The sequence below is a fragment of the Myotis myotis genome, unplaced genomic scaffold (genome assembly GCF_014108235.1).
Source record: "Myotis myotis isolate mMyoMyo1 unplaced genomic scaffold, mMyoMyo1.p scaffold_m19_p_3, whole genome shotgun sequence".
Taxonomy (NCBI): domain Eukaryota; kingdom Metazoa; phylum Chordata; class Mammalia; order Chiroptera; family Vespertilionidae; genus Myotis; species Myotis myotis.
In genome coordinates this window covers 193,427,394-193,549,476 of record NW_023416335.1, presented here as the reverse complement: position 1 = coordinate 193,549,476, position 122,083 = coordinate 193,427,394, and the positions used below count along the sequence as shown (strand labels likewise).

At 43.6% G+C, this 122,083-nt stretch overlaps 1 protein-coding gene across 1 annotated transcript; it reads right to left on the bottom strand.

Moving 5' to 3' along the window:
• Nucleotides 1-43,744: 43,744 nt before the first annotated feature.
• On the bottom strand, nucleotides 43,745-121,858 carry LOC118650744 (anoctamin-2). Its single transcript, XM_036299041.1, has 12 exons — nucleotides 121,829-121,858; nucleotides 120,872-120,949; nucleotides 114,430-114,625; nucleotides 95,064-95,175; nucleotides 92,882-92,939; nucleotides 92,612-92,712; nucleotides 80,336-80,481; nucleotides 62,179-62,331; nucleotides 61,774-61,826; nucleotides 59,641-59,822; nucleotides 47,197-47,302; nucleotides 43,745-45,193 (listed from the first exon to the last, which is right to left on the bottom strand). Exons 1-12 carry the CDS (start codon nucleotides 121,856-121,858, stop codon nucleotides 44,921-44,923), a joined length of 1,488 nt encoding a protein of 495 aa, XP_036154934.1. The 3' UTR covers nucleotides 43,745-44,920.
• Between the last annotated feature and the right edge of the window lie 225 nt (nucleotides 121,859-122,083).

Below are 122,083 nucleotides of genomic sequence, written 5' to 3'. Positions count from 1 at the left end.
CCCTCTCACAATCTGGGAACGCTGCCTCCTATTGCTCGCCTGCCTGCCTATTTACCCCTATCCCCTCTGCCTTCCTGCCTGATTGCCCCTAACCACCTCTGCCTGCCAGACTGATCACCCCTAATTTGGTCCCCTGCCAGCCTGATTGCCCTTAACTTGCTCCCCTGCTGGCCTGATCTCCCCTAACTTGCTCCCCTGCTGGCCTGATCACCCCTAACCACCTCTGCCTCAGCCTCCGCCACCATGGCTTTGTGGGGAAGGATGTCTAGAATGATGTCCGTAAGACGTTCAGTCTATCCAGTCTAATTAGCATATTACCCTTTTATTAGTATAGATGGTTTTGCTTCTATTAAAGCCAGGAAAATAAAATTAGAATACATTCCGTTTAGAGTATACAAAAAACATTTAAAACTAACTGCATGGATTCCTCCAGTATATGGGTAAAAATATGGACGTATAGCTTTGATGCGACCTCAGAATCCCACACTGGTGGCCAAAGGCACACCTGAAATACCTAGCAAGCCAAGAAGGGAGTAGCTGCAGTGCAACAGGGATCCTGTGTCAGCCAAAGGACCCCCCTGAGGGTCTATTCAGTCCTGCTGTGCTTAGCTTTGACCCTGAGCCAGCCACATCACCCCTCGGCCTTCATTCCTCACCTAGGTGAGAAGGTGATTTGGCTGATCCGAGATTCCACAGTCTTGGTGTTTAGGAGAATGACCTGGGAGTTTTAAAAAATCTACTTTCCTGGGCTTTCCCCTGGAGATTCTGAGTCTGGACTTGGAGCACAACCCCGGGAATCTGTGATTTTTGCAGGCTCTTGTAGTGATTTTGAGGGGTGAACACACTTGGGAACCACAAGTCTAGGGGGTCTCTTGGGTCCTACCAGCCCTGGCTCCAGAACCCTCTTCCTCTCTGGGTAGAGGTTCTGGAGATGGTAGGTTTGGACCCCCCACCCCATGCACAGAATTCCACAGAAGGGCAGGAGGTGAGGAAGTTTCTTCACCTCAGCACAGAGATGGTATAGGGACAGCTGTGGTAGGCAATGGCCTGGACCTTTTTTCCCCAGCTTATTCTGAGTCCTACTTGTTTTTATTGTTGTCATCATGTGAGATTATTATACTGTCTTGACTGTTTCCATATCTCATCTAACCCCAGTAAAATTCAACTTTAATTGATCAAAAAAGGTTGTAATAATATTGACACCCAAAATATCGTGTGTATCCTCTCAATCTGCTGACAATTTCTCTGTGGCCTGGGAACAATTTGCAAGGCACCTGCATCTAGCTCTAGATGCCTTCTCAGATCAACTGTTTTGTAGACAAACAGGTGACTCCAGAGGCTGTACCTTTACCCAAGGAGTGGTCAACCGGCCATGGGGAGTGTATAGAGCTGAGGGTGGAAAGAGCCAATAGGAGATGGGGCAAAGTGACAGGCAGGACAGGAAAAGTTGAGGCCTGGGGTGTGGATCTGGATGTTGGGGGTATAGCACAGCCCCACTGGACAGGTCAGGCCACAGACCTGAATCCAGGGTGAGACTGGATGCTGCAGAGGTTGGCCCTACAGAGGCACTTGGATGACTTGGACATGAGACCTGGAGACATGCATTAGCTTGGCTCCATCTTGGAGAGAGGGTGGTGGACAGGGCTCCAGACAGCAGGCAGTGCTGGGGGTCACTAGTCCTATGAGTTCTACTTAGCAATGGTTGGACACCAAGGTCCAGCCTCAGGCACAAGGACTGGTGTGCCTCAGAAGCTAGGTCTGGGGCAGGAAGATTGGGGGAGGTCAGGCAGGGGAGCTTCCCATAACTAGTCCTACCTTATGCCAGATACTGTGCTGTGCTCCTTTTTTCCATACAATACTCTGAAGTCATAAGATCCCATTTCATAGGGGAAGAAGCTGAGGCTTAAAAGAGAGGTTCAAGGATATGGTTGTTAGATGGTATTTAAACCTGAGCCTGTGTGACTACCAAGCTTGTGTTCTTTGCCAGGGGACAAATCAGGAGAAAGAGGCTGGGCAGAAACCAGTCCATGGAATGTGCACCAAGACTGGAGTTGGTGTGGGAGGCGAAGATCACATGGATCTTCCTCCTTCCTAACTCTGGTAGTGTTGCTTACAGAGAAGGCCACGGGGTTGGGTGAGGGGCAGGGGCTGGTGCTGGCTCCCTAGTCTCTCTCCATCAAGCTTGGTGGGTAAGCCTGGGAGGGGCAGTGGTAAAAACAGCAGGACAATAGATTTGTCCTACCCCAATGATCCACAGATTAGAAAATGCCCAAGACCTGCCCAGAGTTCCACCTGACATCAGTCAACATTAACTCAGTGTCTGCAGTTTATAGTAAGGACAAGTATGGTCTGGAATTAGCCTAGATATAAGGAGGCTGCTGGGAAAAGCGATCGTGATGATGTTGGTAAGAGTCAATCAAGGTTTTAGAAGGTGGAAAAGGACATGTCTGGCAGAGGCCAGAGGAGACATTTCAGGCTGGGGCAAGAATGGCACGTGGGATAGCTCAGAGATGGAGGTAAGTGAGAGGCAGGTGCTGGAGTCAGGCCAAACTGGGTTCCCATCCCAGCTGTCACTTGATGAGCTGGGTGATTGTGGGCCAATCCATGACTTACTTGAGTCTCTAATTTTTTACCTTTAAAAAATGGAAGAATAACACTAATCTCTCAGGGTTCTGCTGTGAGGAATATGTTAAATCACACCTCTAACGCACTTGGCACAGTGCTCAGCATGTCTTCAGGAACACAGCTATGATCAGATTATCACGGATGCTGCCGAGGTTCCTGTAGCCAAGGTAGGAGGAGAGAAGAGGAGCAGGGATGCTGAGGCGGAGCTGATGACAGGTCCCCTCACAGTGCAGGTGCCCATAAACGGCATCACAAACGAGGTGCTTGGGGGCTGCCCCCACACGAGCAGAGGGAGCAGAGCACGGGGCTTTCAGCCAGCTTTACAGAGGTGGGCTTTCAAATCCAGAGTACAGGCTGACAGCGCTGCCTGGGTGGTGGCTGCTCCTCTGAGGGGCTTGGGCTGCCCACCTGCTTAGGCTCCTTGGCCAGTCTCCAGGATGCCAGGCAGCCAGACGTGAGGTCATGTATTTATTAGAAGGACCCTGCAGCTGGGGTTGAGGAGAACGGAGGGGCAGGACTCGTCCGTTTCCAATGCTCCCCTTGAGGCTGCTCAGAGGGACTTGATCTGAGGCCCTCAAGCAAAGCAGGTATTAGGTGCAGGGGTGAGAGAAAAGGGTCCTGCATCTCCACCCTCTCCACTCCTACCCTTGCTTCCCTCTCACTGTCCTGGGCCAGGTGGCCTCTCCTAAATGAAGCTCCTGAACTTGGTGGCAGGTGTTGGTATAAATACAGCCCACAGGCACCACGTGAGAGCAGTCTGCTCAAATTGCCTTTCAGTCACTGCCCCAACACCTCAGGCAGTTGAAACTCCCCAGGAAATAGCTCTGGTGGGATGGAGATTGTGCCCTCAACTGCAGACATGGCCTCCAGGGCTGAGAGGAGAGGCAGACCCATGTGTCTGAAATGGGAAGGAGACCAGGGAAAAGTGGCCCAGAGGACTGGTCATGGCGTGAGGTGAATGAAGTCACAGCATTGAAAGGGTTTCAGAGGCTATCAGACCCTGCCCTCACACTTAGAAAGTGGGGAAACTGAGGCCCAGAGAGGTGAAGTAAACTTCTCAAGTAACATGAGGACTGAATGGCTGTAGAAGGCTGAAAAATGGCTCCCAAAAGATATCCATGTCCTGATATCTGGAACTGGGGAATGTTATCTTATATGATGGAGAAGGAGTGAGTCTTTGCAGATGTGATCAAATTAAGGATTTTGAGATGAGAAGATTATTCTGGATTATGTGCATGGGCGCTAAATGCAATCACATGTATCCTTATAAGAGGGAGGCAAAGAGATACTTGGCAACACAGAAGAGAAGGTCATATGAAGATGGGCAGACAGGGATCTCAAGATGCTGAACTGGAAGACTGGAGTGAGGCAGCCACAAATCACCAGGCCCTAGAAGAGGCAAGAGTGGATTCTCCCACCTCTGGAGGGAGTGTGGGTCTGCCAACACCTTGATATTGCTCCAGCGGCACTGATTTCAGACTTCTGGCCCCCAGAGTGTGAGAGAATACATTTCTGTTATTTGAAGCTACCAAAGTTGTGGTGATTTGTTACAGCAGCTGCAGGAAACTAATACGGTGGTTTATGAGGACCAGGCCCCGCCCTGGAGCCATGTTTTTCCTATCATTACCAGCTGGACTGATAGGAAGAAGTGATGATGAGAGCCAGGAAAGCAGGAATCCTGATTTCCATTTTCTTTCTTTCTACCAGCCCTGCTATGTCCCAAGGGTAAGGACAGAGATGCATTATTTGGGGGAAGCGGGGTAGGCTGGGGAGGGAGTAGCCACAGGAAATTAATGGCAAACATGTTCATTCTGTCCTGTGTGTGCAAGGAGCAAGCCAGCAAGGCCAGGCTGGAGGCAGGGCCTTGGACCAGCGTCCTGCTGCTAACCGAGCCTTTAATACTGTCTAAACACAATTTGGGGTATTTACAGTTGGAGTTGCTACTGTGTGGCACGAGCATTTGAGTGGCTCGGCCAGCATCTCCCTGCAGGCCAAGAGGGAGTTCCTGGGGTTGATTAGAAGAAAAGCCATTTGGGGAAAAAAATCTCTGGAGCTTGTTAGCATCTCCTCCCTCCTGACTGAAGTGGCTCTGAAGGAGCAGGACAAGCCAGAAGCCCAGGCCCAAACTCCAAGGCACAGGCAAGGTGTGGCCCTCTTCCGAGCAAGAGGCAGAGATCCGTCAGCTTCGGTTTATCTGAAAGAATCCTGGAGGTGGATACACAGGTTGGAAATGCAGCCTGCCCCAGCCACCGCAGCTGTGTGGCTTTGAGCGCGGTGCCCAGCCTCCTGAAGTGGTAACAGTGGAAGGTGAAAGTGTTTGTGAAAGGGCTTTTGTAAGCTGTAGAGGGCCAAGATCCCAGGGCTGTTATTTCTACCCCATTAGCTTTGTTGGTTTTCCTAATAAGTTCCTATTACACCCTGGCCAAGTAGATTAGATGGGAAAGGGGTGGGCGATGATGCCAAACAAAGCCTGACGCAGGGCCAGTCCATCACACTAGTAAAAAACTGCAAAACAAATGATCCTAGGACACATACACACACATTTCCAAGGAATTGGGGGGTGGAATAGCCTTATCCCTTTTGAGCTATCAGTCTAGCAGGAGACACTGAACGCGTACATGGGAAATGACCTTATTAGAAAGCAACAGATCCAAAAGTGCCAATGACACAGGCCAGGCAGACATAAAAATGCTGAAAGCCCACACAGCTGGAGCACAGGGGTGAGGACCAAGCCAAAGTATACTGCACTGCCCAAGTTTGACACTGAGGACTGTGAGGCCCCAGCCTGAGTGGATATACTTGCCAGGGTATGGGAGGAAGGTAGGGCTCTCTGAGAGAACTGTCACTCATCAGCCTCAGGGCAAGGAGCAGGAAGAGCATCTCTGTGGGGTTACCAGGGTGGCCAAAGTTAGAGGAGGCTCTGGGTCAGAGACCTGTGGTCCCCTGAGCTGTAATACCTGCAGGCATTCTGGTGGGAGGACCCTGCTGAACTTAGCACTGCGGGGGGCAGGAGAGAAGAGTAGGGTGAGCCTTAGTGAGGAGGAGCCTTGTACCACCCCAAGCACTATGCTGTCTGGGACAGAGCTCATGTCAACACCGGCCGCTGAGTGTCAGATGTTCAGGATTAGGCAGGTGGCCTTGGATGTGACCAGAGTTCTATGTTCTAGGAACTACACAGAAGAGAGAGGCCATGGTCTCCCAGAGCAAGTCTGAGTTCTGGCCACAGTAACTAGGAAGAAACCACAGGACCAACTCCTTAGGGGCAGGTGACATCTAAAGAGTGGAACATCTTGCCCTAACCGGTTTGGCTCAGTGGATAGAGCATCAGCTTGAGGACTGAGGGGTCCCAGGTTTGATTCCAGTCAAGGGCATGTACCTTGGTTGCGGGCACATCCCCAGTAGGGAGTTTGCAGCAGGCAGCTGATCGATGTTTCTCTCTCATTGATATTTCTAACTCTCTATCCCTCTCTCTTCCTCTCTGTAAAAAAATCAGTAAAATATATTTTAAAAAAATAAATAGTGGGACATCTCTTCTGAGGTGGTGGGTAGTTATCATCCTCCTCAGACTGTGACAAACTGTGGTCATGCATAAACTCTTATTGCTTTTGTTTCATTAATCTGTTTCCTCTTCATCCTTGATCCACAGTCCTCTCACCCACCCCTAATGTTTTTGATATAAATCTTTAAATATTAATGGACTTTCTAAAGTACATTTTAAATACATTGTGTATGGTATGTGGGTACTGCACATAAATGGCATTGTGCTATGGCCTTTCTGTTTCTTCTTATTATTTTATTATTATTTTTGTTGTTAATCCTCACCCAAGAATATTTTCCATTGATTTTTAGAGAGTAGAAGGGAGGGAGGGAGAAAGAGAAAGAAAGAGAAAGGGAGAAAGAGAGAGAGAGAGAGAGAGAGAGAGAGAGAGAGAGAGAGAGAGAGAGAGAGAGAGAGGAAAGAGAGACATCAATTGCTTACCTCAAGCATGTGCTCTGACCAGGGCCAGGGATGGAACCTGCAACACATGCAGGTGCCCTTGATCAGGAATTGAACCCATGACCCTTCAGTGTGTGGGCCGAAACTCTAACCACTGGCAAGAGCTCTTCTTGTTTTAAATTAAAGTTAGGGTTTTAAGATCTGCAGGTGATGCTGTATGTGCCTAGAAGTCTTGGTTTTGATGGGTACTTCCTGGTGATTCAGGGTGTACCTAACCCCCTTTAACTTACCCAGGTCCCTGGGGATGTGTACCTATCTATATCCAACTCTGTTCATGTCCTCTTCTGACAATGGCTGGAATCCTGGAGTCATCGCATAAAAGCATACTTTGTTGTACTCACTATTCCCAAATTTCTCTGCAGAACCTCAGCACTAGTCCATCTTCCTGCCAGAGGTGCACAAAGCTGTTTTCCCATCCTTAAACAACATCCTTGATAATCTGATCAAAGTAAAGTTTTGGGGTTTGTGGTAGTTAAGAGTGTGGGTTCAAATCCTCACTCCATCCCTTTAGCTATGTGACCTTAGGTAAGCCACTTCTCTGTGTCTGTGTTTTTTGTATCTGTAAAATGGGGATAATTATATAATTATCTCATAGGGTTATTATGAGGATTCAATGAATTAATGAAAAGTGTGGTACATATTTCAGTGTTCAATAATTACAACTACAACTAGTATTACTTGCTGCTGCTGCTGCTAGTACAACCACTGCCACTGAGGCTTAGCATCTCTTCATATACTTGGCCATTTAAGTTTTCCCCTTTTGCAGATTGCTTATTCATATATTTCCTCATTATTCCATTGGCTACCCATGTTTTTGTTGCTGATTTGTGTTAAACATCCAGTGTATTTTTATTGTTGAAAATATCTTCTCTGAACCTGTTACTGTTATCTTGACAGTGATGTCATTTGTTAAACAAAATTTCTGAAAAAGTAAAATCTTTTTTTTTAAATTTCCTAGTGATTTGTGCTTTGGAGTGTTATTGAATAAATTCTTCTCCACCCCAAATTACAAATATATTATCTATTTCTTTCATGATGTTATAATTTTACTCTTCGTATATAAATAATTAATTTTTCAAAAGCTTACATTACTTTTGGTGAGGTAGGTATAAAATTTTATTTTTATCCAATGTAATTCTTTTCTTCATGATTCTGTGGTGATTTATACATATGTATTTAGAAAAGGAATATATAATATGAATGTAATCAGATTTGTTTAGTACTGAATTCTATTGCATTGGACTCTGCCTATCCCTGCACCAAAATCACATTGCTTATTATTATTACACTAGTGTCCCAGTGCATGGATTAATGCACATTGAAAGGAAATTAATTAAAATAAATATGTTAATATCGCTATTTACCTTTTCTCTATAATAGAAGTGTCAACCAAATTCACAATCAACAATGACAGATTGAAACACACATGCGTGATTGGCACCGGCAAGAGCTTTATATGTATTGCACGTGCGCAAGTCAACTTAGCGCATATATATATATATATATATATATATATATATATATAAACTTTCTTAATTAGACCTGCTTTCTAATTTAGCTAAACTTTTTCCAGCCTAGTGAGGCACCTCAACTTCCCTTTCAGGTAATTGTCAGCAGCACAGCAGTAAATATCAACACAAAGCAGATTATTATTGTAGGTCACGTAGGGAGAACAAAGGGTAAAATATTTAACTGCAGCAGTGTTTGACTATATTTTGTGCAATGAGAAAACCTGAAATCATTTTCAGGTTCCACCATTTCTTACTTCTTTTCAGTCAGGTCAAGTTTCTAAACTTTCTAAATCTCCATTTTCCAGCTAATGAAAAAAAAATAGGATTCTACCAAGTCTCCTATTTATCTACTCCAGGACTTCTGTGAGGATCAAATGAGAAGAGGCATGGGAAAATGCTTCACAGACATTTGGTTAAATTGTAAAATGTTTGCACCTGGTTATAAAGCAAGTTGTGTTCCTGGGCTGAAGAAACTCCAAGGAGACTCGTCTCTAGGCAGAGAAAGCCAGGTGTTGCTATGTGACATTATTAGCCAGAACCCACAGCGACCATTTCTGGGCTTGGCTGGTCTGTGGGCCACATTTTGCACCATGAGGTCTTGGCAGTGTTGGCTGCGATTTGGTGGGGTGTCGCTCCAGGGTGGTGGCGGGCCCTGTGTCCCACTTGGGGGAAGCCGAGTGTTGGTTTGTCGGTGCCAGGTTCATGGTGCCTTTTATTTTTAAATGGCCAGTGCACATCATGGCAGCTCCTGTGTTGAGCATCTGCCCCCTGGTGGTCAGTGCGCATCATAGCTACCAGTCGGACAGATGGACACTTAGCCTTTTATACATATAGATTAATATGGGTTTGTAATATTTTCCTACTGAGTGAGATAACTATCCTAATTTACTTTTCTTTAAAAAATTGTAATTAGTTATTTATGGATCTATATTCTTTGATACACATTTGGAATAAGTTTATGTCCCTCAAAAAATCCTTATGAGATCTAAATCGAAATTGCCATAAATTTATAGGTCACTTTGAAGAAAATTGACATATTTACAATTTTAGGTTGACCATTTGTGGATAAGATATACTTCTTCATTTATTGCAATATTTCTTATTTATTTTAATTGAGTCTTTAATTTATTTTTATAAGATCACTAGAGGCCCGTTGCAGGAAGATTCCTGCAAGAATAGGGCTTCCTGCGGCTGGAGTGAAGCAGAGAAGGGAGCGAAACCCGCTGAGGCGGGCTTCGCTCCCGCTCCACTGCTCGCTGGTTTCCCTCCCGCTCTGCTGCCCTTTCCCTCCTGCTCTGCCTGGCTTGTTTCCCTCCTGCCTCCTGCTTCTGCCACCTTGGCTTCGTTCCTGTCTCCACAGCCTCTACTTTGCTCCCTTCTGTAGTGCCTCGCTTCCATGTTGTCTTCAGTCTTCGCTCCCAGCCGGTATATGCAAATTACCCCACCATCTTGGTGGGTTAATTTGCATATAGTCGCTCTGATTGGCTGGTGGGCATAGCAAAGGTACGGTCAATTACCATTTTTGTCTTTTATTAGTATAGATATGCATTGTTTATAAAGCTAATTTTAGTTTTTATTGTTATTTTTATAAGGTCTTAATATATTTTTATATTTCTAATATAAAATGTATATAACAAAAAGTTATGGCAAAAATAAAGTAATGGTACAATTTTTTAAAATTGATCTTACATCTGTCAGTGTAGGTGATTTTGTGTTCTGATAAATTATCTGATGGTTCTGTTGGTTTCTCTATGTGGATAGTTCTACCTTCTGCAAATAATTTAGTTTCTCTATTCCCTTTTTATCATTATTTCTAATGTTTTTCTTGCCTTATGGCATTAGTCCGTTATTTCAGAATATTAAAGAGTAATGGTCATAATGAGTATTCCTTATAATGAGCCCCAGCTTAAACAGAATGTGTCTAAAATTTTCTCTCTTGAGACTAATGTTCACTGTGGGATTTTGATATGTGTCATTAATCAAGTAGAGAGACATATTTCTGGTCTTGTGAGAATTATTACTGTTTTTTGCTATTATTTTGAAAAGACATTGAGATTTATTCAATGCCTTTTCTATATCTATTAAGATAATAATATCATACTAGGGGCCTGGTGCATGAAATTTATGCACGGTACGGACCCTAGGCCTGGCCTGCGATCAGGGCCATCTTCCCCAGCTGCCCACAGCCGGCCCCGCCCTCCACTGCCACCCACCCTTGGTTCCCCGTTCTCCATCAGGCGATCAGAGCCTGATGGCCAAGGGAAGGGACCAAGAGGTAGGCCATTCCCACCCACTCACCAGCCCCGCCCCTGTCATGGGTCACCCTCTGTGTGTGGGGCTACTGGCAGGGCAGGGGTCTTGGCTTGGCACCACCTGCATCCCCTGCCACCCCTACCCCTAGTTCCCCATTTGCCATCAGGCAATTGGAGCCTGCTGTCCAGGAAAGGGACCAAGAGGTGGTCAGTGTGCCTCATAGTGACTGGTCAAGCAGTCGTTCTGGTTGTTCTGCCATTAGGGTCAATTTGCATATTACCCTTTTATTATATAGGATTATTCTTCTGTGGTCCATTATTTTACTGAATTACCTTGAAATAATTTTTATATTGTTACTTCTTTTTGAAAATACTCTTGTTGACTTTAATGCATTATTTTAACACATTGTTTGTGGGTAGTTTTTATCGCTCAGTAACAGGTGGCACAGGCCATTTTTGCTAGTTTTTTGCTCAAATGGCAACGTTCAGTAAAATTACGATAACTTTAGTTTACGTATTTATACATTACCCGCATTCTACCGCTAGTCTATAAAAAACGTTTTAATATGTGTCCCGTGCTCTACTACACTGGTAGAACGTATAAATAACGTAAAATGTATAAATACGTTTCCCACATACAATGTGTTAAACACACAGTTGGATTTATTTAATAAAAATATTTTTTATTGTTTGAATAGTCATATATAAATATATGCTTAAAATGAAATAAATCTTTTGAAATGTCATTTGTTGGCTTTGAAATCAAGGTTATAGGAGCCTCATTTAAAAAATTCTCTCTCTCTCTCTCTCTCTCTCTCTCTCTCTTTCTCTCCTGGAAAAATTTGCATAAGATAGATTATTTAAATTTAGCTTGAAAGCTCAATAGCACTCTCCTATAAAACTTTATGGGTTTGGGGATTTGTTGGCACATGTGTAAATTTGGAGGGAGCATTTAATGTTTAAATTTTTTAAAGAATGATTGATTTACTCAATTTTTCTAATTTTTTCTTTTGCTACTTTTACTTTTTTCAGAATTTATTCATTATACTTAAATTTCCAATATTTTTCTAAAATAGTACATGGTAGTTCTTTTGTTGTTTAAAAGCCTCTGTTATATCTAGTATTATTTTTTATTCACTCTATATTTTTTGATTTGTGTCTTGCCTTCTTTCTTTATAAAAAAAATTTTTAAAGAGGAAGGGAGAGAGATATAGAAACATCAATGAGAGAGAATCACTGATTGGCTGCCTCCCGTACACCTCCCTCCAGGGATTGAGCCCCAACCTGGTCATGTGTCCTGCCTGGGAATTGAACCATGACCTCCTAGTTCATAGGTCAACACTCAACCACTAAGCCACAACAGCTGGGCTTTTTAAATTTTGATGTCTTGCTAGAGATTTATCATAAGTATACTAAACTTTTTCACAAAACCAGACTTTAGTCTTGTTAATTTTTACTTTTTTTGGCTCATAATTTGTTCATTTCTGCCCTCATTTTAATTTTCTATTTCCTTTTTAGTTTTTCAGATTTACTCAATTGCTCTTTTTCTAACTTTTTGAGTTGAAAGCTTAGCTCATTTGTTTTTGTTCTTTTTTGCTTTGTTATGATAAATGTATTTAAAACTGTAAATTTTTCTCAGAGAAATGATTTAGTTGTGTCCTACATATTTTGACATATGGTGTTTTCATTTTGTTTAATTTTAAGTATTTCATACTTTTCCCTGTGATTTCTTTTAACCAAAGGGTTATTCAGTAGTATGCTTTATAGTTCCCAGGCATATGAGATTTTAAAAAAATGATCTTTTTGTTACCAAGACCTAATTTTATAGCATTATGGCCAGAATGTAACTTCTGCAATGTTGGTGTTTTGGAATTTATTAAGGTTTCCTTTGTCACCCAAGTTTAATATTGACTTTTGTGAATGTTCCACATGTTTTTGAAAAGAATATGCATTTTATATTTATTAGGTGTAAAACGTTTATGTATTGGTTAAAGCCTATTAGTGAATAGTTGTGTATTTCAAATTTACCATATCTTTCCTTTTTTATTGGTTTGATTGATTAGATTCATGGAGGAATGTGATAAAATCACCAATTACAACAAAATATTTATTTCAATAGTTATGTTTCAGGGTTTTTGTTTTTTAATTAAATCTTTATTGTTCAGATTATTACATTAGTTACTCTTCTTTCCCACCATAACTCCCCTCCACCCAGTTCCCACTCCACCCTCCACCCTCACTCCCCACCCACTGTCCTCATCCATAGGTGCACGATTATTGTCCAATCTCTTCCCTCACCCCACACCCCTTCCCCCCCCCCCAAGAATAGTCCATTCCCTTTCTATGTCCCTGATTCTATTACAATCGCCAGTTCATACTGTTCATCAGATTATTTATTCCCTTGATTTTTAGATTCACTTGTTAATAGATGTGTATTTGTTGTTCATAATTTGTATCTTTACCTTTTTCTTCTTCTTCCTCTTCTTAAAGGATAACTTTCAGCATTTCATATAATACTGGTTTGGTGGTGATGAACTCCTTTAGCTTTTTCTTATCTGTGAAGCTCTTTATCTGGCCTTCACTTCTGAATGATAGTTTTGCTGGATAAAGTAGTCTTGGTTGTAGGTTCTTGGTATTCATCACTTTGAATATTTCTTGCCACTCCCTTCTGGCCTGCAAAGTTTCTGTTGAGAAATCAGCTGACAGTTGTATGGGTACTCCCTTGTAGGTAACTGATTTTCTTTCTCTTGCTGCTTTTAAGATTCTCTCTTTGTCTTTTGCTCTTGGCATTTTAATTATGATGTGTCTTGGTGTGGTCCTCTTTGGATTCCTTTTGTTTGGGGTTCTCTGCGCTTTCTGGACTTTTAAGTCTATTTCTTTGACCAGGTAGGGGAAGTTTTCTGCCATTATTTCTTCAAATAGGTTTTCAATATCTTGCTCTCTCTCTTCTTCTGGCACCCCTATAATTCGGATGTTGGTACACTTGAAGCTGTCCCAGAGACTCCTTACACTATCTTCGTATTTTTGGATTCTTTTTTCATTTTGCTTTTCCAGTTGGGTGTTTTTTGTTTCTTCGTATTTCAAATCTTTGACTTGATTCTTGCGATCCTCTAGTCTGCTGTTGGGATTCTGTATAATATTCTTTATTTCAGTCAGTGTATGCTTAATTTCTAGTTGATCCTTTATCACAACATCGAGGGTCTCATTAGATTTCTTGAGGATCTCACTACATTTATCAGCGGTCTCACCAGTCTTTTTGAGGGCCTTATTAAGTTTATCAGTGGCTTCTAGACAGTTCTTTAAAGACCTTAAAAGTGTGGTTTTGAACTCTATATCCAGCAGTTTGCTTTCCTCCAATTCTGTCGTTTGTGTCCTGTTTCTTTGTCTCGGCATTTTTTTATGCTTCGCTGTGTCGATAGAGTTCCTTTCTGTGCTAAGTGTCCCAATTACCTGAGGTGGACACTCTTGGTGCACCCCTTGTGGGCTTTGTGCACAGTCTTGTTGTAATTAAGCCTTGATTGTTGTAGTTATCACTGTGAGGAATTGACCTCCAGGCCAATTGGCTGTGAGAATCAGCTGTGTCTGCAGTGGGAGAACTTCTGTGCTGGAGACACCCCTCTGGGGCTAGACTTGCTTCAATGGGGCTTTGGTGCTCACTGAGTCTTCCCCCTGAGTGTGTCTTTTACGGTTCCACAGAGCCACAAACTGGATGGTCCCACTCTGACCTCTGGGCTTCCTGGTTCCTGGATCTCTAGGGAGGTGCTAATCTAGCCTTTGCCTGAGGCTATCCAGCAAAAGTCTCCCTGCAGGGCTTGGGCGGGGCGGGTCCCACGGGATCAACAGGGCGGGGTTAGCAATTATGGCTGCTCTCAGTCTTGCCCTCAGAGGCTCTGCTTCTCAGTGTCCCAGTAATTGCTGCAAGCCCCACGGAGAGAAAGCTTCCCTAGGGTTCTGAGCGATGCCAGACAGTCCCGCTTCTCCCGTATGAGTCTGGGTCCCTAGAGACTCACCCAGAGCTGGAGCTCAGAGTCTGAGACTCCCTCCCGATTGAAAACAACAACCATGCCCTCAGCCGCCAGCCCGCTCCGCATGCACTCCGCACCTTAGTATTTTACTTCAGCACTGCGCCTCCTCTGAGTCTCGGTATGTTTTACTCTTTTCTCCTAGTTGTAGAACTTCCACTCAGCCAGCCTTCCTGTGGTTCTGGATGATGTCCGTTCCGTCTTTTATTTGTATTTTTGAAGTGGTTGTTCGAGGCAGCAAACTTCGGTGTTTACCTATGCCGCCATCTTGGTTTCTCCTTCAGTTTTTTAATTTATATATTTCAAGACTTTAACATTAGGTTCATATTTGTTAGTGATCACTGTATTATCTTCATTTTACTGATGTGCATAGTATCTCCCTTTGTTCCTTTGGATGAAGTTTTTTTTTTCTTTATTGATTAAGGTATTACATATGTGTCCTTACTCCCCTCCCCCTTTTGCCCTCCCATGCCCCCCATTCATGCCCTCACCCCCCTGGTGTCTGTGTCCATTGGTTAGGCTTACCTCAAAATCCATTTCATCTAGTAAAATTGACACCCTGGCTAGGTTTGGGTACACATTTGTTTTGTAACTATTCTCCATACACTTTATTTTTATATACTCTGAGTATATGCAAAGGATATTTCTAACTCAAAAGAGTGTTAGAAATCAATAAAATACACACATGAAGCCACTACTGAACTCATGGTAGAACATCAACCCCTTGGGTGCTCCTTCTAAATCTCATCATGTTCCCTTAGCCCCCAAGATAACCTGAATTTTTGTCTATAATTTTTTACTTTATGTGGTGTTTTTTTTTTACATGTTCATGTATTCCTACGCAGTAAATACCCTTTCAGAAGCTCCATTTGATTCATTTTCACATCCAATTGGCTTATTTTATTTATTGGTCCTTACTAATTTTTTCAAACCTCAATTTTATCTCTTTAAGGATAGCAAGTATAGTTAGTTTATATTCTCTATCTGATGATCCTAATATCTAAAGCATTTGCAGGGGTGACTCTGATTTCTTTTTCCGGGGCTAGAGATGAATAAAGAGAGGTAGCTCTGTGAGGTTACTTCAGAGGAATAGGCGTACTCCTGGAATTGGATTCATGCTATAGATTTGGAGGAGCTAATCCCAGGACCAGGCTTAAACAAAGGCTTCAAGGCCCCAAACCAGGGCTTCCTATCCATCTCTCCTGGTAGCTACTCCCCCTCTATGATCCACATTGCAAAGCACAAAATGAACAGGTCATGACTCTGTGATTCTCTGAAGGATAACTCAGGAAGCAATGAGATTGATACAGTATAAGATTAATATCCTTTTCCAGCTGTAGAGTCACATGTGGAAGAGGTTTATCATCTTCATGCTCGCTGTAATCTGCCAGCATCTTTAGAGCTGTGATAAAGAAATATCATATTCCTCACCTCTGCTAGGCATGCAGCAGAAAGAATCAGGGCTGGGAGACAAGGAAGTTTTCTCAGAGGGAGCCAATCCTAAATGGAATTGTAAACAAATCTTATCTATTTCCTATTCAACAATCACTTCTCCTTTGTTCTTCCTAAAAGAACCCTGACATTTCTCAGGTATCCTGTTCTTCAGAAAAGCCTGTTATTCAGGGGAAACTGAGTTGGTTTCTTCATTTTTAATAAAAGATGCAAGAAAAAGCTGGCTTCTGTTCTTCCACTGGGCATTGTCATGTCTGGATGAGATACTAGGAACTGCTACAGCCAACTTGTGACCATGGGAGGAGTCAGCCACTGGAAGGTGACAGCACCAGGAGAATTACAGGGTAAGGAGCCAGAGCCCTGGCATACAGAGCTATCTCTGCTTGTGACTTTTCATGTGAGACATGAATCTTCTTACCCCTTAAACCCTTGAGTCAAGGCTATCTGTAACTTGTAGCCAAAACATCCCAACTGAATCAGGTATAGGGGAGAGTACTTCAAAATCACAGTCACAGAATGGAAGAGAACTAAAAGAGTGTCCAATGTCCCCCATAACTTCCTACACAAGGAAACTGAGACCTGGGTCCATGCTAATTCCTATCAAAGCAGTGACTGGAATCCAGGTCTCCTGGTCCTGAATCACAGTCATTTTTTCCATGACTGACAAAATAAGCAGCATTTACTACAATTCCCCAGCAGTGAACACCTGTTAGTTTTTTTCTGCCCCAAGTCCCTTCTTTATGTGATTTGTTCCTCATATGATTCCATGTGATTCTGATGGGGCTGACAATCAAGGGACATCACTGGAGGGGTAAACATGTGACCCACGCTGGCCAATAAGACATCATTATTACTCTGATCAGTTCATTTTGGGATGAGCATGTGACCCCAGTCTGGCCAATCAGAATCCTTTTCAGGAATTGTTACGTGTGGTTGGAGGGGTAGGAAAGACCTGAGATTCTTTACATGACTAGGTCTTTTCTTTTACTTAGATACTAGAGGCCCGGTGCATGAAATTTGTGCCAGGGGGTCCCCTCAGCCCAGCCTGCACTCTCTCCAATCTGAGACCCCTTGGGGGATGTCTGACTGCCGGTTTAGGCCTGATCCACAGGTTTAGGGTCTAAACCGGCAGTTGGACATTCTTCTCACAATACTGGACTGCTGGCTCCTAATCACTCACCTGCCTGCCTGCCTGGTCACCCCTAACTGAGCCCCCCCCACCGGCCTGAATGCCCCTCACTGACTCTGTGTGCTGGCCTGATCACCCCTAACTACCTCCCCCATCAGCCTGGTTGCCCCAACTGCCCCCCTCTGCCAGCCTGGTTGCCCCCAACTTCACCCTTCCACCGGCCTGGTTGCCCCTAACTGCCCCCCCCCCACCGGCCTGGTCACCCCGCATGCCCCCCCCCCCCCCACTGGCCTGGTCGCCCCATGCAGCCTGCTGTTCAGTCGTTTGGTTGTCCTTTACTAACCCCCCTGCCAACCTGGTTGTAGGCAGCCATCTTGTGAGGGTGTGAGGGTTAATTTGCATATTAACTCTTTATTATATAGGATGATTTTAACTGTCATCTTCTCAAAAAGAGTCATGGGGATGTAAAGTACAGCATAGGGAATACAGTCAATAATATTGTAATAACTATGTATGGTGGCAGATGAGTACTGGACTTATTAGGGGGATCACATCTTAAATTATATAAATGCCTAACCACTATGCTGTACACCTGAGGCTAATACAAAATAATACTTTAATTGAAATGTCAACTTTAGTTGAAATCAATAAATAAATATCACCTCTGACAACTCAAACTAAAGTAGCCCACCAAGCACTGTCTCATTATACTGCTTAATTTTCTTCATTATATTTACTGTAATCTTATTTTTTTGCTTATTTATTGGTCTCTTTTTATATCCTCTTATAACCCCCACCATTAACAATCTTGTTACTCTAAGAAAACAGGGACTTTATTTGTTCTTCTATATCTTCAGTGCCTGTCACAAAATAGATGCACAATAAAAGTTAATTATATTAGACAGTAGTATTGTCTAAAATATCTGCTGGCCTTCAATACTGTGCCCTCTCCTACAGGTTCCTCTAGGAGGCTCTTTCCTGTAGGAGGAGTATATGTCCCCCACCACTGATTCCAGATGTGATCATTGACTATTTTGACCAATAGAAACCACTGTGAGCATTTGACCAATGTGAGCTGCAGTGATCTATGCTGCTACTGAACAGAAGCTTGAAGAACTACTGAATGCATGGCCTCAGAGCTGGTTTTTACCTCTTTCACAAGACCAAGAGTCTGCTCTCTCAATCTGGTTCAGTAAAAAAGACTGATATAGAGCAGACCTGCAGCCTTCCTACCCTGTGAAGGACATAAAACATAGGTAAGAAACAAACCTTTTAAAATGTAAGACACTGAGACTTGGGGGGTGGTTTTTACTGCAGCAAAATCTAGGGAAAGTTGATTATACATTGGTTAAGTTAATTGATAAGCCAACAAATGATATTTTCCTTGAACTAGTTTGAACTGGGTTTCCACCATTTGCAACTAAAAAGGCTATCACTAATGCATTATCTTATGTTGTTCTCCTTTCATTTGTTTACATTTCATCTACCTCTCCAGCATGTGAGGAGAAATATAATCTTATGCACCACTGTATCCATGGGGCCAAAGATAGTATTTGCTCATGTCTGTATTTTGATTACTTGGCCTCTGCCTCTACAGTCAAGCCATTCAAGACAGAGGCAGAAAAGGGAACTTTCTGGCCTTCAGTTATTCCAAATTAAGAGTGTTCTTGTTCAATTCTAAACATTCCACTCTGCCATCTTTCTCTCTTATCTCCACTGATCTAACCTATATCATTAAAATGAAGAAATAGCAAAGGTGGCTGTTCAGGTGGTTTTAGGCCAAGGAGTCCTGCCAACGAAACCAGACAAGTAGAGATGAAGATAAATGACCTGGAGCAAAGGTCTGGGCTATTCTGGAGCTCTCATCTCTTTATATGGGGATCTGACAATTTACTGATTTTCAGCTGAAGGTACCATATTTTGTTTTCTAAGTAGAGTAAAGTTTTTGGATCTAAAGAGAAGCTCAAACCTTCTGTGAATAACAGATGGGGATAGATGAGAAAACTCATGAGAATAATCAGTGCCAGTGTAGTCCAGAGTGGGTGAATGATGACAGGACTTGGAAAAGAGGCCCAGGAATAAGAAGTCCATTGACCCAGCCAGCTGCCTGTGAAAGGAGATGGCTACAGGTGACTTCCTTGTGGTGTGGAGAAGACTAGTACATGATGAGTAACTTATCCTCCAGACCTATTGACACAAGGCAACCTGGTTTTGTGACAGGAATAAAAGATCAAAGTTTGACCTGAAAGACAGTGTTCATGAAATTGATTTATGGTTTACTTCTGAGTCAGGAACATGAACACATAAGACATAGCACAATGCACATCTGTCTCTTCCAGATGGTTCAGAGAGGGTTTTGAATGAGATGGTTTAAAGAAGGATTTTAAGCCATAGATGACTCTGGAAGTCTGCTGAAGCCCATAAACACTATTACCAGACTAAAGGGGTCTGTTTGCCTGAGTGCATCATAGCTCAATAAGATACCAAGAGGAACTTGAGCAAATAAAGGGTTTCATTTTAGGAAGTGGTCCATGCCCGGAGACACAGGTGAGTCAACACTCAAAGACTTGGCTCCCCATTGGCTTTCAGGGGATGGATTATATAGTGGGGGGTGGGAGGAATTAATTATGGTGACCAAGGGATTTAGGGTCGTGATCTCTACTGATTGGTTAGTGCTAAAGTAAGGAGTAACTGTACATCTGGTCCTGATGTTATCTCTAGTTTAAACTAAAATTCTATCTCTGTGGTCAACAGACCCAAGGATTTGTTCCTGAGATTATTTGATGCTGACTAGAACCTCACTGTCCTGAAGGCTTAATGATTAAGGGAGTGATCATGTAAGAGAAAAAGAGACAGATGAGTCAGGGTGCTAGATGAGGCCAGTTTGAATCAAAAAGGAAAGAAATGAATAAAGGTCATATTAAAGAAATGAAGTTTCTGCACAGATACAACACTTCTAGAATAATGTTTTTAAGATCCACATAGCATAATAAAACACATAGGATTATAAACAAAACAATTAAAACACAGTTATCAACATATGATGACAAAATATGATTAAAAACATCATTAGTAATATATTAAATAACAAGATATTGCACAATTCTAAAAACTGTCCTATTTCATGAGTATAAATATTTTGTGACATCTGCAACAAGAATGTGCTGCAAAACTATCTGTGAATTTTGTTGGTGACAACATCTCCAGTACCACTAATAGTAATGTGATTAGGTGCTTGTCCTCAAAATAGAAGGACATGCCTGCTACACTTGTTAGAGGTTAGTTCAACAGAGTTGCATTTTTTCCCATCCATGTTCTTGTATAAGTTATATCCAAAAATACTTTGAAAATATGGATTCTTGGGTAAGAACCCATTTAGAGATAGTCCACTTGAATTCAAAGAAAATCATGTAGTATTTTCTGGGATCCATCCTTCCCTATCAGTTCAGCCTTAAACAACCCAGTTAATCAGTGTTTGACTCAAGAAGGCAAGCTGTTACCTGCTTGGTTGTTCTGGCCTATTGTGCCAGGGAGCCAGACTGGGCTTTAAATATGCATGAACTGGCTTAGTGCTTGTCACTCCTCCCAGAGCATCACAGAAGGCCTGGTGGCACAGATTGGGCTTACTCTGTGCCCTCCAATTCAGCAGGTCTGGGAACCATCCCAGCAGGAGCCATGTACCAATCCCTGCCTCCACCCCATCTTCATCCCCTGCCTGAACCTATGACCCCATCTACTCTAGCATTCTTGAAGCCATATGTCCATCTGGGACCACCATATTCCTATAGGAATAAGAGAGAGAAGGGGAAGGGAACCAACCCTAACTATGCATCAAATATGTGTGGAGCACTGTGATCAGCACTTTGCATACATTGTCACAGCACCCCTGCGGCACGAGTGACATTATCCTATCTTACAGATGAGGATACAAAGGTCCTGAGTAGTTGAATTGCATCAGTTGAAGCTCAGACTGGCGGAGCCCATATTTCCCAACATAATGCACAGTTTCCCAAAATTGAGTGCATGCCATCTCTTTGAAACAGCTCATTCAACCTGGGGGTAGCTCTGACTCTCAAAGAGTTCTTCCTTATTCTGAGCATTAGCCTACCAAGAGGGAGGGTTGGTACTAATTATTAGTTTTATTCAATAACAAAGTTTTCATTCAGTAACTCATTCAACAATTTCATTGAACACCTACTAGGTACAGAGTAAAGCAAAGCCCCTTCCCTCTTGTGGAGAAGACAGGCAATAAAAAACTAGCAAGCCAACATAGGGCATGTCAGAATATTGGAAGAACCATGGAGAAAAATACTGACAGAGGTGATACAGATGTTGGGGATGCTCTTGTGGTTAGGATGGGCTTCTCTGAAAAGGTGAAAATTGAGCAGAGCTCTGAAGGTGAGAGGGGATGGGTCACGTGGATAAGAGCATCCACACAGAGGAAACAGGGATGCTTGTCACATGGCAGTAAGGAGGCCAATGTGGCAGAAGCAGAGCAAGCAGGAGGAAAATGGGAGAAAGAAGGCTGATGTTCAGCCAGTATGCACCTATTTGGGCATACTGATCATGAAAAGATTGAAAACATTCTAATCTTCCAAGCGCTCAAGTGCCACCCCACCACCAACCTGGCCCAGCAGCCCTCACTCTTGGAACTCCTCATGCCCAGCAACTACAGGGGTAATGGCTGGCACAGCAGGATGCCTTCACAACTTTCCTCCAGCCCTCTAGTGAGCACCCATTCAGATTGGTCTGTGCCCATGCTGTCCTTTTTTGTGCCATTTAACATTTTGAATATCACCTTGTGTAGCAAATGAAGTCGGAGAGGGAGCAGGGATCCTGATCAGGTGATAAGGAATTGGTTTTGTTGTTTGTTTTTTGAATAAACAAAAGAAGCCCCTTGCTGGTTCTGAGTGGAGGAAAGGCATGGACAGCTTCCAGATTGAAATGGCTAATCCGGCTGTGATGTGGAGAAGGCTGAAAATACTATAAGGAAGCAAAACCTGAAGCAGGGAGCCCAGCAGGCTATTTTCACAATCCTGCAGAGGGGGCAGTGGTTTGGAGTAGTAGAGCTGTCAAGAAGTGATCAGATTTTAGAGATATTTTGAAATTAGAGCTGACAGTATTTGCTGATGGTGAAAATATGGGTCATGAAAGAAAGCCAGGAGGCAGGGATGATGCCAAAGTTTTTGATCTGAGCAACTGGAAAGATGGAGTTTCCATCAGCAGAGGTGAGAAAGACTGCGGGTGGCCTTTTAGTCCTGGCATTCGGATGAAAGACTGACTCTTTGGACTGAGTAAGGCACTGGAGGGTTGAGACAATGAAAGATGGTTTTTATTACCTAAGCCAGTGATGGCGAACCCTTTGAGCTCGGCGTGTCAGCATTTTGAAAAACCCTAAGTTAACTCTGGTGCCTTGTCACATATAGAAATTTTTTTGATATTTGCAACCATAGTAAAACAAAGATTTATATTTTTGATATTTATTTTATATATTTAAATGCAATTTAACAAAGAAAAATCAACCAAAAAAATGAGTTCGCGTGTCACCTCTGACACGCGTGTCATAGGTTCGCCATCACTGACCTAAGCGATTGCAGAACATAGTCATTATATACCATATTGGAAACCCTGCAGGAAGAATTTGGTTTGGAAGAAATTAAATTTGATATCAAAGTAGATGCTCATATAATGTCCAATATGTAGTTAGATAAAAGCCTAGAGTTTGCACTTAAAACCCTGCCACTGGTCAAAAAATAATGGAGTAAGGGCAGGGAGAGGAAAGAAAAGATCCAAGGAATAAACCCTGGGACAGATGTAAAAAATAAACACGCAAACAAACAACAACAAAACCCATAAAATATAGAAAAGGAGGCAGAGCAAGAACAAATAGTGAAAAAGGAATAAAGTCAAGGGGAGGGATGCTCTGCAGCCAGATGAAGACAGTATATCAAGGAGGAGGGGACTGCTAGTAGGTATCAACCAAGATAAAGACTGAGACCTATTATGGATGGAGCAGCATGGAGGTCTTTGGTAACCTTGACCAGTAGTCGGGACAAAAGCCAGATGCTGAGGGTTCAAGAGAAAATTATTCCCAGTGGATACAATTAAGACTTAGAACTCTTTTTAAAAAAATATATATTTTTTTATTGATTTTTCACAGAGAGGAAGGAAGACGGGTAGAGAGTTAGAAACATCGATGAGAGAGAAACATTGATCAGCTGCCTCCTGCACACCTCCTACTGGGGATGTGCCCACAACCAAGGTACATGCCCTTGGCCGAAATTGAACCTGGGACCTTTCAGTCCTCAGGCCGACGCTCTATCCATTGAGCCAAACCAGTAGGGCAAGACTTAAAACTCTTATTTATTGTTTGTTTGTTTTTATTGATTTCAGAAAGAAAGGGAAAGGGAGAGAGAGTAGAAACATCAATGATGAGAGAGAATCATTGATTGGCTGCCTCCTGCACACCCCCTACTAGGGATTGAGCTTACAACCTGGGCATGTGCCCATGACCAGAATTGAACCCGGGACCCTTCAGTCCACAGGCTGATGCTCTATCCACTGGGAAAAACTGGCTAGTGCAAGACTTAGAACTCTTTTAAGGAAATTTGCTCTAGAGGAGAACAAGTATTGAAGGGAGACTTTCTTTTCATTTTTATTTTAAGATGGGAGATATTACAGCTTGTTTGTATGCTGATGGGAATGATCCAAGAAAGTGGTGGTGCAGGAAGGGCCAGCTGCCTACCTGAGAAGAAGAGAGAGCGGGATCTGGAAGAAAAGGAAGTGGCCCAGGTAGGAGCACTGGGGGTGCTCAGTGCTGGGGGGGCAGGTGTGCAGACTCAGGGGCCCCAGGTAATGGATGTGAGGACAAGAGTGGGTAGACATTGTTCTCTAATGGCTCCAGCTTTCTCAGTGAAAGAGAGAGTGAGGATGAGGAAGCGGATGTCTTCTCCAATTATTCTATACTAGAGGCCCGATGCATGAAAATTTGTGCAAGAGTAGGCCTTCCTTCCCCCAGCTACTGGCACCAGCTTCCCTTTAGCACCTGGGACCCAGGCATCCCTCCTCCTAGGCTGGCTTCCCTCAGGCCACCTGTAGGCACTCAGTACCGGGGCTGGCTTCCCTCTAGCCCTGGCTTTGTCAGGAAGGAAGTCCGGAAGACGTCTGGTCTAATTAGAATATTACCCTTTTATTATTATACTAGTGGCCCAGTGCACAAAATTAGTGCACAAAGTGGGGATGATCCTCAGCCCAGCCTGCACCCTCTCCAATCTGGGACCCCTGTGGGGATCAGGCCTAACCACTCTGCCTGCTGGTCTGCTCACCCCCAACTGCTCCTCCTTCTGGCCTGCTCACCCCAACTGCCCCCCCCCACCCCGCCAGCCTGCTTGCCACCAACTGCCCCCCTGCCAGCCTGATTGCCCCCAACTGCCCCCCACTGGTGACACTGGGGGTCCTAGAGGCTCCGTGTGACAAGGCCTGGGGGTCCTGCAGCTCCATATGGCATGGAGGTGGGACCCCCAGCTCACGCCTACCTCTTTGGGACAATCCATTGAGGAGCCCCAGATGGGTGGGCTGGGCCTACCTCTTTAGGGCGATTGATTTCAGGGCTCCCACACTGTGAGAGGGCACAGGCCAGGCTGGGGGACCCCCCCCCCCTGAGTGCATGAATTTCATGCACTGGGCCTCTAGTGTCTTATATAATTCTGAACCATCAGCACCTAGCACATGGTGGGAACTCTGTTAATGATAATCAATTGATTAATGATAAGCCTTTCTCAGAGTGTCTTTTCTAGAGTTTTACAAAGGACTAAGACCTAATTCATATTTTATTGTCTACCTACACCTCCCTCTGTACACCTGTAGTTACCATACCATCTAGACTACTTAACTACTGCCTGGACAACTGTAACCTCCTCACCCATTTTTCCATCGGTAGAAAATTCAATCATCCCCCTTACCTCTCTTCAAATGCACCTCAACTCTTTCCTGTCCACCAAAAAAAAAAAAAACAAGTGATCATTAATTTGGCATTTGGAGTTGCTTTCTGAGAATGTTGTCTTTTCAAGTGCATCTGTGAAACTACCCTTCTAAATCTCAGTGCCTCCATGCTTCTGTATCCCTCTTAACACTTTATTCCAAACCAGGCAAAGAAAAAATGCTCAGTGCAGACTTGTCAACTAACAGTTTAGAAAGATTTGGTACTGGCACTCACAGAAAAATAAACACTGAACCAACTATCTTATGCACCTCCCAACACCCCTCCACTCCCTCCCCACCCTTGCACTAGCATATAACTCAAGAAATGTGGAAGTTTACTGACACATTCAGGCAGCACAGACAACGGTATCAGAATGCAGTTTTGTGTCCACCCCACTCCCCTTATCTCTCCCTTGTCATCACATGTGAAATGCACAAAGGAACATCTGAACACAGAGAAAATTTGGAAGATGGGATTAGATGATCTGCATGGCATAAGTTAAAATGTGTGTGGGAAGGGGGCAGGGAAGAGGCCTGAAGGAAAAGCACTCATTCTAAACTCTGAAGAGTGTCAGATGAAATCAGCTGGCTCCAGGAACAGAGGTTGGGAAGAGGGCAAAGAGCACACCAGGCCTTAAACCCCTCTCCAGAAATCTTCTTATCTAGGCAGTCAGAGCCTTTTGCTGGGTGAGCGAGTGTGCTGTAGAGAAACACTGGATGTGTGGTCCAGCAGGCGAGCTCCCTACTTACTGTAATGAGAAAAGTCTCACACCTCTTCTGTAAAACATGATAACTATCTACTATCATCGCATCCAGAGAGGCATGGAGGGATGGCTTCCATGATCAACTGATCAGGCTTGCCAACAAGGGGCTTTAAGTATATTCCAAACCAAAACCCAGAAATGTTGTAATCAACTCTCCCAAGACTTCAGCATCCTGAATCCACAGATGTGAATATCAAAAATACCTGAAAGGTTCATCTAGATCCGTTGTTCTCAACCTGTGGGTCGCGACCCCTTTGGGGGTCAAACAACCCTTTCACAGGGGTCACCTAAGACCATCGGAAAACACATATATAATTAAATATTGTTTTTGTGATTAATCACTATGCTTTAATTATGTTCAATTTGTACAATGAAATTGGGGGCCACCACAACATGAGGAACTGTATTAAAGGGTCGCGACATTAGAAAGGTTGAGAATCACTGATCTAGACCCATCTTCTCATTTTGTAGATGTTTCTTTCCTTCCTTCCTTCCTTCCTTCCTTCCTTCCTTCCTTCCTTCCTTCCTTCCTTCCTTCCTTTTGTTCTTTCGTTCTTTCTTTCTCCTTTTTTATCATCACCTGAGGATATGTTTAGAGAGAGGGAGAGAGAAACATTGATGTAAGAGAAACATCAATGCCTGGACAGGGAATTGAACCCACAACCTAGGTATGTGCCATGACCAGAATCAAACCTTTAATCTTTTGGTGTACAGACAACACTCCAATACCTGGATAACATAGGAAATGACACCCATGACTGTTGTGAGTGGCCCAGGAGTAGGCTTGTCACCTCATCAAAGTTTTTTCCTGATCTTTTAGGTATAGATGCCAGGAGAATGACTCCAACTTCCATCTGCAGTCACAAAATTGCAATGATGTAAATATAGAGCTATCCTCAGCCATACTCCCTGCCCTCACCCCATGGAAATGGGACAAGGCAAGAGAGGGGAGAGAAAGGGAAGGAGAGAGGGAAGGAGGAAGACTTGATTAAGTGGCCATGGTTGCTGAGCTCAACTTTATTCCTGAACTTCCCAGTTATACAAATAAGGTTTCTGCCACTTGCAATTTAGGGTAAAGTATACTTGTGTAAGATTTTATATTTAGTGAAGCCCTGATAAACTTGATTCTTGATTTTTCTGGTCTTAGTTAGAGAGTTAAAGGGTGGGTCTCTGTCTCTGCAGTGATAGCTGCAGCTCAAGGGGAATTTGGCCAATGAAGGTGAGAGGTGACCTTCCAAAGAGTAAGATGTCAGCCAGAGCCAAGCTGCTGGCGAAGGAGTATGTGGCAGTTGAGACACACAAATGGCACAAGCCATGATTCCCTGGGGTTTACCAGAGATTCTTGGGAAAGAGAGCCTGGTACAATGGAGTTGGAGCCTGATCTAGGCATTCAAGTTTCATGTGCCCTGTAGGTTGCAGAAGTCTGGAGTCAGGCTTATTCCTTCTCTCCCTACCTTCTTTCCTTCCTCCCTTTCATCCTCCCTGTCTCCCCTGCAAAAGTAGGCTTCTCTCATGGAGGGAGGTCGGGGGGGCGGGGGGGGGGATGGCTGCCTGAAGACCCAGTGACTACAGAGGGAAAGAGGATACACTCTCCTGACATCTATCCACATTTACTGAGTCAGCACCACTTTGGTACATTTCTTTGTTTGCTGTATCTTAGAAACACCCACCATGGAGCAGGGGTTGGAATGTAGGAATGTTGCTGGAAGTTTGAAATAAAACCTCACCTCCTCAGGTCCTTGGAAGCGCTCAAGTGACCAGTCTGCCTAGACTCACTGGGGTCAGGGAGCTGAGCCCTACTGTCCTCTCCGCATCACCAACACCAGCACTCTTTCTGGCAGGACTATGGCAACTGGTGGGCTGGAGGATGGAGACAGCCTTGGGCTACTGCTGATAGAAGGATCAAGAGGGCTGCTCTAAAAGCTCAGGAAAGGAGGGGGCCTACTGGGGAAAGGAATAAGAAGGGTGGTGGTGGGAGAGGTTAAAAAATTGGGCAAGGACTGAAGGATCTAGGGAATTGGGCTGTGGAGCCCAGAGGCTATTGCAGGTGGATAAGAGCATGAGTTTTAGAATCAAATACAGATAGAAAGACAGGTTTTGTTACTTATGACCTTTGACAAGACATTTACAGCCTTAAGCTCTTCATCTGTAAAATGGAACCATAAAATCCACCTCATGGCATTGTTTTTAGTGTCACATGGAATCATGTCTATGAAGCACTTGACTTTGTGCCCAGGCATAGCAAGCTCACACACAGAAAATCATCACCACCTGGGGCTTCATGAGCCATGCCTCCAGTGTCTGTTACTCTTAGTCTGGCATTTAAGGCCAATTATGAGCTGGCTCCTTCTTGTATGAGTAGCCTCGCCTCCGCTAATGCTTCTGTGTCATTCACTCTGAACTTCAAATAAGACCTTCTTTTTCTTCCTTTTAAGATCCAGGAGGAGCATTTGGAAGGATGGGAGCAGAGAGTACTAATTGCCTATGCAACACCTATTTTCCTCTTTTCCCTCACCAATACAACCCTGACTTTGTTGGGAGATGGAGCAATGTACCCAGCAAAGAAAACTACATTTCCCAGACTCCCTTTCAGATAGGATAGCCATGTGACTGAGAACTGGACAATAATATTTTAAACAGAAATTATAGGGTGTGGCTTCCAGAAAACTCCTAAAAAAAGGAGGCTACCTTAACTGGCAGTCTTTTTTCACCTTCCCCTTTATTCTTTACTTTCCCCTAGAATAAAATGATGGCTGGAGCTGAGGCCATCTTGCAACTGTGAGGTGGCCTTGAGATCAGCAGCACCAACCCTCTTGATCCTGCAGGGGGAGTCTTGCATTTGTTTCAGGTGTCTCCCAGTCATGACCCTCTGCCTTCTCGACCACTTTGCAGATATTCAGGACCCCAGAATTTTTTTACTAAATGGCCCCAAGCCCATTCCTAGGGCTGTCTGCCTTCTTCCCTGTGCCTGTGCTCCCAAGATTGGCCCATGTCTCCAGTGTGTGCTGAGTCCTGGAATGGTCAGGGGAGGCCTCTCTGAGGAAGTCATATTTGAGCTGTGATCTGGATAAAATCAGGGAACAAGCCATGTGAGAATCTCAGGCAAAGGAACCTCAAGCACAGCTGCCTTAGGTGAGAAACGATTGGAGTGTTTCTGGAAGCTGGGGAGCCATTCCCACCCCACTCCTGGGAAGTTGGCACTATAGTGCTGACCTCAGAACCCACTCCATCCGGTTCCTACCAAAGCCACACCATGCCACTGGGCATATTTCCTGCTGGCTATCGAATTCCATTTCCAAAAAACAATTTGAATCAGATAAATTCTGAATTTAAGTTCTGCATCATTAGCTTTCGACTCCCTTCTCAAATGTTCTCTACATCATTTAAGCCCTTACCAAGACTGTAATGGCCCTGGCTTTGTGGCTGGACCTTTAGCCATGGACAGTATGATGTTGGAAGGCTGGTCTGTATTATCTGTTCCAGTTGCCATTCTCTCTTTCCTGAAACATGGTTTCCTTTCATCTTGGACTAATTTATTCCAGGCCCTGGGCTCATTTGCCCATTCAGTCTTTGGCATACCAGTCTGGGATGAGTTTGACATGGTTCCTGGCCTGGAGGCAAGAGGATAGTGAGGTGACTTCCAAAGGAATCCACAAGCCACGGGAATTATCAGTGCGTCTCTGAGTCATGTCACCACTAACCAGGCCAGAGTTTGGCACATTTCAACATCTTGGAGTCTGTCTTCAGCAGGAGGGAAAGAGGGGATGGAAATGAATTAAGTGTAAGCAGGGAAAATAGTGTGAGTGTAAAAGATTTACTGTATGGAGAAGATAGCAGGTGTTCATTAAAATGGGCTTCTTGGCATTTAAATCCCTTATGTAGTGTTGAGAAAAGATAAGTTGCTTTGAGTGTAGATGCATCTTAGTTACATAGTTGCCCTTGGGAAGGACCCCAAATGACTCAGAATATATTCACTACAACCTAATAAAGGCAGAGGAGCTCCAGGGCTTTGGAGATGTGATGAAGGGCCAGCTGTGATTAATACATTTCCTCAGGATCAGATTAGAACTGATAATTACCTCTTCCTTCAGGAAGAGACTGGGATTAGGGGAGATTGTGAAGGGGAAGAAGGGGGGACATGAGAACCTGGGGACACAGAAAACTTTGCCTTTGCTGCAGTCTTGTCAGGAAATCTGGAAGGTCCAACATTTTTTGATAAGATTTCCATAGCTAATTTGACAGATGCCAAAGGTTTTCCCACCTTGGATCTCACTTACGTTTTGGAATCAAGGCAAAGGTAGGCAGCTACTCAGCTTGGCTTGTTTCTTTTGGAATGAACTCAGGCAAATTCCTCGTGGGTTTGTTTATGTTGGCTGCCTGCAGTGACTTAAAAGCCTTGAAACAAGAGGGAGCAACCTCTACTCAGGGGTTCTGAGCAAATTCTGATGATTCAAAGCTACTAAAGGGGAATTTCTGAGTGGGATAGGATGGAGGGCAAGTGGGAATTGATGAGAGTCCCAGGAGTAGGCATCCAGGAATTTGTACTTTTATGCAGAGATAAATGTTTTGTACTTGGTACAGCCTGGACATGTACTGATTACAGGGTCCTGAGATCCCTGCTGTGACAAGCATCACTTTTTTTATTGCTTCCAGGGTCATAAGGAGGACAAGGGTCTACCACAGAGTAGCTGGGGTGGCCTGGGAGTACACCTAGGGAATTTAGGGGGCAGGCAGTGACTTTATAATCTAATGCAAAATGATTTCAATATTTTAGGTATGGCCCTGTTGTTGTCAATGAAATATCAGATCTGATTCTTTAAATATAGCTGTGGAAAGTGAGGTGTAGAAAGGGGAGGGCGGTGGCTGGTCATTGTTGCTTTCTAATAGAAGACTCATTATCGACCCACCTCCTAAATATCCAACCCACATTGCTTCTTACCTGCCTTCCTTCCTTGCAGATATCAATCTTTATTGAGTGCAAACTATGTTTCAGGGACTGTAGTAGGCTTTGGGTCCTAAGCATAACTAACATGAGCCCATTTTCCTTATGGGAAGTCAAGCCCAAGAGTAAGCCATATATACCTTTGCTCAGGGCAAGAGTTCTAACATTAGGCCCTTATGTAGATTCACAGGCATAGTTGTAGTTTAGTGATAGAAGAGTGAGTTGGAGTGGGGGAGAGGACTATGTGGATGAAATACAGTATAGCCCTGGTTAGAGCGTTGGCTGGTAGACTGAAGGATTGTAGGTTCAATTCAAGGACATGTACCTCAGTTGCAGGCTTGATCTCTGGCCCCAGTCATGGTGCATGCGGGAGGCAACCAATCAATGTGTCTCTCTCACATTGATGTTTCTTTTTCTGTCTCTCCTCCTCCCTTCCACTGTCTTTAAAAATCAATGGGAAAATATCCTCAGGTGAGAATTAACAAAAAAAGAGAAAAGGCTGGCTATTTGGGGCGGGCAGCCTTGGTGGGAATCAAGAGTCAGGTGTTAAAGCAATGGGTTATCTGGCAACAAACCAGAAATGAGCATTCCAGATGTAGCAAAAGCCCAGAAAAGGAAGACAGGAATGTATAAGAGATGACAACAGATGGGTCTGGCCAAAGTAGAGAGTTTACATAACTGAATCATGGGCGGGGATGGGGGGAGGGGGTAATGATGGCAGGCAGGCATAAAGAAAATAGCATGGCCTCCAAGACAGACCTAGATTTCACTTCTGGCTCATGAATGTATTAGTTAGGTGATCTTGAGTGAGTGAGTTAGAGAATGTCTTAGAACACCATCGTGTCATCCCTAATGGGGAGGGGGGGGGGTATTGTTATGGGTCCTTGTAGGGATTACAGATAATGACTATGATGTGCCGAGTTCAAATTGGGCCCCAGTGAGTGATTGTTACAGCTGTACATGTCCATCCCCCTCACTCTTCCTGCACCTCTTCCAATCCCAGACCCATGCTTCATAAGTAGCTCCAAAGTAATTGGGGAAGTGTTTATGAAGGGAGTTGGTGGAACTCTAAGTTGAGCCCATTGGCATGACCACAGTGGACCAGGAGTCTCCCCACCTACCCTAAGAAGCATCATGGAAGAGCATGCCAGGGACAAGAGAGAGGCTACATAAGCTTGCAGGAGATGCTTTGGGTATGGGACTGGAAAATGGGCACAGTTCTCAGCCAAGTGGGGATGGCACAGGTGAGAAAAAGGGTCAGACCAGGGCTGGGCACTACATGAAACATAGGCAGTATGAAAGGTTCGGCAACTGGGAGCCACAGCCAACTTGGAACAGTATTCCTGCTCAGTCAGGATCCTGTAACTCAAGGGGTCCAATAAGCTATTGAGTGAAGCTATGCAGCCTCTCTGTTTTAATAACTTGACTTTATAATCTCGTTGTTGTCCATAACCTGACACACTTTGCATATAGTTTCTGATCTCTCTCTCTCTCTCATAAGTTAACTATGTTGTATGTTATAATAACAATTTCAAATCTCTTTAGAAAGAGAGTGATAAAGAAACAGAAATATCTTCTGTTTTTTAAAATCTTTGCCAGTGGCATGGGGTTTTATTTAACTCCTTGCTTTCCAAACCACATCCTACTGTCCACATCCCCGACCACTAAGGGGCAGATAAATGCCTACAGATTCTCATCTGAGTTGGTACTTTTCAATGTGCATCCAATTATTCATTTCTGCCCTTACGGGACATAGATTTCAGCCAGCAAATTTTCACCAATAGATGGAAGACACTGCTCAGAAAGCCTATTTTTGGTTGCTGGCTCTGAAGGGTACTTTCACATTTTTTGAGTCAGTGATCCTGGAATATAATTGCCTCCATGTGGCATCTCGAACAAGCGGTAGTATAACCAGAGTCACCATCTTGGATTCTAGATGTGCTGTGACATTATGAAGTAATCATCCAAAGATCAGTAAGAAAGCCAGTTTTCTTCTGAGGAAATTTCAGTTTTGATGAAGCATTCCAATCTCAAGTCTCCCCTGCTCCCAAACAAACTCTTTCTTTGGTCAACATTTATAAGGAACCACTCAAGGAAACCACAAAAACCATGAAAAATTAGTTTAGATTAATGCGTTTTCTGAAAATCATGGTCTAGAGACTGAAACTTATATTTGGGCATCACTTGATATGTTTTTAATGGAATTGGTGCAATGTTTTTAAAAATATGCGACATATTTACCCGACGTCAAAGCAAGGAAGGCATTTGTTTTCAAAGCCACGGCATGTTAACAGAAGTGGGTGTGTGAGCGTGGGGAGACAAGAATGCTTTAGTGGATCCTGGGCCGTGACATCTCATTTGAGGTCCTCCTCCATAGTTTACCCTTCTGGAAACACAACCCAAAATGGAATTCAGCAAAGGTGCTGTTGTCAAGAACACTAACCAGGCGGTGCCAGGCACTCTGCAAGTCCTCCATTTCCTGGCATCTGTGCCACCCTCTGGGAATTGCCCCACCTGGGATTTAGGTTTACTATTGGCCACAACTCTCTCTACCAATGGATCTCATGCTGGACCTATATTTCTTTTCGTCATTGGTGATAGGTTCATCTTCTTAGAAATGCATGTGTTAATTATAACATCATTCCCTCATATCCATCTTGTGCTCGGAAGCTTACCAAGGACAAACCTGAGAAGGAAGCAGGGCAGGGTGGTATCATTTCCATGCTTCAGATGGAGAAAGCAGCTCAGAGGAGCTATGGAGCTTGCCCCACTGGGAGGGTGGGCCATGAGCTCAAATCTGGCTCCAAAACAGTGCATTTTCCATTAGAGTAAGTTCCCTCGGCACCATGTAAAAGACTCTGTCTCCACAAAGTCTTTATGCAAACACAGACAGCTGAGAAATGCCCCTCAGCAATGTACATGCCCATTCCTCCTCCAATTAGCACCTCTCCAATGAGCAGTGAAGAGCACAGGCTCTGGGAGGAGGCTGACTCCAGTTTTACTCCAGCTCAGCAACCTCCTCACAAGGTTAGCATCCTCTGCCATCACCCCACACACCATCTCTGCCAGATCAGGTGAAAGGCTCTGGATTCGGGGAAGACTGACACAGAGGTTTCCTTTCATGTAAGGAAGGATTGCTCAGAGCAGAGAGAGAATGACGACTCTTCAGGTTGAGAGGCAAACCTTTAGATTCAGCTTGGCTTGCAGCAGTTCTCAACCTGTGGGTCGTGACCCCTTTGGGGGTGGAATGACCCTTTCACAGGGGTTGCCTATGACCATCGGAAAACACATATATAATTACATATTGTTTTTGTGATTAATCACTATGCTTTAATTATGTTCAATTTGTAACAATGAAATTGGGGGTCACCACAACATGAGGAACTGTATTAAAGGGTCGCGGCATTAGGAAGGTTGAGAACCACTGGCTTAGAGGAAAGAAAATGGACTGGTTCTTCTTGACACTGAGACTCTCAACTCATAGTCAAAAGAGGCATTTATCAGAGTGGGTCAGAGTGGAGGAAAGACCACCAGGGCCTCAGAGAGGATATCCCTGTACAGAATGGGAGTTGAGGCTGGTGAACCTGGCTTAATACAAATATCTCAGAGTTCCTAGGTAAGGGCTGGATTTGACACATGTAATGAGGCTGAAAGACATTGGAGACATTTTGGGGACCCAGCCTCTGTGGCACAATGAGGAGATAAAACAGTAGGCAATAAATTTAGGCAAGGGAAACAGAATCAAAAGAGACTGATGGAGCACAGTGAAGTCAGAGGATGGTAGTTAAGAAAACCAAGTTTGAAGTTAATAAGCCAGACAGAGAAAAATTTGTGAGAATGTAGTAAGAAGTTGACACATACTCTCTGAAGAATTATGTGCAGGCCAACCTGAATCCACCATGCTGAGAGAAAACTAGGAGCAGGTTTTGATGTGGGATTCATGTCAAAAGCCTGCCTCTATTGCTTAGGGCTTTGTTTTCCTAATTGAGGAAGACATCCTGGCTTGGAATTCTCAGCCCTCCTCTCCTTGCTCTTTTAGGCCAACAGCAAGTGAGCGAAAGATAGGACAATAAAACACAAATGTTCCCTGAACTCATATAGAGAGCTGTGCTTTTTAATTTCCAGGGGACCTTCGCCTTGCATTTCCTTTCTGCAGATAAAGCTGCATGGGAAGGTCAGAAGGGTAAGTGGGTTCCTCTGTGACTGGGTGAGAGTCCTGTTGAGAAGGTCTTCTGAAGGGATATGGTTCTGGGGGCACTGCTATTCACTGCTGTGCAGGAGAACAGGAAAGAAGAGGAAGGGGAGCTGAAGGCTGACCCAATATGAAAATAGGCATTCTGAGGGAATATCTACTTGGTTTTCCAGAAAGTGTGGCTGAGCCATGAAGGGTGGGTTCTGCTCTCTGGTGGCCTCTGCTGTGGATGAACAGATCAGATACCACTGTGGGTGGGGGCAAGAGTAGAAATTGGGACAACACTTACATGGACAGAATTGAGTTAGGATACCCAAGATATGGATGTGAATGATAAGAGCTATCAACACTTGTCCATGCTCTTCATTTTTGCCATGCTGTGTTGAACCTATAGAATTTGTTCAGCCAGGAATGGAAGTTAGCACCTGCCAAGTTCAACCTCTTCACTTACTAGCAATTAGTGTATCATGGTAATACATACTTAAGGTAAAGGTAAGGCTAGCAGAGGCACAGGAAGTTCAGAAAAGTAGGGTTAGGAGGAGTTAGGGGAAATCACCTCTCTTCCAGATTATCCATGAAGGATTCATATAAGTGAGAGTTGAGATGCTGCTGGAATGATATATTGGAGATTCTACAGTAAGTCTTCACTTTGATAGGTTTTTAGATCATGTGACTTTAAGTGAAATGACATCTAATAAAACCAATTTTACCATAAGCTAATTTACACAAATTAGAGTTAAGTTCCTTTGGAATATTTCTGCTCACAAAAACATCACCAAACTTCTAATTAAAGACCCAAATACTTCTAATAGTAAACATTGAAATGAATATAGGCTATACATACATTTAAAACAGATGAATAAAAACAGGTAAGATTATTCTTTTCCAACCCACTGATCCTAGTTCAGGGTCACAGGTAGCCAGAACCTTTTCCCCCACAACATGAGGCACAATGCAGGCACCCACGCTGGACAAGACATCCTTCAATTGAAAGGCCACTCATACACACACACACACTCACACAATTTAGACACACCAATTAACCTAACAAGCACATCTTTGGAATGTGGGAGGAAAACAGTCCCCAGAAAAAACCCACATAGACATGAGGAGAACATACAAACTTCACATACACAGTGGCCATGGGTAGGAATCAAATTTTCCCCTCTCATCAACATTATAACAAATAGAAGCCCAGTGCACAAAATTCATGCACTGGTGGGGGGGGGTGTGGCCTGCAGGGATCCACTGCTGTGGGAGCACCACTCATCCAGGTCAGCCAAGAGGCTGTGGACCTGCCTTGAGTAGCTGCTCCCTGGTCTGGTATCTTCCGTGGAGCTGGAGCACTCACCTCTCCAGGGGACCCAGTCTGGGCCAAGCCCAGGGACAATAGCACTGAGAGGCGATGGAGTAGCGCTCAGTCCCGTGGTGGCCACGAATCCTTCTCTCAGCCTCTGGGGTCAACTCTGAGAGCCCAGTGGCTGTGCTGCATGGCCCACAGGCATCCAGAGGAGGTGGCAGGGAGCGAGGAGGAGGAGTCTGTGGCGAGGAGGCTACAATAACATCCTGGGTTCCTGCCTGTCTGCCTGGGGTTTGCAACGGGAGCAGCCGCTCATCCCAGTCAACTGAGCAGTGCTCCCACTGTGGTAGCATACTGACCACCAGGGGGCAGCTCCTGTGTTGAGTGTCTGCCCCCTGGTGGTCAGTGTATATCATAGCGACTGGTCAACTGGTTGTTCTGACCATTCCGCCATTCAGTTGCTGGGCTTTTATTATATAAGACTAGGGGCCCAGTGCACGAATTCGTGCACCTTGAAAGAAACTGTGGGCCGCAACGCTGTGGTGGGCACAGAGGCAGGTCTCAGCCCATTCTCCACACCCCCACCTGGCCCCTCCCACCATGGCCCCCAGTCCCCTGTCTGCCAGCAGCCCCACTCCCACTGTGTCCACTCCCATGTACTGACAGCTTTGCCCCACTTGCACTCGCTGATGGTGTGGAGCAATTGGGGCCAGAGCCAGCAGCAGGTGTGAGCAGGGCTGGCACTGTCAGCAGGTGTGAGTGGTGGCTGCTGCCCTGATTGCCCCTCAGGAGCAGGGGGAGGTGGAGAAGCCCTCAGGGGTGATCGGGGCCAGCAGCGCTGCTTGCAGCCTCCACTCGCATCCGCTGACAGTACCAAGCAATTGTGGCCAGCCCTGGGCACTGACAGTGGGTGTGAGAGGCGGCTCTGATGCAGGCAGGAGATGCAAGCAGGGCCAGCACCGCAGCAGGTGCGAGCACCAGGTGGAATCACGGCACATGGGAGCAAAGAATTGTCAGTAACCACCAGAAGCTCACCCTGATGTCAGTGACCAGTGCACCACCTTGGTCTGGCATCCCTGTTCACCTGCTCCATCATCCTGCTGCGGCCAATGCCCACCATGTTCCACACTCTGCTGCCTGGTGCTGATACCCACCATGCTTGCACACACCCCCTGGTGATCAGCACACGCCATAGCAACCGTTTGTTCAGTTGTCGATTGTTCCACAGTTCGGTCTATTGGCATATTGACCTTTTACTATATAAGACTAGTGGCCCAGTGCACGAAATTTGTGCACAGCGGGGAGGGCTTTCCCTCAGCCCAGCCTGCACCCTCTCCAATCAGGGGCCCCTTGAGGGATGTCCAACTGCTGGTTTAGGCCCGGCAATGGGATCGGGCCTAAACCGGCGGTCGGACATCCCTCTCACAATCTGGTACTCCTGACTTCTAACTGCTCACCTACGTGCCTGCTGATCGCCCCTAACTGCCTCTGCCTGCCTGCCTGATCGCCTCTAACCCCTCTGCCTGCCTGCCTGATTGCCCCTAACCTCTCTGACTACCTGGCTGATCACCCCTAACTGCCCTCCTGATCTTGCCCCCAACTGCCCTCCTCTTCTGGCCTGATTGACCCTAACTTCCTCTGCCTCAGCCCCCACTACCATGGCTTTGTCTGGAAGGAAGTCGGACGTCCCGAAGATGGCTAGTCAACCCAGTCTAATTAGCATATTACCCTTTTATTAGTATAGATAGATTATATAGGATAGGATTGCTTAAATGGAAGGGGAAAAGCCTTTTTCAGCAGGAGGAGATGCTCTTGGCAGACAAAAACACATAGTCCCTATATCTGGACTGATAGCTAGCCATATGCACTATACTACCAAACCGGTCATTAAAAAATTGAACCGCTTTCTTACACCTTACACCAAACAGCTGTTGCCCTTAAAACCCCTCCTCAGCCCCCACCTTAGGTTCTGCCTTCATAGTTAACCCAGATTAGGTTCTGATTGGTCGGTTTCTATGCCAGCCAATGTCTCTTGGCCTATCTCTGCACCTGATCAAAGAGGTGTGAGAGTGGCGGTGCCTCAACCCCCTGATGAGCCCTGCTCTGTGCGTGACAGGGGGTGGCGCCGCAACCTCCCCATTGACCCTGCCTTGAGTGTGACAGGGGACGGTGCCCCAACCCCCCAATCGGCCCTGCTCTAAGCCCGGCCAGGGGCTGCACCTAGGGATTGAGCCTGCCCTCTGCCACCCGGGAGCAGGCCTAAGCCAGCAGGTCATTATCTCCCAAGGGGTCCCAGACTGTGAGAGGGCACAGGCCGGGCTGAGGGACACCCCCCCTCACCCCCTGAGTGCACAAATTTTTGTGCACCGGGCCTCTAGTCTACATATATAAAAAGCCAGCGACCGAACGCTGTAACGACCAGAATGACCAGTCGCTATGACGCCCACTGCAGCCAGAAAACCAGCTGATTGGTGTTGGGGTCAGCCAGCCAACCTCCCCTGACCCCTTCCCCTACTGGCCCCGCCCCTGATTCGCCTCTCCCACCTTGATGAGGGCGCAGCAGCCAGCCAAACCCAACCACAGCCCTTCCCCACAGCCAGACCCGTCCCTGATCAGCCCCCCTCACCCTGATCAACCCGCAGCCCCTCCCCCCAGCCAGCCCCGCCCCTGATCGCCCCCACCCAAATAGGGACCTGTGACCCCTCCCCCTGGCTGACCCCACCGCCAATGGGCCTCCTCACTCTGATCAGGGGCAGGGCCGGCCAGCCAACCACCCATGGCCCCTCCCCCAGGCTACTGGCCCCCGATCGGCCCCCCCCCCCCCCTATTTGGGGGGGGGGCGCTGGCCAATCATCCACAGCCCCTCCCCTCAGCCGGCCCGGCCCTGATCGGGCCCAATCAGGGTGGGCCAGCCAGCCAACTTCCCGCCATCTCCTCCTCTCCACAGGCCCAGCCCCGATCCAATGATTGGGGCCGGACCTGCCAGACCCCACCCATGCATGAATTCATGCACTGGGCCTCTAGTGACAATATAAAAAGGCAGGAGACTTTGAATTCATTTTTAACACCAACACTGTTTGGTTATATACAGAATGGTGCAAAAGTAGGTTTACAATTGTGAGTATGCAAAACAAGGAGTTTATTCTTGTATTATTATTTATTAATTATTGTATTCTTTTCCATACCAACAACTATATGGAAATCTCCTTTTGCCCCACCCTGTATTTCAATGCAGCCATAGAAATATAGTCAGATAATATAGTCAGAAAAAAAAAAAGCCTGATTGTAAAGCCTCTCTTAGTGGTGAAAATTTGGGCGAGTTAAACTTTTTCATTTCCTTTTTACTTTTTTGCATTTTCTAAATCTTCTATGAGTATATGTTACTTTTATGATTAAACAAAATAGATGCTATTATATGTGACTGCACATATACCATAAGAACACAAATAAAGTTAAAATAGATCAAAATATTAACTATTATATTTCTGAAGAAAGGAAATAGGATGAGTGATGTTTTTCTTCTTCAGTGTTTCAGATGTTTGCTGACATTTTTTTTTTTTTTTTGGTATTTTATAGTTAAACTAGAGGCCCGGTGCACAAAAATTTGTGCACTCAGGGGAAGTCCCTCAGCCTGTCCTGTGCCCTCTCGCAGTCTGGGACCCCTCAGGGGATGACCATTTGCTGGCTTAGGCCTGCTCCCCGGGGGATTGGGCCTAAGATGGCAATCAGACATCCCTCTGGCAGACCGGCAGCCCTTGGGGGATGTCCACTTGCCAGTGGGGAGCAAGTCTAAACTGCAGTCGGACATCCTTAGCACTGCTGAGGAGGCAGGAGAGGCTCCCACCACCACCACTGTACTAGCAGCCATCGCCTGGCTTGTGGCTGAGCAGAGCTCCTCCCATGTGAGAGCGCCCTGACCACCAGAGGGCAGCTCCTGCATTGAGCGTCTGCCCCCTGGTGGTCAGTGTGTGTCATAGTGACCAGTCATTCCCAGTCTTTCTGCTGTTAGGGTCAGTTTGCATATTACCCTTTTACTATATAGGATAGAGGCCTGGTGCACGGGTGGGGGCTGGCTGATTTGCCCTGAAGGGTGTCCCGGATCAGGGTGGGGGTCCCACTTGAGTGCCTGGCCAGCCCTGGATGAGGGTATGATGGCTGTTTGCAGCTGGTCACACCCCCTTCAGGGTGGGGGTCCCCACTGGGGTGCCTGGCCAGCCTGGATGAGGGGATGATGGCTGTTTGCAGCTGGTCACACCCCCTTCAGGGTGGGGGTCCCCACTGGGGTGCCAGGCCAGCCTGGATGAGGGAATAATGACTGTTTGCAGCTGGTTGCACCCCCTTCAGGGTGGGGGTCCCCACTGGGGTGCCTGGCTAGTCTGGGTGAGGGGTGAGGGCCGTTTTCAGGCTGGTGGGCGACTGAAGCTCCCAATCTCTTCTTTTTTTCTTTTTTCTTTTTTATTCTGGGATTTCTTTACCTTCTATGGCTGTCACTGGAGCTGAGAGCCGGCTTTAGCTCTGAGGCTCAACTCCAGCTCTGAGACCTCGGCTGCTAAAAGCAGGTATCTGTGTTTGTTTGGCTTCTATAATTGAAACACTGTTATAGCTCCAGCTCTGAGGCCTTGCTGGCTGAAAGCAGGGATCTGGAGTTTGTTTAGCTTCTATAATTGCAACATTGTTTCTTAGAGTGCAGCTCAGAGCTGGGCTGTGGCAGGCAGGGAACCTTGGCTTCCTCCATCACTGGAGCAAGCAAGCCTCCTGTTCGCTTCAGCTGCCTGGCTGCCAGCCACCATTTGGTTGGCAGTTAATTTGCATATCGCCCTGATTAGCCAATGGGAAGTATGTCGGAGGTACAGTTAATTACCCTATTTGTCTATTATTAGATAGGATTTTAAAATCTATTAATTCCTTAAAGAGCTTAGAGAAAGAAGGGGGTGTTATTGTTTTGTTTTAAAATTAGAACTATACCTACCATCTCCCTATCCAGCTTAACAAGTCCTTTCAAAGTTGTTTACCTACAGAACCTAAATTCCTACTGGTCCTGTTTGTCTAAGGCAGGCATGTCCAGTGGTCATGCTAGAGACATGGATGCCCCTGAATGATTTGGTCCTGGAGGTGGGGGAAAATCACAAAATTGCTAACTCACTTTAGTGGAGGGAAAGCTGGGTCTTTTGAGGGTAGAAACCAGAATATAGTCAGATAAAATCTCCCCTCATCTAGACCTCCCCTAGTGGCTGACCTGATCCTTAGGTTGTGACCTATGGCTACCACAGGCTTCCACACCCAATTGGCAATCTATTAGCTGGATGGAATGGAGCAGTGTGAAAAGGAAGCAAAAGGTCCATCTATATGATGGAAATAAAATGGAGACCCTCCCCATTACTAATCCCCTTTACATCACTCTACTTTCTTTCCATAGCACTTACCACCTTCTAACATACCACACAGTTTATTTTTATTACTTATTATTGTTAACTTTGTGTTCTTATGGTGTATGTGCAGTCACATATAATAGCATCTATTTTGTCTAATCATTGCTTTCTGACTCACCCACAGGAGCATTAGCTCCCTGGGGGCAGGAATCTTTGTCATAGTGAGTGACGTAACCCAGGTGCCTAACTACAGAGCCTGACACACAGTAGGTGCTCATTATGTACTTTGGAGTGGATAGACTTAAGTTTATGGGATAAAGGGATTGATGAGGAAAAAGATAAGATAGCATATACTGCATAATTGTAATGAAAAATACAGATGTGCTTGAGAGGTCATGAAAGTCTGGAAAAAAAACACCAATTGTCAATGTTGATTATACAGTTAGGGGTTTTGGGTGATTTTACTTTCTTCATTATTTTGTATTATTGATTTCTTTATTTTAATTTTTTGGTTTTAGAGAGAGAGGGAGAAAGAGAAAGAGAGAGAAACGTTTATTTATTGTTCTACTTATTTGTGCATTCACTGGTTGAATCCTGTATACTAGTATGCCCTGACCGGGGATCAAACCTGCAACCTTGATATATCAGGATGACACTCTAACCAACTGAGCTACTTGACTAGGGCATTCTTCATTGTTTTTAAAATTGTCTCTTTCATGGTGTGCAAGTTTCACTTCTAGGGTCATATGAAAATGTTAAATTTTAAAAAGAAGAGGGATAAAAAGTGGGGTCTTGAACCAGCCATGGGCAACCAATGGGCTTGGGTGTGGTTCAGTCACTGCAAACTGGGTGCCCATGTGGTGCACCTCCTGACTGTAGGCCATCGCTGGTTCCTGGAAATATCAACCCCACCCATACTGGTAGGAGTCACAGGGATATGGGCCTGAAACCTCCCCATCATTAATGCCCCTTGAAGTGAAATGTTCCTACTGCTGGCCACTTCACTATCCCCAGATTAGCAGAGGTGATGCAATGTTTTCATACTACTGTAGTTTAAATCTAGCCCCAGTTTGAACATTAAGATGTGATGTAATTAAAATGTATTATGGGATTTCTTATGTATAAGTGGCCTAGGACATCAGTGTTTGTTGCTTTTACTAACTGCAGATATGCCTTGGTATCATTTTATTTTATTTTATTTTATTTTAAAATAGTTTTATTTATTTCAGAGAGGAAGAGGGAAAGAGAATAGACACATCAATGTGAGAGAGAATCATTGATTGTCTGCCTCCTGCACACCCCACACTAGGGATTGAGCCTACCACCCGGGCATGTGCCCTGACCAGGAATCAAACCTTGACCTCCTGGTTCACAGGTCAATGCTCAAATACTGAGCCACGCCAGCCGGCTGCCCTGGTATCTTTTTAAAAGGAGGGCCCACTTTCCAGAGCCAGGGTTGGCAGCAGTGTGATCCTGCACTTGTATAGGAGGAAACAAGAAGCATGTGGAGCAGCCACGATGACCAGCCTAAGCACCCATGGGCCCTTGCATCACAGGATGTATTCCAATATCAGCATAACTCTCATTTCTCCTCTGGAGCATGGCCTCTTCGCAGCTTCCATTCAGGCATTGGGTTAGACTCCACCAAACTGTCCTGCAAAATGGGGCCAGGTCCAGAGGAAGAGGACTGTGCAGCTGATTTCTGGAAAGCAGGTGGGGTTGAGGTGTGTGAAAGGCAGTGATGAATGATGTTTGGCCCTTGGTTCCAACTATACTTGAAAATCATATCACAACAGAGATCTGGGAGGCTGCTACCATTCGATGATGTTAACATTGCAAGACGTAAGCTTTCAATCATCTTGGGTTTGAAATGAATTTGCATAGAAAATGATAAGTCCTGTACCTTCTATGTCCTCACAATTCCTGTCTCTTATTCCTTTTGTTTCTCCATAGCACTTATTACTATCTAAAATACTATATATGTATCAGCTTATTGTCTGTCTCTCCCCATGATGTAAACTCCATGAGGCAGGGATTTTTGTCTCACATATCTCTAGTCTGAGAACAATGTCTGGCACATAGTAGATGCTCAATAAATATTGGTTGGGGTGAGGGAAGAGAAAACCAAAGATGAGAAACATCTTTATAAAGAATGTTTCCATTTATTTTACTTTAAATCTGAATCTGCATAAAATGATGGTTAGTTACATTCAGCTCAAAGCACCCCTGTGACATGAACTGAAGACAAGCCCAGGTTCGAAACTTTGCAACTCCCCATCAGGTCCAGTGGCCACAGTAATAATCAGCCCTGTCACTTAATTTGCATCCACCAAGACTATGACAGCCTGGGCTGTAAGTACTCAGAATTTTCTCAGGGTGATGGTGGGAAGCAGGGGGATGATCACTTATGATGGATGCTACAACAGGGCCCTGACTACACTTCTGTCATGGCCTGCAGCCATCTGAAATGAGGGGGGACCTGAGGAAACATAGGGAAGGCTTATGGTGCTGTTACTGGAACCCTGATGTTTTTCCTGGAATCTGCCCGCCTATACACACTGGTCCAATGAAATGCATGAACAGGGGTTTGCAGTATAGAAAGAAAAAAATAGTTTAATATTGAATTGGCCAAATGGAGGTGTATGAAAGAGCTCTAAAAAAAAACACAACTCTCCAATAGAGTATAGGTTACAGATTATATAGAGCAAAATCAGAAGACACTATGGGTTAGGGGTTCAGGGTTGTGTGGGGAGTTGATTGGTTGGAGGTGAGGTGAGTGTAATGAATCATTTCTTCAGGTCTTGAGGACAGTTCTGAGGTCTTTTCTGGTGTCCCTCTGTCCAGTTTCATGGGAAAGTAGCCAGGGGGTTGTTCCAACTTAGGGCTCAGAAACTGAAACCTAACTTAGGTGAAGATGTGATCTTTATCCTGACAGAGACCTAGATCCTGTGACCATTTGTCAGGTCTGAGCTACTGTCTTCTCCTGCCTTGGGGGCTGCTGATTATGGAGGGAAAGGTTAAGTCTCTGAGGGATATGTATATATAGAAAGAAGGATATGATGTCTAGAGCTAGGACTTAAAGCTAATTTAATCCAAGTCATAAGTACCCTTGGTTTCAGTGCCTGGGAATTCTGGGATAGAGAAACTCCAAATGGTACCAATCCCACAAAGACTAAGGTAAAATAAACTTAATTTTGAAGTTTCTAAGGAGCAGCATCATTTCTCTTCCTTTCTGAGCTCATTCTCTCTTCACACACACCCATTTCAAGACCCCCTCATGCCATATCCCGGCAGATGACAGACACCACACTGTGCAGAAGCACAGACATGCTTGTGAATGGTCTCTCACTGCCGCAGCACCCCCTTGGCAGTGGGGCTGGCTCGCTCACACGCTGGTGTGCTGAGAACCAGAGGATGCGATGCTGCCTGGCTGTCTCTGGCTAGAGGGTGCTGAGCTGGCTGCCCGGCTCCTCCTGCTCTGATGGCCTCCTCCCTGGCTGCTGGGGGATGGCTCATCCATCAGCTTAAGCTTCTCATGCTCCTCCTTCAGGAAGAAGTCCACCAACAAGCTCTTCTCTTTCTTGATCTGGTCGCTGATGTCCGTGGGGATATCTGGGATCATCCAGTCCACGAGGACGCTCAGGAACATCACAAGGTTCTGTCAAAAGTGAGAGATAAGGGTAGAGAGAGGAAGCTTGGCCTGGGAACACTAGTGTACCACTGTCTACCCTTGCCCGTCAGAGTGACCATCTCAGCAGTGGAGCTGGTGGTAGCATGCAACAGTAAAGGGCACAGACCCGGGAGTAGACATCTCTGTGTTATTCTGGCTCCACTGCTTACTAGTGGGTGATCTTAGCCATGGAGTATAACTGTCCCTTGTGTGCCCATGTGGAAGGTGGAATAGTAACAGTACCTACTTTCTGAAGTTGTGTGAGGATTAAATGAGTCAACACGTTGCACATAGCAGGGCTCCATAAGTATTAGCCATTGCTTCTTCCCCTCTTTCAACCCATTTCATTTGTCTTGCTTTGGCTTCTTGGCCTCAAAGCCTCCAGCCCCCCTGCTCCAGAGCTGCTGGGAAGTGGCCACAAGGCCCAATGGCCTCTCCAGGCTTTCCCTGGGCCAGTTGCTTCTCTCTTTCTTGCACCTGACCCTCTGTCTTCCATATCAGAGATATATCTTTGGTTTTTGCACTGAACTATGGCCTCAGCAGACCTCACCCACTACTCACATTTATCACATCCTGCTCTCCATGCCATGCCAGCCACTCTAGTTACATGGCCTGTTGGGGACTCTCTGCCTTTTTTTGTGCACACTTGTAATTGGCTTCCTCCTCTGTCTGCTAAGCTACTCCCCCTCCATTGTAAACACAGGTAGGATAAGACTGCGCTTCCCTAGGAGTATTTTCTATTCAAGTGGGTGAATATGTTATAACAGTGCCATCATGGCCAATAAATGTTTGCTGCTTTGATAATCTGGTTCCCATCCACCTCCTAAGCCACCGACAACTACACCCTACCCAATACACTCCTCCGATTGTTGTGTTCTGTGCCTGACAATTATATGCTCATGTGTCTTCTCCTCTCTGAGGTACAGAGGACAGTGACTAAGCCCAGAATGAGATAACAGAGCATGGCTGTCTTCCATGCTTTCAGCCTATTCCCAACTTGACCTTGAACCCTTTGTGCTCCTAGGAGCCCAGAGGAAGACTCTGGGAACCATCTTCTATTTCCAGAGGCTCCTGGCTGCCTTAGGTCATCTAGAGCTGCTCTGAGTTATACACTCCTCCTTTAAATGAACTCCTCACAGGGTGAGTCAATGCTACATGTGACATATGGTAAAGTGAGTTGACTCCCACAGGTGGGGCAGCAGGAGATGTCTGAGTGATTTTTCAAATATATCGCCCCATCTCCCCAGAGGAATATTGGCTGTCCTCTTTAGGTGAAAGACTAGCCGGTGGGCTCCTTCACTTCCTGGGCTTGGGTCAGGGGCAGGATATTTTAGAACCTTCCAGAAATCCACCTTCAGAGATTACAAAAGCCTGAAGGAGTGGATGAGAAAAGGATCTGGGTCAGGGCTCCAGTTTTGCTTGAAGACCCACAGGACCCGAGAAGAGAATCGGAAAGGGGGGCCTCATGCTCAGAGAATCTTGGTGGTACAATTGGAGCTGCTGCTATTGTCAGAGATAGGAATCACTGGGCTCAAGTTTGCTATTCATTCAGGAATGGCGGGATGGCTCTGGCAGCCCTTTCCACCAGATGTCTCAGGGGCTAAAACAACAGGAACAAAGGAGGGAGCCAGCTGAGAGGGCTAGGAGAAAGGTTCAGATGGGGCTGTTTGTCTGCATTAGAGCTGAGACTCTGGTTTCCACTGCTCTTCCCATTTCCCTTTGTTGTCTTAGGTTGAAATGGGAATCTATCTCCACCCTGCAACTTACTCCACATCTGCCTTGTAATCTTATTCTGTGTTTTAGTCTCTTTCTGCAAATCCATCGATTCGTGGATGCCGGGGGAAGGGAGCGCTCATTGCCTGCCACCTGTGAAGGCCCCTATGTCACCTGTGCCATGGAAACCTGGAGATGAGGGGCTGGCAAGGAGACATGGTTGTCTTAACTCTTGCAGCTTAAGTCCTAATTGACAACTCCTTACTGGAATAACTCACCTGGAAGATTATGACAAAAGCCAGACGGGCAGACAGAACAGACCAGTACTGTTTGGAATACTCATATGGGTTTGGGGCCCACGGCGGCTCTCGGTAATCCTTAAACCTGCCAGGAGAGAAATGTGTGTTCAGATTGAGAAGAAATGGAAGAAAGGGGGTACTGTAGCTCTAGGGGGGCCCTTGGGGGTCAAAGCAGCAGGCAAGCCCTTAGCTCTCCGACTGGGGGAAAGGGAGGAAAGAGAAGGAATCCATGGTCCAACCAACAAGTGTCTGTGGGATAAAAAGACCAAAGTCTCAAAAAAACCAATGTCAGACTAGAAATGTCTTTTTCCTACTCTCTCTCTAACATCCCCAAAAGCTTTCTCTGGTGTCTGGATGCTACTTCCGGAGGAGCCCAGGGATCATGAGAGGACCCTAAGACAGAGAATCCACCTTGGGTCCCATTAGCTTATGGCCTTTGGAGGGGAAGGAAGACTGCCCCCCCACCCCATCCTCATACCGTTTTTGCAGTCTGTGGGCTCAGTGAAGATATAGGTGCCAGCAGACAATTCCAGCTTCATGCCCAAGTGTTTGCCTTGGGACTATGGTCTTGAGAGGGGCCAGCCTCACTTGATGACCACATTCTTATACCCAAAGGGAAGTGACCAAGCTGAAGACAATGAATTTGGGGAAGGAGGGCTGACGATAATAGTCACGGTTGGTCAGCGTCATCCTTTTTTACTGGCCATCTTTGTAAGTTGTTTATATGGCTTAAGAAAAAAAATGTTAGTGGCCTCACATGAACTCATGCCTCTTCCTTAGACCTCAGACCCTTGGAGGGGCTTTTCCTCACCGTTGTCTCCCCCCTACTCCCATTCTGGAATGACTCATGTTTGAAAGGGCTCATTTTCTCAGACTCACTTTTTTCTAAACCTGGAAAAATGACAAAAGTTAGTACCAGAAGAATTATGATCCTTCATGAAACTGTTTCCTCCATAGACTTCAGCAAAGCTTTGATGCTCAATAAAATCAAAGCAAGCCCAGGGCTGGAGGAAGGGGTGGGGTGGCATCAGGCCACAATGTGGGATGTATGACCATTGAGTGGGGACTCTATCTGAGGAGCAGAAAGGAAGGGAAAGAGGCAGTGTGTGTCAATCCCTGAGCAAGGAACTTTTCTGGAAGTTTTCTTATTTAATCTTTACAACAGCATCCTCAGGCAGGCATTGATATCCCCATGTAACCTAGGAAGAAACTGAGGCTTAGAGACATTTAAGTAGTTGGCCAAAGTCTCATTGACAACAAGAGGCTAAGGTAAGGCAAGAACCCAAGTCTGGCTGAATTCAGTCTTTTCTCCTGTCTCATACAGCAGCTTACTGTCAGTAGTGATTTGGGGGGTGGGAGGTTCAGAAGGGGGTGCTCTCTGGAGCTCCCCCTAACCTGAAAGCACCAGCTGTTTTAAAAGATTCATGTCAAAGCATGGTGACTTCTAATTGCCCAAGAAGAGATGAGGGAAGAAGAGAGAAAAAAAAACCTGAAAAGAGATGCAAACAAGAAGATAGGAAAAAACCCTAGCGATGGAGTCAGCAACAGAAAAGACAAACTGAGAGGTGGACACTAAGCAATCAGCTAGGGCTGGGCAAGAGGCCAGGAGCTGCCCCCCTCCCCACTCAACTCCCCTTCTTCTAACAGCTGATCACAGCTGTTGCAGGCTTGGTTTGACATTTGGATGAAAAGCAAAACTAACTGCAGCCCAGCAAAATACCACGGCATTCATCACATCCATCCGTGGCTGAGGACAGAAACATGGCCAGCTCCAATTATGCTTGCTAATGGGAGAGAGTGAGTGAGAGCGTGGCTAAAGGAATAAGGATATCTTGGGATGGGAAAATCTCAGGTTCCCCACTGTCCTGCTGCCTGCCTCGCACCCCCCCGCCCCCCCCCCCGCCCTGCTCCAAAGGATTCCATGGCAGAAGGGAATTGATCCTACTTTTTCTTCTCAAGACCTCCAAGGAGTGTTACACACACACACACCCACTCCTTACCACAGGGAAATCCTTCCCCAGGTCTAGCCCAATCCCTTCTGCTGCAATCACAGCCTGTTTCGCCTGTTCTCTAGCTACATCTATGAACGAACAGATGTTCACTGACCTCAGCATGAGAGCCATTGCTCACCCAGCTTTTTTCCAGTCTGGAAAGAATCCATAAATAATCTAAATCTTGTCCCACCTCTGCTACTACCTCAGCTTTTGAAAATGTCACTTTGCTCTCCCTAAGTATCCAAAACATGTTTTGAATCTAATAGGCACATCCATCCATTTAAGGATCTAGGGAAAGACTAACATATAGATATGTCCAGAAAGCTATACTTGAAATACACCTAGGCCAATGGGCTAAGGGTGCTGTTAGGAACTACGGGACAAGCTATCCACAGAAAAGAACAATATGCAATTTAATTAATTATACATCTGTTCACATTTCTCTTTCCAAAGCTAACTTTTTAAGAACTGTGACCTACAGTAAATACATTTTGAATTAATGCATACATAAATATATGTCACTGAAATGAAAATTACACAAAAGATACTCTTGTTATGTCCAATGCACTGGTATTTTTCTATTCTATTCTATTCTATTCTATTCTATTCTATTCTATTCTATTCTATTCTATTCTATTCTATTCTATTTCATTTCATTCTTTTCATTCTACTGGGTGTTCCATAAAAATATATACACACTTTGAATAATTTATTAATTCCAATGGGTTAAAACTGAAAAGGAAGGAACATCAATTAAGTTATCTATCAGCTGTTAAAGTGTGTATGCATTTTTTGGGTCACCCTTATTCTATTCTATTCTATTCTATTCTATTCTATTCTATTCTATTCTATTCTATTCTATTCTATTCTATTCTATCTTAATCTATTCTATTCTTTAAAATGCTGATCATGATCCACCAAATCGATTTCATAACCCACTAATGAACCATGACTCATAGTTTGAAAAAACATAGACTCAGTAAGCCTCTGCCACCAGGTAAATGATTGGTTGTTTACATTCCAATATAAATTCAGATTTCATAATTAAAAAAAAAAACACAACCTTCATCCTAAGAAGTTAGGCTTATTACATGTTTTCACTGAGTAACTAGAAGACACTAATTAAACAAGAGATAATTAGTTCTAAGATTAGAAATATCCACAAAAGATAAAGTGGTTAATCAACTTAATTTTGTCCACCATGGTAATAGTTGCCTGCTTTGTCTGTTTTGTTTCTAAGCCCAGGGCACAGAATTGGCAAAAGAGTGGGCTTTGGAGTCAGGTGTCTTGATGCCACCTCCATTATTTCAGTTCTATGCCCCCTACGAAGTGCCCTAACATTCTGATGGCCAAAGCCATTGTCTATGAAATGGGCTTCAACTTTCTGCATCTCACAGAGTTGTAATGAAGATGAAATGTCAGTGAAGGGCACTTAGCACCCCACTTGACCTATCAGATATATATATCCAGTAAGCAGTAGCTATTCTTTCTCCTTTGACTGAGGTAACTTATGAAACACACCCCTTCTGTTAAAAGAGAACAGAGCACATACACCCATGCTCCTTGTTCCTCCCTGCTTTCTAGGAGGATTTCTGAGCACTCAAGAGCAGATGATCCAAGTTTCCCATGATGCTGATATGAATAAAAAGAGTCAGCCAATGCCACATCTGCAAGGGGCTTCTCTCAGGATCTATGTCCGTGTAAATGTAGGCAAGCCTCAGGGTTGGTGGGAATTAACTTCTGCTCCATTCCCATCAGCTCAAGTATTTTCTGAAACCAGACCACTTCCCCTGGTTTAGGGAGTTTGGTCTTCCTACAGTCCCACTGGGCAGCCAGGCACTGGGTGACCCATATCTGGTCACTTCCTGCATCTACTGGCTGGGATTTAAGCTCAGGGATATAATTTTAGGAATCATTCATAGATCTCACTCACCGCTCCAGTCCTCCTTTATTTTCTTTGGGACTTAACATTAATTTTGAAAGTTCTCTTTAGTATTCTAATAAGGAGTGTCTTTCATAGTGAAACAACTAGAGTGTCTAAAAAAGCAAGTGAGCACTTGGAGTGGCTATGTCACTAACTGTAAGGCCCTGGGGAAGTTATTTCACATCGCTGGTCCTCAGCTTTCTAATCCATAAGTGGAGCTGACAAAATGTGCCTCTCAGTGCTGAGTACATCAACGGTACATACACCAGCTCTCTCACCCCAACCATGAATAAACGAATACATACATGTGTGTACTATATGTGTGTACACTGAACATGAAAGAAAGAAAGTGAGAATTAAATAAGACAACACATGTGCATGTGATTTCTTGAGACTTCCACAAAAAATGGACACAACGGTTTTTTCTGGAAGAGAACAACTAGGATAGGGGCTGAGAAGAGAGTCTTTTCTTATATTTATATAAAATACAATAAATAATTATATATTAACTAGAGGCCCAGTGCACGAAATTTGTGTGGAGGGGGGGGGGGCGGTGCTGTCCCTCAGCCCAGCCTGCACCCTCTCCAATCTGGGACCCCTCGAGGGATGTCCTACTGCTTGTTTAGGCCGATCCCACAGGATACATGAACTGCAGGGGACGGAGCCTGCAGGGGAGGGCAGTTGGGGGCGACCAGGCCCACAGGGATCGGGCCTAAACAGGTAGTCAGATATCCCTCTCACAATCCAGGACTGTTGGCTCCCAACTGCTCGCATGCCTGCCTGCCTGCCTGATTGTCCCTAACCACTTCTGCCTGCCAGCCTGATAACCCCCTAACCACTCCCTTGCCAGCTTGATTGACTCCTAACTGTTCCCCTGTCAGCCTGATTGCCCCCAACTGCCCTCCCCTGCTGGCCCGGTTGCCCCCAACAGTCCTCCTTGCCAGCCCGATCACCCCCAACAGTCTTCTCCTGCAGGCCCAGTCCCCCCCAATAACCCTCCCCTGCAGGCCTGGTCACTCCCAATGGCCCTCCCCTGCAGGCCCGGTCCCCTCCAATGGCCCTCCCCTGCAGGCCTGGTTGCCCCCAACGGCCCTCCCCTACAGGCCCGGTCCCCTCCAACGGCCCTCCCCTGCAGGCCTGGTTGCCCCCAACGGCCCTCCCCTGCAGGCCTAGTCACCCCCAACTGCCCTCCCCTGCCAGCTCGGTCACCCCTAACTGCCCTCCCCTGCTGGCCTGGTCACCCCTAACTGCCCTCCCCTGCTAGCCTGATCACCCACAACTGCCCTCCCTGCAGGCCATCTTATGGCAACATGGTGGTGGCCATCTTTGACCACATGGGGGCAGCCATCTTGTGTGTTGGAGTGATGGTCAATTTATATACTGGTCGTGATTACGGTGTCATGACCAATTTGCATATTACCCTTTTATTAGTATAGATAATTAATATAACTAATATATTAATTATGTAATATATAAATTTTAAGTTCTATGATTTATATAATATGTATTATATGTAATACATGTACATATACATGTATTCATGCATATATACACATACAGAATTATATATACATACACATACTTACAGAATTAGGGGGCTGAGAAGAGAGTCTTTCATATATACATTTATAATTAGGGAGAACTACTTTTATAGTGAAAAAAAGTTCAAAATTTCAAAAGAAGAATGTAATTAATAGCAATATTCAGTTGACTCAAATATGTTTTTAAACTTAGTTTTCAGGAGCAAAGTTATAGTGTTAACTGAGACAGACTTCCATACAATAAGTGAAAATGGTACAAAAATCAACATTATATTTTAGCTTTAAGATTACATTAATGTTGCTGAAACCGGTTTGGCTCAGTGGATAGAGCGTCAGCCTGCGGACTGAAAGGTCCCAGGTTCGATTCCGGTCAAGGGCATGTACCTGGGTTGCAGGCACATCCCCAGTGGGAGATGTGCAGGAGGCAGCTGATCGATGTTTCTCTCTCATCGATGTTTCTAACTTTCTATCCTTCTCCCTTCCTCTCTGTGAAAAATCAATAAAATATATTAAAAAAAAGATTACATTAATGTTTTATCTGAATCTAACACTAAGAAAAATTACATTGATTGAGTGGAATTTATATATTACCTAAATATATAAGGTTCCCATGTACTCAAAATATATTACATTATTATAAAACAAACCCATGAAACAATACCTTAAAGGTTCTCCAAATTTATTTTATATGAATGCATGGAAAAATGTCTGCAAAAGATCACTATTGGGAAGATGCTTAGGACCAGGCAGGGGTTAGGGTGCAGGTGGTACAAAGTTGAAGAGGTTGCCTGTAATGCTTAGAATTTTTGTAGGAATTGATTAATATAGTACATGTGTCATTAACTACTATTTTTTTAAAGCAGAAAAGAATCTTTGGTGATTATTTATTCCAATTCCTCATTTTACAGATGGGGCAACTGTGGTGCAGAGAGGGAAAAAAGACTCCTGGCTCAGATGTCCCCCTCCCATCCTCACTTGGAGGGGTGACCAGTAACAGTGACATCTGCCACAACTCATCACAAGACTCAATCACAGTGGGCAGGAAGGGCGCCTAAATAACAAACTGAGGAGTCGGTCATCAATAATCAGTAGTTTTTTTAAAACGAGATTTTAGTTATATTACAAATCAGTTAGTAAATGCATTTCTCAACTCCAAACGGTGGTATGTAAAAAAAATTTTAATAGTCCCTGTGGAAATTAATGCTGAACACAATTACATACAATATTTTCATACCATCTGAGCTACTTAAAACTGCCTTCTGAAATTGGCCTTTAACAAGGGAAAACACTACAGCCAATTAGGAACTAATGAGAACCATGCCAATCCAGTGGTTGATAAAGATCAGGAAAGGCAACACCCGGAAAAACTGACTTTACCTCTGGTTTCAGCAAGAAGCAGATGAAGGGCAGCCATGGGCTGGAAGGAAACTCGCCTCTTCAAAGCTTTTACAGGACCTCAGGGTATGAAAGAACTTAGGCCCTGCAGAAAAACCCAACAGAGGCCACCCAAGGATGCTGTTTCTTCAGGCTCAGTACCTTCAAATAGACCCATTGGGTTAACCATGCCCAGGTCGGCTCCTCCAGGCCAGCACCCAGATCCACGGCCAGGCCCTGCCCTGCTGATCGCTCTTCTCCCTTCCAGCTAAGCCAGGAGCCCAAGACATCGTCCATCCTGCAGGACACAGTGGTCCTTTGACCTTGTCAAATGGGCACTAATCAACCTGCACATTGATGTCACTGGACTGTTTATGGAGCAGCCCTCCTAGAGTGGTTTGGTTGAGGCCAATGTTGCTGCAAAAATGCTGGGAGCCAGAGACCTGCCTTAACTTTTATTGCTATTTTTAAGATACCTCTTCCCTGGTGAGGTTTGATTGGAGCCGGAGACCTGTTTTATTTGACCACATTTATTTCCAGAGGTCACTGAAAGCTAAGAATAAGAAGGGTCATTGAGTTCCCAACACCATTTGCCAGAAAATCAGGGCAAATATCAAATTCTACCATGGAAGCAGTTTTAAATACAGGCTTTGGGACTAGCTACAGAATTGTCTCTGTTTCTCATAATCTCTCTCTCTCTCTCTCTCTCTCTCTCTCTCTCTCTCTCTCTCTCTCTCTCTCTCTCCCCATAGTCCCTTCTCCATTCCTCATCTTTCCCTGTCTCTCCCTCTTTTCCTCTTCCTTCCTTCCATTTTCTCTTTCTCTCTCCTTTACTTTTTTTGTAGCCATCAACAATTCCTAGCTTACAAAGACATTAGTAGCTTATACTTCAACTTCCTAAATCTCCAGAGAATTTGATGACCCAAACAAGGTTACACAGCATGCATTGAGTAGGACCATTTGGGGTAGAGGTTTCCATCAACATTCTTACCCATCTAGGAAAGTTAGCCTTCAAAATATACCAATTTGATAGTGGTTGTCTAGATATAAGCTGCCCATGTTCTCTAGGTATCTGCTCACTTTATGAAGTAGGGCCTCTCATTATTTTTAATGTAATGTACTAGTCTTCACACTGCAGATAGAGATAACACCAAGGAAAAGTTTGAGTTCATCACTGCTCCCTTAAATCCCTCAGTGGCTCTGTGCTGCCCCAAGAGGGAATCCATACACTTCCAAATGATCGACATGCTCTTCTTGGTCTGGCTTATGTGCCTTCTGAGCTACTTAAAACTGACCTCTATCTCTCCAGCCCTAACCACTCACAAACTCACCCCTCCACCTGGAAGACACTGCTCTCCCTTGACCTCCTTCTCTCCTGGACACCCCCTTTACCATCCGGCATTGCTCTTCTCATCCCGCTCACCACCCAGGCCAGCTTGGTCACATGAATGAGGAGTTTCAACTTTTCTACTGTTCATTCTTCAAATTCCACCTCCCTTGAAGCTTCCCCTGACCTCTTAAATCTGAGTGAAGTGCATGGCCTCTGTCCTCAGGACTCTCAGAGCTCCCTGTAGTGATACCATTGTAAATGATTAAAACTATATTTTAATTGTTTATTTACTTACTCATCTCCTCTATCTAGACTCCTTCAGGGAGGCACTGTGTCTTATTCCCTATCACATAACCAATGCCAAGCCATTAAGGTTTCAAAACCAGTTGCATTAGTGAACCTATAATCCTCACTGGTACTGAATAAGAAAAAAACAATCAGATGTTCCAAAAATCATTTTGGTTTGATTCTGGAATGATCTATTTTCTGTGAATAAATTTTCTTGATAGAAATATAGAATATACTCCCCATGCATGCACCTATTAATAATTCTTCCAGTCAGTCACAGAATTTTTTTTAAAAAAAGGGGGGGGGGGCGGGCACAATGGGATACTACACTGCTGTAAAAAAGAAGAAACTTTTACCATTTGCAACAGCATGGATGACCTGGAGAGCATTGTGCTAAGCGAAATAAGCTAGTCAGAGAAAGATAAATATCACATGATCTCACTCATTTGTGGAGTATAATGAATAACATAAACTAATGAACAAAAATAGATCCAGAGACATAGAAGCATCAAACAGACCATCCAACCTCAGAGGGAAAGCAGGGGAGTGGAGGGTAAGAGATCAACCAAAGGACTTGTATGCATGCATATAAGCATAACCCAAGGACACAAACAGTAGGGGGGTGAGGGCATGTGCTGGGGGGTGGGAACAGCTGGGAAGAGGTCAACGGGGGAAAAAGGAGACATATGTAATACTTTAAACAATAAAGAATTTAAATTAAAAAGGGAGGGTACAGATAAGCCATAATCCCATCTACTTGCATGGAAACAATGGAGAGAAGAGTTACTGGGCTCTTACAACTGGCTAGAAAATCCTGTGACTCTGAAGGTGGATATAATAAAGCTCAATCTGATCCATGTATACTAATACCTGATGTCCTGGGCATGTGTTGTTTTAGCCAAGTGGTATCCATTCATCTTGTCTTCTCACTAAGGAACTACCTCCACCTCAGAGATCATGTGCTTCAGCTGGAGATGATTTCACCCCCCAAAGCCCACATCAATGGCCCCAAAGCCATGGAGAGTATCGCATTTCTCTGGTTAGAGTGATTGGCTATGGGTAGGGCATGCATACTGATCCTAATCAATGAGCTGCAGTGAAACTTTTGCTGGGGTCATTGGGAAAGAGTTATGGGCTTTTATCCCACTGGCCTGTAGCTGCTGGCAGTCATGCAGATCTTAAAGCTATAGTCAATGTCAATTGGAATGGACTTGGGAGATGGAGAAAGATTTGGTTAGAGCAAACTTGGTTGAATCAAACCTTGCCTAAAAGTAGGTTTACCCTCAACTTTCACTATGGGGTTCATTAAAGTCGCTGTGTGTTTAAGGCAGTTTAGGCCACTGATATATCTGGAAAGCATATTCATATGTGTTACTGGAAGATCTGATAGTAGGGAAAATATCAGCAAACCTCAGTGCTCTGGACGAACATGTGCTTCTATCTAGACTAACTAAAGAAGCAGATAGTGTTAGCCTTATCTCCACATACTACAAGTCACACTGGTATTGTTCCTCCCCTCCCCACCGCTCCCCCTACACATGGGTGTGGATGTTTGTGTTCTTGGATAGACATGAATTTTAGCTCAAGATCTGTCACTAGAAACCTCTGTAATCTTGGGGAATTCAACTTTCTAAGCCCCAGTTTCTTTTTATGTAGAATGAGGAGTTTCAACAAGATGATTTCTGTGGTACCTTCCAGTGATAAAAATAATTGTATAATTTGCACTTTTCAGTGCCTGCTTATTTAATGTAAACCTGTTGACTGACTCCATGGACTCTGCTGGAGCAGATCTAGATGCTACTAGAAAAGGCCTAGAGCTGGTACAAATCCTCTCTGAGCAGTAGAAGTATGTCTGTTGGATCCTCAGACCAAAATCCAGCACCCTGTACAGTCTGGCACTCCAAACACACAGAAGAGTGGCCCTGGGTAGTGCATGGTCTAGTAATATGACTTTAGTCTAAGAGCTAGAGTCTCCATAACCCCAAGTATAAAAATTCTTAAAACATTGAGGCTGATATAAATTGATGTCTATGAATAAATTTAATCTGGTCTCTGATTTTGAGACTTTTCTTGGTTGGCTGAAGTTACTGGTCCTGGGTCCAGAATACCCTTCTATTTAAGTCACAAATTAGTAAGGTTGTTTAACTCAGCCATTTGGGTTGGAAGACCAATTCATTTTCTCCCTTTTGTGGACTCAGACTGTAAAATTGAACTGAAGCAACCATCTTACAAATGGCTGATCTTCAGTACCAAGTTGTCTCAGGTAGGAAAGCGTGACAGACATGCCCAGGGTTATAACTGCTGCAAGCACAGCTGAAACGTTGCTTCTTAGATGGAGTCATCGACAGCTTTTATGTCAGACACCACTGGGGATAGTCCAAGAAAGTCTTATATTTTCCCAACAATACCTTTCCCTAGGTTTTTATTTTTGTTGTAGTTATTGTTCTATATTTTTTATTTATGAAGTGTGATCTTTGATTAAGTCCTTTATGAGGACTATCATTTCATCAGGGTACAAAAGTGTTAAATAATTTAGTCCTTTTTAATCTTCTTCTCTTTATTTGCCCTTCTTGGATAAATAATGGAGAGTTTTCTGGGTTTTAGCTTCAATAATCCCTGTGTTTAAGAATTTTTTTAAATATATATTTTATTGATTTTTTACAGAGAGGAAGGGAGAAGGGATAGAGAGTTAGAAACGTTGATGAGAGAGAAACATCAATCAGCTGCCTCCTGCACACCCACTACGGGGGATGTGCCTGCAACCAAGGTACATGCCCTTGACCGGAATTGAACCTGGGACCCTTCAGCCCGCAGGCAGATGCTCTATCCACTGAGCCAAACCGGCTAGGGCTAAACTTTTAATCATAACTCTAACCTGGACCTCTCTGGAATTCCAGTTTGGGTCTAAGAGTTAGGTGAAAACTTCCTGCCATTATTTTCAATGCAACATGATTGAAATCAAATTTATTACATGTACCATAAAATTAGATTCACTCAACGTCATCCCCATCTCTGTCAATGAACCCACAATTTCCTAGTCCTCTGACTTTAGTCCAAACTTTGGTGATATCTTTAACTCAGACTCTCTCTAATGTGTCTTATCACTAACTTTGCAATATGTTAATAAAATAGCTCATTTTTTCTCTTTCTCCTCCACCACCTGGTCTGCTCCCACCATGGCTCATGTCTGAATGATGCAGCAGTTCAGCTGCCCTCCCTGAGTTCCCCCAATTCTAGTTTATCTTCCTCAGTAAGACCAGATCAATTTTCCTAAGCCTACCCTTTATCCTGTCATTCCTTGTCACCAAAAAGGTCAATATCTTATTATATCACACTATAATTCTTATAAGATTTCAAAATTTCCCATCAACTATTTTATCTTATCTATTCAAGTTCAACAATGTTTTTGGCTTATATTATCCTAGGAATTTCTACCTATATTGTATTTCCTATATTATTCTCTTAAGCATACTCTTTGCTAACTACATCACCTAGCCCCCTAAGTGTTTATCTAATACCCCAAATTTATCCCCACCCCCATGATTTTGTTCATGCTGACTCCCCACCTAGAGTCCTAGAATTCCTCTTGGTCCCTCCAGGAAGCCTACCTTCTCCATTCTAACCAACAGTGATCTCCCTTTCCTCTAAATACCTACAATGTTTATGGTCCATACTAGATATAATCACTGAATAACTTGCTATTTCCTATATGTTCTGCTTGTTTTCTTCCTAATCAGACCATAAACCCCTTTATGGTAAAAAAGAGGTTATATACTTCTTTGTCTGCTCCACGGTGTCTTACAAAAGGCACTCAATAAGTATTTGTTGATTCATGGAAATTAATTTATAGAAATTGGGGGTGGGTTAGGAGACAGAGGGAAAGGAGAATGGTCTAAGTCTTGGTCATCCAGATAATTATTTGGATCTACCATTTCAGGTCCTTTGCCTCCCTCCTCATCATCATTACTTTACCTGCAGAACTGAACATCCTGGTCAAACTGTGAGTTTTCAGGTTGTGTTCCTTCCTTCAGCTGACTGACGTTGAAAAAGGAGAGGGTGTGGTTGACAAAGCCATGCAGAGTCCCATTGTGACTATAGGAGTACTGGTACACAAGGCGGGGGATAAAGTCGGAGGTGATGGCAATGACAAAAGCCTGAGGAACAAAACCACAAGCACTTGAGGAGAGGTCAGGATGGATGCTGTCCAGTTGGCACAGGGCCCATCTGGCTGAAAGACTATCCCCTCATGGTCTCCCCATCCAGAGCTGCTGCTCTGATTGATGCGGAAGTCCTTATCTCTGAGCTCTCATAGCTCAGAGCTTTCTGAGCTCTCTGGCTTTTCCACCTTTGCCATGCATGTGTAAGCAAATCCATAAGACAGTGGCTGTTAAGGGAGTAAATTACAACCACTGTAGCAAAGAATGCTAAGCCATTTGCACCATTTGGTGCTGGAGGGAATAAATCACCTCTGAGATAGTTGGTATTGGCCAAGCCAAAGCAGAGTGGAAGATTTTCTGAGAAAATTACCAAGTGATGAAAGTGCCACTTAAGAACAATGAGCAAGGATTCTGAATGACCAGGTACACCTGCCCCTGAGTGACACTAGAAAGCCAGGAATACCAAGGATGTGGTTCCACACTTTCCTCAATTTGACCATGACCTCTTGGCACTTTTTGGCACATTATATAATGGAAATGATTCTTTCATTCATTTTACTTAGGAAAAGTGAGACACAGAGGGTAAATGATTGGGTCCTCCTGGATGGAACCACACATACCCAGCATAGCATCTGGCATATCTAAGCACTCTATAAATGTCTATGGAGCAAACCAAATGACAAATGAAAGATTATATGTTTGAATGTGGACATACTTTCTGCAAGGAAAATCTTAAATTCTTTTGGCAAGTGTTTATACTATATTCCACATCAACAATTAAAGCCCTTTTTAAAAATGTAGTTTAGGCATTGTTTTCTCAATGTACATATGAGTGTGAATGGTCATAACCATATTTGAGAATGAGTGACCTACTTATAACAAGCACAGCTACACTTACTGAGCACTGGCTATCAGTCCCTTTATCATCTCGTTTAACTTCCAGAATGATCCTGTTTGGTGGGTACTCTTATTCTTTCCCATTTTCAAAGATAAGTGAAAAAGTCTTAGAGAGGTCAGTAAAGTAAAACTTCTTTCCTTGTACTGTATAGGTAGAAAGTGCTTAGTACTCAGGGCCTCCTCTTTAGTAGACACAACTCCAAAGTAGTTATTGATCTATTTTCCAAATTGCACCTTATTTCTCAAAATGTGTGTTTCTTACATCAAACATTCAAAATGCAATGAGTTGATTCTCTCTGCCTCCCCTCACACCTCTCCAGCCAGTTCACGTGTTCTTGATATGGAATCAGGTCACACCTAGGATCAACGTTTCTCTTACAAATAGGCTATGGGTTTCTTAGTGTTCACTAAGCTGGCTGATATTTTCTTGAGAGATGGAAGAGGAGGCCCTGCCTGGTCACCATCCTTACAGAAGGCAGAAGCAAAAGGAGCTGTTGGCTTGGGCCCAGAAGGATTTCCTTTGAAATGTGGACATGTCTGGCAAGGCAATTAAGGAAGTCACAACAGGTAGGACCCCTCTTCTTCCATGTCCTATCTTCACCCACGCAGTGCCATGGGGATAATTAAGACTTCATATTGACAACCTGGAGGAACCGTAATTAGGAATTGCAGCCTGGGCAATGCTCCAGGTATTGTTTAGCTCAGGAGTAGAAAAGAAAGGAAAGAGATGGATAGATACGTGGAATTCTTTCCTCATTATTCTTGGCTCTGAGCAAAGATCTGATTTTGCCTCTTAAGGAGAAGTTTTGCATTGTGGTGGGTAATTACCCTCCTTTCTCTTAATGAAATTAACAATTAAGTGGCATGGTTCTGGCAACAGCATGATGAGTTAGAAGGTTTGTACACACTATTAACCAGGGGCCTAGCTTAAATAAAGCTCCAAATGGAAAAGACTGAGAGGTGACAAGGACTGGTGTCCTGCTTGTAAAACCTGAGATCCTCAGGAATGCCCTTCCCACAGAGTTAGGGTGTCATGAATGTAAGCACTTACATTGCTGATAACGGAGAACTTGCCGATTCCGGAGAGAATGTCAAACCAAATCCCTGTAAGACAGAATGGAAGGCATCTGGCTTACTCCTGCCCTTGGCCCAGTGATGACAACCTTGCAGCTCAGGGTGATGCTCTGCAGGAATGTTACTGGGGAAGGGTTACTGGGCCCCTAGGAGTGGGCTTATCTGGAGAGGTTCAGGTACTCCCCTGTCTAGAAACCAGGGGTGCAACTGGGGTGGAAAACATAGCCTCTGAAAGCCTCCCAGTACCTGAAGATCTGAGGATGAGGATGAGGAGCTCAAAGGGGTGAAGAGGCAAGGGCTTCCCCAACCTTATGGGTTCCCAACACAGTGAGAAGGTGGTGGTGGTGGGGGGGGTTCTACCGCCTCTAAACAGGGGACATACCGATATCTTTGGTTCTCACAGCATCTGGCCGTCTCAGCTCCGTGACAAACTTCTTTGCATCCAGCCGCACTTCAATGACATTGTTGAGGAGGGCAAACACAGGTGCCAGAGGAAAGGAGGCCACAAAGAGGGTAACAAAGCCAAACTGGATGACTAAAAGAGAGGACAAGCACAAGAAACTTCACCAGGGAGAAACAGGACGTAGATCAACTCTGCCTTGTAACTCACGGCCCTGGTGTTCCTTATACAGTCTCTTTCTACCTCGCTCTCTTAGGTTCCCTTTCCTCGTGCCCCACAATCCTGGGGATTGCCTTCTCAGTCCCTGCAGGCCTACTGGTCAGTGCTATCACCCGGGATCCAAGTGCTGTACTAGATAAGAGAAAAGGAAAAGTCTTGACTTTTAACTCTCCGACACCGCCCCCCCCCTTTTTTTTTCCATTCACTGATCCTGGTCACTTAACTTAGAGGTGACAAACTTTAACAGCAAAGGTCCAGAGAGTAAACAGTTTTGCATTTGCAGGCCATCTGGTCTTGTCACAATGAATTAACTCTGCCATTGTAGCATGAAAGCAGCTACAGACAAAACGTAGACAGATGAGCTTGGTTGTGTTCCCACAAAACTTTATTTACAAAAGTAGTAGAGAAGGGGGCTGGGGTTGGCCCATGGGCCATGGCTTTCCAAACCCTGATGTAACTTTTAAAAAATCATCTCCCAAATTTGGCCTGTTCTTTCCATATCCATAGTCGCTGCCTTTATTTAGTAAGTTTATTCATTCATCTCACATTTATTGAGAGTTCACTGAATGTCAGGCACTGTGCCAAGTATTTAAGGAGGCAGAGGTCTGGTTCTGCCTTCAAGGAGCTGGGTGTAAGCAGAAAAGAGAAATGTACACAAAGACGTGCAACACGACTTTATGTGTGCCGAGGGAGGAAGAAGAATGTACAGAGACAGCAGAGCACAAAGGAGGGAGCGTGCATGTCTGTTCTAAGGAGACTCTCCGTATCAAACACCTACACTTCGCCTTCAAAGATAGGCCTGCAGTTCCAGCAAGACTGGATGAAAGAAAGCATTCCAAGCCCCAGTAGCAGCATGAAAAGCAAGCGGAAGCAGCCTGTGCCCATCAGATGTTGCTGTTAGGAGTCCAGGCCCTCATTTCCACCTGGACAACTGCATCAGTCTCCTCACTGTGTCCTTGTCCCCAGTTGTTCTATGCTTCTGTAGTCTCATGGGTCCTGATTCTGTCACTTCCCCACTCATAAAAATTTCCCTTGGCTCCCCTCTGTTTACTGGATATAATCCAGATTACTTATCTTGGAATGCTGGTACTTCACAGTTGGCTCCCAACCTGCCTCTCTAGCCCTGTCTACCAACATCTCCACCACAACCACCATGCTTCTGCCTTTTAGCACCCCGAACTTCTCGCCCTCCTGATTTTCCCCTGAACATATTATCCATTGGTGCACAATAAGCATTCATTCATTCTCAAGCTAGCAAACTCCTATGCATACCCAAGACCATTCCAATGCCCACTCCTTGTACATGCCTGTTGCAGCCATCACTGTATGCTATTGGGATGGAGCTACTCACAGGTCTTTATTTCCCACTAGAAAGGGCTTCATCCATTCCAGATGCTCAGTAAATATTTACTGATGCAAACACAGTGCCAGAAAATTACAATCTAATAGGACTTCCCTATATACTAAGGGCAAGTTATTTAACTTCTCCATGTCTCAGGTATTTCTAATGTAAATTGATAATAATAATAAGGTCCACCTAATGGGGTTGTCATAAGGGTAAATGTTATTGCATATATAAAGTGCTTAGAACAATGTCAGCCACTTAATTACTCAATAATGCTTCCTGTTATGTGCAATTTTACTCTAATTGGAATAAATATCAATACATACAGATGGCTGTGATGCATACTGCATACTTCTATGCTAGATGAGCACAAACTTAAGGTAAAAGCACTAAACAAAAGTTAGAAGGCTGGACTGCTAGTCCTGGATATCACTGGCTGTATGCTCTTGGACAATTCTCTGTTTCAATGGACTTCAGCATCTTCATTGATAAATTGATAATAGTTTAAATTCCCTTCAGGTCTGATTTGCTATAGTGCCATGATTCTCATTCTCTTGGACAAGCTTCAAGATTCTAGAATATTCAAATAAAGAATGAAAAACTGGGATTCAAAACTAAAAAATAAAAGTTCACAGAGCGATAGCCCTCATCACAGCAAAAGTTTCAAGAAAGAGAACACATGGGGAACATTTGCACAACTGCTTTTGAACCAGCAGTTCGCTTGGGCCCACAATGTGTGTTATTGCTCTGATACAGCCCTATCCCTGCCATTGTCCTTGATGCCCAATGGGTGCTCAGCAGGTTCTAGGAGATTGACAGGTGCCAGTTGGTGGCAAGATGCACCAGAAGGCACAGGTTTGTCAAGGTTGGGCCATGGAATGTTGGCCTGGCTAACTGGGAGGTCTTAGGGGACTGGGGAGCGGTTGTGGAGGAGAAATCTTAAAAATCAAGCTCTGGGAGGCAGTTCAAATGCAGGGTCTATAGCAGTGGTTCTCAACCTTGGCTGCACATTAGAATCACCTGGGAATCTTTTTAAAATCCTGATTTCTGGGCCTCATCCTCCGGAAATTCTATTTCTTTGTTATGGGGTGGGGCCACATTAGTAACAAAGAAACAGGATTTCCGGAGGATGAGGCCCAGAAATCAGGATTTTAAAAAGATTCCCAGGTGATTCTAATGTGCAGCCAAGGTTGAGAACCACTGGTCTATAGCATCTCTTAAATGAGGCATTGCTGAGGAATTCACTTAGAGTCGGGAGTGCAGATGAGGGCAAAGGAAGTTAAGGGGAAAGGAATTAATAAGGAATGCAAATCAGATGTTAGACTGGCTTTCTAAAACCTATAAAATAACTGTCTATGTTTATGTATATACATATAACTATATCTTTCTTTATAGAGTTCTAAGTTGATCTTGATTCTATGGCAAGCTCTATAGTGTAAATGTTCTTTCCATAAGTGACTTCCTCCAGCAAAACTGTACAAAACTCTTCAAAGCACCAGCAAGGGTTTGTCGGAGTGACTGATAGGGGTGGGGAAGGGGCAAGTTACTTCTGAGTGACCATAAATATATACAGCATGCCGTCATCACACTCATGCAAATGGCTCGAGGAAATCTAACATCCTTCCAGGATCATAGGAAAAATGGGACTCTCCACTCCTCTCCTTAGTTCACATGAACTCCAGAGGCAGACGTGAGCTTTCTCCTCTGGGCTTGCCCTGATGGTCTACTTTTCTATCTCCATAAACTCTCTAGACACAGGCTCTCTTCTGTCCCTCTTCTGTTGACACAAATAACTTCCAGTGATGGTTCAATGCTAATAGTGCTCACAAATTATCCCAACCCTACAACACAATGTCTATTCTCTTTCCCCAGCCATGTAAATCTATGTGTTAAGGACTGGACAACCTCAAGGGAGGGGGTTCAGCAAAGGCCAGAGGTGCTGGGCCTACAGTGATAGGACAGCCCTGCCCTGTCTTCTGAGGTCACTCCTCGGTCTCCTGGGCCAAAAGAAGCCACTCTCTGAAGATGTCCCTTTGCCTCCTTGGACTGGGTACCCTAAGCATTTCCACAAATCAACACAAAGAGGCAGAAACAAATAGGAAGTTTTGTTTTATCTCTTAGGGAGAAAAACAAAACAAAACAAAAAAACAAAACAAAAACCAAAAAAAACCAAAACACAACCTTCTAGCATATAAATGCCAAATTCAAGATTCACTCTTTGTAGTCAAAGGTCTAAATGCTATATCAGATAGGCGTCCTTCTGGATTCAGTTCAGAGGACACAATGATAGCGGCCTTCACCAACACCAAGATTTGCTTCTAAAAACAGCCAGCCTCCATTAGGATAAGAGCAACGCCGGAAATCCTCAGTGCACTGCATAATAGAAGCCAGCTTGGCTTGACCAATAACAGATTAAGCCTGGCCAAGTCAATTAGGGAAGAATCCATAGTTGATTTTCAACTAAATCTTTACAAAGCCTGTTGCAAAGTGCCCCAGAAATGCTGAGCAGGAAGCACAAAGGCTGGAAATACTCCTGGGCACAAAACCCATTGGTTTTCTCTCTCACTCAAGCAGCCAGGGGCCTTTTAAAATAACCACCAGCCCTATTCTGCCTGATGCTGGAGACAATTAAAATCTTGGCCTTGATTACCTGGGTTTAGGCTAAAATAACAAAGAGGAGGGGGTTAAACTAAACAAGATGGCATCCAGCAAGGACATTCCAGGACCATCTGCTTAAAGAAAAAATATATATATTAGGTAGAATAAAATGAACTGGTCAGGATTGATGAAAATGCTCTTGATGGAGCACAACTCTGATTTTTTATTCATTTATTTAAAATTCTTCAATGTAAATATCAACCTTTCCAACACACACACACACACACACACACACACACACATGAAAGTCCAGATCTTTCGTCTGGCATTCAAGACTCTTTGTGATATAACCCTAACTTATTTTTACCAGATACATTTCCTTCCCATCTATGCTCTGGTCTCAGGGCTAATATTTAGCTGCTATGCTTGGAGACCAACCCTGCCTGTTTTTCAACCATTTCAAAATCATTTGTACTTCCCCAAACTCACCATGTCTTCCACATTTTCGAGCCTTTGCACCTATTACTACTGTCTGCAATTTTCCTTCTCTTTTTGTCTGCTGAATGAATTACTATTTATCTTTCAGGTTCAACCCAAATCTAACCTTTTCTAAAAAGACTAGTCTACACTAGTCCCTACTACATCGCCCAGTAGGCACCATGGCATCTCTTCTCATCATGCCCATAATTCCTTACACACATCACTCTATTTGTTTATTTGACTTGTTCCCTAGATGGTAAGTCCCTTGAGACCATGAACATATTTCATTCTTTTCTGAATCCTCACAATTTAGTGTGGCCCCCATCCCATTAACAGATGCTCAGAGGTTATCCTTTCATAAATGCAAACTTATTTTCACCAGCTGTAAATACAAACACACAAAAAAGCAGACAACTAAACTGAACAGAAAGCATAGCAGTTAGTGATGGTGAGGCGAGATAGAGATACAAGTACAAATACCTCCACACAGCAGTTCTCAGTACTGTAATTTGCACAGAAGACTTTGAAGAAAGTTGGAGTCAAAACAGTCAATTAGGAGAGTCTAATTCTAATAAAAATAACAATAGCTTTGTTTTTAACTTTCTATAGTTTACTAAAAGCAACACAGTCTGCTGAAGGGTATTGAAAACTGGGGACTAAAGATTCCTCCCTTTCATGTGCCACTAATAAGCAATATAATGGCATAAGTGAGGGACACATTGATGTGAGTTTGTCTTCTAACCCAGGAAGCAGATACTCAAAAGATTCAGCTAGAAACAACCCATTAATATAAACACTTATGTTAAAAAGCACAGCCAGGGAAGGTCATCATTATTTACTTCATCAGCCCATATTTCACGGTTATGCCCAGTGTAAAAAGAATTGCAAGTGTCGATTGACTAAGATAACAAGAAGAAAGGCATGAGCTGGTTCCTCAGCATGGTTCTCTATTGTGTAGGGAAACAATAGAAGTCTTAATAGAAATATAAGAGGGTTCTCAATATCCATCATTCACCATTCATTCATTCATGCAGTTTATTTATCCAACAAGCATTTACTGAGCACATTCTATATACTGGGCACCATGCTCATTGCTAGAAAACAAAGATGACTAGATTACTGTGTCATCCTTCCAAGAGCTCAGAGCATGCAGTGGGGAAGATAGACATGTAAACAAACCCTGCCAGAGTCATGGAGTTAGAACTCTAACGGCAGCATTAACAGATGCAGTGAAGCACTGGGGCAGGAGAAACTCACTCTCATGAGTGGGTCCATGAATCTTCACAGATTCACAACCCCTAGACTTGACTTGGAGGACCTAAAGGTTTGCTATATGGTTGGTTGTTAAGATCTTTCCTGCAAATCCACTGATCCAAATTCACAAATTATTTAAGAAATAGAGACAATACATGGAATTCCTTTCAATCTGCATGGGATTTTATACAATGGATTAGGTTCAATACAGAAACCCTGGAAGTCATAACAGGAAGAAACATGCTTGAAATGAACAGCTTAAGTACTACAAGTTTACTGCATACAAATCAATGTAACACTGGGATAGATTAGCAAGGCATTTTCTTCATTTCTCTGTGATTAAGGGAGACTTAGTCCCCACTCTTTCTTCGCCCACACATAAATGGTAAAATATTAGCTTCTTCAGATGTAGAGAGGACCAATGACTTCCAAGAGTCCTGCTACTCAAGCAGTCAAAGTCTAGTTGTAACAAGGGATCTCAGGTTGACAACATGACATGTCTTGGGAGCCAGGGTAGAGTCATGGGAGCCTTCAGAGGTAAACCCTACTGATGGGCACAGAAAGGGGCAGGAGAATGTGGCTTTTGGCCACAGGAGGCTTAATGGCCTGGGCCATGGTCTTCAGAAAAATCTGCCCAGTGTTTCCCTTCCATGTCCTCTGAGCCAAACTCCAAACCCTTGGAAATCATGGAGCTGCATCTATCATGCACAGGCAGCATGCTTCCTGGTTTATAAAGTGATCTTCAGTGTCAAGTATCATTATCTCCATTTTACAAGTGAAAAGACTGAGTCTCAGAGAGGTGAAATATTTTTTCCAGGTCCACACACCTACCAACTGATGAAGCTGGGAAGCAAAGATAGTTTGTGATGTCAACCAAATTCAACGTCCTTTTACCATGGAAAAATGTAAATATTCAACCCTAACGCAGCCGTGTCCCTTCCCCCTCCCTGGTTACTCTCACATCTGAAGTTTCCGTTATTGGATCTTCTCTAATCTGATTTATATTCTTTTCATACAGATACTTCCATTCTCCAAAGTGTTTTTAGTCACTTATACATGTCTTCTATCCCTGCTGTTTTCTGTGTCATTGCTCCCACTGGCCTGCATTAATGCCACCTCAAAAGTCCTATTTCAATGGACCTAGTTCAGCTTCTCAAAACTAGAGAGAATTGAGTTGGTGAGATCTACTGATACATTTCTGATTTCCAGAGAACAGCCTGGTAAATTTCCAATAAATGTTTATTGAGTGAACCAATGAATGACCTGCCTTTACTCACTCTTGTTTACTTTATCCACCTGCATAATGGGAATGTGAGGACCAGTTATTCATCCATTCTTCTTCCCATCCATTCATCTATCCATCCATCCCTTATTACCCTCCCTTCTCCCTCTACTTATTTGGGCTGTGGTCCCAAATTTGTTCACTCATTCATTTCCCAACCACTAACTGGGTATCTCCTGCATGTCAGAAACTTTCTGTGGTACACGTAGTGGTGTGGCATCCAGATATATTTCTTTAAGTATTTATGGGAAGAGGGACTCCTATAACAGATAATGATAAGCAAAGTATGCTTCAGAAGCCAAAGGAGGAAAATGACTGTGACTCATGCTACTTCCCAGAAATACTGGAATGCAACCCTGGATGCTGCCTGAACTGCATTTAGGTGCCATTTGGAGAAGATGGCAGATACCTGATTATCCGGTAGGATGACTCAATTTGTATAAGCAGAATGGCCCAAGGAAAGGAATTTCCTGGGTCTTTAAGTCGTTACCTTATAGTACAAAACTTGGAGTTCTGTGGACAGAATGTGCAGGCTTCAGTGCTAATGGCTGGGCAGATATTTTGGGATATTTTATCACTTATAGCCAAGGCACACTTAGGACTAATTTTATATATTTAGCCTCTTTGGAAACTTGGAAATTACCTAATGTGATCCCTACCACCCATGACCAAAGAACATGGAAGTTGGAAGGAATCTTGGGTGTCACCTAAGTTATTACTCTATCTAAAGCCTCACTCTATCTGAAGCTCTTATATTCTTTTTTGAATAAGAGGCCACTTTTACTTGATCATTTCCAGGGGAGGGTCCCTAGTGATGTCTGGAGCCAGCTCTTCACATTGTTCTTTATTCTCTGTCTCTGTGCTAAGTCACTGAGACTTTGGAGGTATTTGTTATAAAGCATTATCCTGGCAATAGTTGACTATTACATGGAAAATTTTGCCAGAACTACCTAAACAATAAATCCATTATTTTGAGTTGCTGTAGGAAAACTGCCCTTATTTAGGAGGATAGCATTCCCTGATTACAAGCACCTCAAAATAAAGAATCTTGGCTTCTGGAGGCAGAAAAGGGGGTAGACTGTCCAGCTAAATCAATACAGTCAGGGTTTGTGAAGAGCACTGATAAGAGTTGATGTCTATAAAGTCCAACTGTCATTTTGTCATCACGGTCCTCACTAAAGGGTGACTTTTTCATTCTTTCTGTGTCTTCCTTCTTCATCAAACATTTATTGAGCACCTACTGTGTGCCAGGCCCTATGGTTAAGTGCTGTGAATAAATAAGACACAAATCTTGCCCATCACAATTTAGTAAATAACAGGAATCTAGGTCATTGGTGTTCAGCTGAGAAGAACCAACAATTGCATAACTGACTTATCTGATAAAATGGTGATAAAACTTTATCAGGAGAGTCTTTGGGAACTTGTCACTAAACTCTTCTTATAGGATTAAATTCAGGCTTGTGTTTTTGTGCCAAATCCCACTCTCTAAAATTCAACTGCTGCAAGTGTCCAGACAACTTTGCTAGCAGCTCTTAAAGCAACTGAAGCATTTCCTCTCATCAGGCCCTGAGGAAAACTCAAAACTAGGCTGTGAGGGGCTGTGGTAAAGCAGCTTTGAAGCCCCATTTTGGGGTTGGGGACAGAGATGATTAATGTCAAGGCTTGCTCCTGGGCCAGCGTTCTTTTCTCCCCTCAGAGGTGGGGGATGGGGAACTACCCTTGAAGTCCTCTTAGTAAGCTCTTCAGGAAAAGGGTTTGATATTGGAGATTCCCTCGAAAGCTTGCTGCTCCCCTCACAGGTTTTTCCAGCTTAATCCCTCACTCTCAGGTTTCTCTTTGTCTGGAGCCAGCCCATCCCCACCAGGAATCCTGCCCAGAGGTAGCTCTCTATCACCAAAACCCCCTCCTCCAGGCTGAATCCCAGCCTAACCCTCCCTCTCAGCTTCCCCTTCACCTCATGGCCCCTCCCCCATGCCTGCTGGGCCCTGGGCCCTGGTTCCAGCACAATTTAGAAAAATGTAAATATAATACATCTCTCCCTGCTGCCTCCCTCAACTGATGACCTGCCTCACCATTACAACTGACAGGCTCGGAGTGGGCTCAGTGCACTTCCTGTCTGCATGGGTGGTCCTGGGGATCACGGGGAAGGAAGCTGACAGCTGAGAGCAGGGCCAGGGATCACCATGTCAGGCACACCAGAGGCAGTGGGCTGCTTTGGTTTCACTGCTCTCGTTTTTGCTCAAAGCACAAGACAAGGGCCTTTCTGGAGTTAGGGAGGTCTATGTTGTTGGGAAGGAAGGAGAAAACTTCACTCCATCCCATCCCTTCAATGAAGCCTAAGTTCCTAGGGGTCCTGAATGGTCTGTAGATTCAGTTCCATGAATGAGCCCTTGAGGTGACCTTAGGCAACTGGCATCATCTGCTGGGCCTCTTGGTTCCCAGGAGCATGGTCCAGCTCAGCTGTGGGCAAACTACAGCCAGCGGGCCGGATCTGGCCCGTTTGAAATGAATAAAACTAAAAAAAAAAAAAAAGACCGTACCCTTTTATGTAATGATGTTTACTTTGAATTTATATTAGTGCACACAAACACTCCATCTATGCTTTTGTTCCGGCCCTCCGGTCCAGTTTAAGAACCCATTGTGGCCCTCGAGTCAAAAAGTTTGCCCACCCCTGGTCCAGCTGGTATGTAAAAATTCAGATGCCAGCACTAAAAGAGACCCTGGAGGTCACCTGGTCCAGTAGATTGGAACTCTTTATTCTTGTCAAGATACTCAATGAAAAATGATTATGCACACCACTCACTTCTATTGGTGAAGCCATGATTTGAAAACTCCCTTGTTTTCTCACTCAAAAATAATCTAGGAATGTGAGAAAGTGAGGATGGCATTGACACTGTTTTACTTTATATTTTAAAAATATATTATTAGCAGTAGTGCATTGCTTGTGACTTATTACATAATTGGTTATGACCACTGAACAGTGAGTTGCATCTCTGCAAGGAAAAACTCATCTGGTCTGATTGCCTATACACTTGACCCTTGAATAGCATGGTTTGAACTGCACAGATTTTTTTTAAGCTCAATGGTACCGATAAATACAGTACTATAAATATATTTTCTCTTCCTGATGATTTTTTAGTAACATTTTCCTCTAATTTACTTTATTATAAAGATACAGTATATAATACACATAATGTACAAAATATATTAATCCTCACCAGAGGATATTTTTTTTCCATTGAATTTTAGAGAAAGTAGAAAGGGAGATGGTAGATGGATGAGAGAGAGAGAGAGAGAGAAAGAGAGAGAAACATTGATATGAGAGAGAAGCATCCATTGGTTGCCTCCTGCATGTGTCCTGAGGATCAAATCTGCAACTCAGGTACATGCCCTTGACCAGGAATCAAACCTGTGACCCTTTGGTGAGCAGGTGGATGCTCTAACCACGGATGCTCTAACACTGGCCAGAGCTATGTGCAGGTGGGGTTTTTTTTATTGTGTGGGGAGTCAGTGCCTCCAATTCCTGCATTGTTCAAAGGCCAAATATAATGTCAAGGAGGAAAATGAGGCCCAGAGAGATATATGACATGCTCAAGATCACACTGATAGATAAAGGCAGACCTGAATTAACACCCAAGTCTCACCTGACAACCTGGAAAAATGAGGAGAGATACTGATCTGCCCTACCGTGATCATCTGAAAATAAAAGGAACTTTCACTTTGAAGACACTGGGTGCAGAGAAATCAGAAGTAGTGGTATAATTACTATCACCAAGTCTTAGTTATCCATGGGATAGCAGAAATGAGTGCCTCCAACTAAATTTTGACATGTGTAAACTCAGTCTTCATTCCCACCAAGCTGTTTCCCAGAGCTGCCACCTATGAGCAGCATGGATGGGTTCACATTACGCCTTCTCTTATTTCCCTAGCTTCCTCACTGGAAAGGAGTTCATAATAGGCCTGCGATGGGGGAGGGGAGAAGGCAGAAGCCAAGGGCAAGAGAGGGAAAGAGGAAGACTTGAAAGGAGGAGGAGGCAGAGAAAGAGAAACAAGGATAACCACCATTCCTGACAATCCACTCCCTGGATTAGCAGCCCATTAAATGAGAATTGATGTCAGCCTGACTAGAAGTGAGGTTGTTTATTCAGTCCTGCTTTACTGGTTTACCCAATATGTTTCCAGTGGCCATGCTGTGGCAGGGGCTGTGCAAGGCCTTGCAATTGGAGGAAGCTGCCTTCGGGAAATTAGTTACCAACAGGCATCACTGATTTAAGAGGCAGCTTGTCTGAAATGCTGTGGAGGAGGGAGCTGAAATACTGAGGATGGGAAGAAGGGTGAGGTTAGGGAAGGGAAGGCGCTTTGGGGAGGAGGAGACAGAGCTGGGTTTGGTCATGTGAATGGGAAGGCACAGGGAATTGCAGGGCAAGGGAAATATGCAAGATCAGGCATGAAAGGCTGTGGGTAAAAAAATGGTCCGTGAGGTTCATTGTGGCTGGACCTCGTATCCATAAAAGGGCCTAAGGTTCAATAAATTGACAGGATGCCCCACGAAGGCCTTGTTAAGGATATGAGACTGGAAGTTTCTGAACAATGGATGCTAAGACCAACGCTACCCTCCGAAATAATAAACAGGGCAGTCGTGGGATGGTGGTTGCAAGTGACTGTGTTGAGGGTGTAGCAGAAAAAGCAGCAAGTAGAGGAGGCTAAGAGGCTGCCCACAGGAGCAGCTTCCAGAGATATTCCAGGGGAAAGACCCACCCACTGGATGGGACTGTGTGGAGACAGAAAGTGAAGAACAGTGATGCGGAGATTTCTCGGCGAGGGGCCTGGAGGATGGTGGGGCCACAGATGTGGTAGATAACTCAGAAAATAGTCACAGGAACTAAGTTTCCAGTCAGGAGGGTTGAGACATGTTTTCCCAGAGATGGATTCTTTTCCTGGTCTTGTCTAAAGTCCCAAAACAGGCCTGAGTTGATGGCTGGGAGAGGAGCCTCTTGTTTCCAGACCTGACTTTGTGCTGCTCAGTTGGAAGTTTCTAAAACCTAAGAATGTTCAGTGAGTGGGTAGTTACAGGCCAAAGGCACACTAGAGTGGCCAGTTCTCTGTCACACACCTCTGCTCGGTCAAATGAAAGCTGCAAAGACCTAATGTCTTCGAAGCAAGCAGTTAGCTGCATTTTTTCTATGACAATCAGGTCCTTTCTTGTGACTGTCTGCCCATTTCTCTCTGCCACTGGATCCTAAGGGTCTGCAGGGCCCCTAGACCCATTTGTTGCCTTGGTGTCCTCAGTGCCTGGCACAGGTCCTGACACACCATTACCCTCAGGAATGGCTTAGAGGGGCGGTACAGAGGGAAAGACTTGAAATTGGAGTTGAACTTAAATCCTGAGTCTGAGCGAGAGCATTCCACTCTGTCCACTTCCACTAATGACTTGATCCCTGAAGGCAAAGGAACAAATTAAAACCAGAAGTGACTTTTCTTTGAGGGAAATCCTGATAATAAACAAGGTTTACTTTGTTCTTGGGAGATGAAAATTGCTGCATATTGAAAATACATATAAATATGTTTACAGTGAAAAGGAAGGCTGGCCCAAATATCATAAAGTAAAGAGAAATGGGGTCTCTATTTCCCTGCTGCTGAAGGAAGGGGAGTTAAAGAGACATTCATTCAAGAAATATTTTACTGAGCTTTTACTATGTTCCAGGAACTGTGCTGAGTGTTGTAACTAGAGAGGAATAAAGCTCAGTCTCTGCCCCTAAAGCACTCACATTTTCTCCTATACTGAAGCAAGTATAAGAGAGGAACTGAGGATGGGAGAACCAAAAATGCTTCCAAGAGATATGTTTGAGTCTGCACAGCTCAGCTAGAACTTGTTGCAGGAAGATAAGCAAATTCAGACCTAGTAACACGAGAAAACCAGGTGTAAATATGGGGCATCATGAAGAGCATACAAAGCAGGAGCCAGTTCATATTATGCTAGGAGACTTGAATTTTATCTTAAAGTCAGTAACACTGAAGGGTTTTAAATAGAAAAGATAACATGCTCTGGATTGCATTTTAGAAAAGTTATTTTTAAAAGTGAGAAGGAGAAGGGGAAGAGGGAGAGAGAAAGGAAGCTGGGAGATAAGTTAGGAGGTATTTGTAGTAGATCAAGGAGGAGTGACTTCAATAGGAATTCAAAATTCTTAGTAGAGGCAAAGTTAGTGAGGTAAGGAGCCATAAGCAAAAAAGACTCAGGATCATACTGAGCAGGCTTCTAGCCAACTCGAGTTGATGCAAAGTCAGAGAAGAGTCATGGAGAACACAGGGTCTATATCAAGTCATGGATGCTTTCCTAAACCCAGGAGTCCAAGCTTACAATTTCATGAGACCACTGCGATGCAGCTGCAAGGGTGTTGATGTCCTGGTCCCTGAGGTGGACCTGCCCCATGCATTTCCATCAGCTGGGCAATTCTTACAGGATTTGGTGTACATACCCAAAGAGCAGGGGAAACCAACAGCCCCTGGCCCTTCAGAATAATTATCTGGCTTTCACTCCAAATAAATGAATAAGTAAATATGCAATCATCAATACACCTCTTATTCTATTACAATTTGACAGGATGAAAACTCAGGATTGCGCAAAATGAGATTTCCTCTAATGACTCTGTGAATAACAGAAGAAATTTATCTCATTCCCCACATTAGTAGTCCAAGGGCCTCAGAGCTTGGGTGTGTTTAAGAAGCTGGCAGAAGACTCTAAGAAGGATAACTGAATTCCTGAATCAGGAGTACAATAAATTATTTTTTGGATGACTAGAAGAACAAAAGTTTGTGGGTTATGATAAACAAATGACAAAAAGAACACATTTGAGATGTCAGACTTGTCATGTAGAGTCCTAAGGGCTTGAGATTCTCTGAAAGGACATCTTGGAATGTTTATATCTCAGGCTTCTGAGGGTGAGTCAGATTTGCTTGGGAGTCTGGGACCCTCAGTCTTTAAACATTACTACCCAACCTCACACTAATGGGGTGGGAAGACCCTCCAGGGTTCACAACATTCAGGGGCTTCACACCGTGTTTAGTCCATTTCTGGATTAAAGAGAAAGAAACTGGACTCCTGACAATACCAACTGTGGCTAATATTCATTGAAAACCTATGTACATCAAGCACTGTTTTTTTTAGCTACTTTATATACATCACTTACTTCTCAGAACCATCCTAATAGGGTAAGTGCTGTTATCATCAGCCCCACTTTTGAGATGAGCAAATTGGGCCTGGTTGAACTTAAATATCAAGCTCAGAGTCATGTAACTAGCTGCAGCAGGCTTAAGATTCAAAGGCTGGTTGGTTTGATTCCAGAACCTGCTTCTAACCACACTTAGCCTACCTATACTGTTAGATGAAGCTATCATTTAGTAAAGTTTATTCTACAGCCTTTGATTAAAACTAGAGGCAAATACTTAAAGGGCAAAGAGGATAATCCAGAGATGAAAAGAATGAAAGGACTCTAACCCAGAATCACTGTCCTTGTACTTATATAAAATATGAAATGAAATAGCCACATCTCTAAAAGGATTGACAGCAAAATGGCCTACCGAATTCTGTGATGGACTTTCTGTGAAACCCAGCTTAGAAAACCCATGTGTAATCCAGGCTTCCTCATCCAGACAAAACTGAATCAATATCAGATTGTTGACTGAATCAATATCAACTTGAATTGTTGAAGAGACTCTTCTGGTCTTCAAATTTGCTCCTCTAAGTACTTAATGTTTGATGAATGAATAAATTAATGAGTCTACCTGTGTTACCTCATTCCTTCCTTAGGTTTTACTATCTCCCTTCTATACTTGTTGCCCATTTCCTCAAGGGAAATAGAGTTCATACATAGTCACAGCATTAGCCAAGATTTCATAACTGTTCCTTGTGCCCTGATATGAAATGTAAACTTGTCTGATCTTCAAGGTTCTCTGTTAATCCCAGATCTTTACCTGAACCCTTTCTACCTAAAAAACAATATTTGCACTTGCCAGCCCTTTTCCTTAGCGTACTCTACCTTACTCTTATTATTGATATGCAAATCCTCAGAATGAGAATGGAACTTGGAGATCAAGTCCTACCTCCATCCCAGAATTGGAAAACTCTTCAGAACATCCTTGTACCACCATCAACCAAGCCCTGCTTTGAAAAATGATCCTTCACTTGCCACTTAAAATGATAAGAAACTTACTTCTGTTAAGAAACCTTCCCTTAATAATTAATAAATTCACAGTGGCCAAGACATGGAAACAACCAAAGTGTCCTGTGATAGAGGACTCCATAAAGAAGATGTGGTACATATACACAATGGAATACTACTCAGCCATAAGAAAAGATGAAATACTGCCATTTGCAACAACATGGATGGATCTTAAGAATATTATGCTAAGTAAAATAAGACAGTCAGGAAAAGCTAAGAACCATATGATTTCACTCATATGTGGGACATAAAATGGAAACCCGTGAACATAAACAGTAGTGTGGTGGTTGCCAGAGGGAAGGAGATTGGGGGAGAAGGGGGTCCTACTATATAGCGACAGTAGAAGATTTTAGTTTGGGTGGTGGGCACACAGTGCAATATACAGATCTTGTAACATAGAAACCATACCTGAAACCTACATGATCGTGTTGATCAATGTCCCCATAATAAATTTAAAAATAAATTCATTCGTTTGTTTTTATTTATCAGACATATTATCTGCCTGTTATGTGCCAGGAAATGTACAATATTCTGGAGGAATATTGTAATAAACCTTAGTCCCTACTGGCTGATCTTTGGAATCTAATAGAGTGAGTCTGCTGAAGAACAGATATGTGAGCAATATTACCATGATTCTGCAAGATACATCATCAGTGTATGTATCAAATGCAATGCTGAGACAGAAAAGCAAATAATTAATGATTCCTCCATTGAATCAATTTCACTCTCTATACTCTTGGTGTGATTTTTTTCCAGAAATCACCAAGTCTTCTAGTTGTTGTTTTTTCCTCTTCTCATGAATTTGTAATTACCCAAGTTTGAGACAGAGTGGCTGTCTATTCAATGATACAATGGCTCACAAATTGGAGCATATTTCCCTATACTCTGCCTTCCAAGGGCCCAGGGCCATTAAGAGAAACAACACTTGACACTTCACATAGATTTTATATGTGCTAGACACTCTTCTAAGAACTTTACAGATATTGATTCATTAAATACAACAATCCTATAAGGTAGATATTATTATTATTATTATTATTATTATTATTATTATTTAAAGCTAAAGCTAATTGAGACACAAAGGTTGGCCACTTACTTAAAGCTGCCCAGCTAGTTGGTGATAAAGCTAGATTTTGAACCTAAGGCATGTGGCTCAAGGGTCTTTGATCTTAATCACTCAAAAGAGAAAGCTTTGAAATAGCTATCTGGACAGACAGCCATGTAAAACCTATACAGATAATGGGGTGGAAATGGGAGGGGACTGGAATTGGAGGGTGGAGGTTGGGAGACAGGGCTCAAAGATTTCTCATATAAACGTTTTCCAAACGTTTTCCAAACGAAGCCTCAAATCTCTGGCAACCAATTTTTACTGAGAGGATGGTAGGCATAGAATAGCATCTTAAATACAAGTAATCATCTCTGTGTAAATATCTAGTTGGAGAGGGATTAGAGGTAGCACTTAACTAAAGGTGAAAAGCATAAGGGAGCTATGTGTTTACATAAACTGGGTCTTGATGTTTTCTTCTCCTATTATTCCTGAAACAGACACAATGATTGTTTCTTCTCTGGTGAGTTTAGAATACAAAGCTCAGGTTTTGCCTGGAATTTTAGATCCCCAGAGCTAGAACAGAAATTTTGAGGTCATCTAAAGCTGTAAGGAATAAGTCCTTTTCTCTACCCTTAATACACACACACACACACACACACACACACACACACATACACACACACTTTCACAACACAGAAGAGGATAAATATCCATTAGAAATAAGATGTAAAGTACCTGATGCCCAGAAGGGCATTAGTGGCCCTCTATTAAAAGTGATTAACCAAAGTAGGCAGGAGTCATCATGAAAATACAATGATATTAGGTATTGAGTTATTCTTTTGTTGGATCTGATTGATGTTTTTCCAACACTCTAGATTGAATAAATGTTTAGATTATATGTCTGACCTCTTGGTCCTATATTTTTAATTCATTAGTTCCAAGTCTTGCAAAGAGGATTCTCAAATATCCACCTCAATAAAAGATCATAATTATTCACAAGTAGCCAGGCGTTTGAAGGCAGCTGGTCTAAGCTGGGACACTTCTCATAATGGAAAACTCATGGCTTCTGAACCACATGTAAAACCACTGTGTTTTATCAGTTTGTCCTACATGCACTCCTGTTTTAAAGCCTATTCAAGAACAACCGGAGTCCCGGTAACTAGAAATCTATTTCTCACCCCTAAGTATCCTCAGGTTTTTTAAAGAAAAGTTGACATCTTACCCAGACCTACCCTATCAGAGTGGGGGACTCTCCTGTACTCTCCATGTCAAAGATGTATATAACTCAAGTTCCAAGTGTGATAGGACTAGTTTACTTTTCCTTAATGGAAACTCTGTCCTTAAATTTCAGACTTCACTATTTCTCTTTCAGCTTTATAGATGTTAGGAGCCATGCAAAGGGACCGGAGAGACCAAACTTCTCATTTCAAGATGAGGAGAGGAAGCTCAAGGAGAAGAGAGCATCATCCTAGTATCAACTTGGTGATAAGAGTTGTTCCTGGTTCTCATTCCAGGATTCTTTCTGCTGTACACTCCTTTACTTTTATGTGGTACTGAAGGTGACATTGTGTAACCAGGAAGCCCAGAAAGGTGCAGTGCCTGTCCCAGTCAATTCCCTAACCCTCTGCTCACTCCTCTCCCAGACCACATGTTTGAACCTGCATCCAGCAGAAGGAAAGATCATTAGCTCTTACTCATTTCCATGTACTCTGGAGTCAGTCCAGTGTATGGTTCCAAGCTGTAGTCTAGGTCCCACTGCTCTGGATGCCTTGAATGGGCAGAGTCAGTTTCCCCAGGTTCTGTTTCATCTTTCAGCTTCCGAAATAGTTTCTTTAGCTTCCTGGAAAAGATATGGACCAGTCACCAAAAGCCTCTGGAAGACAGAGTTAGTTCTGCAGACAGAAAGGAGAAACTTAAGTGTTGACACTAAAGTTATCTCTGATCCAAGGACAGATAAAGGGGTATGGAGGAGACTGTTTTTTTCTTAAAGACAACCTGAGAAGGTCTTCATCAGGATAATGAAAGGCTCCCCCACAAAGGATCATGAAAGAAACTAAATTCTTCTTGCATTTTAATAAGCAATAAGAGACTTGGCCCTGTTTGCCAAATACTGAGATAGTCCTATCATCTAGCAGGTGACCTGCCTGCCCTCTTCATGGGGAAGAGAGGGTGTCCAGAAAATAGCAGAAAGATGCTCTCCTTCAAAGTCAAACATTTTTCAGGTCTTAATAACACAAATAGCACCATCTTTCCATTAAAGCCAGGCAAAACACTGTCTACCACTGCTATGTGTTGAAATCAATCTCCTCCCAATTCATGTCAAAGTTCTAAACCCTAATGTGACTGTATTTAGAGACAGGGCTTTCAGGAGGTCTTTAAGGTCAAATGAGGTCATAAATGTAGGGTCCTAACCAATAGGATTGGTACCCTTATGAAACAAGGAAGATACAGTGATCTCTCTGCGTTTACCAGGTGAGGACACAGTGAGGAGATGGTCATCTGCAAGCCAGCAAGAAGGCCCTCACTAGAAACTAAACTCTTCTAGTACTTAATTTTGAACTTTCCAGCCTCCAGCACCTTGATAAATATAAGTTTCTGTTGTTTAAGCTACGTAGTCTGTGGCATTTTGTTTTGGCAGCCCAAGCAGACTAAATCAATCACATTCAGGACTTTTTTGGTCTAGAATGATAACAAGACAATAATGGCTCAGCCTCTAGGGTTTGTATAAGGAATAAGTGAGAGAAAATTTATATAATTTTTATTACAGTTTCTGGGCATGGTAAGTATTCAATAGATGGTAGCTATTATCATGTTAATATTAAATGTTAAAATATACCTGAGGGCATAGTCTTTTCATACTTCCCATTGATGTATAATATATAGACAATTTAATTAGATGAAGGAGCAGGCTGCCAATTCTGCTAACTATTCTATAAGAACATTCCTAGGAGATAGTCTAGAGGAGAACAGAAGAACAGATAGACTTGAAGAATTTAAAGGGATTTTTAAGTCCATGTTCCATCTAAATGCAGGACACCACCCCCGCCCTCCACATTCCTCACACAAGATCATGCCCCTCCTGTGTGGCTATTTCCAGACTAGCACTCCTGTCAACATTAGGCATCTATTGTTAGAAAGTGCTTCTAACAGTTTATGGAAATCTAATAATTAAAAATTATGTTCTAATCAATGTCTTTCTAATATCAATTGCCATCAAGAAGATGTAGTATAGTGTAGTGGATAAAGTCTGATTTTTGAGGTCAGAAAATAGTTGTTTAAAGCACAGAGTCACACTTCACCAGCTGTAGTTTCTTAAGCCAGTTATTAAAACTCCAGAAGTTTTACTTTCTTATCAATGAGCAAATGTTAAATAGCTCACAGGGTTAGTTAAAGGAGATAATCTATGTAACATGCTACACTTTGGGCTTGGTACATGCTAAGAGCTCACTAAATATATATCTATCACTGGCTCTATCATCATCATCATCATCACTACCACCACCACCACCACCACCACCACCATCATCATCAAAGGAGGATTTAAAGAATAAGTTGAGATCCATTTAAGCAGCAGTAAAATAAAATAAAATTTATTTCATAATAAATTAGCAAGCGATAATTCTGTGACATTAAGAAATTGAGAAAAACCCAGATGGAGCCTGAAGATTCTGAAGCCAAATAGAGTAGACCAGCTGAGACCCTATCTGTGAGTCAGAACAAAAGAGAAAAGAGAGAAGAGAGAGAAAGAGAGAAGAAAAGAAGGACAGAGTGGAAGAGGAGATAGGAGGTGGAAAAGGAGGTCAAGAACCAGAACTCAAATTGAGACTTCTCCTCCAGGTATCAGTAATCAGAAAATTTGGCTAAATCTTTAGTAAAAACTAATTAGTGGTTTTAATTAAACATGGAAAATCGAACACATGCATATATCCTTATCTACTTCTGAAATGCTAGAAAAATAATAATGAATTTTAAAATGTATGAAACCACAAGGTTAAAGAAAACAGGTATGAATACAGTAGTATATTGAGAGATGTAATGAATGCCTTGGAAGATGAACACTGATGAAGAGTTAGCAAAGCTGTTATGGTTGAATACCAAGTGCCTATAGTAAAAGACATCATGGAAAAGCAAGCCAGCTCATGCTGCAAAATATCAGAGAGGTTCAGAAATTGCAGGCACCACGTATCACCAAAGGCAGTTGTCCATGACTGGTCAATGCACTGTTTAAGGAACAGTAGGCCCTAATGTGTCTATCAATCCATATTTTCCAAGTGACTACCACTTTCTAACACCAGCAGGATCAAAGAGTTTATTTTGAGGAGAAAATGAACCAGGAAAACTCTAGATCTGAAATAAAACCAATAAAATAATGGGAAGTTAAAAATAAATAAACCCTAAAAAGAAGTACAAAAGACAAATAAATGGACAATAGAAAAGATAAAAAAATTAATCAATCTAGGAACTCCAATATAATGAGAAAGATAAGACCAAGAAACTGGTGGGGAAGAAAATACATAAGAAAATGTCCCTGAGGTGAAGAATATGCATATTCTGGTTGGAAAAACCTACTCAGCATAATGGTTAAAAAAAAAAATGGATCTCTGCCAAAGCACATCACCATGAGATTTCAGAAATCTAAGAATAATGAAAAGGATTCTAAAAGCTTCCAGGTACAGAGGGACAAACATAAATTCTTTAAAAATTATTTGGAATCAAAATGATATTAAAATTCTCAACATCAGCCGTTGACACTGGAAAATTCTAGGGAAATGTATTAACATTTAAGAGGTAAAGATTTTAGCACAGAATTCTATACCCAGCCAAAGTATACATCAAGTGCAAAGGCAGAATAAAAACATCTTAACATATGCAAGTTTTCCTAAAAGATATCCTTCTATGCATCATCCATCCTCATGATATTCCAGGAGGATGAATTTCACCAACCAAGGATATAAAGCAAGAAAAAATTCAATATATAACCTACAAACAAGGAATCCATCAGAAAGAGGAGGCATTGAATCAAACTCAGATTGATAGCTGTATAGAAGGTTCCAGTTTATGGGTATGCTCTCCAGGAAAAAATAACTGCAACCAATAAGATATCTGATGTATTTGATGAGGTAGTCCAGCTTTTATATATGTAGATAACAAAGAAACCTAACTTTGCCTAAAGCAGAGGATGTTTCCCTAAGGAAGAGATGTATAAATTAAATAAATGACAAGAGATGATAGAAAAAGCATGGAAAAGAGCGAGAGTGTGTGACAGATGAATGTATGTTCTAGGTCAGCCGTGGGCAAACTACGGCCCGCGGGCCGGATTCGGCCCGTTTGAAATGAATAAAACTAAAAAAAAAAAAAAGACCATACCCTTTTATGTAATGATATTTACTTTGAATTTATATTAGTTCACACAAACACTCCATCCATGCTTTTGTTCCGGCCCTCCGGTCCAGTTTAAGAACCCATTGTGGCCCTCAATTCAAAAAGTTTGCCCACCCTGTTCTAGGCCCATGGAATTATTTGTGCAACAGCCAAAGGTAAATGTGAAAATGGCTCAGAGGAGAGACTGAAAGTTCAAAATGTTTGGGGCACAGAGCAGGAAAGAGGAAGTGACAAAAAATAAGACAAAGGCAAGGCAAGTTCATGGCATTGAAGGTATCATACAGTGCTTTAGTAAGAGATTATGGAAGCAGAGTCTAGGTGATTGCAATGGACATGGAGAGATGTAGACAGATTGAGACATGCTTAGAAGATGAAGTTAAGAAGCTGGTGGTGAACTGTACGTGGGAATAAAAGGAGAATAAGGATGGAAGGGTCTTTGGGCATATGGCAGATGGTGACACCGTTTGCTAACACAGGGAACACTAGAAAACAGGCAATTTTGATAAAGAGGATGAGGCGTTGGAAGTGGAGGATACCATGAGATAGCTAAGTAGGGATGGCTAGTAAGCAATGTTATGTAGGTCTAGAGCTCTGAAAACAGGTCCAGGTTTGAGCTCAAGATCTGAGAATCATCGTGGAGACAGCTGCAATCCTACAATGAACACCACATGTAGACTGAGCAGAGGGGAAAATATCTACAGTTAAGGGAGGATGGAGGAAAAGGAGCCTTCAGAGAGCAAGGAAGGAGAATCATAGGAACAGCAGGCCAACTGGAAGACCACGTAGCAGGGGAGAGGGCAGCAGAAGGGCTTCAGGAGGCACTGTGGAGTCGGCAGTAAAATACACCAGGGGTAAGCCAAACATGAGGGGGGTGGGGTACCATTTAAAAAACTGATGCAGAAAGTCCCTCAAGAGCGGGATTTAACAGGAATCCTGCAAGTTGTATAACATACAAATGGGTCATTTGGAAAGCTTCAGGTTATGATTCCGACCGTATGATGCACTCGCTCGTTAAAATAACTTCTTTGATGTTACCCCCTTTTCCTTTCGTCTGCTATTTTTCTGTCTTTTATAATGACAAGTCTGAGAAACTGTCCAAAAGGTTCAGAGCCTTTCCTTTGCTTGTGCCCCCTAGGCTCACCCCAAGACCATGGGGAGTGTCTGTCTTACCTGGGGCCTCCTGCCACAGGAATCCAGGCCCCAGGCTGTCACCCACAGACCCTGGTTCCACAGCCACTGCGAGCCTTGTTAAAGAAGGCAGAACCAAGCCTTAAATGGGCCAAAGAAGAGAAACATATCAATCTCTGAGATGTGTATTCCTTTTCTTGACACCTGACAAGGTTCAAATTTGTTCCCTAAACTCTGGATTCATAGCCAGATTCCACAGTATTTGAGGAGAACACAGACCTCCGCTGCCTGTGATGTCTTTAAAGAGCTGGTTTATGTCTTGAAAGATAATATTTATCACACTTACCAAAAAAGTAGAAAGTTTATAAAATCTTACTGGCTGTGTCCAAAGGTTATATTCCTGCTATTTTGGGATGTGATTCTGTGTTTTCAGTAAGAATAGGGATGTGGGACTTTTTTCTGGTGGAAATATTGCTCTACCTGCTCTCTCCATCCCAGAGTTTGCCCAGGTGAGAAGTTGGCATTTACCCTTTCACACACACACACACACACACACACACACGCACACGCACACGCGCACACGCACACACACACTTATCTTTCTGAATGATGCAATGCCTATTTCCAATTCTGCTTCAAGGAATACAGAACCTAGTTTGAGATAAAATTATAGTGAGGAGTTGGGATATCATGTGGCATGTTTTTCACGGATGGGGAACCTTTATTCCTGTCAAGGACCATTTGGATATTTTTTTAACATCATTCACTGGCTATATAAAATTATCAACTTAAAAATTAGCCTGCTACATTTGGTCAAACATTTAACTCACCCCTAATGCCTTGGAAGACCCAGACCAAATGATTTAGCAGGCCATATCCGGACATTCCCTGCCCCTGTTTTAGAGGCATCACACAGTTTGGATTCAAAGTATACTTTTCACAAACACATATGGAAGAAGGAAAGGTGGGGATGGCATGAGGGAGGTGGGAATGAAGGAACTCCCTAACAATGGACTCAGGTAATAAATGGCATGGGATCAGATTCTGCCTTGCCTCTCACCATGCGCAAAGTCATCCCAGAAGTCACTGCCGATGAGCTTCATCAAGGGGCCTGTAATGTTTAAGACTGTCTGACTCCTCTCTGGAAAGCATCTGCTACAACTCTGTCAGGCTCAGGAGTCTGGGTGGCATGATTGGGAATAGTCCGAGGCCAGACCACATAATCCAGTTTTGTCATGTCTTTCTGGTGTCCCAGGTTTTACTGTCTCCCTGGGAAGCACTTTGTTTTTCCATCTGCAGGGCCTCTGAACCAGCCCAGCAAAGGTGAGATGTGACACTGCCTGGTGGATGGTACCTGGACAGAGCTGGGTTTCCATAGTGGCCCTGTCATGGACACCTGCCACATTTAGGGGTGGGAAAAGGGAATGTCTGATAGAGAAGCTTATCCAAGGTCCCAAAGGATGAGTGTGCAGGATTCTTGCACATGCCTGCTATCTGTGCCAACCTTGTGGAGACCAGTGGGATTAGGAGGTAATACTATTGCTCAAAACCAGTGTTTCCAGCAAAGGATGCATTCCAGTAGTAGTGCATGTGACACCTTTGGAAGATCTCTACACTTGGTCTTGTATCTTATTAAAGCACCTGGGAAAGCTATTTCCTTTCCTGCTCTTATTCAGTCCCACTGACTGCAGCCAAGGAGAAAATCTATCTGCTGCTGGTATGTCCTTAACACCACCCCATGCTAGTGGATAAGAAAGTGAATGCAGCTCTTAGGTTAATGTCATTGATTAGTAATGCTCTGGTTTCATTGTTTCTTTCTATTGTTATTTGCTATTTATGGTAACTGATTGTGTTTGTTTTCCACTGTAGGAAATGTTATGGATTTTAATAAAATTCATTTAGAGGAAATTAATATGCAAATAGCTATTCAGGTAGATATGAGGAAAAAATTTAAAAATTGATTCACAAATGACTAAAGATTGGGAAACGGTTCTAATTCAAGAAGCCTGCTGGATGTCAAGATTCTCAAAGGCATCAACATTGTAGTTGTGGTACTTTGAGCAACACACACACACACAGAATCTAATGAGAATATTGTACTCTCAGGGGAGAGATCAATTATGGTGGACAGCCTGACCTACAATAAAGATCAATTAGATAGTCTTTCACATTTTAAAATTTTCTTTGAAAGAACATTAGAAAATTGCTCTCAGAAATAGGAAATGAATACTATAGACCAGTGGTTCTCAACCTTCTTAATGCTGCGACCCCTTAATACAGTTTTTCATGTTGTGATGACCCCCAATTTCATTGTTACAAATTGAACATAATGAAAGCATAGTGATTAATCACAAAAACAATATGTAATTATATTTGTGTTTTCCGATGGTCTTAGGCGACCCCTGTGAAAGGGTCGTTCGACCCCCAAAGGGGTCACGACCCACAGGTTGAGAACCGCTGCTATGGACAGTCAATCTTACAACTGTATAATCTTATATTTTTTACCCCAAATATTCTTATCTAGCATGATCACCTGCCTAACTCCTCAGACTTGCTTCTTTATAAAAAAATCAAGTCTGTTCTCTAAGATTAATATTTATATCCCTTGAGGAAAAACTTTTAGGCAGGTTCTGAAGGTACATGAGAGCTACATTTTGAACCAAAAGCCACTGGGCCCAGAACAGAAGAGGAAAATTGTATTCCTGAGTTGCTCTTTTCAGTCTACTCCCAGGACTTGAAATACTTACAAGCATCACATGTGAACATATAAGCAATAACATTCAGCAACACCTTAGCAACCTGGAATCCCAAAGAATGGTTCTTCCTTTCTCAGATGTCCATATTTTCCATTTTCTAGAGAGCTGAGCATATATCCAGGCTGTATTTTCACATAACTGTGTTAGACACAAATTTTTCTAGAATAACTTTGCTGATGTCATGCAGTGAGTATATTATACTGTCTCCATCAAAGGGCTAAAGACCTTTGGGTCTAATTTTTATAATTTACACTGTTCCTTCTTCATGGTTAGGCTCAACTGTCATTTCTCTTAGGACTATAAAAGACTCCTTTTTATTTTCTTGCTCATTTCAACTGTGTCACACATAAGGATATTGCCAGGTGCTGAACCCTGGATTGGATGGATCTAATTTATTCAGAGTAGGTTCTGAGTAGAAAATGGAAGGTCCATAAATCATAATCATAGTTATTTCATGTGACCAAACTCAAAATACAACCTGTAGAATTATAAAGAGCTTTGGAGATAGAATACTTAGGGTTTGGTGGAAGAATTTTTTGTTCTATATCCCTAAATTTAACTACATAATTATGTTGGGTGTGTCCTTTAGCAAATTAGAAACTGAAATGAGAAAAAATATTTTGAAACAAAAACATGTGTTTGGAATTACCAGTGACTAGCTTCATTGACTAGAGGAGAGGTTTACAGAATGTCTGAGCTGAAATGAGAGCACCTGAGAGATGGTTATAATGCTGTCATTTTCATCACAAGATGAGGACAGTGAGGCTTAGAGCAGTGACATGCCCACAGCTTTATGAGTTACTATGCAATTAGCATCAATTAACTGTAGCATATTAAACATACATCAAGCATAAGTCAGAAAATTTAGCCTTCAAGGCAAACAGTCGTGTGTTAGTTTCATCTGTTATGGAGCTGATGGAGTTGATTGATTGGGGAACAAACCAACACACTGCCCAAACATATGCCTAAGTTCTTGCCCCTCTCACACTCTATCAAAGGCTGCTGGGTCCAGAGTGAGAAGGCTAAATGGTAGAGCAGATGTCCAAAAATGAAAAATGGGCATCTCGTGCCCACAAGCTATATACAATTCCATCCAGAACAGAACAACAATGTACTGGGAGGGCAGATGTCTTCCCCAGATGTTGAGGGGGAATGTAGACTTTCCTTTGTAGCAGTGATGGAGGGGCTGGTTTCAAAGCTGCCCAGGGGCAAGATGTAGCTTTGGTACATCTTTTTTTGGTCTACATATTTTCTGGGTATTTGTCCATAACAACTGTGGTCTGTCTGAGATGGTAAACTCCTAGAGAACAGCAACCATGTGTTTCACCAGCTTTGCTTGATGACTATCACTGACTCTTAATCAGAAAGCTGGAAAACAGGGAACAGCTTCAGAGGGTTCAGTTCCTCAAGATTGATGACTTCCTGTCTGATGCCTAGAGGGCCGCTAGCTTAAGCAGGGAGGTAGAATAAGGCGCCCAGATACCAATGCTTTCACCAACCCTCCTCCAAGAGAAGCATGTGCCAGCGGGCCACCTGAGGTGGTCCTAGTGTAGGGACAGGAAACCATTCAAAGCATTCAGTCTAATTAATAGTCGGTGATGCTAAGATCTGTTCTGAGAACTGAAATCGTAAAGTTTTATGTAGGAATGTTGAGTATTCTCATTCCTTGAAGTAGAGCTCTCACTATAAAGGGTTTTGTCTCCAGGTAAATGACGTTTTTCTCCATGATAACTTTAGCTCTGTAAGTGTGTTTCTGAGGAAGACCAAAGAATAATATTCTCAGGAGAACTTTCAGACAGTTACAGCCCCCATAGAGGCAGTTTTCCATGGAGAAAGGAGTTGGATCTTATGTCCTCTAATGGTTCCATTCAGCTCAAGAAATCAGCAACCTTTCAACAGGTTTAGAGAGATTCTGGGCTCTTGCCCTTGCCATGGCTCTGAGACTTTGATCAGAGAGCTGCCATCGCCATGAGCCTTACTTTCTCCAATTTGTAGCACCACCTGGGTGAGGAGGTGGTTTTGATAAGTCTGAGTCAGTCTGTTGTTTGTTTAGAAAAGATATCTCACTCAAGAGAAATTGTTTCTTTTTTTTTTTTTTTTTAAATATATTTTTTATTGATTTTTTACAGAGAGGAAGGGAGAGAGATAGAGAGTTAGAAACATCGATGAGAGAGAAACATCGATCAGCTGCCTCCTGCACATCTCCCACTGGGGATGTGCCCGCAACCCAGGTACATGCCCTTGACCGGAATCGAACCTGGGACCTTTCAGTCCGCAAGCCGACGCTCTATCCACTGAGCCAAACCGGTTTTGGCGAGAAATTGTTTCTTTAAACAAAATAATTGCAGACCATCTTGTTACAAATGATGGTGGCAGCCTTCTTCAATAGACAGACACAGCCTGGAAGAAATCCTCAGCTTAGGAAGACTTCTCTAACAGCTCCCAAATCCCTGACCTTTATTCACTCTGAATTCTAACAGAGTTTACACCACACAGAAAGCATCCACTCACATACTTTCTTTTGTCTCCCGGACTTAATATGTAAGCTCTGAGAAGACAAGGACCATTTCATATATGAATTTTTAAATTTTAAAAATTTGATTGCATACAAATCTTGTGCTTAGGTTGAAAGAAAAACAGACAGGCTGTTGTTATAGATTGAATGTTTGTATCCCCTCCAAAAGTAATATGTTGAATTTTTGTTTTTAATCCGCACCCAAGGATTTTTCTCCATTGATTTTGGGGGGGTTGGGGGGAGAGAAACTCGACATGAGAGAGACACATCAATTGGTTGCTTCCTGCATGTATCCTTACTGGTGCTGGAGAACCTACAACTGAGGTATGTATCCTTGACTAGGAATTGAACCTATGACCCTTATGTCCACAAGCCAACACTCTAACCACTGAGCCAAATCTGCCAGGGTCATATGTTGAAGCTTTAATTCCCAACATGATGGTAGTAGGAGGTGGAACCTTTGGCAGGTAATTAGGTTTAGATGAAGTCAGGATGAGGGAGCCCTTGTGATGGGATAGTGCCCTTATAGCAGCGGTTCTCAACCTTTGGGTTGCGACCCCTTTGGTGGTCGAACGACCCTTTCACAGGGGTCACCTAAGACCATCCTGCATATCAGATATTTACATTACGATTCATAACAGTAGCAACATTACAGTTATGAAGGAGCAATGAAAATAATTTTGTGGTTGGGTCACAACATGAGGAACTGTATTTAAAGGGCCAGAAGGTTGAGAACCACTGCCTTATAGGAAGAGGAAGAGACACCAGAGCTCTCACTCTTTCCACATGCACACGAAGAAGAGGTCAGTGAGCATGCAGTGAGATGTGTGTTGTTTATGCCACCTTGTCTGTGCTTTTTTGTTGTAGCAGCCTGAGCTGATGAAGACAGCTAGTTAAGTTCAGACTGCAACTTCTGTGGGTATGACTCTTCAGTATACAGTTCTCATCTTTTAATATCTGAGTCATGTGAGCCAAGAAGTGAAAGCAGTGGTATTTCCTTCAAGCCTTCTTGCCGTGTGGATACTGTTATGCTGTTATGTACCTCAGAGCCTGGCTCTCTGACCTGTAAGGAATATTCTGTTAGCTAGTTGTTCTTCAATTCCTTTGCTTCCTGAACTAGCCAGAGTGGATCCCAATGTCCACAACTAAGATGGCCAATAACATGAACAAATACATTTGGAAAGGAAGGGATTAAACAAGTGTTTTTGTTTTATAGCAGGACTTCTCAGAACCACCGATACAATATGCATAGTCAATCTCTAAGGGAGAGAAAAAGGGTATGGCAGTATTGTTAGCTAACCCCATGGGGACTGACTATTGCATCCTGCAACAGTTAATCTTGCAAGGGGTTTGCAAAGATCTCCAGGCCTGGTACAAATTGTCCATCCTGGCCTCCTAAACAGAATTGGCCCAGCCTGTAAGTGCTACCCCAGTCATTTCTGTCATTCCCTGGCTATTTTGATGCTTTTCTGCCTGAAAATATTCCCTGAAACAGATTTTTCTGTAAACACCATAAAGCAATATAAATGAAGGGCAAAACAAGTTACATTTTCTTTGACCTGAAGGAAGATTTTCATTTGCTCCATCTTCTTTTCTTTAGGCCTCATGTCTGTGAGTTAGTGTTTATTCTCATCACTATCTCAATGTAAAACTTAATTGAAAGTCATCCTTCTATAAAATCTGTATAAACCCAATTGGGAGGGGAGAGAGAATCCATGTGAAAATTCATTCTACATTTCACCAGCTATGCATCCTTCTCCTCCTAAGATCATATATTCCACACTTTCTTAGTGATTTTTCTAAACAGTTACATTATGTTTCAAACTTTCATATTCACCTACCCACCATACTGAACATCTCTTTTACTTGTTCACTGGGAGAACAGATAGCATTAAAATATTAGACAGCTTGAGGTCAAAGATATCCAGCTCCTAGCTCTGCCCCTTGCTGCTTATGTGTACTTAACGAAGTGCTTAATTGTTCTGAACCTCAAACATCCCAAATCAGATTGGCAAACAAGGCTGTGAGAGGAGCCCTACCTTATGGGGAAAGTTATTGGCAAGCAGACAAAGGAAAAATAGCCCAGCTAACTGAGAAGAGGAGAGGCCATGAAAATCCTGCTGAAAGTCCGGCCCCGCTGAGCTAGGCCCTGGCAGCAAGGAGGGAGATGAGAAGCATTCGTTACATACGGTACTCCAATCTCAAAGATATTGTTCTGGATCAGCTGCTTCCCCAACATGATGATGCTAAGCTGAATGCAGAGCTCCATGAGGCAGCCCCCAGGAGCACACTGCAGAGAGGAAAAGACAATAGAAGGAGTGGTTAGACCAAGTGAGCTCAAAGGAGCAAGGGCATGAATCCAGACATGGTGCAATGGGGATACGGATGAGGCTGGGAGTGGTGGGTGCCCCTGTAAACCACTAGCCAGGCAGGAAACACCAGTGGCTAGCCATACTTACCTCTTCCATGCGATAACCATTGAACACATAAACATAGCTTCCAGGTCGGCCCACAAACCTGAAATTGAGAAGTGTGGGAAGAGTTAGGAAAAGAGAGAAAGTCAGGGCTCCTTAAGGGCATGCCTTTAGAGCAAGAGCCACTGCCCAATGTCTTTCTTGAAAGTACTGGCCAGGGCAGGTGATAAATCACCCAGGGACAGTTCATGCCCATTAGCAGCTAACAATCATCTATAACACCTAGGGTTCACCTCCAGGGGATAGGGGGTGAGACTAGTGTGGGGCGGGAAGGTCACACAGAGGTAGTGTGTGTGTGTGTGAGAGAGAGAGAGAGAGAGAGAGAGAGAGAGAGAGAGAGAGAGAGAGAGACTAAGCACAAAGTTTGGATTATCTCTAAGTATACTGTGTGTGCATCTCCTCTCAACTAGTTTCAAGAATTGAGTTCTAACTGCAACTCCTCAGTGAGCACTACCGATTTCCCATGAAATGAAGGATGAGACAGACTAAAGTAAATGGAGAGTCCTGGGAACAGAAAAAAAAATCTAGACTTCTTATTGAAAACGTTCAAAGGAATGGAAGAAGCATGCCTCATTCCTCTTTAAGTAACATCAATTTTATTGGGGGATAAGAAGCTAATCATGGAACTAGACAGGAATCCTAATTATTTGAAATGTCATACCTAGGTCCACCTGTTAAAATTCTACTCATCTATTTAAGGCTCAGTTTAACCTGTGCTTCTCTGTGATGTTTCCTTGTCTGTGTTCATCGTTGTAGCTCTTATTACAGCATTTTTTTTTTCAGATTACAATGTGCTGTTGCCAAGACAACTCTTTCAATATACCACAAGTTTATCTAAAGTCAGGACCCTATTTATTTATTGCCTAGAATATCATGTTTGCCATTTGTTATTGATAGCACAACTAGATAGAAAACACCAGTGAAGTATATACTCATTAACATGAACAGTTTCTCTGCTCCTATAATTTCATAAGAGCCAAGGAAACACATTTATAAGAAATTATCAAATGCAGATGATGACAGTTCTTGCTACCAATGTCTATTTGATGAGCATTTAGTTTGGGGGAAGCTTGGCATAGGTGATGCCTCCTGGGAAATCTCCTTGTAGATAGCCAATTGATCTGACCACAAAATATTTATCAGAAGTGATTTTACATCCAGACCTACTACATAATGAAGAATTGGACTGGACTTTGTTGCTGGTTCCTGGAAGGAGTCTCTAAATCTTTGGAATTTCCTGACAGGAGTGTCTTTGTTATTCTTAGTGCGCCCTTGGGATTATACCTAAATTTATGCTAATGAGATCACTCAGGATGAAGGAGACCATGCCAGAAGGGCCAACCATGTGATTAGAGGGTTAGGGCTTTGAGCCAGGTACTAGCAGCCTGACCTCAGGGGAGGAGAGAGCAGAGTAGAGATTGAGTTCAATCACATGGTGGATTATTCAATCATACCTAAATAAAAACTCTGGACAATGAAGCTTGGACAAGCTTCCTGATTGTTGGTATACATCAATGTGCCAGAAAGCTAACATGTCCTGAGAACATGGAAGTTTTGTTTAGGACCCACCTAGGCCTTATCTTATGTGCCTCTCCTGTTCACTGGTTTGGATTTGTATCCCTTTGCTATAATAAAACTGTAATTGTAAGTACAGCACATTCCTGAGCTATGTAATTTGTCCTAGTGAATTATAGAACCTGAGGGATTAGTGGTTGTAGGGTTAGTTGTCCAAATCATGAGTGGCCTGAGAGCCCCATAGCTTGCAGTTAGTGTCTGAAGTGAGGACAGTATTGTGGGAGACTGTGCCCTTAATCTGTGACCTTTGTACTACTCTGAGTAGTTAGCATCAGAACTGCATTGCAAAACCCAAGAGCCTCTGGCTAGATATGAAATTCTCTACTGCCTCATCCCCAAAGTTAGGAGACACAAATTCTTCTAAAATTCACCCTTCAGGAGCCAGAGCCAAACCCCTGTAGAGCTTCCCTATTTATCAGAATCTGAAGATGCTAATACAAAATGGTTTAGTATTAACTGCTTCCTAAACAGCCAGGTAGGGGTGGAGATGGGGAATGGGGATGTGAATTGACAATGGGAACAGGCTGACTCCAGTGGAGGACCCAGACTTAGTGACCAATTTCTCTTCCATATATGACGCCAACACACTCACCTCCCTTTGAAAAAGGCCACATAGAAGATGGGCGAGTAGGCATTGACAAACTTTAGCAAGAAAGCTTTCAGTATCAGGCGTTCTTCAAAAGTCTGTTCTGTTTTTGGAACCTCTGAAAGAGAAGAGCAAAGCTGATAAGATGGAGAGATTTCTCACCTCTCTGAATTTTGACCCTGTGACATGAGCCAGTCTCTCAGCTTACTTCTTCGGAGGAAAAACCAAGAGATTCAGCTCTCTGGCACTTCTCTCCTCTTATCCACTCAAGCAATGGTTTCACACTGTGTTCCTCAAAGAGGGTATGGGCAAGCAGAACTTCCTCCTACCACCTTGACTCACCAAGGGAATCCAGCTTTTACTTGTATAATTTGCACTTCTGTGAGATTTTACCTGAACACAAATTCCTGACCAGAAAAGCTTATTCAACCCTGAACTAGAGTAAAGAGGTGGCAAAGATTTATCTTGAGCAGCATGGCATTGTTCCTCTTTCTCTCCTCCACCATTTTTAGCAGGAAAGCCTTCAACTATATGTCCTCTCCATAGGATGAAACATCTATAGTCCACTCATTCAAATAATGAAAGATCATCAGATAAGTAAAACAAACACAATCTAAGACTAATGTCTCAAATTTGGGGGTCATGGTGCCCATGTGTTTTATCAGGTCCAAGCAGAGAAGCCAGGTGATATTCCCAGAAGGACCCTGAGGAACACTGAGCAGAAACATTATTGATGCCTTCAGAAGACTTGAGACCCATGGTATGCTCCAGTGAACAGCTGTGCAGAGTGCTTAGTGAGGTCTCCACAGATGGTGACAAATAGCTGAACAAAGAAGAGATTTCAGAGCCATACTTCAGGGGCAGAAAGAAAGCACTAACCATGTGTCATGTGCACCGATGAGTACAGCCTAAAAGTGTGCTGAGCACAGGGCCAGAGTGCCAGGGCCATGTGGCCAGGGAGTTCTGTGTCCAGATGAGACTGGTGTGTGGACCTGCCTGACTTGTCTGCCCACCTGACTCACACATGGATTTTGTAGGCATCTTTAGAGAAGTGGACACAAGACCCTGTTCTTCTCCACTGAAGTGCCTTTCTCTGACCCATCCTCTCATGTACAAATCCTTCCCATCTTTTAACATCCAGATCGAATGTTATACATAATCTCCTTCCCCAAACTTCCCCATATGCCTTCAGCTGGTAATAAAAATCCCTTGGTGTGTGTGTTTAAATAATATTTTACATTTATCTGTATTAATTACCCACATCCATGCCCTATGAAAAATCACAGTAATAGTAGGTTTCATTGATTTTCTGTGTCTTAGTTTGGATTACCTTCTAAGTGAGGAATTCTGGAGTAAGTAGTTTATTTGGGGGGTTCCTCAGGAAGCTTGGTAAGGGTGTAGGGTGGTGAGACAGCAAGGGGATGGAAGAAAACGGATGAATTTGTGAATAGGTTAATGCTTCAGAAAACTGGGACTCAGTTCCACTAGGAACCTTCTAAAAGACTGTGTAAAGAACAATTAAGAATCATTACTCAGAGGGGTGAACAAGCAGGAGTAAATCCTCCACTGGTTGAAGTTAACTGCTGGATTTGACTCCATGGCACTTCCAGCTTCTCCTATGAAGAGAACTCCTGCAGACAGAGAGCTGCAGTGACCTCCAGGGTGGCCAAGGGGATGTACATGCCACACCAGAGGGTCTGCTGCAAGCTGCTCTGCAGGGGGCATTGCACATGGGTGTGTGTGATTCCCATTTCATTTCATCCTCCCCTACCTATGTGAGGGAGGTTTTGTGTCTCACTTTTTTGGATGAAGGGAACTGAGGCTGAGAGAGATTAGAGACTTGCTCAAGATCACACAGCCAGAAAGTGACAGAGTTAAGATTTGAACTCAGATCTGCCTGCCCCCAAAGACAGTTTTTACTACCCCACACTTTGAAATCAGGATCTTTGATTGATTAATGTTTACATCACGCATCCTCTTTCACGTCCTCACTCTCCTCCCCCAGCCTAACATCATGCACCTAAAACTATTTGTCACTGTTCAGTTCACATTCATTGAGCACCAGCTGTGTGCCAGGCACCATGCCAGGATGAATGAAGACTTCATCACCTCCTTCAAAGAGCTGCATTTAGCAAGGTCTCTATTGAAAGCCTTTTGAAAACTGCTAAGTCTCTTCCAGATTTACTCTGTGAGTGACAAGGTATCATCTCCCCACGCATCCTAGCAGGGGATCCTAGGGAGAAGAATGCTACATTTCCATGTCTGTTTTCCCACACAGCACAGTGAGCCCCTCATTTATTTGCAAACCTAGAACACCATCTTGCATATTAGAAGGTGATACCCAAGAGCATCGGCATTGGTCTAAGTATGAACCTCTGCTAAGGACACTGTCACAGGCAGACACAAGCCCCCAAAGACCCGGGACTTAAGAATGGAAACATTTAAAGACTCCATAGCACTGCTATCACAAGTGTGAGCCTGCCTTGATTTCTCTCTAAGGTTGAAAGGGCCTAAGGAAATGAGAATTATTCACTTGTCTTAGTCCCCCAGAGCCCCGAGAAACATGGTGTCATTCCTATAAACCCAGCAATACTGAAAACGAGTTCACTCCCTATGCTCTCCTTCATCCTGAGACCTACTTTAGTTCACTTATGTTAATGAACAGTCCTCGAGGCCCTGCAGGCCATGCTGAGCCTACAGAGCACCCCGTCACACTATCTGTGGCCCCGCTATATGTTAACAGGAGAGATTATTTGCTTGTTTTGTTTGGCTACAGTGATGGCTATAGGTGCAGATTTTAGCATCAGATATATTTGAGATCAAATGCAGAATATAAGTAGTGAAGTTATATAAACAGGAAAATGACACCTGCCTCTCAGGGTTATCCTGAGCACATGATGGGAATGTTTATAAAGCACTCAGCTTAGTGCTTGGCACAAGACAGACCTCAATAAATGATTGTCATCATCATTGTCATCATCATCATCATCATCATCATCATCCAGGTCCAATAGCCCTACTTTCAACAGCACAGCTGGGCTGCCTGTGGCAAGATGTTAGTGTATATGAGTAGCCCTTTGAGGTTCTGGGTATCATTTCCATGTTATCTTCTGACCACTTTCTACCAGTCAGTGGTGAGCATGGCTGGTAGGTGACCCTGTTGGCACCCACTGGGAAAGTTAAATTAATAGGCCCTTTGTTGCCTCCCCCAAAGAACCACAGCCCAACAAGATTCCTGAGGTCCTCCAGGCAGTTTTGAAAATAGCATGGCCTGCCAGGGAACCTAGAGACATTGCCATAATTCTATAGGAGAGGAAGTTGGACAAGTCTACCATGGTAGCCCTCAGCTGATAGACAGCTGTGTGTTTCTCTCCCTCTTGCCATGCCTGGACCGACACAAGCACAACCCCTGAGATGAAAGTCCTGGCCAACACTGCACTGCCTCCCCCAATAAGCATTTGGATGAAGATTTGTACTCACCATTGACAGTTAACACCACCACTTCTGTTAGGTCTTTAGTTTATGTATGTTAGCAAAGCCCCTCAGATCATTAACCTCTCAGGCCTTTGCCCTCCCTGCTACAAATCCTGCACGACAAAGAGGTCAGTGCCTCCCTGTTGATTGATGCTTATCAGGTTCTTGCTGGGTTCAAGAGCCATGTCCACATCTTTAGCCTGATTCCTATTTTCCCTGACTGAAGGAAACAATGCTGAGGCCCAGATGGGAATGCCTGCCATCAATTTTTAAAGTCACTTTTTAGTTTTATGATCTCATAACTCTGAATCTCCAAGTGGCTGTGAACTCTATCATATTCCCCACTGTGTCCCACCACACCCCCACCATGGACAGTTTGGATGACTTTTTTTTTATAATGAGCATGGTCACAGCTGTTGCCAGATGTACTCTACTATGCACACTTATTGAATGAATGAATGACAAGGAAAAAAATATTTGGAATAGTGAAAAAATTTTATCATTTACTAAAAATTCCCTGTCACATTGGAAGGAGAGAAAATCTTAAGGAGGTACCTTTGTCTGCTGAGCAGGATAATGCATATGAAGACATAGAGAGAGGTTGTCAAAAGGGAGTTACCTTTCCCTACATGAGATAGCAGGTGGGGGTGCTAGAGTTAGATGTAGGACCCAGGAAAGCCTAGAGCCAGTGCAATTGGAGGGAGAAGGGCAGAGAGGGCGATGAGGGGGCTGCCACCAAAGAGAAAATGTTAGTGCACAGGTTGGGGGATGCCCAGTGGAAATTTACATTAACTTCTACTGTGTGATTTGCAGTATGAGCCCCCTCATTTTCCTCTCCATAGAATATTCAGTAAAGATTCATTAATATCTGCTTTCCTACATGATATTGTACATAAAAAACCCTAAAGACTCCATCAAAAAACTATTAGACTTAATAAATGAATTTGGCAATGTAGCAGGATACAAAATTAATGCCAAGAAATCTATGGCATTTCTATACACCAATATTGAACATACAGAGAGACTAAAAAAGGAATCCCATTTACCATCACACCAAAAAAATTAAGATACTTAGGAATAAACTTAACTAAAGAGGTAAAAGACCTCCACTTAGAAAACTACGGTACGTTGAAAAAAGAGATAGAGGAAGACATAAACAGATGGAAGAATATACCATGTTCATGGATTGGTAGAATCAACATCATCAAAATGTCCATACTACCCAAAGCAATCTATAAATTCAGCGCACTCCCCATTAAAATACCAATGACATATTTCACAGACCTAGAACGAACGTTCCAAAAATTCATCTTGAATAAAAAAAAGACCCTGAATAGCTGCAGCGATCCTGAGAAAGAAGAAAGTAGGTGGGATCTCAATACCAGATATCAAACTGTATTACAAAGCCACTGTTCTCAAAACTGCCTGGTACTGGCACAAGAACAGACATATAGATCAATGGAATAGAATAGAGAGCCCAGAAATCGACCCGAACCAATATGCTCAATTAATATTTGACAAAGGAGGCAAGAACATACAATGGAGTCAAGACAGTCTCTTCAATAAATGGTGTTGGTAAAATTGGACAGATATATGCAAAAAAATGAAACTAGACCACCAACTTACACCATACACAAAAATAAACTCAAAATGGATAAAGGACTTAAATGTAAGACAAGAAACCATAAAAATACTAGAAGAATCCAAAGGCAACAAAATCTCAGACATATGCTGAAGCAATTTCTTCACTGATACAGCTCCTAGGGCATTGGAAACTAAAGATAAAATAAACAAATGGGACTACATCAAAATAAAAAGCTTCTACACAGCAAAAGAAACCATCAACAAAACAACAAGAAAGCCCACTGCATGGGACAACATATTTACCAATGTTATCACTGATAAGGGTTTAATCTCCAACATTTATAGGGAACTCATACAACTTAACAAAAGGAAAATAAACAATACAATAAAAAAAATGGGCAAAGGACCTAAATAGACACTTTTCAAAAGAGGACATTCAGAAAGCCAAGAGACATATGAAAACATGTTCAAAGTCACTAATAGTCTGAGGGATGCAAAACAAAACAACAATGAGGTACCATCTCACACCTGTCAGAATGGTTATCATCAACAAATCAACAAACAAGTACTGGCGAGGATGCGGAGAAAAAGGAACCCTCTTGCACTACTGGTGGGAATGCAGACTGGTGCAGCCACTATGGAAGACAGTATGGAGTTTCCTCAAAAAGTTAAAAATGGAATTCCCATTTGACCCAGTGATCCCACTTCTAGGACTATATCCCAAGAAACCAGAAACACCATTTAGAAAGGATATATGCATCCCTATGTTCACAGCAGTACAATTTATCATAGCTAAGATCTGGAAACAACCTAAGTGCCCATCAACAGATGAATGGATTAGAAAACTGGTACATCTACACAATGGAATACTACGCTGCTGTAAAAAAAAAAAAAAAGGAGAAATTCGTACCATTTGCAACAGCATGGAATTGGAGAGCATTATGCTAAGTGAAATAAGCCAGTCAATGAAAGAAAAATACCACATGATCTCACTCATTTATGGATAATAAAGACCATTATAAACTGATGAACAAAAATAGATACAGAGGCAGAGCAGCATCGAAGAGCGGGAAGGCCGGGGAGGGTTGGAGGGGGGGTAAGAGATCAACTGAAGGACTTGTATGCATGCATATAAGCATAACCAATGGACACAAGACACTGGGGAGTAGGGGAGGCTGGGGGAAGGTCAAGGGGGGGGGGAAAGGAGACATATGTACTACTCTTTGTAATACTTTAAGCAATAAAACAAAATTAAAAAAAACAACAACCTGCTTTCCTTTCCATTGCTTGAAGAATTCTGGATTTGTTCTTGGGGGAGGGATGTGCCCATGGAGTGAGTCCTACTTCAAAATGGGCACCACATGAACAGAGACTGCCCATAGAGCCCTGTTGTAGCTCAGTTATAAAGGAGAGAATGGGAAGAGAGAGATAAGAGATAGAGACAGAAAGTGATAGAGACAGAGGATAGAGACAGAGAGAAAGGAGAAGAAGAAGAAGGAGGGGAATGAGGAGGAGGAAAGGAAGAATAAAAGAGGGAGTGAGAGAGGAAAGAAGGAAGGGAGGGAGGGAGGGAGGTGAGAAAGGAGCAAGGGAGGGAGAGGAAAAACTTTTCAATAGGAATTTGAGCCTTTGCCCAGTGTGCTTGAGGCAGCAAATTCACTAGTAACTTAACTGCATCTCATCTCCTTGTCTCTCATTTTAAAATTTTTTTATTTTAATTGTTTCACCCTTTTATTGAATTTACTAGAGGCCCACTGCATGAAATTCATGCACAGGGGCAGGGGGGTGTCCCTCAGCCCGGCCTGCACCCTCTCCAATCCAGGACCCCTGCGGGATGGGGCCTAAACCAGTAGTCAGACATCCCTCTCACAATCAGGGACCGCTGGCTCCTAACCATTCGCCTGCCTGCCTGCCTAATTGTCCCTAACTGCCTCTGCTTGCTGGCCTGATCACCCCCTAACTGGTCCCCTGCCAGCCTGGCTGCCCACTAACTGCTCAACTGCCAGCCTGATTGCTCCTAACCACCTCTGCCTCAGCCCCCGCCACTGTGGCTTTGTCCAGAAGGAAGTAGGATGTTCAGAAAATTTCTGGTCAATCCACTCTAATTAGCATATTACCCTTTTATTAGTATAGATTGGGTGACTCTGGTTAACAAAATTATACAGGTTTCAGATGCACAATTCCAAAACACATCATTGGTATACCATATTGTGTGTTCACCTCCCCAAGTCAAGTCTCTGTCCATTGCCATTTATCCCTCCTATACCCTCCTCAACCTCCTCCTACCCCCCACCCTCATTTTTAAATATTTTGTGGGCAAGAAAATTAAAACCAATGTCACCCAAAAATAAGTAATCAGGCTTGATGAGCTAAAAAGTTGGAAAACGTATAAATGTGGCTAGAAGGAGATTAAGGATGAGGTATGGAGAGGCACGTGTCTTTGATTTTCTTTTTTAATCTCCTTTGAACTCTTTGTACTCAGATCTCCCAAACCCCTACAGGAATTTCCTCCAAGGTCTCTGGAAAGAGAATTCAGTTCTTTCAGAGTTCGTTACTCCAACTGGAAATGAATGGCTCCCTTCCTCCCTACTGATAAATCACAGGCCTAGCTATTATTTATTAGTTTTATTTTTAAAACAGCCTATGCCTGTGCTTGTAGGGCCATGAGCCACCATAAATAATGGGCATTTCCAATAAACAATCCAAATCCACTTGATAGGCCACTAAATCAGTTGGGTGCCTCCACCTCAGAGAAGCTCTGTGGCCATGATGTGTGCTTTGCTGGGAAAGGAGGCCCACAGGAGACACCCCAAGGGAGGGAGAGAATTGGGGGGTAGGAGGGAACATCAAAGCCCTGGAGCTCCAGCTGGATTTGGGGCTCTTTCAGTAGCCAGCATAAGGAACCTCACCTGCCTATGACAGAGGTGATGTGATTGAAGAAATGGAGCAAGTTTTCTCAGAGTCCACATGGGGTGGGATGATGTCTTCAGGCCAAGAAGGGTGACCTGCACTCAGGCTGTTGAGTAGGGTCCCCTCACAAGACCCCAGCCTCAAAAGTGGTCTGACTCTGTGCCCCATGAGAAAATGGCCCAGCCTTGTTGTGTTTTATAAGACTCCAAGTACGGTGTCCTTAGATTTCCATTGCTACAAAGATGTAAAAGAGAGTCAACATGGAGAGTGTGAGCAGGCAGAGGGCAACCCCTCTCCATCCTTTATACACTGCTGCAATTCCAAGGCCCCAGAAAGCCACCCAGGTTGGTGAGAAGCCTGCTCCCGACATGTAGGAACAGATTTCCATCAGAGAGCAGACTCTATCTAGGACCAGGAAGGGCAATCGAACAATCGGATAGAATTCCTGTGCAGAGCCATTACCTACCCCCCTTTCTCTCACATGTTAAACCTCTGGGGTGCTATGTCATAAAAAAAAATATGGCTACAAATGACCCAGTTGTAAACTGCCTTGGAAAATAATTAGTATGAAAGCCTGAGTTAGCCCCAGGGGGCCAACTAAGAACTCCCGTCTCCTGAGTGGCATTCTAATCTTACGGAGGCAGAATGGCCGGCAAGAGGATGCCAACTGCAGAATCGGAAGTTTGGAAAATCAGGTCCTCCTAACTGATGCCCCAACTACCCAGCCAGTAGATATATAATGATGGTGACAAGACAAGACGAGAAGATGCCCAAGTGTGTATTTCAAATTGTACCAGCCCTGCACTCCTCTGGGCAGAAGGATGGAGGGCCTGAACCTGTGTGGCTGAGTCAGAAAGCAAAGGCGCCTGCTCCTCACCCTGCCTTTCCCCCGGGGCAGATCAAGCTTTTGGAAACAGCAATATCTTCTGACAGCCCAACCATCTGGTCTTCCCTTCATTTGTGGTTGTGTTTGGGGGGAGGAGATGGGAGGTGTCTCAGCCTCCTGGGTGATGTTGTTGCCTTGTTTGTGCCACGGGGAGGGAATCACCCTAGCAGGAGCCAGCCAGCTGGGTAATTAGGCAGCCAATGCATCGCCTAAGGGAGCTGAGAGCCCCAGAACTGGAGATTAAGGATGGGTGTTCCTGAGATACTCCTGTAGCACAAGGGATCCCTCCCTTTGAGTCAGAAAGATGGCTCTTGCTCCCAGATAAAGGGATATGAGACCTACTGTGCTGTCTAGCAGCCTAGCCCAAGGTGGCAGCCCCCCAAAAGCATCTCATTTTAAGGAAAAAAGATGGTAATAAAAAGGAAGCACCAGGAGAGAAAGGGTAGGGGGAGAGGGAGGGAGAGATAAAGAGTGGGAGGCAGGAAGAAGGGAGGGAGGCCTGGCTGGCATGGCTCAGTGGTTGAGCATGGCTCAGAAGGTCATGGTTAGATTTCCAGTCAGGGCACATGCTCAGGTTGAGGGCTCGATACCCAGTAGGGAGCATGCAGGAGGCAGCCGATCAATGGTTCTCTCTCATCATTTTTTAAAATGTGTTTTTATTGATTCTTTTTTAGCAAGAGAGAAGAGGGGAAAGGGAGAGAAAGAAGCATCAATTGACTGCCTCCTGCACACTCCCTACCAGGATCGAGCCAGTAACCCAGAATCAAACCGGCAACCTCTTGGTGCATGATGCTCAATCAACTGAGCCACATTGGCCAGGGAAATTCTTTTTAAAAAATTTTATTTTAATAAAGCCTGTAGGACCTCAAAGTCTTTGAACCTATGGAGGTCCCCTCATGCATGGAGACCTAGGAGGCAGGCAGGTGACAGTGCACTCAGAGTTTGTTCCCACTGAGTCTCCCTGCTTATCCCCAGAGACCCTCCACCACCTGACATTCACATAGGTGGGTTCATTGCATTTTAAATCTTCTTGAGCCTCTGGTGTGTTTTCTTTTGCTTTGCCAAACTGTTTAGAATTTCCTGAGGAACAAGGACAGCTACATATTGTCAGACAGTAGCATGTCATGGTCTGAGCAAGGACACTGAGGCCAGACTCACCACTTAAGACCTATATAACTTTGGGCCTGTTATTTATCTCTCTGTGCCTCAGTCTTCTAATCCTTAAAATGGGAGTGTTAAGACTATCTACATTATTGCACTGTTGAGGCTGTTTTAAAAATTAAATATACTAATATACGTAAAATGCTTAGAACAGTGCTTAGCACAGGGTGTATGTTTGTGTGTGTGCACATGCACACACACACACACTCATGCACCACTATTAACCATGGACCTTGGTCAAGTTTCTAAACCTCTTCAGCCATCTCAAGAGTGAAATGCAAGATGAGCGATTTCCAGCGCTATTATATAAATTATGTGGGACAATGTATATATGATGCCTACCAGGGCCTGGTGCATGGCAGTGCTCAATAAAAGTCAAATGCTTCTCCCTCCCCTGGTCCTTTTGTTCACTTCTCTGTCCCACTTCAGTAGCATCTGGGGCAGCAACACTGAGGAGGAGGATATCATCAATATTTAAACACCACACAAACACAGCCAGTTTTGTAAGAACGGGAGACTTTGGTTTAAAACAATGATCAGTTTCCAAGAACCTACAATAAGCTCAACCCTGTAACTAGAAGAGGTTCAATAAAGAGTGAAGGATGATTGCACATAGTTGTGAAAAGGAGTGGAAAAGGAGGCAGTGGTAAAGGAGCTGGAGTTAGAGGGTGATGCTGATAAAAACAAGCTGATGGCATATTGATTATTCAGCCTAGAAGCCTGGAGTGAGCCCTACCTCCCCGCACTGTGCCCCTAGCTAGCACAATTCCTCATACCAGAGCATGGATAGGCCCCATTCCCAGTCCAAGCCTGACCCATGCCTATGCCAGTTATGACAAGACCCTACAGTTTTCAGGAGCATTAGACATCCTGCTCCCCTATGTGTGGGCTCAGAAGCTCATTGTTTCAAAGGCACAGTATGACAGGAGGGAGCTGCTATGGTCTGAATGCTTATGTCCCTCCAAAATTCAGTTTGAAAACCTATTGCCCAATGTGATGTTATTAGGATGTGGGGCCTCTGGTAGTTACTTACTCATGAGGGTTGAGCCCTCGTGAATGAGATTAGTGCCCTTGTAAAAGAGGCTCCAGAAAGACCCATAGCCCATTCCTCTCTATGTGAGGACACAACGAGAAATCTGTGACTTACAAGAAGGCCCTCACCCAACTCTGCTGGCACCCTGACCTCAGACTACCAGCCTCCAGAGCTGTGAGGAATGAAGTTATGTTGTTTATAAGCCACCCTGTCTGTGGTATTTTGTTGTAGCAGCCCAAAGAGACAGGATGGAATCATGCCTTAAGCTGATCTGCTTTGTAACTCTTGTTGCCTGACCTCCATGAGGCCCTGTCCTGTTGGCCTGGGTGCCTGTGGTCCTGAGGTCCTACCCAGCTCTTGCTTGTTTTCTACCCTAGGATCTGGATCCTTTCCCTATAACTACCACGTGTGACCCTTTCAGGAATGAACAGATCATTGGCAATGAAGACAGTCCTTGTCCTACCCATTCATTGGGACTCGCATAAACTTTAATTATTGATGCTTACTGAACTGGGCTACACACTTTGTACAGTGAGCCTTGGCCAACCAGGCCCCAAAACTTCATTTATTTCCATAGCAACCTGTCCCAGCACCACAGGCTTCAGCTCAGTCCCTGGGCCACTAGTGCTGTGTAGTCTCCAAATTATAGCATGCCTTGCACCTATCCCCATGAGTATTGTTATTATGGCAGCCAGGAAGACAACTACTGTCTTTATTTACCACTGCTGAGTCGATCACTCTCGCAGTGGTTCTCAACCTTCCTAATGCCGCGACCCTTTAAGACAGTTCCTCATGTTGTGGTGACCCCCAACCATAAAATTATTTTCGTTGCTACTTCATAACTGTAATTTTGCTACTGTTATGAATTGTAATGTAAATATCTGATATGCTATATGTGTTTTCCGATGGTCAAGACCCACAGGTTGAGAACCTTTGAAAGGCATTTAACAAATTCTGTCCTTTGGCATACTATTTGTGGCAAGAATTAGTCTCAGATAGGCCTGACTTCTAGGCCTACTGAGGGATGCTCCTAGAAAGGCACTTGTCCATCAGCCAGCCTCGCAGGAAACACTTGGGAACTTTCTGGAGTTGTTTACACCAGCTGTTTGCACCTGGTGAGCAAAGCACGAATTCACAGCCTCCTCATCAATCAGGAGATCTGGGGCAGGAAGCCAGATGGGTATTAAACCCAGCGTGAGAATGGCAAAGGAAGCCCCTACGCCTGGCAGAATCCTCACCCCAATGGGTGGCATTATCCACAGCTTTATGTCCTGGGAAGGCCGGGGGACTCTGAAACTATACCTTTGCCTGCAGGTATGCTGGTCATCCCCTGGTGTGTACAACCATCTCTGTTAGTGTGTATATCCTTTGTCATTAAGGAAAATTCGAGTCTTTGGATGTCTTTGTTGTACCTTTCAGTCAGTGTCCCATTGTGACAACTTCGCATTTGCCTCATTCACCTCAGTATTTCCTCAAATCCTTTTGTAAGTAGGCAGAGTTGAAATAATGAATACATAAACACTCACTGTGGCCTCTACTGAGGTTTACAGACTACCTATCTTATGTGCATTCTTTGAAAAGACTTTGTGAATGAAAAGAGACATGACTTTACCAATAACTTCATCAACAAACTTATGCTAAGATCTACCCTGAGGCAGACACTGTGTAGGAAATAAAGAGCAAGGTAAGACAGAGTAGCTCTTTTTCAGGACTTTGTCGCCTGGTTGCAGCAAGTGGCAGAGACCTTTCAAGTTCACAGAACATCCACTCACATCTACGTGTTTTGCAGTGTCTTCATAATTAGGCTGGTTCTTGCCAGTGCGCTCTGAGCTGAGTGATGGATGACACTTCCAGACTGCAGTGTTTCACAGCCTCTGTATGACCCAACTGCTCTCTATTCCCCTGACATTGTCTCCATGTGGCCTCCATCCGTCTGGGTCCTTGAGCAAGTGTGTGAAGCACAGACCATGGCCTGTCACACCAGACATGTAGTGTGAGCAAGAACAATTAAACAACTTCACATTATGTAACTGAGATCTTGAGATGAATTTATTACCCCAGCACAGCCTCATCTATTCTAACACTGGGAAATACACGCAAATACAGGACTGATGACAGGCAATGCACGATAAATTCCAGTGAGCAGAGTAGATAATACATTCCAAGCTGACTCCCACCTTGCTGGTTTATGAGCCAAGTCTGTGATATTGTGTCCCTTCTGCATTTGCCTTTGCTATGGCCTCTTCCTAGAGCCATCTCTGTGTGGCTGGTGCCCTCCTGTTGACCAGCTCTCACTGCAACAGGCCTTTCCCAACCACCTGATCCAAAGGGCACAACCCCAATGCTATCGCACCTCTCCATTTTGCTTCCTCACCCTCTATGAAATGTTCTTGTCTACTGTCCATCTTTCCCTGACTACAGTGTAAATACAAGAAGAGCAGGGACCAGTCTTTCTTGTTTACAGCTGTGTTTCCAGAATTGAGCCTGGCACAGAGTAGACACTCAATCAATTAACGTCTGAGGGATGAACAAATGAATAAATGATCTGCAGCCCAAGAGTTCAGATGTGGGAAGGAGTAAACTCACTGAGGGCTGAGTGTCCAGAAAAGGCTTCACTGGGAGGCAGGCCTTGAGAGGTCCTTTAAAAAGAGGGTCACCAGGGGTTGTTATAGCTGTTACAGAAGCCTGAGCAAGGCACAGAGGTGGGAGCACACAGGCAGGGGGTCTGTGCTGCCTGTGAATTGAGTGGAGAAGGACAGTGGGAAGAAGGTGGTTGAGAACCTGGAATGTTAATTTATATAGGGTGTCCCCCCAAATTATATATACACACTTTGAATAATTATAAGGGCAGTGTTTATTAAAATACATTTCATTTTCAAAATTGAGCTATTAACTGTTAAAATGTATATACACTTTTTGGGAACACCCTGTATCTAACCTAAGGACAAAAGGAAGCTCTCTTCAGGGGCTGAATGGGAGTGATGCCCCCAAAACCACTGTTAGAGACTGGGTGGAGATTTCCAAGATAGAGGCCCACAGAAAAAAAGACTAAATACAAAGGCACAGTAATTAGGTTGTGACAACAAACCAGATAAGATGATGATCAGTGGACAAGAAGGAGGAACATGATGATGGATCAATTAAACTTTATCCAGAAAAGTTCCCTCTCTGCCCAATGCCAGACAGCAGGAATGGGAAGAAGAAGGAACTAGGTCTAGAACTCACAGGTTCTTTTCACTGGGCTCTTAATTCAGTGGTCCTTTCACTGCACAGCAGCACCTCTCTGAGCCCCTGGAGACATTCAGTCTAACAAAGACAGGAGCAATGACCCAGGATAATGCCTACATGGGTTCCTGAGTGGAGACCCAGCACACCACTTCAATCCGGACTGTAAGAAGCTTACATTAAAAACAGCAGAAAACTCTAAAATTTTTATGGTTTCCCATCTTATGTTTAAGTCCTTTATCCATTTTGAGTTTATTTTTGTGTATGATGTAAGTTGGTGGTCTAGTTTCATTTTTTTGCATGTATCTGTCCAATTTTCCCAACACCATTTATTGAAGGGACTGTCTTGACTCCACTGTATGTTTATGCCTCCTTTGTCAAATATTAGTTGAGCAGAGTGGTTTGGGTCAATTTCTGGGTTCTCTATTCTATTCCATTGATCTATATGTCTGTTCTTGTGCCAATACCAGGCTGTTTTGAGAATAGTGGCTTTGTAATACAGCTTGATATCTGGTATTGAGATCCCACCTAGTTTGTTCTTCTTTCTCAGGATTGCTGCATCTATTCGGGGTCTTTTTTTATTCCAGATGAATTTTTGGAATGTTCGTTCTAGGTCTGTGAAATATGCTGTTGGTATTTTAATGAGGAGTGCATTGAATCTATAGATTGCTTTGGGTAGTATGGACATTTTGATTATGTTGAGTCTACCAATCCATGAACATGGTATGTTCTTCCATCTGTTTATGTCTTCCTCTATCTCTTTTTTTCAGTGTCCTGTAGTTTTCTGAGTTCAGGTCTTTTACCTCCTTAGTTAAGTTTATTCCTAGGTATCTTAATTTTTTTGGTGTGATGGTAACCATAAAAATACTAGAGGAATCCACAGGCAGCAAAATCTAAGACATATGCCGAAGCAATTTCTTCACTGATACTGCTCCTAGGGCAATGGAAACTAAAGAGAAAATAAATAAATGGGACTACATCAAAATAGAAAGCTTTTGCACAGCAAAAGAAACCATCAACAAAACAACAAGAAAGCCCACTGCATGGGAGAACATATTTGCCAATGTTATCAACGATAAGCGTTTAATCTCCAACATTTACAAGGAACTCATACAACTTAACAAAAGGAAGATAAACAACCCAATCAAAAAATGGGCAACGGACCTAAATAGATACTTTTCAAAAGAAGATGGAAGGAAGGCCAAGAGACATATGAAAACATGCTCAAAGTCACTAATCATCTGAGAGATGCAAATCAAAACAACAGTGAGGTACCATCTCACATCTGTCAGAATGGCTATCATCAACAAATCAACAAATGACAAGTGCTGGTGAGGATGTGGAGAAAAAGGAACCTTCATGCACTGCTGGTGAGAATGCAGACTGGTGCAGCCACTGTGGAGAACAGTATGGAGTTTCCTCAAAAAACTAAAAATTGAACTCACATTTGACCCAGTGATCCCACTTCTGGGAATATATCACAAGAAACTCAAGACACCAATTAGAAAGGATATATGCACCCCTATGTTCATAGCAGCACAATTCACTGTAGCTCAGATTTGAAAACAGCCCATCAGCAGATAAGTGGATTAAAAAACTGTGGTACATCTACACAATGGAATACTATCCTGTGGTAAAAAAGGAGTTCTTACCATTTGCAACAGCATGGATGGAACTGGAGGGCATTATGCTAAGTGAAATAAGCCAGTCAGAGAACGATAAATACCACATGATCTCACTCATTTATGGAATATAATGAACAACATAAACTGATGAACAAAAACAGCTCCAGAGACAGAGAAGCATCTATCAGATGTCAAACCTCAGAGGGAAGGTAGGGGAGGATGGGGGTAAGGGGGAGAGATTAACCAAAGGACTTGTATGCATGCATATAAGCCTAACCAATGGACACAGACAACAGGGGGGGTGAGGGCATGAGTGGGGGGGATGGGGGGTAAGGGGGGGATAAGGACACATATGTAATACCTTAATCAATAAAGAAATTAAAATAAAATAAAAATAAAAACGGCAGAAAACACATTTGCATTTTAGAGGTAGAATCTGAGTTTGAACCTCCAAATAATGAGGATTTAATACTTGCCTTGCTGACCACACATTGTTTTTGTGAAGATGGAAGGGGCTACAGAATATATTTTTTTAGTTTAAAAACAATTTATGAGTATTACTATCACAAAGAACAAAATACGCTTGCTAAAATTTCATCTCCTTTCCAGTGCACACACTTTCTTATGGAGGACTGGGTGTTGGGTTAGCAGCCTGGAGGGGCCTAAACTTTTGGGTTGGGAGAGTGCTATTAAAAGCAGTGGATGGAGCTTCACACTATGGAAACTACTCTGTGCCCCAATGCAAAGAGAATTTGCCCAGCCTGTACGCTCACTAAATATGTGCTAATATTTTTCATTGTCCACCCCTCTGTTTATGTTCTTTCTTTACCGCTCTCTGGAGCTGTGCAAGAAAAATGAAATAAAGTAATGCAAATAGAAGCAGGAAGACATTTCTACATTACTCATTTTCTGTTCCTCTCTTCCCCACTTCCTTCCTCCACACTAAGTAATCTCCTTTATACCAGACCTTCTAGCCTTTCTCTCCTCTCACACCCTATATCCCTGACCACGTAATTCTGCAAACATACAGCTCCCATCATATCACACCCTTCAAAACATCCTCAGACGTGTTGGGAGCTATTGAGTCAGGAGTTACTGAGGCGACATTTCTCTCCACTGCTGGTGTTTCTTCCATGTGGAGGGAGTGGGATCAGTTGCAATGCTCTACTTATCTCCCCCATCTCACTCATTTCTTATCTTGGCTGACAGGAGAAATAGCTCATCTCAGTGGTCAGTCCGGAAGGTGACACTGGCACTCCTCGCCTACCCACTCTTCTGCCCTTCCCTTGGGGAGCAAAGGGCCTGTAGGCAGCAAGTGTTCTTCGGTCCCCCCCCCACACACACCCCACCACCACCACCAACACCCAGGTCCTAAGACTTGCTGGGCTGCCCTGTCCACTGTTACCACCACCGGAAAGGTAAATCTGTCTGGAACCCAATATTAGGAAGCCTGTTTGATTCTCCTGCTAAGATGCTTCCTCTGGTGTAGCCTTTTTCAGCTGTAAAGGCAATACCCTGGCTATGTCTATACCTGCCTGTGCTTTATTTCTTAACTGGTTTAGCACTGAGGCCAGGACAATGGGTACTTTTCATTAGATGCCCCGTGAACACTTACAAACATATTTCCATTGTCTATGAAAACAAGCAAGGTCCTTAGCTTGGCATTTGAGGTTTTCCAGCCCCCTGAAAAAAGGTTATCATCAACTTTCTGGGCCCAGTTCCTACTATCCTGTGTCCTTGGGCATGCCAAGGACCTGAGAGCAACCACCATTCTGGGCTCATCTGATATCCTAGAAATCCTTCCTTTCTTCTTTCTTCCATATGGCAAATTCTGCTCCTTCAGCTCCCTGGCATTTAGGCCCATCAAAATTCTGCCACCCCACCCTACTCTTCATGTAAGCCCAGGTACATGCCCTTCTCTGCATGTCTTTCTTGACCCCGAGGGATCTGAGTTCCCTCTTCTGTGCCGGATTTCTCATTCTGTTTCCTCTGCCAGGAACTGTGTCTCCTCCTGCCCACTCCCCGCTGCCCCTCCCTCATGAGCCTGTCTGACCACCACTTATCTCTGAGATCTCCAACTGATGCCTTTACCTCCGAAGCATCCTCAAGCCCTCAGGAGTATTGGGTGGTCCTCCTAAGTGCTTCCATAGGATCCTGAATACCACTAAATACACGGAAGTAAATGCTCTGCCTACTTGTCTCAAGAAGTTTATGAAGGCATATAGATAACACTTGCAATTATGTACAAGCCCGAAGAGAGCAGGACTGCCACTCTAGATGGTAAATGCCTATGTCCACATAGAAACCAGAGGTAAATGCCCAGTAAATAGGGGTCCAGCCGGGGAGAGGCTCGGAATGAGTAACTGGAATCAGGGAGGCCTTTCCGGAATCCTCTGGCCCTCCAGGGGAGGCTCTCTTAAGAGGGGGTTATCCTATTGAGTGTCTAGCTTCTAACTGGTCAGTGAATTAAAGACATATATTATTAATTCAACTGCCCAGCGGTTAATAAGGGGCCAAGACTCCTAGTCCCTGGATTCAACAAAGCTAAGGCGGTGCATCCAGGCCACCCAGAATAAATCCAATGAGGAAAGGGTCTGGGCTCTCAGCCCTCCCCCATCTCATAAGCACAAATGCCAAAGAGTGGTGTGCAGCAACAGCAGGTTGCAGCTCAAATGACACGTCTGAATATTGAGGCCACTGCATTTTTCTCACTGGCTCAAAGCTTGGGAAGTCTGATATGACTCTTTGAAGTCTGCTCAGCGTACAGGGAATGTGTGGATTTTCTGGGGCCTCTGACAATATGGGGAGAGATAAGACCCTCTTGGGCTCAAGTATCAAGAGGCTTTCTCAAATTTATAAATGTTGCTGGGAAAAGGAGGAGAGCTAAAACTCTGATATTTTTAACAGGAAGTGTTGAACCCATCTTGCTTCTAAGTTAGGCTAAGAAGAATAAACCGATGGCTTATTCTTAGGGGATGGTGAGGGAGTCAATCTGGGCAGGAGAAGGATTGATCAAAATTGCTGCAGGACCCTAGCCAGTTTGGCTCAGTGGATAGAGCATTGGCCTGCAGACTGAAGGGTCCCTGCTTAGATGCCAGTCAAGGGCACATGTCCGGGTTGTGGGCTCGATTGCCAGTGAGGGACATGCAGGTGGCAGCCGATCAATGATTCTCTCTCATCATTGATGTTTCTATCTCTTTCTCCCTCTCCTTTCCTCTCTGAAATCAATAACAATATTTTTTTTTTAAAAAAAAGTGCTGCAGGAAGGGCTTCTGCCTGAGGGGTGCCCTTGGTAGGCCCTACCAGGACATGACCACTGTATTTGCTCATTTCTCCAATTAAAATGCTCTATACAGAGCATCTTGTTCTTGTTCCTTTTCTCATGCTGGGTCGTTACCACCAACAATGTTGCACACACTGAATGGCCACGTTTCGGGGGGGCTGGGGCAAACATGCGACGCAGTGGCACAGTACCGATTTCGGTGAGCCACTTGGCCACTGCACCGTAGATCTCATCCAGGATGAGGATGACCACAAGGTTGATGATGACCGCCGTCGCTGTCACTGTCACCCGGACATTGGAGCGTGTGTCCTTGTTGAGAGACAGAGCAGCTGCAGTTGTGATACGATACACAATGACCGCAAAGACAATGGAGAAGGTCAGGGCAATCTGTAGAGGAAAAACAGGGAAAGTCACACATGCGCAGACAATTATTGAGCACTTATCAATTACTCAGCCAACAGTATTATTGGCTAAACCAGGAATTTTTAATCTGGAGTCCACTGATGGGAAACGGGGAACTGCAAACTCCCTAAATTCTCATGCAAATTCTAAGTACAGATGCATTTTTCAGAAGAGAGTGTCTTCCATTTTTATCAGTTTCCAAATGGCCCATAATACACACAAAGAATTAACAATGGTGTGTACAATACACATAATGTGGTTCCTTTTAGTAGAGAGCACTGGTTATGGAGGGCTAAATAGAAAACATGGAGAGAGAAAAGAGCAGGTTCCCTCTGAGAAGAATAATCTGTCCTGGATTGTACATTCTCTCCCTAAAAAAGGAGGGGGCGGGGCTCAAGCTTGGGCAGTGCTTTGCAAGCTGTGTGAATGACACTCTGGTGTGCAACAAATGAGGAATGGGTTTTACTAGTAGATGTGTCTGAGTTATGGATGTCTTCAGATTTCTGGGGGGTACCTGGGAGTGCTAAAGCCTGGAGTGTGCTGGTGGCAGCCTCAGCTGTTTATTCCCATGTGCTTTACAAATATCAGTGCTTGCCCTGTGGGCCATAGTGTGAAAAAGAGCCTACCCTAAGCGGAGAGGATGCAGTGTTCTCTGAGTAAAGGGAGGATGTGTGTGTGTGTATGTATGAGTGGAGGAGAGGTTAGATGGGAAAGTCACTCTGTGGGAGACCCCTCTTCGGAGGTAGGCTGGCGGTAGGAGTAGCAGCAACCCCATCCTCTAGGTCTAGGGAGGAATGACTACCATGTAAGAGGGGAAACCTGGATGTGACATCACCGCTCTCCAACAATGTAGACATTTTCACTTCCCGTTCCTCTGGGATTATCACTGCCAGACAGTAAGGGCCTGGAAAACATGGTGTGAGATTCTTTTTCCCCAAAATCACTTTTGCAGTGAAGGTCCATGGTGGAAGTAATAATGAGGCAGGGGCAGCCAGGGCATCAGAGAGAGAGAAAGAAAGAGAGAGAGGGAGGGAGGGAGGGAGGGAGGGAGGGAGGGAGGGAGGGAGGGAGAGAGAGAGAGAGAGAGAGAGAGTATTTGGGGTTGGATTTGGGGGAAAAACAATGGCAAAAACATCCTTTTCTTGGCAGTCTTGAGGGTGGTGCATGGAGAAACAACTGGGCAGGAAATCAACTTTGATGCTCCTTCTCTAAGAGGCCCAGCTGCTAAACTGGGGAAGGAAGAACACTCCTCCTGGCTACACAGAGTGTGATCCCTGGGACCTGCTCCATCAGCTGGAAAGTTGATAAACATGAAGGATCTCAAGCACAACTCCAGACCTAACTCTGTCTGCATTTTAACAAGATTCCTATTTAAGTTCTAGAGGCACTGCTCTCCTTACTTGAGAAATCACCTCTTCCCACCTTCCCTACTCCCCCAGCCCCACCTCTAATATGTCCCTCCCAGCCCTCTGATGCTGTTCTTTGCCATCTTAACTTCTCTGATCTTGATTTTTCCATCCCATTATAGAAATCAGGTTTTGAACCTCTCCTTCAGTGTTTCCCACAAGTGTTTCAAGATTCAGTTTTCAAACTGGAAGACCTTGGAGAGCACCAGCCCAGGCCCATGACCATTAAGTAGACCAGGAAACAGACGTGGAAAGTGATTTTCTCAAGGTCAAAAGGCAAGGACTACTACCCTACTGTCCTGGATCATGATAGGAATGAAAAAAATGTTAGCATTTAGGGCTCATTCATGTTTAGCTTTTAATCTCACATATAAGGGTCCAAGAAACAGCAGTGTGATTGATCCAAGGTCTGGAGAGTACATGGTAGAGCTGATACACTAATGATGATATCATCATCAACAGCTGATCCATTTGTATCCACTCTATGTCATTATTCAATGCATATCTTCACTAGCACTAATCCTTATAATAGCACTAATGTCCCATTCTGACATTAGAATCCATACACTCTGGCACTAAATCCAGTACTATCTTCACCACTTTGGCTGCATTATTGATTTTTTTGATTAAATTCAGTAAATATTTTCCAACCACTTGTTATGCAAACCACTGTGCTGGGAATATTTCATGTTTGTGAGCAGTCTCCCCAACTAAGCCAAAAGCAGGGATTGGTCTTGTGCTGCATTCTGTGCCTCCCTGTTTAGTAAAGATTTGCTGATCCTGTGCACATGGTCACATTATCATGGTCCCTGTTGCTTTTGGTGTTTTAATCCCATAATATACTTCTGGGCAGAGCCTAATTGCAATGGAAGCCAGGCTATAGAGTCTATAGCCCTATTTGACATTCTAAGAGAGTCAGAAAGGGGAATAGGTCCCGACGCTCTAGGACTTCATTCTGAAGTGAAGTTGAGAAAACCATTGCACACATAACAACTGTTGAGCTTAGTAGCAGCTGGACAGAGTCACAGGCCTTAGTTCCTGACTTTCTGGTATGCTCTGAGCAGTGAACAGGGGGATTAGTTAGAGGAAACTTCACAGAAGCAGCTTTGAGACCATTTTCTATGGGAAAGGCTTGAAAGAAAGAATAAGGAGGAGCAAATAGAAAATCACAGGCAGAAGCAACCTCTGGGAGAAGCAACTAGTAGGAGAGTGCCAGTCTAGGCCATGGCATGTAATAGTAACTCAATTTTTAAAAATATACACATTAATGACTTTCTCACTGACATAATAAGTTTATCTCTGGAATCTTCTTAATTCACTTATTTTTTCATTCAGTCATTCATAAAAGATGTTTTGAGTACCTACTATGGGTCAGTTACCATTTTTAGGTGTCCAGGATATAATGATGAACAAAGATAAAAATTTCTTGGGCACTGATCTTCTAATGGGGAAAAATAGGCTATCTATATATATAAAAGCCTAATATGCAAATTGTCCCCACGGGAGTTCAATGGGAGACCAATTACTCACTATGATGTGCGCTGACCATCAGGGGGCACCACAGAACAAAGGGAGGCCACAGCCAGCAGGTAGCAACTGGGGAAGGGAGGCCCTGGCCGGCAGCTGGAAGGCCCCGATTGGCCCTGATTGCCGGCCAGGCCTAGGGACCCTACCCATGCACGAATTTCATGTGCCAGGCCTCTAGTAACCTAATAAATAGGTAAAATACATAGTATATCTGTTGTGATAAATACTATGGAAACAAATAAAGCAGAACAGGGGTATAGGGAAAGATTGCAACTTAAAATAGGGTGGTCAGGAAGGGCCTCGGTGGGAAGGTGACATTTCAGCAAGGACCCAATTGAGTAAAGAGAGAGTTGGAGTGGAAGATGAATGGTGGAGAGGAGGAGGGCCAGCCCTTTAGTATAAGAATCTACATCTCATGAAATATGAAGACTTTAGAGAGTTTTTAGCAGAGGAGTGACATTATCAGATCCAGATTTTACAAAGATCAGTAGAGGGACAGTATAAAGGCAGCGAGATCAATTAGGAGGTCATTGCAATAATCCAGGCAATGGAGGAAGGTTTCTAATGGCTGGTTCCCAATGTATGAGTATAAGTAAATGATTGTCTTGGGCATGGCAGGAGCGCTCATGCTCCTAGTTCTAGAGGAAGGAAGGACATTGCCTCTGATAATCCCCTGTCCTGTAAATTGAAATTCAGAAGAGGGTTAATTCAAAAAGAAAAGAAACTTAACTCAACATACTGGGTGAGAAAAGAAAGAGAAAATTTATCTTCATCCATGCTGCCTCTATCATGGTGGGAAGATGGACACAGCAAGTGACATTTTCTTGGCTCTTGTCATCCTATGAAAAACATCCCCAGCTGATTTGGCAGACTGGCATCCCTAAAAACGTCCTCATGGCCCTGGTCCTGAAATCTTTTGCCAAGGTTCAGTCACAGGGGACAGGGGAGGGAATGATATTTGATACTCCAGTTTGTTGCCCAAATTTCATAACAAAGCACTCTTTTATAAACACCCCCTGACCCCTTGACCCCATGCTCCACACAGTGTTCTAGGGTAATGCCCTGGTCCTCACGTATGATGAACCAAGCTGTGAATCCACAATGGGGATTGCCCATGGCCACATCTCAGGGACAAGGGTTTGTTTTCCTTTTTCTCCCTGTTCTCCTTAGAACACAATTTTCTCTGCAGTTCCATAAGTGGGGGGAATGAGGTACGTTTAGTTCTATCATCTTTACTCTGAGAATGTAGCCCTTTGAAGTTCTAATTTAATTTGGTGAGTACCTCCTGTTAGAATTTCAATTTTGAGCCAGCCATTCCCCCTGCTTTCAAACCTCCTTGCCCCATAAAACCACCAAAACTAAAGCTGTTAGCCAAATGGGAAAATATCCTCAAGGTACTAGTAAAAAGCATCTCCCATTTTCCCTTAGCGTTTAGCCTCACTATCCTGTCAGACCTTTAAGGCTTTGAGAAGATTGAAAAGCAGGCCTGGCTGCTGTGGCTTAGTGACTGAGTGTCGATCTATAAACCAGGAGGTCACAGTTTGATTCCCACCCAGGGCACTGGGGTTGAGGGCTTGATCCCCAGTGAGAGGGCATGCAGGAGACAGCCAATCAATGGTTTTTTCTCATCATCGATGTTTTTATCTCTCTCCCTTCCTCTCTGAAATAAATTTAAAAATATTTTTTTAAAAAGGATTGAAAAGTATATTTATCCAATATTTTGGGGGGTTAGTTTCAGCACAATGGGATGTTACAAATATCTTAACCTATCACTACTGGGGGGTAGAGGTATTTTACTTATTTATTTTCTTATTTATGCATATATTTGTTATCTATAAACTCTTTGAGGGAGGGATTATTTTGTTTTATTTTCTGCTCTATCCCCACTGCCTAAGAATAGCGTCAAGCACATAGTTGGCACCCATTAAGTATTTCTTGAATGAATGAATAATCTCTGACAACAAGATGCATATTGTGGGAGGCTTTGAAGTGCTAAATTAAACTTTCTATCATTCCAGCTTAACACATTGCAATTCACCACATGTTGTTGAATAAATTCTACATGCCTTGCTCTTGTTAAACAATGGGAAGATAACAAATGTAGACTTCTAAGTTCTGGCAAGACACACATCACCTCTGCAGTTCATTTGCGAAATAAGTGGTTGAATTAGATCCTTCCTTCACTTTTTAAATTTCTGAGACTAGGACATGGTTCCTGTCCTCAGTGGTCAGGATGCAATAATAATGACAATAATAACCTTGGGCCAGGATCAGTTACCTGTGGTCAATAGGTCCAGAAAATCATTATAGTCCCACTTATTTTTAGGATAAGCAATCTCTCAAACCCTCTCTCCCTCCCCAGAATGAATGTATAATCCTGCTTAGAAATGCTGTCAGGATACACCTCTCCTCTGTAAAATGGAAGCTCTAGTCTTGAATACTAGAAGGATTCTACCTATAAAGAGGGGGCAGATGTTTTAGTGGCTTGTGCTCAGTCCTCTGAGTTTTACCTTTTATTCTTTTCAGCAAGATGGGATATTACAAATCTCCTAAGATCTTATTGCTTCAGTTACTGTTGGCTCACTTATCCTGGCTGCCAAGACCAACCTGCTACCACTTTGACTCAAATGTGAATCATAGACCCCTTCCCTACCTTCCCTGACACAGCTGAGACCACCTGGGTCTCTCAAAAAGGCTCTCTCAAACTCTCAGGGAGAACACAGAGAAATAAACATAGCAACTGCAGGGAAATGGAAAAATCAGCTTAGAAAGCCTAGGCTGGCTGTCTCCTGTGGCTCCCAGACTCTGTTCTATTCCACAAACCATCAGAGAGAGTTCACCCACAGCTTAAACAGGCTGCCACAATTCTGTAGCCATCTTACCTGATTACTTCTTTTGAGGTCTTGGTCTATATCCCAATGTGAAGGTACCATCTCATGACCTACTCCCTGGAAGTTCCAACTTCAAACATCTGTGGTCAAGGCTGGGAAGGTAGAACCCCTTTCTACCCTCTTCTTTCTGAGAAGACTGAAACTCCTTCAAGAGTCACAGAAGGTCACTGACCCCTTACAGGTCTGGTTTTCTGTGTGAGAAAATCACCTTCCCTTCTTCAAGTGGCTAATACCAACAATGGCCTTGCTGTCAGATAAGATCCTGTCCTTCTGTACAGGGACTGTGGCTTCATCTTTATTAGCCCCTCATGATTCCCAGAGCATTACAGAACAACACACCCACAGCATTCACTTAACAGGATCTAACAAGCATAAGTCATAGGCAGGTGTTCCCTCAAGGAAATTACCATGAACAAGATGGAGACAACATTTATCAGGTAACCTGGGAAGCGATCTTTCCAGGTCAGCTTATCTTCATCATCATCCTGGGGAGAAACAGGAGAGGAGGGACAATCAGAAGGCACAAATAACAGATAATAATTTTCCTTTAATTTTGCATGCATTTGCACATCATTAATCATCATTCTAATATAGATATTTTTCTAGTTTCTGATGTCTTACCTCCCATATTAACAACAGCTCTCCTAATTTTTGTGATTTCTAGATAGCCTAGAAAAACTATGGTGAAAAGAGGACATGATTTGAGTTCAGCCTAATTCTTGGCTGAAGTTTTAAAATGTTCAACCACTTCTCAGCTGTGTGATCCTGAAATGTTTCCTAACTTTTCTTACCCCCTATTTCTGCATCGTAAAATGGGCACAGCCACAACACCCGTCTTGCCTACCACACAGGATGATTTTGTTTGTTTTGTTTTAATGAGAAACATGTGAACATGTTAAAGCAATGGACAAATGGCATATACAACCCAACCACAGGGCAACATCTTAAAATAGATCATTCTTTAAATAAAACATCAACCGTAGATCCCATTCAGTGTACAAATTACCCACAATTTTTGCTTTTCAAAGAACCTGCATGTGTAATCATTTGTTTACTCCAAAAATGACTGTGTTCTCTGCTTGTCCCAAATGCAGACATTTCTAGGTACAGGCTAAGCAATCAGTCTGGCTGAGAACTCTACCTTTCCCCCTCAGATTGGGTCCCGTACACCCAGGGGCTGCTCTCTGGGACACGTGTAAAGCTGACCAGTCTTTCAGCATACTCTAAAGACCCTCAGGTGGTCTGGTGAGGCCAACAAGGTATGTATGAAGATAAAAATCTCTGTCAATCAATTGTCATGTAAGTTTAGTCCAAGCACTTGTTTTCTCTGAGCTGCAGCTCTCGTACAGAGTTAAAATTGATACAGGGTTGTTGTGAAGACTCTTTGAAGCCATGTTACGCTGGTAAGGTCAGAGCCCTGCATTTCTGCAATGCATCTAAATCAAGCTCAGCCAGTGAATGTTACAGGGCCCCCTCCTCTAGTCTCTCTTTCCTCCTCGCCACTATTTCAGAATACACCTGATTTGGCTCTAGCAACAGTGCCATCTAGCCTTTGAAAGCTTGTACTGTAGGTGAAGAGCCTTCTTGGCCTAGGAGATATCTTTCTAAAAACCCTTGTG

Bases quoted from the DNA above. Each gene is read 5' to 3' on its own strand.
- LOC118650744 (XM_036299041.1), bottom strand. From the start codon at position 121,858: ATGGCTTCAAAGAGTCTTCACAACAACCCT. The intron at 114,626-120,871 runs GTAATTTCCTTG...TTTCCTCTACAG, and splicing joins TTGTCTCCATCTTGTTCATG to ATTGCCCTGACCTTCTCCAT. The intron at 45,194-47,196 runs GTGAGTTATTCC...CACTTTTGACAG, and splicing joins CTTTTGTCATAATCTTCCAG to AACCTTGTGATGTTCCTGAG.